At 38.9% G+C, this 143,158-nt stretch overlaps 8 protein-coding genes across 12 annotated transcripts; 3 read left to right on the plus strand and 5 right to left on the minus strand.

Moving 5' to 3' along the window:
- Window positions 1-9,097: 9,097 nt before the first annotated feature.
- Window positions 9,098-23,242, plus strand: rmdn3 (regulator of microtubule dynamics 3). Of its 3 annotated transcripts, XM_041805885.1 has the most exons (13): window positions 9,098-9,419; window positions 9,494-9,699; window positions 12,044-12,233; window positions 12,545-12,688; window positions 12,833-13,184; window positions 14,571-14,673; window positions 15,629-15,689; window positions 15,792-15,867; window positions 16,260-16,337; window positions 16,891-16,989; window positions 17,229-17,282; window positions 18,973-19,053; window positions 21,567-23,242. In XM_041805885.1, exons 2-13 carry the CDS (start codon window positions 9,495-9,497, stop codon window positions 21,624-21,626), a joined length of 1,503 nt encoding a protein of 500 aa, XP_041661819.1. In that variant the 5' UTR covers window positions 9,098-9,419; window position 9,494; the 3' UTR covers window positions 21,627-23,242. The 3 variants fall into 3 exon arrangements, with proteins under 3 accessions (XP_041661819.1, XP_041661818.1, XP_041661820.1); XM_041805884.1 differs by having other exon boundaries at window positions 9,098-9,699; XM_041805886.1 differs by lacking the exons at window positions 18,973-19,053; window positions 21,567-23,242 and adding an exon at window positions 17,816-18,027 and having other exon boundaries at window positions 9,098-9,699.
- Window positions 23,243-24,933: 1,691 nt separating this feature from the next.
- Window positions 24,934-32,150, minus strand: rad51 (RAD51 recombinase). The gene is made up of 10 exons (XM_041806130.1): window positions 32,050-32,150; window positions 30,821-30,915; window positions 29,080-29,217; window positions 27,995-28,112; window positions 27,747-27,838; window positions 27,507-27,601; window positions 27,245-27,358; window positions 27,002-27,131; window positions 26,771-26,892; window positions 24,934-26,598 (listed from the first exon to the last, which is right to left on the minus strand). Exons 2-10 carry the CDS (start codon window positions 30,902-30,904, stop codon window positions 26,475-26,477), a joined length of 1,017 nt encoding a protein of 338 aa, XP_041662064.1. The 5' UTR covers window positions 30,905-30,915; window positions 32,050-32,150; the 3' UTR covers window positions 24,934-26,474.
- Window positions 32,151-33,603: 1,453 nt separating this feature from the next.
- On the minus strand, window positions 33,604-73,421 carry cenpe (centromere protein E). Of its 2 annotated transcripts, XM_041804580.1 has the most exons (55): window positions 73,274-73,421; window positions 70,962-71,074; window positions 70,747-70,836; window positions 70,546-70,664; window positions 70,254-70,373; window positions 70,085-70,166; window positions 69,795-69,862; window positions 69,637-69,711; window positions 69,496-69,547; window positions 69,313-69,400; window positions 67,763-67,892; window positions 66,912-67,031; window positions 66,674-66,826; window positions 65,430-65,580; window positions 65,243-65,336; window positions 64,770-65,049; window positions 64,613-64,672; window positions 64,310-64,477; window positions 64,117-64,191; window positions 63,827-63,895; window positions 61,724-61,855; window positions 61,039-61,216; window positions 60,433-60,587; window positions 60,075-60,347; window positions 59,805-59,951; window positions 59,138-59,299; window positions 57,782-57,898; window positions 56,672-56,839; window positions 55,907-56,059; window positions 55,264-55,347; window positions 55,028-55,144; window positions 53,741-53,857; window positions 51,957-52,073; window positions 51,380-51,601; window positions 50,350-50,433; window positions 48,567-48,650; window positions 48,269-48,430; window positions 47,442-47,801; window positions 46,547-46,630; window positions 46,322-46,438; window positions 45,428-46,177; window positions 44,827-44,901; window positions 42,229-42,297; window positions 41,870-41,995; window positions 41,592-41,771; window positions 41,273-41,482; window positions 40,718-40,930; window positions 40,196-40,399; window positions 39,693-39,869; window positions 38,997-39,097; window positions 38,594-38,691; window positions 36,476-36,611; window positions 36,024-36,391; window positions 35,904-35,942; window positions 33,604-33,783 (listed from the first exon to the last, which is right to left on the minus strand). In XM_041804580.1, the coding sequence occupies exons 1-55, from the start codon at window positions 73,327-73,329 to the stop codon at window positions 33,704-33,706; spliced, it is 8,022 nt and encodes a 2,673-aa protein (XP_041660514.1). In that variant the 5' UTR covers window positions 73,330-73,421; the 3' UTR covers window positions 33,604-33,703. The 2 variants fall into 2 exon arrangements, with proteins under 2 accessions (XP_041660514.1, XP_041660515.1); XM_041804581.1 differs by lacking the exon at window positions 35,904-35,942.
- A 330-nt stretch (window positions 73,422-73,751) lies between these two features.
- ddx51 (DEAD (Asp-Glu-Ala-Asp) box polypeptide 51) lies at window positions 73,752-82,492 on the plus strand. 2 transcript variants are annotated; one of them, XM_041806118.1, is made up of 16 exons: window positions 73,752-73,957; window positions 74,527-74,858; window positions 76,374-76,537; window positions 76,626-76,776; window positions 77,238-77,383; window positions 77,469-77,540; window positions 77,629-77,735; window positions 78,479-78,587; window positions 78,714-78,856; window positions 79,700-79,889; window positions 79,964-80,079; window positions 80,167-80,283; window positions 80,847-80,948; window positions 81,028-81,091; window positions 81,821-81,955; window positions 82,400-82,492. In XM_041806118.1, the coding sequence occupies exons 1-16, from the start codon at window positions 73,935-73,937 to the stop codon at window positions 82,415-82,417; spliced, it is 1,989 nt and encodes a 662-aa protein (XP_041662052.1). In that variant the 5' UTR covers window positions 73,752-73,934; the 3' UTR covers window positions 82,418-82,492. The 2 variants fall into 2 exon arrangements, with proteins under 2 accessions (XP_041662052.1, XP_041662051.1); XM_041806117.1 differs by having other exon boundaries at window positions 81,821-82,492.
- Window positions 82,493-82,563: 71 nt separating this feature from the next.
- On the minus strand, window positions 82,564-83,763 carry smim8 (small integral membrane protein 8). The gene is made up of 2 exons (XM_041806119.1): window positions 83,503-83,763; window positions 82,564-82,871 (listed from the first exon to the last, which is right to left on the minus strand). The coding sequence occupies exons 1-2, from the start codon at window positions 83,629-83,631 to the stop codon at window positions 82,713-82,715; spliced, it is 288 nt and encodes a 95-aa protein (XP_041662053.1). The 5' UTR covers window positions 83,632-83,763; the 3' UTR covers window positions 82,564-82,712.
- A 9,083-nt stretch (window positions 83,764-92,846) lies between these two features.
- gjb7 (gap junction protein beta 7) lies at window positions 92,847-93,814 on the plus strand. The gene has a single exon (XM_041805807.1). The coding sequence runs from the start codon at window positions 92,847-92,849 to the stop codon at window positions 93,633-93,635; it is 789 nt and encodes a 262-aa protein (XP_041661741.1). The 3' UTR covers window positions 93,636-93,814.
- A 4,491-nt stretch (window positions 93,815-98,305) lies between these two features.
- Window positions 98,306-127,070, minus strand: znf292b (zinc finger protein 292b). Its single transcript, XM_041805235.1, has 8 exons — window positions 126,906-127,070; window positions 113,633-113,787; window positions 113,426-113,504; window positions 112,931-113,066; window positions 107,554-107,756; window positions 106,522-106,658; window positions 106,130-106,271; window positions 98,306-105,584 (listed from the first exon to the last, which is right to left on the minus strand). Exons 1-8 carry the CDS (start codon window positions 127,068-127,070, stop codon window positions 98,763-98,765), a joined length of 7,839 nt encoding a protein of 2,612 aa, XP_041661169.1. The 3' UTR covers window positions 98,306-98,762.
- Window positions 127,071-135,055: 7,985 nt separating this feature from the next.
- On the minus strand, window positions 135,056-136,189 carry LOC121521754 (5-hydroxytryptamine receptor 1E). The gene has a single exon (XM_041805914.1). The coding sequence runs from the start codon at window positions 136,187-136,189 to the stop codon at window positions 135,056-135,058; it is 1,134 nt and encodes a 377-aa protein (XP_041661848.1).
- Between the last annotated feature and the right edge of the window lie 6,969 nt (window positions 136,190-143,158).

Genomic DNA, 143,158 nt, shown 5'->3' on the forward strand with positions numbered 1-143,158 from the left:
AATTGTGAATGAAGATTATGAAATGAAAACAGAAATTTACTTTCTCACATATCTGACTTTTTATGTAATTATTTTAGCTTTTTTCATTTTCAGTGTGTTTAGGACTTAAAATGATATTTTAAATCATCAAGGTTAAGTTTCCTTTTTAAACTGGAGGAAATCTGCAGACCTCAAACCATTGGGAAAGTAATAATAAAAATATGATATGATCTGGTGGGCCGGGTATAACTGTACCCCAGGCCAGATCTGGCCCCCAGGCCTTGAGTTTGACACCCCTGTGACAATAGACAAAACTTAGAGATGAAAAGTATAAGGTTAAAATTATGGTGCATAAAGTCAACATTCTGTGACTAAAAAAACCCAATACTTTTCTGGAAAAGTAATCATTACAAGATAGTTCCTCAAAATTACAAGTCACAATGATAAATGTTAAATACAAAAAGAAACAAGCTCTATATTATGAAGTTTCAAGTCAGAATTTTGTGATGGAAAACTCCATACTTTGCTGTAAATTTATTCATTATGAGATGGCAATTCAAAACAATAAGACAAAGAGACAAAAATATAAGATTTTTAAAAATGTCAAAATTATGGTATATCAATTGAAAATTGTGATGGAAAAACTCCAAACTTTATTGGAAAAGTAATTATTATTATTACTCAGAACAATGAGATAAAAAAGAAAAGAGTCAAAGATAACAAGAAAAAGGTCTAAATAATGATATTTCCAGTCATAATTATGTAATGAAATAACTCCATACTTTGCTGGAAATTTAACTGTTACTAGTTAGCTCCACAAAATTACGAGAAAAAGAAAGACTAAAATCAAAAACAAAATAAAAAGGTCTAAATTCTAGAAAATAAAGTCAAAATTTAGGAAAATCTCTGTTCTAGGGGGAAAGATGTTACAGCTATGTGATGGTTACTCAAAATTATAAGAGAGAATTAACTGAGATAATAATTCAAAATGTAAATATTAGATTTTAAGTAAGAAAAAGACAACAAATTCTCAGTGAAAGAATCAAATATATGATGAATAAGTCATAATTATCAATTCAAAAGTCAAAATTCTGAGATATAATTCAAAATGATTGGATAAAATGTCAAAATGAAATGATAAAAAGTCATTATAATGGGGAAAAGTTGAAATTCTAAGATTTTAAAAGTTAAAATACTAAGATAGTAAGACTTAGTTGGCTGACCGTTATTATTTTCCTGAACTTATATTACATCATTTTGACTTGTATCTAATGATTTTGAATTTTTCATAAAGATATATTTTGGGGCTTATTATGCCTTTATCAAGACAGTGGATAGAATTGGAAATGGGAATGAGAGATTGGGGAATGGGCATGCAGGAATGGCACACAGACCCAACTTGGGCCACCTGTGCACATGGGGCACGCTTTTCTTTTTTATATGTGGCCTCTTCATACATAAATGATTTCCAAAGTGGGCTCTGCCAGTCTACAGCAAACTTAATAGTGACTTAAACAAAGACGAAAATGAAATGAGTAATATATTACCCTCAGCTTCACCTGTTCAGAGGAGGATATTAAAGACAGAGCCACTCCATTCCCCATCTGCCCATGGGGTCCCATTAGAAAAAGTCTGGGACCCTCTGCATTTGTCAACTTTTTCTGCACATTTTGTCACATCTAAATGCTTCTCTATGTTCTGATTCAAGCTTCAAACTTATGTGAATGTTTTGTGATAAGTTTTGTTTACCTAAAATAAAAGCCAAAAGTTAAAGGAGGCTACAAACAGAAACTACCACCTGACAGAAATGTGTTTCTGTGAGGTTTACAACTGCTAGACAATAAAAGTGAAGTGGTGGGTAAAGAAGATGGTCTCTGTGGTGATGTGACTAGTAGAAATGTTTTAAGTAAGGGACGACTATGAGGCCCGATGGCCTGACCTCCCAAATCTCATCAGTTTGACCAAAATCCCTCCAAGTATACTGAAGATATGGGGTTGAAAAGAATAGCCAGCACAAACAGATGGATATCCCAAAAACATGATGCCTCCAGCCTCAGCCATCACTTGTGTTAAGGCATAAAAAGCCTGCATGTCGAGCCTCAGGAGTAATTTCACAGACAAGAATCAGGCTGTAAATATTTTTTATGAGCAGGACAAACAATCAGAGGAATTTTAACAGAGATTTATAAAGTTTAGTAATCTGCCTGTAGGCTAAATCTATGTTAATCCATGTTAATCTCCACATCTTCTAACTGTATTTATACATATCACCTGAACATTTCTCCAGAAAAGTTATAAGGAAAAACAACAAAGACAAAGTAGCAGCTTTTTACTCCTGAGACTGACTCAGTCAGGTCATTTGAACCTGCAGGCACTTCCTGTTTAAACAGCCGATCCTACACCTGTGTTAATGAGTTAACTGGTCTGACTGCATACCTGCTGAGCTTCATTCTCATGAGTCTTTGTTTCACTGAAGTCATTAACTTTAACCTGAAGGAAGATCTGCTGTTCTATGTTGGTAAAGGACTCAAAATAGGACAAATATAATTACAGATTCAGACAGGTTAATGTTTGACTGGATGAGTGCTTTACAAAATAGCAGAGGATTTTTTAAAAGTTTATTTATAAAATCAAAACATACTCGCCCTTAAAGTCAGGCTTACAGTCAGCTTAATTGCTATTATCCAACTTTAAAAACTGAAACCCATAAATTTGGGAAATACTCCAATTTTTGATAGATCTCCACTTATGTATTGATGAGCAACTAGACTATTGTTAGCTTAGAAGAGGCCATAAAGGTTGATGATAGTTATAGTATGGAAAAACAACAGAAAATCACACATACAGTAGGCTATGTATAATGTTTAGTGGATAGCCAGCATCACTTATAAGTCAGTGCCCAGCCTGCAGATTCAGAGCAGGATAAGATTCCTTATCAAAATGTTTGGAACTACTGAGCTAAGTTTATGCACAACCCCAATTCCAAAAAAGTTGGGATGCGGTGTAAAATGTAAATAAAACAGAATGCAATAATTTGCATATCTCATAGACCCATATTTTGTTCACAACAGAACAAAAAACAACAAATTAGCTGTTGAAACTGAGACATTTAACTGTTGTGTGAAAATTATTAGCTCATTTTGAATTTGATGGTAGCAAAAAAGTAGGTGCAGGGCAGCAAAAGGCTGGAAAAGTAAATGACACTGATGAAAAACAGCTTTTGCAAGTAATTAGGTTAACTGGCAACAGGTCAGTAACATGACTGGGTGTAAAAGGAGCATTTAAGAGTCTCTCAGAAGTAAAGATGGGCAGAAGTCAACTAATCAGAGAGAAGCTGCATCCAAAACTTGTGTAAAATGCATGTGTGCAATGTAAAATTGCCATCTGCTGTACATAATGTCATCAAAACATTCAGAGAATCTGGAGAAATCTCTTTGAGTAAAGGGCAAGGCCAAAGGTCATATTTTTCAGGCCCTCAGGCAGCACTGCATTAAAAACAGGCAGGATTCTGTACCGGAAATCACTGCGTGGATTTAGGAACACTCCCAGAAATCATTGTCTGTCAATTAGGCTGTACCATACACAAATACGAGTTAAAGTTGCATTATGCAAAGAAGAAGCCATATTTAAACACAATCAAGGAGTGCTGCCATCTTCTCTGGGCCAAAGCTCATCTGAAAAGGACTAAGGGCAAGATGGAAAACTGTTCTGTGGTCAGATAAACCAAAAGTTGAAGTTCATTTTGAAAACCATGAATGCCTGGTCCTATGAGAGTGACTCTCCAGCTAGATATCAGTGCACAGCTCTAAAGCCTGCATCTCTGATGGTACTTTAGTTCCCAAGATGTGGGCAGTTTACACATCTGGAAAGATGCTATCAATGCTGAAGAGTACACAGAGGTTTTAGAGCAACATTTGCTCCCATCCAGATGTCTCTGTCAGGGAAGGCCTCTTGTGTTTCTGCAAGACAACGCTAAACCACACACTGCATGCATCACAACAGCATGACTTCACAATAGAAGAGTCTGAGTGCTGAACTGGCCTGCTTGCAATCCAGACCTATCACCAGTAGAAAACATTTGGCCCATTTACCTCCTAACCAATAAAATGATTTAGCCATTCTAGGTTAATATCAAAGGGATTTATTTAGTCAGGAGTTACCCAACATTAGTCATCCAACCTCTGAGTGCTAAAAGGCCTATCACAGTCAACCAGAGAATGAAAGTTTACAGAACAATTAGGAAATGTTAAATAATTGAAATATTAGGAGGCAGTAACTCTGACATGTTTTTATATGATTCTATTGTAGAGAATCTAAAAACAAGCAGACTTCTTACTGCTGTTGATACTGTTTTGCAAGAAGACACAGATAGCATTGGACATGTCATGGGATTAGATAAAAGGAAAACCAGACTACCAAACTTCATGCTATGTTTCCCCCACAGCCTGGTCAGTAATAATTCACTCTCATTGGTATTCATCAGAGTCAAACCCACAGCGGAGAACTTCTTGACTTTTTGAACCTCCAGTGTTTCCTCCCTGCAGGTTTCTGTCACATGTTTTCACCTCTTCATGAGTAACACATTTCTTTCCGTCAGTCAGATTCTTGGCACGCTTTAGTTTCAGCAAAAAGAAACAAACAGAGGTTCATCCATTGTCTCTTTTCTCACATATCTGGGTCACATTCACACAGGAAACGAGGCTTAGCAATGTTTCCGAGCCAACCCCCAGGCACTGTGGGAGATACTATAGTGTTACAGCAGGTTTTCTAAAATAACGGCCTGGAGTGTTGTTCTGAATATGAATGACACTGTCTAGAGAAAAGAAAATGTGAGGGTGTTACAACAAAATGAAGGTGGAAGGTAGGTGGGTGCATTTTTAGAGAAATTAGATTGTGATTTTTGAGTCCAATGATCATTTTCACAGACACAATGCAGTCTTTATTGTATTATCAACTGACTTTGTTTTATTTAACCTCAGTTGTTCTTTTGGTTCCTTTAAATAGTCACACATTATGCTTTTGAGATCACTTTACCACCTGGAAACAAGGCTGTCTATAAGGGGGATAAAGGGGAGAGCTTTCTGGGGCCCAGCCAAAGGGGGGCAGTGGAGGTCAGCATTATCATGGTCCATGGTAAAGTTAAGCTGTGATAACCATATCCTTTTTCTAATATGAATAATAATCACCCTGATGAAAGCAACAAACATTATTTTCTATCTATTTATGCCGTCCAATAAAACCTCTTTCAAAATGTAAATCTATTTTTAAAAAACAGAATTATCTTTTTATTGGTATTGTTAATGTGGATGGGCACATTAAACTGAACCATCTGGAAAGTTATGTCAGATTTCATAGCTAAGCTATAAAATTATAGTTTCAAGAGGAACAGAAGACAGAAAAAGTGTTGAAAAATGATCTAAAAAGTGCTGAAAATAGGTTGAAAGTGGCAAAAAATTGATGAAAATGCAAAAATTGGTCTAACGTGGCAAAAGGCAGTTAAAAGGGGTCAAAAGGTCACAAAGAGATTAAAAAATGGGTAGGAAAAAGTGGTGAATATGGGTAAAAAAGTGGCCAAAATGAGTTGAAAGTGGTCAATATGGGCAGAACAAGTGGTGAAAATGCTAGAAGGGTGGTCAAGAAGTATGAAGAACTGATTAAAAGAGGCAAAAAAATTACATTTGTTTTTAAAAAATGGTTTAAAGTGAAAAAAGTTAGTGAAAAGGGGAAAAGCAGGGCAAAAAGTTTCCAAATGGTTTCAAAAAGGCAAATATTGTTTAAAAATGCAGAAATGGGTTAAAAGGGTTAAGAGGGCAGAATGTGGTGAAAATAGAGGAATAATGGCTGGTAAAATTTTGAAAAGAGGTCAAAAGTGATGAAAAGAGGTTTAAAAATCAGCATGCATAATTATTTTCAATACAAGGATCGATAAATATCTCAGAAAGTACGCTGGTCCCTGTCTGCTCTGACCTTGTCAACATTAGATGTGCAGATATTTTAAAAAATCATGACTAAAAACATAATGTACAACAGTGTATCAGGGCAACCATAAAGGATTAAAAAACAAAGGGGATCAAGAGGACTTAAGAGGAAGTTTAAGGATTATAAAGTTGTATGTTTCATAGAAAACAGACTCAGAAAGATTTAGAAATTTTGACTTTATAACTCAAAAATTATAACTCCAAAAACCTCAGGTTTTAAAGTCATAAATTAAAGAGTAACTAAACTGAAGTCAGGATGATAATGTGAAGATTATGGGCTAAAATCACAAATATTTCCCGGTTCTTCTGTCGGGTTTATGCATAGATATTTTGGCGATAACTAGTGTATGTAGGCCAATTAATGTGGGATTTTGTCAATATAGAAAATTTAAACTAATGTCTAATTTTTCAAAGTGTGCCCAGGGGTGCTTAGCTTTTCTTAGATACGAGTATTAGGGCCCTGAGGAAAAAAAAGTTTGGGATCACTGTCCTGGATGACACAGAAGTTTAATAAATTTAACAGAACAACTTCAAACACACGTACATGGAATAATAGCAGAATGCATGCAGTGAAAGTATGGATAGGATTTAAGTTTGAGTTCATGAAATGAAAGATTACAAATTTAAAAGGAAAATTTGACAGATCATATGAATTTTTAAATGATATTCTTTTCATCACCTAAATAAGGTTGAATAAGGGCAGTATTAGTAGTCAGTGAAACCTCATCAGAGCTCTGCTGACATCTAGTGTTTTAATCAAATAGTCAACATATGTTGCAACAAGAAGTGTGGCTATGAAGTGCACCAGTATGAGTCAGCATGTGATCTACAAACAGCACTCAGATCAAAAGGCATCGCTTACACTCTGTAAATGAGTCCACAGTATGGACACACAAAGTTTATTCTAATAATCTTTATTAATTATCAATATAGAGGAGGACGAGACTTTAAGATCAGGCCAATCAAACAAGGGCACTGACTTAATCAGAGGACAAATAAAGTTTAAATGTAAATTAATATAAATTATTTAATCTGTCTATCTCCATTTATGATACTTATTTTAATCACTGAATATCTAACAAGTATAGTCATGTGTAATGAAATGTTTAATGATAAAACTCAAAAAGTGTCTTATAAAACATGGTTTATAACGCTATAACTTTAGAAAATAACAGTAAAGTGGAAACATCTAGATTTTAAAGCTTGATTCTTTGGGACTAATCTAAAGCCACAATATAAAGAAAAAACACAGAGTTCCATATGTAATGCACAGACAGCCAGTCTGTTGGGACATAGCCCAGCTAGTTGATAAAAAGAGCAGCAGTTGTTCAGCAGGGACAGTTGACAATCGAAGTCCCAAGAGGGTTCAGTTTACTTCTTTAGCGCTGCCTTTGTTCCCTTGAGCAAGGTACTGGACTCTAAACTGCTCAGAGTGATGCTGATGTTCATTCTGACATCTCTCATTTAATGCATGACCTCCTGTTAGTCTACTGGGTCCTGTCCATTTTTTAATGTCAGCCCCGTTTGTATGTAGCATGTTCAGGATCACTAAAAGTGAAAAAAAGTTTAATAACCAGAAGCAAACTTATTCCAATGACAGTAATACCTGCTAAATATAAATAGTAAAACTTTAATCTTGTTGTTAAAACATTGAACTATATTTAATATATTTACCCTCCCCTACAAATAAATTTTATCCAACAAAATAAAAAACACAAAATGAAATTGTAACAAGTTGCTACTCCACAAATTCTGAAATTTGTAAATATATCCCCCTAATATAGAAGACAAATGTTCCTTCTGCTATTGTATGATAGAAACACTTGAAAATATTTTTGTTTACTGTGTTTATGTGCCATTTTTTTTCTGACTGCTTTTCACTCAGACCTTAAAAAATATTTTGGTAAAGAATTGTGCTTAGAGAGAATAATTTTGTTTTGATTTTTCACAATTCAGACTCTTCCTACAATGAATTATATGTTATAACTCTACTTGTATTTTTTTTTGCCAAATTCCATGTTCAGTTTTTTAAAGAAATCACTCTCATATATGATTTTTAAACAAATTTATTTGAATTATATTTTTAGACTCTGTCAAAGATAAAATCCCATAACAAAAATAGCCATGTTGAAGACGTTGCACTGACACAGACCACATACATATTTTCTGGAATCCCACCAAGATCAAATAAGATTGCTTTGCAAGAGACTGGGAAAATGGTTAACATACAAAGCGGAAAAAGGATATAAGCAACAAACAGTAAAGGATGCTACATAGAACAATGAAAATCTCATTCCTAACAGACTTTGGGTATTTGTGACTTTTTTCATGTTTGTTTACTAGTTAGTATATTTTTTTCCACTATATCTAATAACAAATGGTCTAGAATTGCCATGGCATTAATTTGAAAGATTGTGGTTAAATGTTAGAATGAAAATAAAATACAAATTGAATGGAAAAGACGATAAAAGCAAAATTTCATAAACAATGAATTTACAGTCACATTAACATTTTAGCCAAATAAAACCTTTGCTCTTATTTGTTCGTTTTTTCATTCTTTTTATTCTATTTTATTTTAATTTCTTTTGTCATGTAAAACCCTTGTCAAACAAACACATACTGACAGCCTATTTCTCACTGTTGCATGTAATGCTTGACAATCAAACCTTTGCACGCACATTTTGCACAATTAAAATGTTCAATAAAGTTTGAATTAAAAAAACCCTCTATTTTAAAATAGTCGCCACCGCTCAAGACAAGATAAATAGCCAATTATTGTTATAGATCTTTGTAGATGCAGTCAAATTTCAGGTGATGGATCCGCCACTGTGTATCCCGATTTTGATTCCATACACTAAGATTCAATCGTCTATGCTCACCTTTATTTTATTCCATATCTTCAAACTATTTCTGAATTGTAGTTTTTCTGTTTAACCAGTTTTGACCATTTGAAATCAATGTGTTCTAACTTTGTAAATTCTTAGGTATGCAATGTCATGTGCAAAATAATTCTCGCAACGATTTTTTATCTATTTATTTATTTTTTGGCGGAAATGGATTACGCTCGTCAACAATTTTGTCGAAAGGTTTTACTTTGAAAGTTGAAACCGGAAGTAATTTCTGACGCAAACAGAGGACAGAGGAGTTGGCTGGTGCTCGTGGTGCTGATGTTGTTATTTTCGTAGCATCGTTACCGTTAAACGACTGACGTTTGAGGAGGGTGTAAAAATATCCTTCTAACTTCAAAGTATGTCAAGGAATAACTTGGTCGAGGTCCTGACGCGATAGTTTAACATTTCATCGTTTTATTAAAAGTCGTCTCGGTGATATTAGCCGTTGAAATGCTAATGACATTGAGGCTAACGTTCTAGCTCAGAGCTTGCCAGCGTGCATTTTATTTTTAGATGAATAACGTGTAACTGCGTTAACAGCATGTCACCGTGAGATTTCTCGTACAGTTATGTAAGTAACATAAAAAACCTAACAGTTATAAATAACTGACATAAACGTTAATTGCTGTTATCGGTCTGTGGCAGTATGAACACGCCACTCGGGAGGAACGGGCTGATCGGGCTGGCCGTGGGAGCTACAGCTGGGTTAGGATTGATCGCTTTCTTAATCTATCGAGAGATTAACAGGAGGAAATGCCAGAGTATGGTGATGGAGGCCCGTGCAGCCCCTCGGCTGCTGCTGGAGGGAGTGGACGGAGCTGCTAATCTGCGGGAGGCGCTGGATGCTCAGGGTGGGTAAAGCCTGGTACTGACAGTCTCCTGTCAAACAATATGTTTGACAACCAGCTTCTCTGAATCACTTTAGACCTCAAACAAGCGAATCATTGGCTGAAACACACCTTAAAGAAGTTGTTTAAGCTGTTGTAACAGAGATGTAAGTCTTTTCCATCACATAGCTTGTGTTACAGCCCCAGACAGACCAACAGAGGAGCGCAAAATCAGCACACTTTGTTAATGTGGCTGTTTTTTGCAGACATAATTGACTGCTTTGCTACAGTTTGCAGATCTACAGCTGCTTATGCCAGAAACCATTCCTTTATACCAGTGGTACTCAACTCTGGTAAACCAAAGCGCTAAATTGTTGAATAATTACCTTTGCAAGAGCCACAATTCAAACTTGTCGGGTTTAATATAAGTGTAAATACATGTGTGAATAACAATGCTCACAATGAAAGAATCTAGTGACTACTACATTTATAAGGGTCAGTCAGATCATGCAGTGAGCATGGTTTTGCCTTTCATATTCATCATTTTTCTTTAAACATAATCAATTAAAATAATTTTTGTGTTATAAAGCTAGTTTAAGCCATCCCTTTTTATCCACATGGCCAACTCAGTCTGATAATGGTTTTGTTTATTTGAGTAAAAAATGCATTATCATCATCTGCTCATTTTATTTGGCTTATTTGACAAAATACCAGATAATCTATATGCAAGAATAATTATCTTACAAAGATTAGGTTAAAAGGGTTCATATTAAAGATAAAGTTAAAAAATATGAAACTCAGAGATGAGATGCTTGAGATAAGAGGAAGATTAAAAACAGTAAGGAAAAAAAGCATTTTATAAGTAAATATCACTACTGAATGCCAGTACTACATAACTGAAAACTTGACATCCTTCTTAAATTAATTACAATAAATTAAATAAGTTTTAGTGTGTCTGACAAAGCTGACAAAAATCAAGATATGATGGGCAGAAAAGTCCTATTTTGAGAAAAAAAGACTTCCTTCCCACAACAGCTAGTTTGGACTTCAACCTGTAAAAATATCCAGTTCAAATTACTGAAGTAAAACCAAATTGCAAAGTCAACAGATCCTTTCTGAGGTCAGAATTGTCCTTTTTTTAAGGCTTGCAGGGATTATTTTCCTAAGTAAGATTTAAAAGAGCGACGAGTCTTTACAAAAGAGCCATTAGGTATTATTGCTGTATTCAGTCTTATAGTGATATTTTCTGAGTAGAGGAAAATATTAAGCGCACAGAGCTATTTAAAACAGACCTAATGGTTGCTACCAGGAGAGCAGAAGTTAACTTGGTAACCTAGTAACTGTATGTGCTAGAGGCAAGGGCTCTGAAACGGAGGTTGTGAGCACTGCCTCTGCAAAACAAAGCTGTTAGTAGGCACTGGTCCTAAAGGAGTTTTCAGTGGAGCCTAATTTATTTGGGATATAATGTATTTGGGATATTAGGGATGGATGCAGATTATAATGGGAAAAAAAGGAATTATATGGTTCAACTGTTGCAGGAAATGTAGTAAATGGGAGAATAAAAAAAAAAAATGATGTAGAATACACACTGGTATGCCTTTATATATATATATATATATATATATATATATATATATATATATAAATTTGTTTTCATGAAGACTAGACATATGCTGCAGACCAGTGGTGCTCAACCTTTTTTCCTTTGAGCCTCCCACTGTCCCACTTGCATCTCAAAAAAGTTTGAGCCCCCTCCCAATGCAGATGTGGAAAAGGAAGTCATGTGGTAAAGATCAACATGAATTTAAATTCTTTTATTGTTTAAAATCTAAATAAAATAGCTCTAAACAAACATGTTCTTACCCACAGACCTCTGTATGAGTGAGTTAGAATTGTTTATCATGATTTTAGTCCTTACTCCTTATGAAGTATTTATGTGATGTATTGTATTGTACATCATTTTTATATTTTCTGTAAAATGCGTTGTTTTAAAACCACATTTAGACAAGCTATAACAAACCAATAAATGAGCTTTATGTTCCCAGATGCCTGCAGAGCGGAAAAAATTAATGGAGAAGATTTAAGTTTGGAAGGTGGTTAAGTGTTTACAGTACTGCTTTCAAATATAAAAGTTTCCCCTTTTTCGAAAATTAAGGTGCTTCTACAAAGTGCAGTAGTGGCACTACTGGCCTTTTTGCAGGTATTTTTATACATCTTGTAAGTACCACATAATAAAAAAATAATTGCAGCCTTTTATGTGATTATGTAATTGCACACCCTGACACAGTGATTGCAATTAGATGTACTGTGCAGCACTAGAAATCAGTTCAAACTCCCATGTCTTACGTGTTTTGTTGTCTCCTCACAGAGGCTGAGGCCCAGCAGCAGGCTCTGGCTGCAGTGGAAGCAGCGGTGCAGGGTCTGTCCCCAGAGCAGCAGCTGGAGCTTAGGAACCAGCTGGACCAGGTGCTGAACTGCGTAGCCTCACTGCGCTCAGAAGTGGCTGAGCTGAGGGGTGGACTGCAGGACATCGCTGTGCAAATTATCCAGGATGTTAAGTGAGTTACAATAAACATTTTCGCTCTACTTGAAAAAGCAGAAGGTTTCATAACATGATTGCTGTATTTTGTTTGTAATTTAGAACCTAAAATTAAAGAAAATATGGCTCAGGTTTTATGAATACAGAAATCAGCTTCAATAGTCTTTGAGTGAAAGCCAAAGAATTTGGATTAGGCTGTATCATCTATACCTCTGCAACAATACACAGGATGCTTTAATGAGAGTGTGAGACATCAGAATGAAACTTCACAGTCGGGTTGCCTCCTAACTTGGAGGTTGTCTGACTGATGTGTTTGTGTTCCTCCATCAGAAAGGGAGTGGAGGACAGTCAGCGAGTTCGACGACGTCGGCACTATGTCCACAGAGAGCGCACTGACTCCACCAGCTCCAGCTCCATCTACTTTACTGCCAGCCAGGGCATGGCCAGTAATTATGAAGAGACCAGTGAAGGAGGGTAGGTCATGAGCTGGTGCTTTGTGTTGACAGAAAGCTTAAAGACATAATATTTAAACATCCGTATAATACAAAATTCTGAGTGTATTTTTTTATTAAATTGATAATTAAATACATTCCTGGTGATCCTCCCTGTGTGTCTCAGATACTCGACAGCCTACGCTGAGTCTGACTACACAGACCGGGACACAGACAGGGAGGAGCCAGAGCCCGAGCCTGAGCCTGAACAGGAGTCTGAGGAAGAAGAGGACAAGAGCTGTGCCACCGTTCTCACCCTTCGCCAGGAAGACTCCCAGGAGGAGGAGGTGGAGGAGAGGGGGCTTGAAGAGGAGGAGGAGGAGGATGAGGATGGAGGAGAGGAGAGCAGGCTGCAGCTGATGACAGATGTTCCTAGTGGAGAGCTGGCTCTGCTGCTGGCTCAGAGCGACATCCTTCACACGGGAGACGCTCGTCTGAAGGCTGAAGGTTTTCAGCTGCTGCTGGACAACAGAGCCGAGGTGAGAGACACAAACCATAGGTCAGATCTGAAAAACAAGTACTAGTTCTAAAAGTAATGATAGTACTATAAAGATTATTGTTTGTGTAGCACTTGAAGGGTGACTAAACCCCAGGGTTTCAGCTGAGGGCTGTCTACCCTGGAATTAGAAAAATGCCTTCAGAACACCATGAAAGGGCCTCCACTACCTCCTTTCTGCTGTCCCACAACATCATTCAGTCTATACTGACCTTTTGGTTTGTTTACTAGCCATAATGCCATGACCAGTCAAGGTAGACTTACCACAAGCTGCCTAAATGTAAACAATGAAATAAGCCCACTTTGGAGGCACAATTTCTAATGTTATCAACCTCGTTTTAAGAAAAACATGGTTATTCAAATCTTGGACAACAGTGCTACATTACTCACTATCCTATAGTGTAACAGCAATGTCCTTGATTGGTAGACCTTGCCATTAGTCAGAAAACTTCTGCATTCAATCCAGTACTGCTTCTCAAAAGGAAATTTATTAATGTTTTATTTTTCTAACAAAAGATGTTTTAACATGGGTAATTAAGGTAGGTCGAAGACATATGATCATGTAGAAGACATATGTTTGTATATTACCCATTTAATTCTATGAAAAAAATGCAGTCAGTAGCACTTCATCTAATAGGCTGATCTTGGCGCTGCTGTAAGAACTGAATTTACCTGTTTTTTGTCAACAAAAAAACCCTTTAAATGGGGAAAGTAAGATATATGATGAGAAGACACAAGCAAGTATATTGTCAACCGTTTTTCAAGAAAGACATGGTTTATTTGTGATCTCTGGCAACAGTACTACATTTCCCACAATCCTCAGTGTCACAGCAAGGTCTCTGATTGGTGGAGCGCAATTTTGGCTGTGGGCTGCTATGTTGAGCTCTGTGGTGACAACATACATCACAGAGTACCAGGTCATGCAGTGAAACATTTTCAGAGTAATTCAGTTGCAGTAAATGTTTTCAGCCTGTAGAGATATGTCACTGTGCACATGTTTTATGCAAAATGTAGAATTTAAGTGTTTTGTATTAAAATGTCAAAATATGGACCCTAACTGATTAATAGTACTTCTAAATTCCCATGTACATGTGAAAAAGGTGGTCTTGTCACTCTTTAAGATCCAGCAGGAAAAACAGAAGGCAACATGAAATGGAAAATACGAACATGTATTTATAATAATTTGCATAATAACCTTTTTCTTTATCCTGCCTGTCAGTGTGGTCACCAGCCCGCTTTTTCTGCTCTTCTCTGTCTCTGCATGCCTGTCTGTTCTGTTTCATTATCAGTCTTCCGTTTTGTAAAATCAAAAAGATAAAAAAAAGTAACTTGCATAATGTTGGGAGCTTTCTGTGACTTTGTGCTGCAGTATGGAGAAAGCAGGGAGTTTCTGTGGCGACTGGCTCGGGCTTACAGTGACATGTACGAATCCACTGATGACAAACAAGAGAAGCAGAATTACGCACAACAAGGTAACGAACAAGTACATACAGCACGACAAAAAGGCAGTTATTGTAAAATCTGGTGTACAAGACACATTTTAATGACTATTTTTTAATCAAAAAAGATAGCTATCTCCTATATAGCAATACCAACAGTACACCAGTATAAATCCAGTGGGGGAGCATAAGACAGCACAGCACTGTGTATGTGGAGCTCCAGCTGTGCCATGCTCGCTCACTTTCTCCCCAAAGCAGAAACACAAACATAACAGACATAAAGGGACACGCATTATCATGTTGTTGTGGTATCAATATAAATGGCTCAAGGAGGACAGTTTAAACCTTTTTCCCTTTGGGCGACCCTAAAAAAAAAACCAAAACAAAACAGACTTCAGCTTCAGTCTTATGCTGACCTGTAGTATGGGTTTAATGCTACAGTTTTTACTAAATTTTACTGATAATTGAGTCAAAGAAAAACAAAGGAGGGGAGTCCCCCAGAAATATAGAATTCATAAGTAATGAAGTTAATGAGTTTTAGGTGAGGTAATACATGGCTGTCCATTAATATGTCAGATGAGGTTTTTGTAGAAATATGTCCCAAACTGCCATACGTTAGGTATATATGAGCAGTGAATGAATTTACATGGGATACACACAATCATTGTTGGATCTATCATTAACTAACCATAGAGCTGCAGTTTAAGTCATAATTTGTGTAGTCATAATTTTGTGTATATTTGATGTGCAGCTGTGTTGTTTTAAGCAAAGTTTGTGTGCTTAGTGTTTCGGGCTTTCGTAATATGATAAGCAGTAATATTTTGAAATCAAATATTTGGCAGGGCCACCAGTATGAGGCTTTGCCTAAAGAAACAAAAAAACTGCTCAACTTGTAATCATGATGGCACAAGCTGGAAGACAGTTAAAAGGTCCTGAACTGTGGTACATTATGCAGTTTTTTCAATTTACCTGAGAGCTGGTGTTGCAGGTCGACAGGAGGCAGAGTTAGCTCTGAAGAAGAATGGCCTAAATGCTGAGTGCCATAAATGGTGAGCAAGCGATTAACAAACATTCAGCCTAGATATTTTATGTTTCACTCTATTGATGTTTTCTCAACACACCACAGACCATTATTGTGTATTTATCTGCAGGCTGGCTGTGCTGACAGGACTGACCTCCCAGCATGACAGCATGCACAGCAAACTGAAGAGTGGCCACATTTTAAAGGTAACTCACCAGCATTTTGTATGGGTGTTGGCGCTTTTTAGATTCCAGAGAAAAATCTTTTTAGTTCCAGTGGGGCAGTATGGTCTAACAGAAGTCTACCCTAGCAACAATTATCATATAAAATGTACAGAAACACACATGCACGTCACACATTACTACCAAGAATTTTATCATGATACAAGAAGCAAAATATGATACTCAGGGTTCAACACTTCATGATGTGTTGTTTAAAAACCCAGGAAAAAATGACCCAAGATATATGTTTGATTTTGCCTTCCTAGCTTAAGTGAACCCCCTCCCCATAGGCAGCAGTTTGAACGATGCATGAATGGTTTGTTGTGCATTCAGATGATGTGTATTTGAATCTTATAGTTGTTTGTTTTCTTCATCAGGAGCATCTGGACCGAGCCATCGCCCTCAGAGATGATGACCCCATGTGTTTCTACCTGCTTGGCAGGTGGTGCTATGAGGTGAGGCAAGAGACTGGGTTTATTGGTTACTTTGGGAACTGTTCCCTTTAAATTCTGACTTGAATATTTACTACTTTAGAGAGCCGTGTCATTGGTCTTACAAAGTAACCAAAGATGTTTTGCTTTCAATGAACAGAGCAAAACATTTTCTGCTCCAGGGCCCATAGATATTAATCCAAACATACAGGACTCACCAGTAAGAGCGCATAGCCACTGTGATCAAGCACTGAACAGTAAGGAAGTAATTATTTACAGCTGATCTTTTTCCGATTTAAAGGGCAAACAGCATTGCTTCATGTTATCAGATCCTGCTTGCTAAAAGTTACAGTCCGTTCATTTTCTACACCGCTTATCCCGTTCAGGGTCAAAAGGCCTATCCTAGCTGTCACTGGGTGAGAAGTTTGGTACACCCTGGACTGGTTTAAAAAGTTACAATATTGATAGTCATAGATTTTAGATAACTTTTTAACAAGAGTGAGAAAGTCTAAACTGCTCTCGACAAATGCAGCACAGCGAGGTCTTTAAAGTACCTGTGATGACTTTGTGCATGCAGGTTGCCACTCTGGACTGGCTGGAGAAGAAGGCTGCAGCTGCCCTCTACCAGAGTCCCCCCACCTCCACACTGCATGATGCCCTGGAGAACTTTCTCAAGGTACCCACAAATCTCTGTGTAGAAGATATGATCTCTGGAGGGCGTGAAGCTGAAGCTGTGATTTCACTCTGTCTTTAAAGTCAGACTAAAACAGGATCTGTTATCTGTGCTCTGTCCCCACCTGTCCTATGGGGTTAAAGATATCAAGTCTGTTTCTTTTAATGAATTTTCTTCACTGACATTTGATATTTAAATATTTGTAGTGGCATATTGATTGTTTGTCTTGTGTAAATTTATAGGCAGAAGAGCTCAGCCCAGGTTTCTCCAAGACTGTGAGACTTTACATTGCAAAGGTAAATCATCAGATCATACAGAGACATTTAAATAAAGATACAGTAACACAACCATCCATGCAAATGTCAGACACATAATGGTAGCAGCTTCAGAGAGCATCATGGACTGTTTGGTGATATGGAGATATGAGTTGAACAAGCGCTGCCCTTTTTTTTTGCCGGACACTGAGATTCCTTTTTAAAACTAAACTGTTCAATTATCTCCTGATAGTCAGATTCAGACTTTTTAAAGTATTAAAGACCCTGTAAAGTGAAAATGATTTTGTATTTAGGTTTGTTGTATGATAGGCCCATGTTTTATGAACCCCCAGTTCTAATTTCAGTCAGATAAAACATCTCTAAGTTTATAAAATTAAGCGTCAAAATCATGAAAAAATGAGGCATTAAATTCTGCTCCAGGATGGTGTGGGCATTTCTGTTGAATGAGCTGAAGCCACGCCCACTCACAAGAAATAGGATCCTCTCAGATTTAAAAATACTACAATATGAATGGAAGAAAACACTCATGCTATTAACTTGTCCCTTGACCTTAGGGTGACCTGTGTCTCAGGAAAGATGCCTGGCTCTGTGCCAGAGAAGAGACAAAGCCCGTTGTCTGGGTCAAATCTCTCTGTGACGGTGCTTTTAAATAACCTGACACGCCAGAAGGATGGGAAAGCTTCAATAGGAAACGTTTGAGAAAAGGCAGAGGCTTTGAAAAAAACTCAGAGTGTGGTTGGGTGAACGTTCTGTCTGTCACATCTCTACGGGCCAATAAGAGCAACAAAACACGTGACATAGCCTCTATCGAGCTGCGCGTGCGCAGCTACTGAGGAATAACGCGAATCATGGCAACTATAGACATGTAAGTACTTGACTTTCGTCGTTTTTGAAAAGAAAACAACTCAATGCTGTTCTTTGTTCTTCTTTTAACAAAGAAATGTTGCCAAGTTCTGATAAAACTTGCACTTTAGCAGCATCCACGCTAATCACTTCCTCCATAACTGCACCAGCTCTTGCTGCTGCTTGTTTATGTCACGACTTTGCTGCGCCTGAAAGTACTGCCCCTGGTTACTGATTGGTCCTGTCACTTTCTAACCGGGCCCAAACAGTTCAGATGGGACCTTTGCAAGATGGATTTGCCAGTGAGAAACAAGGTAATGGGCATATCCATCTGCTTTGCAAGGTTAGCTTTTAAAGATTACAGACCCCTATGGCTGATAGATTTGACAAATTTTCCTCCTGACGAACAAAAACAGCATTTAACTTACTGTTAACTTTCCATCAAGGCAGTGACATCAGCTAACAATAGACTGTACTGAGATGAACTATTCTATGATTTTGTATCACTGTAGCTTTAGGGGGTGGGGTAACTCCTATTGTGGGCTGGTGACATCATTAGCCCATGTATTTGCCCTGCCCAAATTAAACCAAGCCAGGAAAGAGGTGAAAAACTTTCTAATGGTCTAACTCAAAAATTCAGTTATGTAGATCTCAGTGTTTTCATGTTTACAGCAACCATATTCCAACATGTCTGTTTTTTTAAGATGCAAATTTTGGATTTCACTTTACAGGGTCTGTAAAGGTATTGCTAGTTATTGATATTTTGGGAAAACGTTTCAAATCAAGCATTCATGTTTTTTGTTTTTGTGTCCATAAAATTCTGATGGTAAGAACTGTAAAACATGAAATTATATTGTTTGACCCGCAGTGTCACCAGGAGCTTGGAAATGTTTCTGAGGCGACAAACTGGACCGAGCTTGCTCTAAAGATGAACACCAACAACCATGACGTAAGTACACATTTACTCTACACATTTAAAAAAAAAAATCATTAATTTATTCTTAAACCCACGGCCTTATGGCCTTAGTCCATAAACACTGTTGTCAAAATACAGGCAGCCATTTTTAATCCAAAAACAGTGATTGCTGTCGACAAAGCAGGTACAACTTTTTTAACTGAGAGTTCTGTGAGTGCAGCAACTAAAAACAGCTGACTCTGAGGACTCTGAGGGTGTTTTTGTGCTCAGGATGCTGAACTGTGTTGTTCTGATATTGAGAATGAGCCAGCACAGAATTGGCAGCTGTGGAAAAAGACCCTTAATGTACAAATTCATGCCACAAAGTAGCTGGTCTGTGGTAATCATGGACTCAGAGTATTGATGAGAGCAGTCAAACATCAACTCCCACTCTCTGGAGTAATCAAACCCTCATTTCTGAACATTGGTAGATCAGAAACCACCAAAAATAATGCAGTTGTGCAGGATTTATGCTTCAAATGATTTCAACAATAGAATGTGTATGTTTTCTTTCCCACCTTGATGGAGAGTAAAGAAGAGCTCGGTGACTTTGGGGTCAAACTCCAGTCAACAAATTCTTCTCTGATTCACCAGTGTACTTAAATTTTAAAAGTCAAGAGTCATCAAACTCATTTAACATGGTTAAAATACACACATAAGGTATGTGATATTAGTTTATGACTCCAGTCACAAGAGGGGCTTGTTTAGTTTAATGGAGAAAGTGAACAGACACTCACTTACACCTTTACCTGTGTTTGTTTTGTTATGTTATGATGACAATCCCTGTTCAGAGAGGTCATTATTTTATGTTTACCTTGAAATTACATTTGGGGTCAAAATAACTGTTAACACTTTTAAATACGTAAAGACCTTATTTTTCCTATTTCCCACCATAAAGTAAGATACTAATTATCATTTAGATAGAATACTTTCAACCAGAAAACATTTATTGAACGTTCATAAAGCTAGGATATATTACATTGCCATTTAAAATGTAATCACTACAATCAAGATAAGTGTAGAAGAAAAGGTACATATATGGATTCACGCTTGAAAAACTGTCTTTACAATGAATAAAATGATTCAGGATATATTATGGGATTCATAGTCCATCATCATCATAAAGATAGCTATAGTTATGCCTAAGGGGGATTTGAATAGTATTTTACTTCAGGGATTTGATGACTGTATTTGTTATTTGGAGGTCAGCATCCCAGACAATCAGGACATCGACAGAGTACAAAACTTTCCTGTTTAGAAAATTATTTTTGGTTTTGGAGGGTCGTTTAATCCATATGTGGGTATGGTCCCCACATCCAAGGTCAGGAAAGCCGGCTACTTGGTAAAGTCTTTGCCCCGTATGGCTCTGTTCCTTGGGTTGCTGGGGGAATCTGACAAACTGGTTAAGTCTCTCGTACAAAGACAACCTGCATTGCCCTGCAAACCACGGATTTGTGAACGGACACTCAACCACCCACCAAACTTTGAAACAATCCAGTCACAAAGTATCTTAAGGAAAGGCGCACTCGCAGAAGAGGGCTGAGTGCACTGTTTCAGTCTCTGTCATGCTGAAGGTCTGCCGCTAGCAGATCCGTTACTCGTTGTGTCTCTACTTGCGGGAAAACTTTGATTTTAACTTTTGTTGTTGATGCAAAACAGCTGGTAAAAACCTCTGCTTCTCCTCATCCTTCAAATTATCCCACTTCTTAAAACGACACATCATGACAACTATGTATTACGAAGGACTTCACACCCACTAGGTCAGTGATCATCAACTGGCAGCCTGGGGGCCCCCCCTGAAAGATGCTGTGGCTTATAGGGTATCTGCTGTCTTTGGATACCAAAGTAACCCCAAAAACATTCGACACTGAAACAGGAGTGACCTAACATTTGTCCTGCTTTTACAGAAATCCATCTGTTAGACATGATTAGTTAATATGATGCTTGATAAACACAAACTTTTCCATCCAATCCTGATTAAATCCGCAGTTTTCTGTGTCATCTGTCCACTTTGAGCCCCCTTGAGGTCAGCTGCAGTATAGCAGTTGGGATCTCAGTGACGTTTCAAGAAGAGCATGTAGGCTCGAAAACAAAACGTCACCGTTTTGAATGCTAATAAAAGCCTGATAGCTTTTTGGTGTGCGGACCTTCTCCTAGTCTTTTAAGTTATAACTTAAACCTACATTGAAATGATCTCAGCAGGCGCAACATCTTTTATCAAGGTAGAGCATAAACTCCGTCACAAGTGGGCATTTAAGTTCAAACTAAGCTCTGCTGGAACTTGCAGCTGCTGGTTCAACCCATGCAGAGCTGCCAAAAAGTGGACAGGCACTTGTTAAGTTGTAGTTCTTGGTTGTCTTACTGATGTATATTGTATTATCACACTGCTGATGATATTTGGTACACCAACACTCAACTTGAGTGAGTTAAAAATGTTAAGAATCCCTCTTTGATTCTGTGCCAGCCACTTGTTAGTCACCATAATGTTGTCTTTATTTTATTTCCAGGATGAAGAAATGTCCAAACTGGAGGCTCAGCTCCGAGTGTTAACCACCAGAAAAATCTGAACCAAACATTTCCTCTAAGATCCAGCAGACGTCTCTGATTGGCTCTTCAGACTGCTGCCCATCCAATCAGAAGTGCTCAATAAACAGCACACACCCTTTTTTCTTTTCTTTTTTTTTGGCTCACCTGTCACTGGTGTTTATTCGTCATACTGTCACTGTGAAATGATGTAGAGTTTATCGATGTTTACTTCTTGGTTCTTCAAAATTAAACTGAATCACTTTAACAAAGTTAATATATATTGTATTGAAGATGATATTTATTATATTCTTTATTTTATTTAACAACTCTTTTGCCTTTTTAACAGATTAAGCTAAAGCACTATCACCTCAATTTCGTCATGTTAAAGGAGCAGTTCACCTAAATCACAGACAGATAGAAGGTTAGCATTTAGGTTTTATTTAAGGGAACAATTAAAGAGACTTACTACTTAGAATGTGAACTAGTAGATACAGATATACTACAGGTTTTTAGAGTTATTGTTAATTTATTTAGGCGTTTTTAGTGCCTCAGAGCAGTTAATGCTACATTCAAATGGAAATCTAAAAATTGGGACATCTTGTCCAGAAAAGTCTTGGTGTTCTTGGTTTAATATAGGCACCAAAAAATGTCATATTCTTATCCAGGCTTTCCGCATGGAAATGCTAACTTTACATAATTTCTCTGTAATGAAACGCCACATAAAGGGAACAGAGACAAAATAACAAGCATGGGGATCTAGATTAAGGCTTGCCATAGCTCTTTTTGGTCCCTTATGTGGCTGAAAACTGAAGTCAATGGGCTCCAGTATTTTAGAAAACACTGGTGAACATGTCGCAAGTCGTGAACTCGAAGCTCTTTGAAAATATTTCTTATCATGTAATGAAATACCGTGATGGAACGTGACAAACATGACCTCATATAAGGCACCTTAAGAACTAAAAGAGACCAAAAGCTTGTTTACATGAGGTCAGCATGCTTAAATATGATTGATTTCTTGAGTTGATGCAGGGAATTGTCTGTTATAAAGGAAATTTACTGATAAAAGTGAAGTAAGAGAAATCAGGAAACCGCTCAGTGTGATCAGGGAATTTAGAAAGCTTTAAGGGGAACAAAAATGACCACTAAAGAAATCAAATGACCTTTATTCTTCATGGATTAATGGTTTATTTGTTCAGCTGGGTCCATGTTATGTTTGGTATTAGTGGGTGTTATAAAAATTCGTTGATACTGTAGTATTTTTGGTTTTAATTTCTTTATAATAAATAAAAGTTCCAACTTTAAATCATGTGACAAAAGCAACAAAGCAGCTGTTTTTGGCCAAGAATGAACAGAGTGAACTCATTTGCTAAATTTTGACACATTTAGCACATGGAGTGCTCTCTTTGGTGTTTTCCTTAAAGTATTTGACTGCCTTTGAATTATGGGTGAATCTGTTCTTTTTAAAGTGAAAGTGAATCTGCAGTTTTTATTTGTGATCTGACACTTTATTTTCTATTTTTTTATTTATTCTTGTTAAGGTTGCTTTGCAGTCACTGCTGTGAGCTAACATCATGTTTAATATTATTGATAATCCAGCCTGAAAGGTTAAAATGCAAATTGACACTTGGATAATAATGAATAAAATTCTGTTTCTTAATGATTTCAAGACTGATTTTTTTTAGACAGCCTCCTCATTTCAATTGATCGCACACATTTACAAGACTTACCATGGATTCAAAAACATAATAGAACAGAAGTATAGCGCATAAATATAAACCACAGTTCCAAAAAAGTTGGGACATTGTGTAAAAATATGGAAACAGTGATTTACAAATCATCTTTAATCGATATCCAGCTGAATATGGCACAAAGACAAGATACTTGATGTGCAAACTTGTGAACTATTGTTTTTTTAAATATACACACATTCTTAACTTTATACGCACAACATGTTCCAAAAAAGCTGGGACAGGGGTGTGTTTGCCTCCCTGTCACCTTTTCTTCTAACAACACTGCAAACGCCAGGGAACTGAAAACACTATTTTTTAAAGTATTCAAAGTGGAATTGTTTCTTACTCTTGATCTTAACTTGCTTAACAATGTGGGTTTCTTTGGTTGTATTTTGCACTTTATGATGTGCCATACATTTTCAATTGTAGACAAGTCTGGACTGTATGCAGGCCAGTTTAGTACCCTTTCTCTTCAATTTTGAAGCCATGCTGTTGTAACTCTTCCAGGATGTTGCTTTACATTTTCTTACTAAAATAAGCACGGATGTCCTTGAAAAAGATGTCTGGATGGAAACAATTGATGCTCCAAAACCTGTAAACACCTCTTAGTATTAATGGTGCCTTTACAGATGTGCAAGTTAACCATGCTACGGACGCTAATACACCCCCAAACCATCGCAGATGCTGGCGTTTCAACCTAGGGTGGACTCGTCAGACAACAGCACACTTTTCCACTTTAGGTCAGTCCGTCTAAGATGAGTTTAGGACCAGAGAGGTTGTTGACATTCCAGGATGTTGTTGGTATACGTACGTGGTTTTCACTTTAAATGGTAGGGTCTTAATCTACTTTTGTGGATGCAGTGATGTACTGTGTTAACTGATGATGGTTTTTGAAAGTTTTTCTGAGCCCACAATGTTATCAATCACAGAAAGATGCCGATTTTTAATGCAGTGTCACATGAGGGATACGGGGTCACAAGTGTTTAATGTTTGTTTTTAGCCTTTTTTCCTTGTGTGCAGAGATTTCTCCAGATTCTCTGGGGATGGTGAAATCTCTAAATTCTTGGTGATTGCATGTTAAGGAAAATTGTTCATACACTGTTTAATGCAGTCTTTCACAAAGCAAACCTTGATAAAGAACAACTGAGCCTTTCAGGAGGGCTCCTTTCATACCCAGTCATGATGTTATCACCAGTTATTAATTTACCTACTCACCTGGGGGATTCATTTCAGGTGGTTTTGGAGCATTCACATTCATCCCAGTCTTTCTGGATTCTGTCCTAACTTCTTTAGAACTATTGTAGGCATCAAAGTCAGAATTTATATATTTGAAAAAAAAAAAAGAAAAAAAAAGTATCAGTTTGAACACAATATCTTATCTTCAAACTGTCTTCAACTAAATATAGGTTGAAAAGGACTTGCAAATTACTGTATTGTGTTTTTATTCACATACCAAACGATGTCCTGACTTTTTTGGAATTGTGGTGGATGAAATAAAAAAAAACAAGAATAACCCAAATAAAGTGGGCCTGATGGGGTTAAAAAATCAATAATTTGGGATAAGCATCTAAAAAACATCTTTGTTGAATGACAATGAAAATAACTGAGAAAAGTCAACTTAATTGTAAAAGAAATTTAATTTAGCTGTTAGAGGTTTATATACAAAAGGTCAGAAATAAAGTAGACAAAGCAGCAGCATGTACGAGCTGAAAAAGGAGAAAATAATGCTGTATAAGAAGTTACATGTGCTAAATTATAGACTGTAGGCCAAATTAACGTCAAAGAGCATTAAACCAGAAACTCTTAGAGCAGTGGTTCTAAACTGGTCGAGTGTCAGGATCCACCACAACCTCCTATACGCCAAATCACAATCCAAATTTTTACATTTTAAGTCACAAAGGTTTTTAATGAAAAATGGGGCAGTTCAGACTTAAAATGGATCTAAAGATGAAACAAAACAGAGATGGAGACGTCCTTCAAAATAAAAGCGCATCATAGACTTTCTACCACATACTTTTTTTCAGGTACACATCTACAACCCAACAACAATGGCTTCACACCCCATGAACAGTTGAAGACCGAAGCCTTTGAGGAATGTAAGGCAACAAAAAAAAAAGAAGTCTACTGTTTTATAAGTTTGATCGATGTAGGTTTTTTCCCTCCTGAGTTAATGACTTTAGCAGCGGTAGAGAAAATGTTTGTCAGGCTAATTTTTGTGAAAAAAGCCTCTATTGTCAGTCACTAACATGTGCAACATCCAGTATTTACTTCTACTAAGATGCTTAAAGTATTTCCTTTTTTGTTTATCAGGGTTGATTTTTGAATGATCCTGCCTGGTGCTTATCTTCTGAGTCTTAAACCCAGGAGAGAAAAATAGACCGCCAGATTGTCTTCATCCTCACATTCCTCTTGGAGTAAATATTTTACTGCCAGACATCCTAATTATACACACAGCACACAAAAGAAACATAAACTAACTGAAAACAAAAAAAACAAGACATCACAAATTATTTAAAATAATTTACAAATTATTTTTCAACACTGCAGAAGAACAACAGCGACAAACTGCATTCAACAGAGAAAATAAGACTATAAAGTCATGAAAAAGTTCCTTATCTTGTTGGTTACAGATTTTCTTTATATGATTTTGTAATTAAGGATGCTACTGGGAGATTTATTGTTATAACAAAGATCTTGAAATTCGAGTTATGTTTTAAAATTTTTTCGCAATCATGAGACAAAGATCTTGTTATTAAGTACAAAGCATGGATTTTGATACAAGTGTTTTGTTCTAGTTGCATCAGGCTATTTTTAATTCTTCACATACGGATTGTAACAAGAAAGTAAAGTCATATTATATGTTAAAAGTGAAAAAGAACTTTTCTTATAAATGTCTGAGTAGTTTTATTTCTCTTGAGTTGAGGGCAGTTTGTTGTCACTTTGAAGAAATCATTAAATCTTTCATATGTGAGCTCCAAAGTCAGATCTACAGCCTGGACCACCTCATCCAAACGAAACCCCTTCCCACCGTCCCTCGCCATCCCATCAGGCTTTGCGTGACAGCGGTATTGCAGGTGAAGACTGAAATAGAAAACTTAGTCCTGTGTGAATCAGCAGGAATGACAGAAACGACCACCACCCTCTGCTGTTTCCTGCTCTTCAGTCCTTGGCGTCACCGACTCCGTCAGCATTGATGGCGAACATGGCCTCAGCCTCAGGTAAACACGGGGAGTCGTAGATCTTACATATCCTCGTCTCTCCTCGACCTTTCCTCAAGTAAAGACTACGAAGACAGGAGCAAGTTTAAGGTGACAAAGGATCTCAATCTCCAGAGGATCCTTAACAGAACAAAAACTCATCAATCCCCTTTTAACTATTTTTGGCCTCAATTCTCCTTTAGATTATTTGTTAAGTACAGACGGTCTGTCAGCACATATAAAACCACCATCACTCACCGTGTGGTCGAGGCGTGAGCCAGGATATTGCCTCCGATAGGTTTCTTTGGATCTGCAGAAAACATGGCCGCCCCATCCACCTGTGCTACCACCTGGTTGGTTATCACAACGGCAACGCCAAACTGTTGTCATGTGTCAAAGAGGCGAACAGAAAAACATCATGAATGTGAGCGATATGAGGAAAATTGCTGATATTATGGCGAAAAGCATTTAAAAAATGTGAGTTGTTACCTCGTCTGCCAGTCGGAGCAGCATGCGGAGGAACCGTCCCAGGTGTCCCTGTCTCGCTGACAGCTCTCCTCTACCGGAGTAATCTGTTCTGTACAGAGCTGTGGCACTGTCCACGATCAGCAGAGCATACCTGACACACAAACAGAGCATCTCTATCATTGTTTATAAAAACATAGAAGACTTGACATGACTTGTACTGATCTCAGGCCATCAGCTTGTGAGAAACTAATAACCCAAACTGACCTGGACTCGGCCATCATGGCGGAGGCCTGGTACAGCAGCTGGGTCTGATGGTCTGTGTTGAAAGCTCGAGCGTACGCCACGTTGTCTAGAACATCACTGCCCACCAGCCCATACCTACAACACATGGAGTCACATGACTTTAACATCAAACTTAACTTTGAGTTTAGTTTATGTAGGAAAAGTTATAGAGAATCTTTTAAACTACATTTAATTTTAAAATGTTGTGGCCCTCTAACAAGAAGCCTGATCATATCTGACCAACCTCTCAGCGACAGCGAGGAGCCTCTCTGGTCTGAACGTGCCCTCTGTGTCGATGTACATGGCTTTACCTTCTCCTCCCCCCTGATCGATGGGCAGCTGAGGACACAAAGACTTTTCAGAAACAACACTAGCAAACAGAACCAAAACATGAGCACGTTTTAATGTTTGGCTATCACTTCAGACGCAGCAGTCACAAAAGACTGTATCAAATGTGATTCATCAATCACAAGATATGATATACCTGGCAGGTGACAGCAAGTGTGTGACACAGCTGGGTTTTCCCCGTCCGAAACTCTCCAAACATCTCTGTGATGGAGCCGGTCTCAATTCCTCCTGCAGAAAAACACAAAATGCATTTTTCTTTGCAACTACTAGATTCACAGCTGGATTCTGTCTCCTCTTTTTCTTATGTTATGATGGTGGACGCACTATCTCTCTCTCCCTCTATTACAGGCACTGATGAACCCACTAAACTTATGATGTACCAACCCTGCAGCAGTTTGTCGAGCTCCTTGGAGCCTGTAGAAATCTGAATGATCTCGGCTCTCCTCTGGTGAAACTCTGTAGCAGTAGTGAAACCCATCGGCACCAGTTTGGCGGCTTCAGTCTGAGAGGGAAGGAAACATAAAAAGTAAAGGTGAGGTATTGTTGAATTACTGGAGGTCATAAAGAGTCAACCAAAACACAAAACACGCACAAAACAAAACCAAATCTTCTTATGCTTCCATTGTAATAATTAATTGAAGCTGTCTGCCCTGCAGTTATAGTTTAGGGTGGTAAATGTGATGTGCTTCATCTTCATCACCAAGCCTCCAGACACATGGAGATGGAGAGACAGAAAAGGCGGATTAGACAAGCTGAGAGTAAGAGCTGGCAAAACAATAAATATCACCAACAACCTGTTGTTTTTAAATTTACATATCGTGCACATAGCCTGAGCAGAATGCATATGTATTCATCTAGCTTCATAGATCTATTTCTGAGCTCTTATATTTTTATTGATTAAGATAGGACAGTGGCTTGAGTCAGGATCAGGGTTGAGAGGGTGGGGAATGACACGTGGAAAAGGAGGAAAAAGTTTGACTTGAGCGCGAGCCACCTAAATGTTTGGGGCAAGACCTGACTGTTATGCCACCTGCACCCCAAAACGGTTTATTTAGAAAGAAGAAGTCGGGCTTTGAAAAGCACAACACATGGGTTTTCTTACTTTACATTTCAGACTTAGGACATAGTCTAGAAATGGAAACTAATAACTCATATACATTTTTATATCTTCTTAAAGCTAAACTAAAAGTAAAACTCTATTCAGTAAAATGTGTTAACGTGGGGATAACTATTTTGGTGTTAATAAAAATTATCTAAAGAGGAGAAAACAGCTTGAAATTAATCGAGTGATAAGATTCTGTGAGAGGAGAGGTTTGGGATTGTGTAGACAGTAAAGTTGTCTTTTAAACAACTAAAATATCTTTGACAATAAAGCACTTTACAGTATGAATCAGAGGATAACATCAGCAAAAATAAATATCAACCAGAGAGCTTTAATAACTGCAGATAAACTTAGATCTGTCTCTTACCAGAATTTTGTCAGCTTTGGCCTCACTGATGCCTTTGATGTTGAGCAGCTCTTTCTTTGGAGCGTAGGCGACAGCCTCGATGGTGTGGAAGCCGGCATCCTCCAGCTTTTTGATGTCGCTGGCACTGATTCCACATTGCTGCATGCAAAGACATTGAAGCAAGAGACATTTAAGCATAATTTCACAGTAGTATTACAACCTGGCGACTTTGTTTGAATTTATTTTGGATCTATATGATGGAAAGTTTTTGGATTGCAACAATGAACAGAAGCAGCCAAACAGTTTTAATAGCTAAAACAAGCAGCTTAGTGGAAAAAAAAGGTCTAGGTGTGTTCCTGCATTGCTTTGGTTCTTACAGTCGCTAGAAAAAGTATGTGAAACCTTTGAGATTTCTTGGATTCCTGCATAAATTGGTCATCAAATGTGCTCCGATCTTCAAGTAATTCACAACAATAGACAAACACAGTCTGCTTAAACTAATACTGCACAAAAAATTATATGTTTTTATTGAACAAAACATGTAAACATTCACAGTGCAGGGTGGAAAAGGTATGTGAACCCCTAGGCTATCTCCAAGAGCTATTTGGAGCCAGGAGTGAGCCAACCTGGAGTCCAATCAATGTGATGAGATTGGATGTGTTGGTTAAAGCTGCCCTGCCCTATAAAAAACACACACCAGTTTTTAATTTGCTGTTCTCAAGAAGCATTGCCTGATGTTAACCATGCCTGGCAAAAGAGCTCTCAGAAGACATACGATCAAGAATTGTTGACTTGCATGAAGCTGGAACGGGTTACAAAAGTATCCATAAAAGCCTTGATGTTCATGTGTCCACGGTAAGACAGACTGTCTACAAATGGAGAAGATTCAGCACTGTTGCTACTCTCCCTAGGCGTGGTCGTCCTGTAAAGATGACTGCGAGAGCACAGCGCAGAATGCTCAATGAGGTGAAGAAGACTCCTAGAGTGTCAGCTAAAGACTTACAGAAATCTCTGGCACATGCCAACATCTGTGTTGACAAATCTACAATAAGTAAAACATTAAACAAGAATGGAGTTCATGGGAGGACACCACGGAGGAAGCCACTGCTGTCCAAAAAACACATTGCTGCATGTTTGAAGTTTACAAAAGAGCACCTGGATGTTCCACAGCACTACTGGCAAAATATTCTGTCCATAGATGAAACCAAAATTGAGTTGTTTGGAAGGAACACACAACACTATGTGTGGAGGAAAAAAGGTACAGCACACCGACATCAAAACCTCATCCCAACTGTGAAATATGGTGGAGGGGCCATCATGGTTTGGGGCTGCTTTGCTGCCTCAGGGCCCGGGTGGACTGCTGTCATTGACGGAAAAATTAAGTGCCTCAGCACTCATACTGATAAAAATGAAAGATAATGTACTTGCATTAGCATGTTTGTCTCTGATTAATTGAGTGGGAAGGCAAAGTTGGAGCTATGTCTGCAGTTTGGTCAAATGTCAATATGAATTAGGATGCTATAAGTGGGGCACACTGCAAACTATGTACTGCTATACTTTCAACAAGATGGGGTGAAGAACAGGACCCAAATTACGTACTCATATTTGTACTTGGGAAAATGTGGTACCATGCATCCCTAATAAATAAGATTAAGATGATGAACTAGCCCATCACCTTGATTGTGAATTTCCCAAATCCTGCCCTCACACAGACAGATAATGGGATATTTTAAAATGTGTGTAAGGTGGTTATGATTTATACCTCAAGTCTACACAGAGGCTGTGGCCCAAAGTTTTCCTCCTCCTCCACCTCTGCCTCCACCCTGGCCTCACTCCTCATCGCCATGGTAACAAAACCTGATCGAGAGAGAGAAAAGGACAGTGACATCAATGACAGGTGAGTATAATACTGTCTCCACTATATTGAGCTAGACAATGGCCATATTAAAGCTAAATGATAACATGTCAAAACATGTTCTCTGGGTTTCTGTTTATTGCTTCTCAATACAAAATTATTAAATGTAAACATTATAAAATTAAACTGTTTCACTCCATTATTAGACAAGTTAACAACCCAATACCGGCAGGTTCATTTCTTACAAAAACACTTGCTGGAAACCCAAATTACCAGATGAAATACATAAAATTAGCATATAGTGGTATGTTCAGATTAAGCTTGTTTAATATCTCATATTCCTTAGATCTCGTTTTAGACAAAATTATGACTTACTGTCTAATAACGTCAGCTTTTGTGTGCGTATATGCTCTACTTTAACATTTTTAGCTTTCTTCGTCGCAGAAATATGCTTCCACCCTGGTAACTACGGTATTCACACAGCAACCACAGACGAATTCGACTGCAAGTCACCGGTTAGCACGGTCACGCTTTAAACCATAACACTGGCGCATGCGTCATTGCATTTCGTACCGTTTTCTGCTCCAACCAAAAGTAATCAAACAGACCGGTATGTTAAGGGATGATCTTTTTCATCATTTATTTCTCTATGGTCGGGGTAAATAAGGTCTCGCATTGAAGCCTGAAAACAGGACATGCCCAGACATGGTAGATGGGGTTCATGCTGATGTTCGCTACCCAAATCCGATATTTCTTTACTCACGGACAGGACATCGCTACTGGACATTAAACAGCAAACGACAAAGTTCTTATTATCACACAAACTCAAAACTATGCACATGTTTCAAAGATCTCTGTGGCGGTAAAGGCAACGATTAACATGTAAGGTTTGTCACCAAACACGATCATGTTCTCCAGTTGGACTGACAGACACTTACTTAGCTTTTTAGCATTAGCGCTGTTTTCACGGCTGTTCTGTGTTTGACACTTAGAGCTAAATTTGGATAAGTAAATCCAACACACGACTGTGCTAAAATTAAAATTTGTAAAGGTGTTTAAAATAGCTACAATAAGACGTTTATCAAACGCTTAAATGTGCATATTTTATTAAATAATTAGCCATATTGTTCACATACCTTCTCGCTTCTTGTTTCCCTCAAATTTAGGCTGTTCGATAACCAAAGCTCCCGCGCGAGACGCGATGACGTCCTACGTAATGATGCAGCATCCGTGGAGTCCTGATTGGTCACATCAAGATTCCTGCAACAATCCTTCAAAATAAAAGCACGTAGATTATGAATTGAAAACTGCTGAAACTGGCATGCTGTGGAAAAGCTCACTCTGGGCTCCTTTTTGTTTGGATTGTTTCTGTACGGCGCTGAAATTAGAGGTCTAAGGTTTCAGTCATTAAATATAATAATTCGCAAATCCCATAAAACCATATTTTATTTACAATAGAACATTAACAACATGTTAGATGATGAAACTGAGACATTTTACCATTTCATGAAAAATACTAGCTCACTTAAATTTAATGGCAGCAACACAACTCAAAAAAGTAGGGACAGGACCGTTTTTACCATTGTGGAGCATCCCATTGTAACCACAGTATGTAAACAATGAGACCAGTTGTTGGTGAGTGAGGAGAGGAATGTTGTCCCATTCTTGTCTGATTTAGGATTCCAACAGTCCTGAGTCTTCTGTCAGATTGATTGATGTTTTCTGTTGATGAAAAGTCTGGACTGCAGACAGGCCAGTTTAGCACCTGGACTTTTCTGCTGTGAAACCATGCTGTTGTGATGGATGTGGTGTTTTGTTGTCTTGCCGAAACATGCAAGGCCTCCCTGAAAGAGACGTCTGGATTTGGAGCCTACGTTGCTCTAAAACCCCTGTACACTTTTCAGCATTGATAGTGTCTTTCTTGATGTGTAAGCTGCCTACGCCATAGGTACTAAGGCAACCCCATACCATCAGAAATGCAGGCTTTTGAACTGTGGACTGATCACAAACTGGATGGTTCCTCTCTTTAGTCTTTGGTTTCTGAAAAGGACAACTTTTGATGCATCTGACCACAGAACAGTTTTCCATTTTAAATGAGCACTGGCCCTGAGAAGACTGCAGCATTTCTGGATTGTGTTCTTATATGGCTTCTTCTTTACATGATAGAGATTTAACTTGCACTAGCTCAAAAATAAATGTTTGATAACATACATTTTCTGATTCTTTTAAACATATACAACAAAAATTCACACAAAGCACTTTGAACTAAGATGATCAGAAACTCTTAGCCCAATGTTATAGAGCTTTTTTTATTGCAAAATATGAACAATATGCTGACCCTTGTGGCAAATAACTAGAAGTAGTTGTTTAGAAAAACAGGCACTGAAGCCTCAGACCTTGACTGATTTAAAAAAATCTGTAAACTGATTTGTTTTTGCTCAGCTGGTCCTGGAGTGCAGTGAAGGAAATTCCACTGGGGACATTCATGGGTTACTGACATACTGGGTGCTAAATAAAGATTCACAAATCAGCAGAAAAAATAAACAAAGTTAACTGAAACTAAACTGTTAAACTGCTTCGGTGACCCACCTAATACTTGGTAAGTGCGGGATAACATTCTGATTTTTTTAAGTTTCCATTTGGCTCTTCAAATACAGAAACAACAGAGTCAGTGAAGAGAAATTTATTGTTCAACATTGAGACACAAAAGGATGGAAGTAAAGCATAAAACAAAAATAAAAGCTGGAAACATTAGAAATACGTGTAAAAGTATTGCACTTGTGGAACAGTTCACTGGGTTTTGCACATTTCCTCCTGTTTTGGAGACTGAGGCCACCACTCGTCTTTTTTGTCTGCGGACACACTGGCATCTGAAACACAGTAGACACATTGGGTAAGACGAAAACGGTCACAAACGCCAGGATTACAAGATGGGATTCTTACTGGGTTCTTTGAATTTGTGTTAAAAATCATGGACCTTAAGAATCAAACTACCATACACCACAACCTGAGTGCTGTCAGTTGGAGAAAGTGTGTTTTTCAATACTTGTCATGCTTAGGTTAGACGAAAATGGCTAGAAAACATATGTTTTAGTTTGCAAATCCATGGTTTATGAATTCCTGCATAGAAAAACAGAAATCCTTCAAAGTTGACAACAAGGGGCTGTTTTTCAATTAAAGTGGCCCAAATAATGAAAGCCTTCAGTAGACAGTCATTATTACATTATATTCAGCTCTGTTCTCCTGTAACAATGAGTGAATAATTATTTTTCTTAATATACCAACTTGTTTGATGTCCGTATCTTGGGATTAACTGTTGAAATCTAAGGTCTGAACTACATCTCAGTATCCACTGTTTCCAGTGGTGCAGCTCCTGCTGTTACAGAGTGATTGCTGGCTTAATCAATAGAAACAACTCCAGAGCTTTTCACTGACACTGCCAGAAGCACAAAATGCTACGCAATAATGTTTAATCCCATTGCTCTCAGGGCTTGGCTACTCTGGAGAGCAGGGATTTGAAGTCTGGCTGTTCTCATCAATAAAGCCCACTTATTCGTCAGCTTTTCTTCCAAAAGAAAAGTCTACCATTTGAATCCTGTTATGCAAAATCGTTATGATGCTTTTAATGCATGAACCAAGCTAATCAACAACCTGAATATAGACTGTTGTTTTGGCACAAAAATGGCATTCGAACATGGAGAAAAAGGCAAAGGCACTTGACTGCGTACATATTTCTCTGAGGATGAAGGAACTATGCATTCATCATCCATTGCGATTCTTTTTTCATTGTTAAGGATTGTTTTTCAAGCTTTCAAACTATTTATGCCCTTTTTTCTGCAGTTATCTTTATTGTAGCATTTCAATCTTAAATGACACTCACTGTGACACTCTAGGATCGAGGTTACTGTTGTATTTTTGGTGCAAATCAAATAAATATTTTTTTCTGCCTTCAAAACTTCTTTAGACTTTTGTCTTCTACAGGAGCACATACCATCGTTTCAGAGGTAGCTTATGGTGGGTCTACCTTGGATATTTCTGACAGTATGGCCAATAATCAAATCTGCTATGGCACTGATGATAAACTGGAGGGCCGGGAGCCACATCAGGCCCCCCACAGCTTCCCATCCGGCCCTCGGAAGCTCAATTCAATTTAGAAAAAGTGCTGAGGAAAAAAATATATTGCTGTATTTATTGTATTTTTCTTTCTTTCCTTTTGTAATACCAACAGATATACAAGTAACTCTGAACTAAGTGAGATTGAAATCTTAAAAAAAAAAAGCTTAATGTGTGATCAGTTTTACAAAAATCCAACTATTATTAACCATTGACAATTAAGATGTGTGACAAACTTAATAAGTCCTTTCTTCATTAAAGCAGCAGATTTCTGTGTAAATTTAATATAAATATCTTTTTCCTTAATGTGTTTTTCACCAAAAAGGACGCAGCATATTCACATCAAATTACATGGCAGCCCCAGAGAAATGGGACAGTTTAAGGATTCAACTGTGTGAATAGGGACAAAGGCAAAAAATAAGGTACATTCCAAAGTAAATACTATTATTTAGACAAAAATGTTTCTTTTATTTAGAGCATTTAACATGCCAGCCCTCACAGTGTCTGCATAGACATAAGCTGGCCCTTGTACAAAGGTAGTTGATGACCCCTGTGCTATGGAGGAAAAAAAAGTTAATTTACCTTCAAAAACCACAATGTTGAGCTCTATTGGAAAGACATGACGTGGCCTTAAAAGGCATTGAGTCCAGAGTGCTCTAGCTGTTGAAGTATTTGAACCCTCTTGAATTTCTCCTGTGCTGTAGCATTGATTTTAGAAATGCCTCCACCTTATGTACTGCATAGACAGGCTAGCTTTATGACAAGTCTCTCTACCCAGTGGTAAGCTTTGCCTCTAAGACTCAGCGTCAGACTGTTAGAGTCCCATCACCCCTGTTAGCACACCCTTAGTGAAACACACAGACGTTACAACAATTACCCCTCTCTGCTGCTGGAGAATCAGGAACATGGGAGACCTCTGGTGAAACAAAGAACCTGGGTCTTTATGAGGTCAAGGTCAATTAACAGTACAAGGGACAAGTTTTAAGGTGGAGCTTACCTGGAACAGTTCCCAGGCTGGAGTTATCAAAGAACTGTTTGGGACGCGACTTCGACAGCAGCTCTGAGCTCACACCCACGTCAAAGAATCTGCTTTTAGGAGAGCCGAGCAGAGAGACATTTGGAGAGCCCAGCAGCTTCCTGGGAGAGTCCAGGACCTTCCTGGGAGAGTCCAGGACCTTCCTCGGAGTGACCACAAACTTCTTGGGTGAGCTGTAGAAGTTGGAGGAGTCGGCGGTGACGGGGAAGCCTCTTTTGGTGGGAGTGCAGGGAGGTGAAGGCTTGTCTGCATCAGCTTTGTTCTTGGCCTTCAGTTTGACCGCTCTGCTCTTCCACTTACTGATCTCGGCCTGCTGACTGGACACTAGGCTGAGGAGACGAGGAGAAGATGTAAGACAAAACGAAAAACACCACCTGTCTGAAAACTCACCCTCCCAAACGGATGCAGCTCACCCCTCCAGCTCGGTTATTTTCATCTTCAGCTGTTTGACCTCTTCCTCCAGTTTGGTCTTCTCCTGCTGGATGCTCGTCTTGATCACAAATCCTCGGGGATTAGTGAGTCTGGCATGAAGGTCTTCACCCTGCAGGACTACATTCAACAAAAATACATCAGTGCCAAAAAGTGCCTAGGAATTTAGCCATGTGTTTTTTATTTAAAATGTATCTTTTGTGTAATTAATGAACCAAATCAAAATGATATTTTGACAAGGGTAACATCTCTTTAGTACTGCTAAGTCAACGGTGCTTGGGTGTGCAAAATACAATACTGATAGCTTGTTATTTAGTGGTGGTTGGTAAACCAATTTCACTGGTATAATTTCTGCCATGAAATGGGCTTCTGCAATGCCATCATCTGTTTAAATGCATGCACTGAGTTTTAGTGCACACACAAGGCAAAGTCAGCGCCACCAACAGCTCAAACTACCAGAAAAACAGAGTGATCTGTGACAGACAACAGCTCAGTTTGTGTCAGTCATCAGCATGTTTCCCTTCAACACTAAAGAGCAGCAAGGCAACAAGCCAAACGAGTGTTCTCTCTGCTCCATATTTGGTGTCTGTAATAACAGCATACAGCTAGGGTACTTGCTTTGCAGAGCCTCCCTGTTGGCTTACCTGAGGCCTTAGCACAAGCTGAGGGCTGTAATGGTTCAAATCAGTTTGTCTTGGGCTAAACACTACAGCAGGTAATATAAAAGTGATGTAACTGTTAAAGGTGTGTTTTAATTAACGACTTGCTTGTTTTAATTCACAGTTATTCCAGAAAGGGACTTTGAGTGTTAAATAGGGCTGAATGATTTCAAAAAATCATCTAGTTGCAATTTTTTACCCCTGATATTGTGATTTAATATGCAATTAAGGTTCCTCATCTTATGTATTACTCAACAAACATAAGAAATAAATCATTCTATATTATAACTAATGCAATCCTAGATAAATTAAACTAGGGATGAAAGATTAAAAAAAAATGTAATTGTGATTTTGGCTCATATAGCAAATTTGACATCGATTACTAAACTGAAAGGATGATAATTTTTGAGTTTATTCTCATTTTGATTAAGAAAATCATATACATCTACTGGAAAAGTAGGATTTTACTGTACTATTTTGGAAAAAAAACAATTGTATATGTGCACAATGTGTAGAGCATGAAATTTCTGCTGCAAAAAATTGTATCAAATTAGTATTTTAACACATTTCAGGAAAAAAAAAATATTGCACTGTCTGTGATTTGAAAATTACAGCAGGCCAAACAGCGATTTAATCTAATTTGCGATTAATTGCCCAGCCCTAGTGTTAAAAACACTATTTTTTATTTTCACAATAAAAGTCCCAATTTGTTATTTTGTTCTAGTACTTTGCTGTTAAATGTTAACATCAGGAAATGTGGTGGTGCCAGTAACAGCAGGAGAGAAATAAAATCCAAAAATACAGGTGCAGTGACAAAGAAGAGGGCATAGAGACTGATAAAAGCATTTTACTGTGATCTTGTACTCAGACATGAGTTCAGTATGCCATCAAAAGGTTGTTTTAGGGCAGATGTCTCCAAACTTTCTCCACTGAGGACCATATACAAAAATGCATAGTGATGGCAGGGCCCCTCTGATGAAGGAAGGATGGATGAATATTATTTTGGTTGTGAATATGACAGAATTAGCATGGTAGCATAACCTAGTGCATGTGTCACCACATTAGAAACAGCCAAGAGAATAACTAATAAGACAATTTGTCAATCATTTATTTTTTCTTGTAAGAGTTGCACTGGTTGCTTTTATAAATAATTGAGGAAAAAAAAATCTGTCAAGACTGAAAGCTCACTGTTGGGATTTCAGATGTGCTAACAATTTTGGTGTGCAAATTTTCATTTCAAAAAAGGCAAGCCTGCAGGCTGCAAAAAGTTGCAAGCACAATAAAAATCAAGAATCAATAACAACTGGAATCAATAAGCAGATATGAATGGGACCTGTAATCTATTAAATTGGAACAGTACGAAGAAGAAATGATCTTACATAATTATTCTGGTGTGATGTATTTAAAGTTAAATTCTGATCAAATATATGAATGTAGACTTACAAGACTCTTCTCCCTGCTGCTGTGACTTCCTCAAAGTCTCCTTCAGCTTCCTCAGAGACTCTTCTTTTTCTTTTAGCACCGAGGTCATCCTCTGGATCCTGACAACAACAAACAGTCCATCAGAAAATGACACACCCCCCCCCAAAAAAAAGTCATACTTTTGTGCTTATTGGAGGAAGTGTGACAGCTAAGACAGGGGTTATAGACCTTTGTGAGCCTCCTCAGAAATTAGCAAATCAAATTTTTTTCACTATTTTTAAACTATGCACTGACAGACTTAAACACTATTATTAAGAGGTCAAAACCTCTTTCATCCAATGCTGATACATTTTGAAAAATTGTTTATAAAAAAATACAAAAAATCCAAAACAAAATGTCAATGTTCACCCGAGGGTGCTCTTACTCTTGCTGGTGCTTATCAGATGCTGAAGTCAGCTCCACCTCCATTTTGAATAATTTAGTTCGTAGTTTCTCCATCTCAGCAGCACTGGGGGAGGCATTTTTCTAAAGAGCAAAGACAAAAACATCATCTTAAAAAGTCTCTCAGAAAAAAAAAACAAAAAAAAAACAAGACCATGATTAAGGAAAATTGTGGAAAATTCCCATACTCATCCATACCATATGTTTTGAAACAGTCTCCATTTTTTTACTGATCAATTAGGTCAAAAAGGTAAAAAGCCTTGTAGGGTAATGTCTAAATTGCAAACTAAAACAAGCACACAAAAACCCATCTGTTCTATAAAAATGGTATGTAGGAAAAAAAAATGAGCGCATCAAAAATTACAAGATACTCTGCACACAAAGTTGCACAAAGCTTTTGCAACTTTCCCATATGGAAAAATGTCACATTTTTTTAAGCAACTTAGACATCATGTGTGCAATTTTTTAATTTGAAAAAAGAAAGTACCTGACATTATGTGTGCAGGACTCTAGTAGTGTCCCTGTGGTACTAAAATATGCATCAACATTGCTTGATTTTGCCAGAGTTGAACCAAAAAACCAAAGGTCTGGTTTTGTGACAGCCCTAGAGTAATGTTGCTCAGAGTTTACTCTGCAGCATAATTCTGGATAATTGTAACAGAAGCGGCTTCAGACGGACCTCAGACTCTCTTAGTTTGCTCTTCAGAGTATGGATCATGTTCTCCTTCTCCTCCACTTGTGCTCGACTGTCCTGCAGCTCCGTCTGCAGCAGCTGTGTGGCCTCAATATGGTTGGATAGCCTGTTGTTGGTTTTCATTTGAGCCTCTTCTAGCTGCTCTTTCTCTGCACACAGAACCTAAAAGCAAAGAAACACATTCGTCACCAATGAGGAGACTCCCAGTATCCTAATATTGCCAGATATTTCATATCACAGTGGTGCAGAGAGCCTGGTAAGGGAGAGATACATATTCCCAAGAATAGTGATTTACAGACACTTCCACTGACATAAAAGAAAAATCCATAAACCAAAATGCCGGTTGGTACCATTTTAACCTAAAAAAACAAACAAACAAACAAACAAAAAAAAAAAACGCCCATAACATATATCTATTTAAAAACAAGAATGGGATAAAATAAAATAAGAAAGTCACATTCCCCATCAGGAAACCTGGAATCACATACCTGGACTCTTTCCTTCGTTTGCTGGAGCTGAAGAACAAGCTGCTGATTCTCTTTTAGGAGTGTTGGCTCTGTTTTCAACGGCGCGCCCTCCAGTGGCAGCAGCAGAGTCGATCTTCTGCTTTTCTCTTCCCTGAGCTGAGAGTTTGCCTGAGTCTGCAGCAATTTCATCTCCGCAAACAGACCACTGTGTTCATCAATGATGGCCTGCAAGGGGCAAAAGAGCAATGACACATATGAACACCAAGGAAGATTATTAGTGTGGTTTCAAATTATATACAATATGTCATTTTAATGAAAAACAATGGTGTTAAAACAAGACTGTAATCCTGCCATAAAAACTGTTTCCATATCGCTCACCCTCCAGTTCAAGTAAATGTAAACAGAAATATACCTACTATGTAGGTATATACATACACATAAAAACAGCTAAAATATCTGAGAACAATTCAAACAGAAATAACCAAAACTACATAACAGGAAGTTGACCAAAAGTGTGTTGTCATCAGATTCTGGAGTGGTTACCTGCAGAGTGGTCTTACTGCTGTGAATCATTGCAGTTTTCTTGTCCTGCTCTCGGCTCAGGATGGCTTCCAGCTCCCTGTGGTTGCGCGGCTTCTTGCCTAATGCGGCCTCCAGTTGCGCGAAGTAGCGCTCCCTCTCTGTGATTTCAGTGTTTACCCCGCTGCGGAATGACTTCATGTTGGCAAACAGTTTCCCCCATACGAACTCCATTTTCTGCAAAAACAGCCAATCAGAGCGTTAGAAGATTAATCTGGGAGAAAGAAACTAAAAGTGCAAAAATCATTGGTATAAATGATCCAGGTCTTATAATGGATAACATTGACTCTAATGAAGACCAAGATATCCTAAAAGAGTGCCAAGTTGAAACGACAGGCATGTTTCTCATCTAAATACATGATCAGATTAACAAAATCAAACCAGCAGCTTTGGAAAAGGTGAGGAGGAAATTTTGTCTGTCTGTATCATACATGTGCCACTCTCTGAAACCATCGGGCAGCTTTTAGGATACATGTGTCAGTCATTTAGACCCAAACAAGGATTAACAGCATAGCTCACCTGCAGGTAGAGCTTCCTCTTGTCCAGCAGCTCGGTCAGTCTCTGTTCCCACAGTGCGCTGAAGTCCTCGTCATTCAGAGAGTATGTGGGAGCCTGAGCTCTGCACAGCAACACGTCCTGTAGCCGTCTCTCCTCAAAAACATCTAGATCTTTCTTCACCAGCTCTTCAAACAGAGTCCTGTAGTCCTGGATTTTCACATATAGTTCATCCTGAGAAAGTAGACAGCATGTTATGACACCAGAATAGAAACACTCTCTTTATGAAATCCATGTGTCTAGGAATATTAAACCATCGAAAACAAAGTCTGTTTGAACTTACGATGATTTTCAACAAAGCCTGCTCGGCGTGCTGTTCCAGCTGAGAGACGGATTTGTAGGCGTCCATGACGGATTTTGGCAGAGCGACCCGACAGTCGTCCCGGCTCGGCGAGAGGTTGAGCGCTGCAGAGTTATAGTTGGAACCCATGTCGATCAGGAGCTGGAACTTTCTGAACCATTCCTAAAATGATACGAGAGAAGCATTGTCAGAATTATGCTGAACTGTGATGTTTGCTTCTCCGCTGCTGGTTAGATGAAATATTTACAGGTGAAGTTTACCTGAAGTTGATCGGTGGACTCCTGCAGCCGTGACGCTGCAGACTCTCTGGGCCTGCTGCTGCTCTGATCCAAACTGCTCAGCTGATCTTTTAGAGCTGAAATGGTTTTGTTTGCTTCATTAAGCAGCTGAAAGAGAAGGGAATAATAATAAAAAAACACTCTTCAACTTAAATTCACTATGGAAAAAAGGGAAATTTAGATACAGTCTTAATAATAGTGTTCAGGACAAAGAAAAGGAGCAGGATAAACTTGTTAAAGTTCAAGTAATTTCACTTATACCAGCACTAGAGCAGCTTCTGTGCCTGGACTAGTACTGTACAATTAATTGATTTTCCTTAATAACACATCAACAAACATACCTGCTGTGAGCTGTCAGCTTCAGTGTGTTTTTCCAGAGACACTCTGAGCTTTCTCTCAAGCTGCTGCACCTGAAAACACGTGCACAGAAAAACTCAGTCATGACAGGAATGCGCATGAAGAGCTTTAATTTTCATTAATATTGGTACCCTTATCAACAGTCTTTATCAACCCCAGTCCTAAATGAAATTTCTATTTTTCTTTTTGGCAGAAAGACAAAATAATGAAAGTTAATTTCTAAAAGAGTATAAGTAGAGTTTCAGAGCTTGAATTTTCATTCTCATGATGCGACATTTGAATTCATCCTGATATTTTATTAACATGTGGACAAAATTGTTGGTACCCACATGTTAAAGACAGAAAAACCCACAATGGCCACTGAAATAACTTGAAGCTGGCCATGAAACATGATGGTACCCTTAACTTAATATTTTGTTGCACAACCTTTTGAGGCAATCACTACAATCAAGCGGTTTCTGTAACTCTTAATGAGACTTCTGCACCTGTCCCAGGTGTTTTGGCCCGCTCCTCATGAGCAAACTGCTCCAGCTGTCTCAGGTTTGAAGGATGCCTACTCCAGACTGCATGTTTTTCAGCTCCTTCCACAGATGTTCAACAGGATTTAGATCAGGGCTAATAGAAGGCCACGTCAGAATAGTCCGATGTTTTGTTCTTAGCCATTCTTGACAGTTTTTAGCTCTGTGTGTTTTTGGGTCATTATCCTGTTGGAGGACCCATGACCTGGGACTCAGACCTATGTTAACTCGTTGTTCATCTGTAACTTTGACTGTGCTGCTGCTGTCTTGGCCAGGACACTCTTGAAAAAGAGATTTTTAATCTCGAGGTTGTTCTCCTGGTTAAATAAAGGTTAAATAAAAAAATAAATACCCTGCACAGATTCAAAACACCCTGTGCCAGATGCAGCAAAGCAGCCCCAGAACATAACCAAGCCTCCTCCATGTTTGACAGTAGCTACAGTGCTCTTTTCTTTGGATGCTTCATTTTTGCATCTGTGATGTGACTTATCAGAAAGCTCCAGTTTTGTCTCATCTGTCCAAAGGACTTTCTCCCAGAAGCTTTGTGGCTTGTAAACAGGCATTTTGGCAAATTCCAGTCTGGCTTTTACGATTTTCTTTCAACAGTGGAGTCTTCCTCAGTCGTCTTCTGTTAAGTCCATTTTGGCTAAAACAGATACAGATGGTGTGTTCTGACACTGATGCAGCTTCAGCTTGGAGTTCACCTTGAATCTCTTTGGAACTTGTTCTGGGCTCTTTGGTTATCCTTGGTAAAAATTGTCTCTTCAATTTGTCATCAACTCTCCTCTTGTGGCCATGTCTGGGGAGGTTGGGTAAAGTCCTCTGGACCTTAAACTAATGAATAATATGGTCAGCTGTACTCACAGGAACATCGAGCTGCTTGGAGATGGTCTTATAGCCTTTACCTTTAACATACTTGTCTATCATTTTCTTTCTAATCTCCTGGGACAACCGTCTCCTTAGCTTTCTGTGGTCCCTGTTCAGTGTGGTACACACCATGTCACCAAACAGCACAGTGACTACTATTCACCCTTTAAATAGGCAGACTGACTGATTGTAAGTTTGAAGACACCTGTGATGCTAATTACAGGACACACCTTAGTTCAACATGTCCCTATGGTCAAATAATTTTCAGTCTTTTCTAGGGGTACCATCATTTTTGTCCAGGTCAGTTTCATTAGTTTTTTTTTTTTGTTTTTAAATTATTATTCTGTTGAGCAACAATTCAAAAGCAATGTCTGATATTCATGAGTTAATTTTCATTACATTTCAATTTATTATTACTTTTATCAGTTTCAAGTTATTTCGGTGACCACTGTGGGTTTATTTTTCTTTAACGGAAGCCTACCAACAATTTTGAACCTACTATATATAACCTTCTTTCAGCTCGTTAAGTCTACTAATAAACTTTTATCCTTTTTAGTGCTGATCTGAGCAGATGAGAAGAAAATTGTCCTTAAGCTGAAGCCAGTGTGATGAGTTCATGCTTCTCGCAGCAATGGTGCCATCTTTTGTTTCTCTCAAGCATCAGCACAACATTTTGCACCAGCGATAGCATAAAATGGCGTTACAGTAGAGAGCCTGTCACATTCAACGGCACCACCGATAAGCTAAAATGTTATCAATTATCAAGTTTTTGAAAAATATGGACTGGGACTGGTTTCTCCATCCCTAGACAGGAATATAACAGAAACAACAGCAGCAGGTTTCAAAGATCACTGTCAGTATGGTTTCCTTCTACGATGTTTTAAACAATGTTTGTCAAATACTTAATTTCCATGCCAAATCTGGTTTATATAATCTATTCTGAAATTAATAGCATAATCAGAAATAATTAAGATGCTTTAATTGACCTTCACTTTAAACTCAGCTACAACTGACCTTTTGTTCTAAGCATCTGTTGGTGATGTAAGTTAGGACATGTGAGTGTATTTCTAGTTATTACTCTCTGTCCTAAACATTTACAGTCATCAATTCTGAGAAACATGACTGGTATAATGTGATCCTGAAATGTTTTTCCTCTTAATGCAAAGATAAACTCTCAACTAAATGATACAGACATACTTGTTGTTGCAGCTGGGCCTCTTTCTCTTCTCGTTCAGCCTCCAGCTCGCTCAGTTTCCCCTGCAAGGCCGAGATCTGAAGAAAAAGTGGAATATTAGACGCATGGAAACAACAGTAGACCAGAAAAAACACTTTAAAGAAACTTCTTCAAGCAGGCATACGCTGTACAGTTGTAGAAAAGTTGTGATGGAAAGTCTGAAATCATACTGCGTATGCCTGTCTTTAGAGAGAGGACTTATGTTTGTTAAAAACATGTATAAAATATGTTTTGTTTTATAAATATGTTTTAGCCCCTCAGTGTAACATAGACAAGATGCAAACAGAAGGCTAATATTGTCCTGTTGTTCTGATATTGTACCAAATATACTGTCCTATACTTAATTGACGTTGTGCAGTCAAGGGCTAAATATGCATTTAAAACTTTTGCAAGCTTCTGCAATGTAATTTTACAAATTTTGTTTAGTTTTTCATTGTGTGGGGAAAAATGCAAACACACAAGGTCCGTAAACACATTTTGGCATCCTCAAAAGTAGATCTTAGGGGATGAAAGTTCAAGGTTCTTTCTGAAGAAAAAACAGAGTAAAATCTGTCTGAAACAAACCTCAGACAGAAGTGCTTCAATCCTGTCCTCCATGCTCTGTAGGAGCTGCTGCTTCTCATGCCTGAGGGCCTCGAGCGTCTCCTGCAGCTGATCTCTGTCTTGGCTCAGAGACGCCACTCTATCCTGCAGCTGATCTCTGTCTTCACTCAGAGACGCCACTCTGTCCTGCAGCTGATCTCTGTCCTGGCTCAGAGATGCCACTCTGTCCTGCAGCTGATCCCTATCCTGGCTCAGAGATGCCACTCTGTCCTGCAGCTGATCTCTGTCCTGGCTCAGAGATGCCACTCTGTCCTGCAGCTGATCTCTGTCCTGGCTCAGAGATGCCACTCTGTCCTGCAGCTGATCTCTGTTCTGGCTCAGAGACGCCACTCTATCCTGCAGCTGATCTCTGTCCTGGCTCAGAGATGCCACTCTATCCTGCACCTGATCTCTGTCCTGGCTCAGAGACGCCACTCTATCCTGCAGCTGATCTCTGTCCTGGCTCAGAGATGCCACTCTATCCTGCAGCTGATCTCTGTCCTGGCTCAGAGACGCCACTCTATCCTGCAGCTGATCTCTGTCTTCGCTCAGAGATGCCACTCTCTGCTGCAGTTTCTCCATCTCCTCCGAGGAGCTCAGACAGCTCGTCTCCTTCTCGAACAGCATGGTGTCCCTCTCTGCTAGGGTGGCTGTGAGCTGCTCTGACAGAGTTTTAATCTGGTTGTCTCTCTCTGCTGAAACAGTCTGCAGCTCCTCTGTAAGTGTTTTCATCTGTAAAAAGAGGAAACATACCATATATGCCTTTGAAGGCTCATTTTTGGCTATTTCTTAACAGAGCAACGCCTCATTTTGACCTTGCAGTGACTTTAACTTAAATGTATTATGGGAATTCAGATGCCAAGTTTAAGAACTTACCTGTTTGTCTAAAGTGCTTTCCTTCTCCTGACTCTCTTTCTCCAGTTTAGAGTTCATTTCCTTTTGTTCCTGCAGCTCCTCTTGGACTGATTTCAGGAGCTCTTGTGTGGTAGACGCCTAGAAACAAAGAGTCAGATTTTGTTAGCCAAATTCACAAACAAAGCATGTAAAAAACATGACTGGACCATTCATTCAAACTATCAGCTCAGACTGCTGTTGTCTCACCGTGTTCATGTTCTGCTGCAGCTCTTCCTCCAGCTCACTCTTCTTCTCCATCAAAGTCTGCACAGTCATGTTCAGCTGTGCAACCTGGACAAGAAAAAACAGGCTTGTTCTTCATTTGGATCATATTTTTTCCAACACAATACAAGAGATGGTTGCAAAGGGGACTGGGAGTTTAAGTAAAAGCCTAAAATCATGATTGTATATCATGGATATATTCATGGATATATACTGGCTTTTATAAGCAGTTTGCTTGTGCCTGTGCCTTTTCAGTCATTACTCAATATGGGAACAAGTAATCGATGATTGATTAATTGATCGTTAAGAATTTGGTTGATCACAGGGAATTTAGTCGATCTGATGTTGGCATTTAATAAAGAGATTAAACACGTCTTACTCTGCACTGCACAACAATATCTACCGTCATGACATTGTGAGTGGGTTTTGTTTTTGTTTGTTGTTGTTGTTTTTTTTTTATGAGGCCCGCTCTCTGTTATATGATGGGCTATTGACTTTGGATTCCTTCTAACTTTATATTGTGAAAAAAATACTCAGCAATCCAACCTGATTAAATCTGTAGTTTTCTGTGTCAGCTTTCCACTCAAAATGCATGTTTTATCTGCCTGAGAATCACAACAAAAGGCCTGTTTCCTACACATGCTTTTGACATGACAGCCTCAAATATGTAGCCTATACAGGTGGCTGCAGAATGGGTAGTAGGAACTCATTTCATTGTTAATGCCTAAAAACTCTGGCTGTATGATTAAAGCATCAGCTGCTGTTCACACAGACTCCACTAGAATTCCTTGGAAATTTTACAAGGAAGCTGGATGGAAAAGTTGAGAATAAAAAATTCCCCCATTTGAAAGAACAAAAAAATGAAGTGATTTAAATAAACCTCAGTCTGTAGAGCGTCCATCCTGTCCTCCATCTCCTCCTTGAGCTGCTGTTTCCCATGTCTAAGAGCCTCCAGAGTCTCCTGCAGCTGATCTCTGTCCTCGCTGAGAGACGCCACTCTGTCCTGCAGCTGATCTCGGTCTTCACTGAGAGACGCCACTCTATTCTGCAGCTGATCTCTGTCTTCGCTGAGGGACGCCACTCTATTCTGCAGCTGATCTCTGTCCTCGCTCAGAGACGCCACTCTATCCTGAAGCTGATCTCTGTCTTCACTGTGGGTCTGAGACTCAGCCGTCCTCTCCTGCAGCAGTGCGTCTCTCTCTGATTCTACATTCTGCAGCTGCTCAGCTACAGTCTGGATCTGAGGGACAGATAGATGATAAAATTTTGTTCATTGAGTGAATATGTCAATTTTTAACCAGTTAGTTTTGAAGTAAGAATATCTTAAATATGTGCTTTGATACCACAACAAAATTAAGACATCCTCAGCCCCCAATTTGAGGTAATTTCTCATATCCAGTGATCAAAACTGTGGGGAAACTCCTGCACACAGTTAAAACTGCATGCAAGCTTTTGCAAAGTTCTGTAAAGAAACATTTAAATGAGTTTGGCTTTAATGTTTAATGGAGTCATTCCTCTCAAATGCAAATTTATGAAACTGATTGAGCTTTTGCAAGGCTTTGTACTGTTTGGTTGCAAGGTGTAAACTCATAATCTGACACAATTTTTCCAGTATCAGCTTGAAATCATATTGTCTGCTTGGTCTTAGGGAGCAAAAGCGGGATAATTTGTTTTTTTTTTTCTTTCTTTAATGAAGATGTGTCACACCTGGTTTCGGAGCTCCTGAATCTTAAGTATTGTCTCCTTATCAATCCCGTTGCTCTGGTTGCTCTCCAGCTCGGACTTCTCCCTCCTCATCACATCGATCTCATCCTGCAGGCCTCTGATCTTCTCCTGAGAGACCCTCAGCTCCTCCTGGGTCTCAATCATCTAACAGACATCAGAGACACAGATGATTTAAAGGGGAGAAGATTTCCATTCACCATAACAAATAGAGTTCTTGAACTGATTTTTAAATGCCACGTCCTCCAAAGTATATTAATACTTTTAAATATGATTGACTCACCTGCTCAACATTTTCCTGGAGGTCAGACTTCAGCTGGTTCATCTCCTGCTGTGATTTCTCCAAATTTTCCTCCAGCTGTTGGATCTGAATAATACACAGCAACAAAACAGTACAAATTACCCCTCATATGACTATACAGAAAATATTCAGACCCCATTCACCTTTTTCAATTTTGTTATGTTGTAGCCTGATGCTACAGGTGTTTAAATACACTTTTTCTCTCATTAATCTACACTCACTGCTCCATAGTGAAAACAGAAATTTTGCAAGTTTACTAAAAATAAAAAAAACTGAAATATCACACTGATATAAGGATTCAGACCATTTGAAACAACACTGTAAATTTAGCTTAGGTTGCTCCCATTTCTCAGGATCGTTGCTGAGATGTTTCTACACCTTGACTGGAGTCCACCTGTGATAAAGTGAATTGACTTGACATGATTTGAGAATGCACACATCTCTCTATAGAAGGCCTCACAGCTTACAATGCATATCAGAGTAAACCAAGCCATGAGGTCAAAGGAAGTGCCTGCAGAGCTCAGAGACTGGATTGTTGACAGGCACAGATCTGGGGAAGCATGGTGGTGGCAGCATCATGCTGTTGGGGTGTTTTCATCTTCTAAAATGACGATGACCCTTAGCACAAAGAGTGGTTTAGGGACAACTTTGTGAATGTCCTAGAGTGGCCCATCCAGAGCTCTGACTTGAACCCTACCAAGCATTTCTGGAGAGACCTGAAAATTTTTGTCCACTGACGGCCCCCATCCAACCTGGCTGAGCTTAAGAGGATTTGCAAAGAAGAAAGGCAGAAAATCCCCCAATCCAGGTGTGCTGAGCTTGTTGCATCATAGAGGCTGTAATTGCTGCCAAAGGTGCTTCATCTAAGTACTGAGTAAAGGGCCTGAACACTGATGTCAACATGATATTTCAGTTTTTTCTTTTTAACAGATTATCAAAACACTTTTAAATTCTGTTTTCACTGTGACATTATGGGTTACTGCATGTAGATTAATGGGAGAAAACATGAATTTAAACAACTGTAGCATCGGACTGCAACATGATGAAACTGAAAAAAGTGAAGGGGTCTGAATACTTTCTGAAGGTATGTGAGACTGTTTATTTACCTTCGTATTTTTTCCACCATAAACAGAGAATTTAATGCCGACATTGAGTTTTTAGAGACATTAATGCAACCAAAAGCATTTGTGTAGTTGCAAAATATTTCAAAACAGGCCATTTTCTCTTCTAATATTCATCTCTTTAAATGTACTTTGTGACTCCGCAGATTCTTTTCAAATAATGTAAATGTCTTGAAAAATACTATTTTCTGATAATAAGGAGGCAACTGGAGGAACAAAATTACTGTCAATATTTAACACCAGTTCTAAAATCCAAACACAATTTAAGATTAAAAAAAAGGAATGGTTTTAATTTATTGTATATGACCTCTCTAGAGCCACCTGTGGTACCTCAGAGGCCCACATGAGAGTTGCAGCCCTTTAGGAAGCACTGCTCAAGCAGATTAATTTTCAAATGCTCATCCAAACAAAAAAATGCATTTTTATGGATTGCATTGTAGAATAAAATACCCTCTCATTCTCATGATCCCAAGAAAACAGCTGAAGCTCTTTATCCTGGGAGAACGGAGCCAAATAAAATGCATGGGTGCATGTCCTCTTGCATACATAATGTCGTCTAGTATGCACAGACATAAATCAACACTTGTGACAGTTAAAAAAGTCACTGTAGTGTTGTAATGAGAGTTTTAGTTATGAGATCTGACCTGCAGGAGTTGTTGAGCATCCTGTTCTTCTCTTAGTGAACGAGGCTCAGAGCTGAACTGCTGCTGCTGCAACTCAACCTGCATCTAAACACAGAAAGAAAGAACTTTAAGACAATTGATTTGTCTGCATTTTAAAACATATTGACCTCATTAGATTAACAGCAGTGTCTTTAATGTGTTTGTCAAACAAAGAGGAACCCTAGATTTATACATTTAGAGAAAATGAGAAAAATTCACTCTGGCTAGTGAAGTCAAATGGCAGCATCGTCCTTGTTCCCAATTCAGTTTCTGTTTATTGCCCTTAAAGCCCATCTAATTTCAGCCTATTTAGTGAGGAGGAAACTAGGAAGTCAGACAGCGGTGTCTACAGTTGGAAAGATTTAATATTTATCTGCTTCAGCGTTCTAAATTCAGCTGTTGTTGGCTTTTCAAACCTGGCTTGATCTGAGCTGCAATAGCTCAGTTCATACAGCTGTTAAAGTCTCCTGCAGCACTCTAAATGGGCCTCTTTGCATAAAAATCTCTGGTGTGGGGGTGCACCGGTAGTCGAGTGGTTAAGGTGTGCACCATGTACACAGGCGACCCAGGTTCGAATCCGGCCTGTGGCACTATTTCCTGCATGTCTCTCCCCGCTCTCTGACTCTATCCACTGTCCTCTCTCTAATAAAGGCACGAAAAAGCCCAAAAATAAATCTTAAAAAAAAAAAAGAAATAAAAATAAAGAAAATTCTTTGGTGTGAACTGGACTCATGATACAACCAACTAGATCTGACTACGGGCAAAAAACTCAAACATTTGGAGAGAACAAACAAGGATTTTTTTGGCAAGAGGAATTCTGTTCTAAAATAGGAATTAGCATAATTGAGATGACTTGACTCTCTTCTCTTGACTCTGTTTAAAACATGTTTTAGATGCTGTGAAAAAAAATAAGCAGCACTTTGTTCCCCAGAAATCTGACACAATTTTTGTGAAATGAAAAGGATCTTGCAGAACTGTTTCTATGAACTGTTTTAGGAAAGTATAAGCATACCATCTCCATCCTTTCTTCCATCTCCTCCCTGAGCTGCTGCTTCTCCTGTCTGAGAGCCTCCAGAGTCTCCTGCAGCTGATCTCTGTCCTCGCTGAGAGACGCCACTCTGTCCTGCAGCTTCACTATCTCCTCCGAGGAGCTCTGACAGCTAGTCTTCTCGTCCAACAGCGCGGCATCCCGCTCTGCTAGGGCAGCTGTGAGCTGCTCTGATAGAGTCTTCATCTGTTTGAATGGAGAGATCCACAAAAACACTCATTAAATGAAGGGTTTCTGTCTTGTGGGTTTTTGAGACTTTTCCCAACACCATGACTGAAAACAATACAATCCCAAAAATTTTTATGTTTAATGGTGTCAAATCTTAAGCAGAAAACCTATGTTGACAAACACTGATGTTTCTCAGATATTTTTGGTCTCATGAAGATTCAAGCATGAAGGGTGGTTTGCATTTCATTTATACCAAATGTTAAGTGTAGAAAACTGTATAAACTAAATATATGGAGCTGTAAATTTGTGCTTATTTTCCAGACACAACAGATACAGCCAAACTAAATCAAGAAATATGACCACAGAAACAGACCTGTTGTTCCATCTGAGCCTGTCTCTCTTGACTCAGTGTCTTCAGGTCGCTGTTTCTTTGGTTCTGCTCCTGAAGCTGCAGTTGAAGTGAATCTAATAGACTTTGAGTCTCTGCAGCCTGAAAATCGAAGAAAAAGTTTTACATTTTAAGTTATTTACAGCAGATGCAGCCAAACTTCAATCAAGAAAACAACTCTGCCTTTGTGCTTGTAAACTAGGACAACAGTAGACTTATGAAACGGCCTTAGCATAGATTGCATGTAAATGTACTGACTGACACACAATACATGTGAATAACTGTGGATTTGATCAGTTTTTCTTCATAGGGTTAACAGCAAGTATACTTCAGCCTTTAATGAAAAAACTGCACAACTTAGACAGTCTGAATGAATTTGGCAGAAATGTTTTGGTAATTAAAAATTAACAAATCCACCTCTGGGTGCCTAGAACTTCTGTTTTCACAGCCACAGAATCAAAACAGGTTATGATAGGATAAGATTTTAGTAGGGGTGTTTAGCTATGCATTTTTGTACCTTACAGATTCTGTATGGACCTCTCGGTACGGTATAGACGTGTACTAAACAAAAACATGCTGAACTAAGCTCCGACACTGATGGGAAAAACGGGAGCACAACCCACATGGTCCTGGAAACCACACAACCACAGGAAATGACAGTAACAGCCACATTATTCCCGGTTCAAAGGGAAAAGTGCTCCCAAACTTTGTAGAGGGTCCTATCAGTTAATAAATTAATCCAAAACTGAAGTCAGTGCTGAAATCGGCTGGAAAGCTATCAATTAGCTCATTCAATCAGCTAATTTTTGGTTATATTATGATGTGTTCAAGGTCGGCTGAGAATTTTTCGCATTAAAGGAATATGTGCAAATAAACAACCATGTACATGCATAATTTATTTCAGTATCTTTATGTATTGAAGATCTTTTTGCAGGAAGTTACAGAATTATTCTTCATTTAAATGTAATGTATTTAATTATTGTCATTTTTAAAATTTCCAATAAATGTGAAAAATAAACTAAGGAGGCTAGAGATCCTGAACTGTCGATGCTGGACTATATGTCCAAAGAAGGTTTTCACATTCCCAGTTAAGAACAAGAAATTCTGGACTGTTCTTATGGTGGCCCTGAAGGCCAAGAGGATTAATATTTCAAAAGTGCAAAACACAAAAAACACAAAAAATAGCAGATATTCTTCATTAAATATCGTTAGGAGGGGAAATATTATCCGAGCTGCTGGGACGTGACATACCGGAGATGACATTCAAGAGTGACACAGTAATGTGTAGATACGCAGAGAGCATTTCAAGAATCACACGATATGTATGCCCCTTGTTAAAGTATTGCCTTATCAGCTCAGTGTCCTCTTCCCTCCTGGTAAACACTTTAAATTTTGCGCTGCATCGGCTATTGTGGTATCCAATGGAAACAAGAAATGACTTGGGTTTCGTCCAATCAGAGACAAGTACCAGGGTCCTACCCTTTCTGGTTTCATGAAATATATTTTGTGTTCTGTGAATATTTTTGTGTTTTGTGAAATTTATTTTGCACTTTTGAAGTATTAATCATGTTGGCCTTCAGGGCCACCATAGCATCTACCTCAATTACCGTACCAACAACTTAACAAACGTTGACTTTAAAACAGTGAACTCTTACACCCCTTGATTTTAGTTGACTTGTATCTGTATTAGAAAACCTGGATATCATGACAGCAGAACGTTGACTATTGAGGATCCTTTAAAAATACTCTAACTGAAAGTTTAAACTCACTTTTTGGTCTATGTCTGACTCCTTGTGCTCACAGAGGTTCATCTGATTGGAGTTATTTTGTTTCTCCTGCTGGAGCTCCTCTTCAAGAGAAAGCAGACGACGCTCGGTCTCTGCAAGCTAAAAAAATAAAGCATAGGCAGAGCTGTCAAACATTTCTATTCTTATATGCATTTCAATACCACATGAAAAACATGGCACATTGTTTTCAAGACTGATGGCATCAAAAAGCTGGCAACGTTTCAGTAAACGACTAGTTTGGAAAGTTTAGGTGACTTGCAGGAGTGTGTTTCTATCTTCCAGCTGACAAAGAGAGGAGCTGGAACTAGGGCTGAACGATTCGCAAAAATAATCTAATTGTGATTTTCCCCAAATATTACAATTTAATATGTGATTATTCTTGGGTTAATCTTATCTGTTTTTCGACAATTAATTCCATAAATGAGACCATGTGTTGAAAACAATGACATTATTTCCGAAGCATCTGAATATGAGGGGTGCAACAAGCTTTAAGCTATAAAGGAAGCAGCTTGGGTGGGGGAGGTGAGGCTGGCTACCAGCTGATCGCAGCTGGGGTATGACTTTTGTGAAGTAACGCTAGGCTTTATTAGTTTCAGACAGAATGAGCTAACTGTTTTTGCTTGTATTACAAATGTGATGTCATTTGCTTTGTTTAAGAGCATTATCATTTTATGTCATTCATGTTGATTAAGAAAAACACATAAAACACAAAAAGGGAAGATTTTTGTAAACCATCATTAAAGAATCACACTTGAATGGTTGCATAATGTGCATAAAATCTCTGCCACTGCAAAAAAATGATTTATCAACCTGGTATTTTAACACATTTCAAGTTAGAGAAATATTGCAATGTCTGCGATTTGAAAATTGCAGCAGGCCATATTGTGATTTAATCTAATTTGCGATTAATTGCCCAGCCCTAGTTGGGACTGAAACTACTACTGCATTAGAGCTCACAGCTAGTGCATTCAGCTTGTTTACTCTAAAATCACACTTAACCACATGAGATTTTGAGTTTTGAGAGTGAAGACTCTGGTTGTTGCTGAATTAATCAGTTAGCTTGTGGTGTGTTGTGTCATTTCACACCACATTATATGAAAACACAAAAGTTAAATCTGTCATGATATGTCATCATGTGTGGGGTCTCACATTAAAGAAATCAGTTAAAACTTTAAAAGTGCGTTTTAGAGTGCCAGGCTTAAGGTGATGAAGTACTAATGAAGTGAGAGGCATAGCTGTAGAGCTACAGTGGAATAGAAAAAAACACACCTGTTGTTCTAGCTCAGTCTGTCTCTCTTGACTCAGTGTCTCCAAGTCGCTGTTTCTTTGATTCTGCTCCTGAAGCTGCAGTTGAAGTGAATCTAAAAGACTTTGAGTCTCTGCAGCCTGAAAATTAGAGAAGAAAAAATTTAAAATGTTTACAGTTATCCATGTGAGACTGAAACATGCTGGATTTTATTGAGCACAGGCTGTTTAGAAAAAAAAAAAATACAAAACTTTCTAACCGTCTCCACATTTCTCTGCAGATCTTCTTCCAGTCGGCTCTTTTGATCTCTGAGGGTCTGAAGTTCTGCCTGAAGTTGTTCCTTCTGTAAAAGAAAACAGACATTTTAGTTTGACATGACTCAAATATTTTTTTCTGTCAGATTTACCAAGAATAATACTAACTTTAGAACGTTTTTCTTCCCAGTAAATAGAATCTTTAAAATATGACCCAACAAATACAGCTTCCCTCTCAAGGAGAAAGTTTTAAGACTCATCTTCTCACTAAAACCATAAAATAGACAGAATTGTCTAAGCTGACACTAGTATTGCACAGATACTGATACCAGTATCAGCCTAAGTACTCATACTCATTTAACATTGCAGATCCTGTACTCATTTTAAAGTATGAGGTTAGCCTGCTTTTTCTCATAATATGAGGATGTAGTCAAATTGGAGTTGTCAGGAATTTGTTCATATGAAAAAGCAAAGAAGAATGGAAAGTATGCAATGATAAAAAGAGGAGGAATTAACAACATCTGGTGAAAACAAAACAAACTTTTAAAATAATTATAAGAACAGCTATTGTATTATTAAGTACTCATATTTGTACTTTGGATTGTTGAGCACTCAAATGGTTTCTCTGATGTCTTTAGAAAGTCTTACTTGTGTTTGCAGCTCCTCCAGCTGTGCGCTGGTGTCAGAGGGAGGAGGATCCTCATGTTTGGATGTTTTTGCAGCCTCCAGCTGTTTGATCAATTCCTTCTGTTGATTATTTCTCTCCAAGGCCGTCCTCAGCTCTTCCTGATTCTCAATCATCTGTTAAGAGAGGAAAGAGTTTTAGTTTGGATAATGACATGCGGAGAAATCCATGCATTTTAAAATCTGGACAGATAGCAGTCATACCAGGGTCGCTGCACCCTTTTAAACATTGAATTTGAGAATTTTGAAACCCAAAATTAGAAAAATTAACACTACTTTTGAACTGTGTCGTTACATATTTTTTCTGGGGATTTAAGGCTTGAATTCCCACTGACCCAAGTTTAAGAGTTTTTTCTTATCATGGCCCAGAGTACATGTCCACCAACTATTCGTTATTGTTTTTATCTTAAAAACAAATTTCTCTTCACTTTCCTTCCTTTTTTCAATAATAAGCACTTTGTAAATATTCCTGTAACAACCCACCATAAATTCTGCTTTTATTGGCATAAATAATCACATAAACATCAACATGCACTTAAGGATTAATTTAAATAAAAGAAAGGTAAAAACAGCTAAGAAGGCCATGTAGGTTTGATAAAGTGCAACCAAAAAATGTAACACCTCTTGCAAGTTAAAAAAAGAATTATCTGGTATGACCTTGAATTTTAATATCCATTTCAAGATTTTTTAAAACTTTGTAAGGATCCACAGGAAACCTGGGCCACGCACCATCTCCACATTTTCCTGCATATCCATCTTGAGCTGATCTCTCTCCTCGGTGAGCGAGGACAAGGCCAACAGCAGCTTCTCCCTCTCCTCAGCAGACGTCTGAGCTCCGGTCAGCAGAGTCTCTCTCTCCACTTGAACACCCTGAAGCTCCGCTGACAGACTCTCAATCTGTGGGGAAGATTTTTAAATAATACATTTATAGCAGAAGCAATGACAGTGTTTACATGGACATAAATAATCCAAAATAAAAGCCTGATCTGGATGAAAATGCATCATATAACCATGAAAATCAGGATTCTGATCTAATTCACCTTATTTTGAAGGAAATTTAATCAGAAAGAAAGCGGTGGGTTATGCTGATTGTTATTTCCATCAGCGTCCACGCTCACATTTGTTCCTATTGTGTCTTCCTGGTTGAGGTTAATCTTCATGCCCGCTTATCTCTTAAACTGTCATCCTGCAGCTCATCACTGTCCCTGTATTCAGTGACTGCAGAAGTTTCCTACCACTGAGCTTCAGTTTAATTTGGGAGTGCAACAGAGGAAGAGGAAGGATCGCTTGCTGTTCGTGATATAGGTTCACTTGATATAGGTTCCATCATTACAGATGTGAGAGAAGAGCAGAATTACATCTGTTGCACAGCAAGGGGATGAATCGAGGAGAGGGGTTTGTTTACAACACGGGCAGAGTCCGTAACCCTAATTTCGTTCCCAAAAATTTGTGAAAATAATAACACAAAGTGGGATTAAAATTCTAATCAAACTGGATCTCACTAAGGAGAAAAATGTTGACATATGCCAATGAAAAGAAACTCGTAGCTGATTGGTAGTACTTAATTGATACCAGGGCGATTATTTGCTGCTGCTGCTGTTGTCCGCTTTGTTAGTGAGTTGAATCCCTGTGCATTCTGCCTAAATGCTTTAATTCCGCTTAAATGTTTGATGCACACTTTAACATGTTATATCAAATCACTTTTTAGTGCCCATATAAACATGAACTTTGAAAATCCCTAACCACAATGGTTCTAACTGGATCAAATACATGTCCCACGTGTAAACATAGATAATAAGTCCACAGACAACAAACCAGCTTCAGAAATATTTAACTCACACGTCCTCCTAATTCAGACTCTTTCTGCTCATAGAGCTTCTCTAAATCGGACTTCTGCTCCTGACGCTCCTGCAGCTCGGTCTGAAGAGACTGAAGAAGAGTTTGTGCCTCTGCAGCCTGAAAAAAAGTGAATAAAAACAAATAAGAGCAGCTGGTTTAGTTCAAAAATAAAACATAGATCACACAACACTGGTAGCAGAAGAAGCTGAACATAAGGAGATTTGGAAACTAAATTATCTGATAGATATTGTTTATGAAATGCCAAATGACTAAGAATCCAAAACCTAAAGGTAACCCAAACAGCACTGATAATATGTTGTGGTATTATGGGCAAGGACACAGTAACATCTGTCACAAAAACTCTATAAATGCTCTCCAGACTACATTCTTATTTCTATCTGCATCATTTTGTTGTTTGTGAAAGCATACATCATGAACGCAGCTTTGAATGGACACAAGTCAGCTGATAAAAAATCAGACAGCTGAGGAGAAAAATTTGTGCCATAAACACTGAATGTGGTGGCTTTTTGAAGATTTTAACACCACTGTGACAAATATTATATTCTGATCAAGGCCACCCATAAGAGGGGAATAAAGGGGAAAGCCTTTTGGGGCCAAGCTGAATGGGGGCCCATGGAGGTCAAGAAAATCATGGTCCATTGAAAAATTAAGCTGTGATAATGGAATTTTAATTTATTCATGCTTTAGTATCCAACCTTTTTCAAAATGTCAACCGCTTTTCTCAAAAGAGGATAAACTTCCTTAGGTAGGATAGGCACATTAAACTAAATCATTTGGAAGAAGTGTCAGACTCCATCACTTAGCCATGATGTGAACAAATGTCAGTATGCAAGAAAATGAGGAAAATTGGACAACCTAAACAGAAAAATGGGTGTAAAACATGGTGGAAAGGGTTAAAAAGTATTGAAAACCAGCAGAAAAAGTGGTAAAAAATGGGTTATATGGTGAAAGTGTGAAAGGCAGAGAAAGTGTCAAAAAAAGGTTTTAAATGTCAAAAACTGATATAAAGTGACAAAAATGGGTTATTAGTGGCAAACACAGGCAGAGCAAGGATCGGGAACAGTTAAAATGGTGACAAAAAATGGGTTAAAAGTGGCAAAACAGGCACAGAAAGAGGTGAAAAGGGGTTAGAAAGTGTCAAAAATAGGTTTTAAATGTCAAAAATGGGCAAAAAAGTACAAAAATGGCTACAAAAATGACAAATAATAGTGGCATTTAAAGAAATATATTAGAGCTATATTACACCAAGTTTCATGTGCAATACTGATTACAAAACCTTGATCAATCAGTCAAAATCCTCATGAAATAACAGGATGAACAGATATTGTTTCTCACCATCTCCTCGTGTTTCTGCAGTTCAGTCCTAAGCTCTTCTCTCTCTGCCGTCACAGTACGGAGCAGCTTCTCCGTCTCCTCTGCTGAACTCTGAGCTCCATCATTCAGGAGAGCGTCTTTCTCTGCTTGGACGACCTGGAGCTCCTCAGTCAGCTGGTTCAGCTGTGATAGTCCAAATAAACAAACCTGGTTAATTTAACTAATTAACCTCTCAATAGTATCAAACACAATTTTGGAGGGAATTGTTAAATTGGAGAAAACAGAGGAAACCGAATGAGCTTGTCTTAAATAACGATGCAGAAAGGATTTTGTAATCAGTAGGAGGAGGAATTTGCTGGGACAGCTAAAAATAGGTCAAACGTTAAGAAAGCTGCAGGTGTGAAAAAAAAAAAAAAAAAAATCCTAAATGAAATATTTGAGTCGCCACCTCTTCTGAAAAATTTAATTTTGTTCCTTCTGAGTGGTATAAATGTAAATGTAAATGTATATAATGTAATATATAGAATCAATTCAAGTATTCTTAATGTCTGGAAATGGCTGAATATTTGGTTATGATTCAATACGATTTCATTCAAACACGTTTGCATGCATTTTAAAAGTCCAGTTTTAGTCGGACTGAAAAAATTTTGACTTTTTTAGCTTTATATAAATGAACTGAGTGTCATACTTGTTCTTGGAGTTCTTTGCTGATCTCCTCCTCTGTGGCTCTGGAAACTTCACTGTCAGCGAGTTTCTCCTCCAGATCTTTTACCAGCTGCTGCATCTCGCTCAGTTTCTGTGTCAGCGATTCTCTCTGCTCTTCACTCTCTGTCAGCTGTAAAATGTATTTAACCATGATTTTTTGAAATGACATTAAACCTGAAAACAGTCCATTTTAAATATGAACCTCAACTGAGATCCAGGCAGTGGTACTGTAGTAATTTTTTCCACCGCTCACCTTTGAGTGTTTCTCTTCGACAGCAGAGTTGAGCTGACTTTTCTCAGCCTCAGAGTTCTCCAGGACTTGACGCAGCAGCTCCATCTGCTCCAACAGCTGCTCCTCTTTCAGCACTGCAGCACTCAGCTCTGCCCGGACGTTCGTGATCTCCTCCTGGCTCGTCTGCAGGGCGTCACTGAGCTGCCGAGCCTCGTCTTGACTCTGAGTCTGAGCCGACATCAGTCCGTCTCTTTGAGTCTGAGTGGCACACAGCTCTTCTGTCAGCTCACACACCTGGAACCAAACAATGACACCTTGAGATTTCTGCAGAGCTCTGTGGAAAAAAATCAGTCAAAAGATGATGCTTTGGTGGGCTGACCTGCTGCATGAGATGGTCCACTTTGTCTGGAAGAGTCCGTAAATGAGCTAGCTCCTCCAGCTGGGCTGTGAGGGTTACCTCCACCTCACGAGACGCTGTCAACTCTTTGTTCAGGTTGGCTACGGTTCTCTCCAGCTCCACGCTGTCAATCAAATCTTCAAACACAGAAAATCTCACTTCAGATTTTGCAGACTAGAAAGCCCCAAAAAAACCCCACCAAACATGCTTCTGACAGCTCAAAACAAAGTTTTACTCACATGGATGTTTTTTTTTTCATTAAAAATAAATGATCAGCAGATCAGAACTAATGCATGTTTTAAATGATGCTGTAATCTTTATGGCCTCATTCCCGACTGAAGCTGCAAAGCCTGCTGGTGCGAGTAGGCAACGGGCAAAAGGAGAATGTGTAACATGTCCAGCTATTTTTCATCGGCGATGCTGCACGCTGCAAACTTGGCTAATCTAAACAGTCAGCTAGAGGGTGCATGCAGCAAAAACTTTTAGACCGCTGTCTCTTATTGGTTCATATTTTAGCAATTTCTCTTACAGCAGTGTGCACTTCAGATTTGTCAAGTTAATCTTTAAAAACACCAAGTTCAAACTCACTCTTTGGGACTTTGCCGTCCAGCAGTGTGGTGAGCTTTGTGTTCTCATCAAAGACAACGTTCAGCTCTCTCTGCAGATCGCTCTGCATCTGTCTGAAATGGGATTTCTCTGCCTCGAGCTGGGAGCGCAGACTTTTCACCTCAGCCTCCATCTTCTCATGGTTTTTGGCCAGAGAAACCTGGAGAGAAAAATACAAAATAAGATGACAACAATAACAACACAGGTAAAGGTCTTCTTTATTTAAATGCAGATCAGTGATTTTCAGGGTTTTGGACAAAGCCTCAGTTTGGTTACCGAAGGGGGTATCCAAAGCCTAAAATCAGTCTAGATCTAAAAATAACAGCCAAAATTTACTTGTCATCATGGAAAAAATACAATATATTGATGTCTGCTCATACTTCATAAACTTTCTGGTATACAGGCACAAAACTGCATTGAAACTAACTACAACCACATTTTTGACCTTAAAAATGACATGAGCCATAGATTTCAGGCGTTGTCACATCTGACAGTACATAACTGATTTAGCAATCTTATAGCTTTACTATGTACGTTACTAGCTGTACAGGGATGAAAGCAAACAACCCATCAAACAAATTTCTCCTGATTGGTTTCAAACAGATGCGATTGTGTATTTTTTGTGGATTGTTTGATCAAAAGGTGTAAATATTTTGACTCCACATACGTTGGCCTCCTCCAGAGCGATGTTCTGGCTGCGCAGGTGAGCCCAGTCCTTCTTGGTGTCTCTGCTGACCCCTTCAGCGTCGTCTAGGGAGCGACGAAGCTTCGCCACCTCCTGCACCAAATCCTTACCGCTCTGCAGAATCAAAGTAAACATTTTTGATACTTAAATACTTTTCCAAACAAGTTAACAATAATTTTAACTGTTATTCTAACAATCTAACCCACAGGATTAAAGAACACTACAGACGGTCTAAAAACCAGACTATACTGAGTAAAAGGTGAGATCTGAACTTCTGTGTTTTGGTAGCAGAGAGTTAGCGGTAGCCTGCGGTCAGTTCAAATCAGGGCGTCCTGGACCAGCTGAACGCCTTCTCCAATTATTTGAACTGTTTGCCTGAAGAAGACAAGTTGTCCTACAGAGACAAACTACCTGTTAGCAATTGGCTGAGCTTTCCAAAACCATACTCATTGCAATTTTTTCCTTCAACAGAGCCTCTCAATCAGTGGTTCTCAGCTGGTCCACCCATAGGACTCACCACCACTTCCCTTGTGTGAACTGCAACTCAAATTTGTGTTTTTATTTTTAATTGATATGATGAAAAATGTTGCAGTATAGACCTTACAGCAGGGGTGTCAAACTCAAGACCCGGTGGCCAAATCCGGCCTGCAAGATCATATGACATTTCTGTTATAACTGGCCCATCAGTATGCAAGTTTCCTCAAGTATAAAAATGCCAACTTATCCATGATGATTTAAAATATCCTTGTTAAGTCATAAAATCTGAAAAAGTAAGGAGTAAAAACAATTTGAAAAAAAGTCAGGAATGTGGAAAAATAAATTGAAGTGTGTTTGAATTTCATATTTTCAATTTTGCATCTCACAATAAAGACTTAAACTTGGGATTTTTACTTTTTATTTCATACTTTGAGCATTTAAACTCATAATTTTGACTTCTTATATAAAATTTTAGCTTTTAGATTCATAATTTAAAATTTTAAGTCAGGTTTTGACCTTTTTAACTAATTATTTTGCTTTTGTTTCTCTCATATTTTCAACTCCTTATTTTGACTTCATAATCCCATAGTTTGACCTGTTAGACTCACAATTTAAAAACTCGAATCATATCTTGATCTAAATTTCATGATTACAAAATGTATTTCATATTTTTACCTTTCAAACTCATAATTTTGACTTTCTTTATAACATATTTACATAAAAAATATTTATTTTTCCAGTTTCAGTTTCATGTTTTGACCTTTTAGAAATAATACATTTACTTTTCTCAGATTATGAGCCTTTGAACTTATCTTTTTTTACTTTTTAAATCTCAAAATCATTTATCATCAGTGCAAAGTTTTTTTTTTCATATTTTATTACTGGTGAAATGAGGTTGACAGTTTCTGGTTGAAAAGGTGACCCTGTTAGGCCCTCAGGTTAGACCTGAATCCAGAATCTGGCCCCTGTTGTGATTGAGTTAGACACCCCTGCCTTAGAGAGAAAAAAAACCCCATGACTTAACAGAGAGACGGGTCAAAATTTAGGGTGACATGCAATCAAACATTTCATTTCAGTCTGTTGTGCATTTATAATGAAAATTTTGGTACATTTTTAAAAGCCTCAAAAATAATACACCATAATAAAAATTTTTTTTTGAAGATATTTCCATCCAAAATAACAAAACTTATGACAAAATCTAAAAAAAAAATCAACCAAAATTTATTTCTTGTTCAGCAGAACAGAGGAAAATGAAATGGGGACACATGCCAACCTCAGACTTGTAGATATTTTGACGTTTTTTATTTCCAGGAACCAGTTCACGACCCACTGAAAACAGCCCTGCGACCCACCAGTTGAGAACCACTGATCCAAATGATGGTATTTATCTGTATGTTTTTCAGGTTCCTTTTGTGATGTCCTACAGCACAATTAAATATTTATCCCTTACACCATGGATCTGCCTGCTTCTTCATGTTCCTCTTGCTTCTGCTGTCTTTCTGCTAATATTACATGTGCACAGCTGCTGTGTTTTAATCACATGTACTATAAATTGGTCTACTTCTTGATGATTTTAAGTGTAAAGTTTCAGACAGAAATTACACGTACCATGTTCTGGAGTTCCTCTGCAAAGTCACTTTTCTTCTTCAGCTCCTCAGACAAAGCTTCTAGTTTTTTCTGAAGAAACACGTGAAGAGCATTTAACAAACAGTGCTAGTTCACACGTCTTCTTTGCAATGGTTACAGAAATAAAGAAAATTCAGACTTTAAACTCAATGGGTGAGGGAGAAACATTTGTGGTTACTAAAGTTGTTGAAATAAGCAGATGAATACATTAAAAAACTTTTAAACTCAAATGTACTTTGTTAATTTTGTACTGCTGGATAGTTTCATCTAACCTGAAGCTCCAGACGCTGAAGTTCAGCGGCTTCAACCGCCGACTTTAAGCTGGAGATTTCATTTTGCAGCTCATTCTGCGAAGGCACAAAGTGAAGACTGAGTGTGTAAATATCACAGAAATATTTTCATTAAATAGAAAAGGACTCTTCTGTCCTTGGGTCTGTGAGATCTGAATATGACTGATCTGTTTACCTCATGCTCCTTCCTGAACTCCTCCTCCAGACTTTTGAACTCGTCTGTCTCTCTCCTCTCATCTAACTCCTTTGAAATTGTGGCTTTCTCTTTCTCCAGACTCTCGATCTGCTCCATGAACATCCCCAGCTCCTGCCTCAGGTAGTCCCGCTCTGTAGCGATCATGTCCTTCAGACAAACAAGGTCAGTCTTTAAACCAAGCTCTAACACTTCAAATACTGACCTTAATAGAGGAAATAAGGGTTACTGCTGCACTTAACACCTAAAAGTGGAAAAGTAGAGCACAGGTAGTCGCAGCGTTACCTTCTCTGAAGCCAGTTGTTCACACAGCTGGATGGTCTCCCTCTCAAACTCTTGTCTCATCTGGAAAACAAAATGTTATTACTAGTCTTCAAACAGCAGACATGACCAAACCAAAACCCTGAGCTGTATCCAAAAAAGTGTAGAAAACTCCACTCACCTGTTCATCAGAATTGCTCGGACCGTGGCTCTGCTCCTCCAGCTGCCTCTCCAGGTCAGACACTCTCACCTCCAGCATCTCCATCGCCTCCAGAGCGGCCCGTTTCTGCTGGCTCTCCGTCTGTAGCTGCTGCTCCAGCTCTGACACTCTTCCTTCTAACGTCTCTGCCTTTGTCACGGCCTCCTCTTTCTGCTGAACCTCCAGCTCCAGCTGCAGCTCCAGGTTTGACACCTTCCCTGAAAGCTCATGCATCCGGTCGGGAGATACAAAGTCTTTGGGACTAAAAGCGCATCAGAAAACACAGAAAGGAAAAAGGTTGGGAACCACTTGTCTAAATTGTCCAATTCTTTGTGAAAGGGGCTTAAGGTTCTTGAAGAAGTTAAGAGGCTTATTCAGAACTGAAGAAAAAACATCCTCAAATATCACCATGATTTAAAATATCCATATCACCCAGCCCTATTAGAGGTATTCACCTATCTCCAAAGCTTCTAACAGTCACAGAGCTCTGATTGATCTCCATGTCTTCTGGAAGCTCATCAGGAACCTCCCAGTGAAAGTCCTCATCATCTGTAAAAAAAAAAAAAAAAAACAATAACAATAATCTATTGAAGCTGCCAGATAGAAGGCTTTATTATTCTTTACTGTGTGAGCTCTATATACCTCCAGCCAGCTCACTCAGACAGGAGCGGTCTGCTTTCCTCTTCCTGGAAAAAGGATCTGCAAAGCTCAAATCAGACATTCCTCCTTCAAACGCAGAGCGATGAGCGAGTCGGAGCATCTTTCCTCCCCATGTGACTCTGCGTTTAGGCATCTAAAACAGGACACAAGTGATTAATGACGATGATTATGGAGACATAGACTGTTTGCATTTTGCCTAACATCCATGCTGGGTAATTAGCATGGATGTCCAGAAATGCAGTCAGAGTTATCAGATATCAGACTGTCTCTGTATGCATTGAGGTGTGTTCACACTTAGCATGCTGTAAACAGGGTCAAAGATGCATGATACATGCTTTCCTTTAATATTTTAGCATATTCCTTTGATTTCAAATCATATTTTCTTTGCTTTCCTGTCATATTCCCTTTAATTTCTGAGCACATTTCCTTCAATTTCTCAGCATATTTCCTTTGATTTCCCATCATGTTTCCTTTTTTAAGCATGATTTCTTAGCTTGTTTCGTTTGATTTTTCAGCATATTTTCTTTAATTTCTTAGCATGTTTTATTTCCTCTAAATCTTTTACTTGCCTTTATTCCCTGTTAACCTCATTTTATTTCCTGTCCCTTTGGCTCTTTTTGATAACCATCACCTTCATCACTTTAATGCTTTTGTCCCTTTTATCACTTCTCTTTCGTATACCCGTGCTATCAAATTTATTCATTTTATTGCCTTTATAGTTATAGAGTGTGTTTTATCCTGATTTTTTTATTTTGCCCACTTTATCTTCAATTCACTGGCTTTATACTGTCTTTATCTCCTTTGCTGGTTTTATATCTCTTGTTCCTCTTAAATTCTCACATTTTAATTTTTGGTCCTCTTGGTCTCAACCTGTGCAGCCTGTGTTTCTGTGTTCCTAATATTTTTATGGTACTTATGATGTTGATGTGATGCCTGCACTCTGATTTCCTGTGATGACTTAGTTACATGGAATCACTTGATGTCTCACAATGTTGTTGAGTTATTATCTCGATCAGGTTTTTGGTTAGATCCTGCAGCTGGGTTCTGCTGATCTTGTTTGGGTGTCATTTGTTCTGTTTTCTTTGTCTTTTGATGCTTTGTTCTTCTGTTTGCTTCTTCACATGTCAAAGCACTTTGTAAACCCCTGCTTTTAAAAATGCTATACAAATAAAGTTGTTATTATAATGATATTTATAAATAAAGCTCTGTTCAGTGTCATGTTTTACTTTGGGAGCAGTGATCTGATTGGAGCTGGTGACGAGGAGCTGGGTCAGGTTCCTGATGCGGTCCTCTTGCTCTCTCTGGAGCTGATCCTTCTCTTGGAGCAGCTGGGACAGAACCTCTTTCTCCGTCGCTGTGGTCTGTGTGACTGAGGAAACCTGCAGAAGGAGTTGTCAGGGGAGGTTCAGCCGTCTTGTACAGCGACAGGTTTGAAATTAGCCAGAACAGAAGGATGAGTCTTACCTCTTGGAGTCTGCGCTTCAGATCAACGATTTCGTTGCGGTACCTTTTGAGCAGAGCTCCGTCATCAGAAACCTCCGTCACATGAGGGTCGTTCTTCATCTTCTTTGCAGTGCTGGCAAACTGGTAGAAAAGAGCATAGTCTACTTTAACGTCTCAGAAAGACAGCACCCCAATCTGTTAGAAGACCAGACTTACTAACGGACTTAAAACAGGTCTCCATTGCTCCACTACCCTCAGCCCAAACACCGGCTCTCCACAGGGATGTCTGCTAAACCCCAACTCTATACTTTATCCACCCAGCATGGCATAATCATCATAAAACTCACAGATAACACTGAAACAACTCCCTAAGTCCTAGCATGTTTCAGTGCTGACATGCTTGTGCAATGTAGACAGTGTACAGGAGTCTGCATGAATTCTTTGTAATCAAATCCTGTGAGGGCTGAACCTCAACTATACATCATTTGACTATGGCTATTAAGATTTGTGATATTGTCATCGCAGGACATGCAGTGTTAGTCCCTGGATACCTGGAAGATATCACCAGTTGTTTTGTTTAACAAAACCTGTGTCTATAGCTGCCATTTTTTTGCACTGGCTGCACAGATTTTCTATACAAAACGTAACAAAGTCAGCTATCCAATTTTGTTTTACTGCATTGACAGTAAAAGTTAGCCTCATAAAATTACACATCTAGGGCTCTCTGGATTGCTTTGTAGATTTTGTTCTTGCGTAAATGAACCGGAGAAAAGAGCAACACGTAAGGATTTCACCAGGACAAATTATATTTAAAAATCAGAGTAGAATTCAAAACTTCACGGTTGAGGTTGAAGTCTGAGCATTTCTCCAACCTGCAGAGTGCTGAGGGTTTCATCCAGAGCTACGGGGGTGATGGTGCAGATGATGACAGTTTTGGCGTTTCCACCCAGAGAGTTCTGCAGGATGCGGGTCAGCTTACTGTCCCTGTAATTTGTGAAACCCCTAAAGAAAGATGAAGGCATTAGTAAGTGTATCAGCACTGTAAAGTAATATTCAACACACATCATTAACTTAACTGCTTCTTGCATGATGTGATTTTTAACCAGGGGGTTAATGGAACAAGAAAATCAGATACCACACAATCCTAACAGTGGCCAAAATAATGGTCAAAGGCGTAAATATTACACTGAAAATTTCACTTATTTCACTCACTTTTGTCCCAGATAAAAGACCTCATGAATTGCAAGAAACATGTAATGTTTATTTAAAAATATGTAATGAGATACAAAACACTAGTGGGACTTTTATTAAACTATGATCTTGGTGAATACTCAATTCTGATTGGCTCTGGAAATTCCATTGGTGTCCATTAGCTTCTGATAGATGGACACTGTTCGAACTTCTCTAGTAGTTCTGGTCAATAATCGTTACACTGCTCCAAATTAATGCACAGCAGCCGTTAGATGATGGGAGTAACCATAGCAACCTGAGGCAGTAAAACTTTCTGAGCAGGGAGGACAGCACTGCCAGCCTGAGGAGCCTGCAGACCATCAACAGTCACTTTACTGACATAAATATAATGACTCCATGTACAAGACCAGTAACTCAAGATGGTCCTATCTCCTGTTTTCGAAGTACGACTTGTTCCCAGGCTCACCTTAACACTGAGAGGCTAGTGTCACAAAAAACTCACTTCCCTCCTGTTCTAACTTCTACAAACTGTTGTCAGAAGATTTAAATAACATAAAACAAAAGAAAATAAGGCATTATTTCTTTGTAGAGCCAAAAGAAACGCTTCTGATAAACTGGCATACTAATATCTGATAAATGCTGAAGTGTCTAGGGGAATCAGCACCTGCAGTGCGTGGACAGCTCCATTTCACCTCGTAGAGCAGAAGAGAGTTTCATTTTGTTTATTCAAACAGCTGGTCAGCTAAAACTAAGCTTTCAATCAGATGACTGTCCGTGTTAACGTACAGGTTTATAGTCTGATCACAGGTGACACTGTCTCCCTCGTCTTCATGCCTTTTCATTGATAAGTCCGTTCAGACAGTGCACTGAGCTGACTCGTTTTTTTGTTCTGTTACGACTTCATATCTATGGCCCATCCTTTTTACTGGATCCCTGAATAATGTTTACATTTCCTATTGAAGTTATGGGATTGGAATGACTATTCCAGTTATTAGTCAAGCCCTTAGGCTTAGCTCACAATAAAAATGTAAATATTTTGTAAAAATGTAAATATTTTGGCTCTAGTTTTTAACATTTATTACTTTTATTTTTAGGTAAATGTTTCTGTTCTTCAGGCTCACTGTTATGTAAACCCCAAATGTTTAAAAACAGGACCCAGACCAAAAAATACCAACATTCCTCATTAAGAAATTTGGAAAAATGTTGCGGTAATTTTTTGCTTTTTACTCACTTCTGGCTCTCATCGGTCAGTTTCTTGATCACCTGTCCGAGTGTGAACAGACTGCGGTTGATGTTACAGCCTTCTTTAAAGCGAGCACCTACGAATTCAGAAAAAAATAAAACTCAGCATTCACAGCAGCATGCATTCATTCAGTTCAAACATTATAAAACCCAAGGTTTAACTTCAGCTTACCTTCAGCTCCTGTTTGACTAGCTCTCTCTGATCCAGCCAGATCCACTAAATTCTGAAGGCCGAAGAACATTTTTAAGTTAAATAGTACAACACAAACAACATGCATGCAAACACAAAAACAGAAAAATCCATCTAGCTTACCAAGTGAGACACAATGATGGCTCCATCAGCGTTTTCTCCTGATACAGGGTCGCTCCTTTCTCTGCTCTCCAGGATCTAAAGAATCGTAAGAAAGACCTCATAAACATTATGATTTTCCCAGAATCCCTCTTGTCACTGGGTAATGTCGAGTTAGTTACCATTCTAAAAATAGTGTGGGAGCGGCTGCTGCGTTGGTTCATCTTTGTCTTTCCATAGTGACGGTTCTCTGAAGAGCAAAGTGAGCAGAAATTAGACTAAAATGAATGTGCATTGATGAGATGTTTCTCAGCTACTGTTTGCGGACTGCTCCAAAGAAATCAAACTAAAATCTGCACTGCACCTCATTTAGCTCAAAAGAACAAACATGAGATCCTTCATCACACATCAGCGCAGCACAGAAAGTGCAGGAGTCACTTTTATGTTGTAAAAATGTAATCTGTGATCTTACTTTCCCCTTTCCTGATCCAGGCCAGAGCTTGTGCAGGAGACGTCACCAGTTCTTCAGTCAGATCGGCCACATAAATATTTTTCTGCAAAATGAAATCGTTGATGTTGTTTGTAATGCGTAAAATGATTTTATTAAAAATGCAAGAGCTGAATCTAAAACTTTTACGAACATTGATTGTCTCTCGGACTTCAAGAGGTTTCCTCTTCCAGCTGTCCACCAGCAGATCTGTCACTGTCTCGTTGTAGATCTCCATGTAGGATACTCGCAGAAGGAACTCCTTCTTTGGACACTACAGGAGAAAGAGAAGACATCTGTTAAAATAAACATCATTACTTCGATTATTTGATATTTTAAACTATGAGAACATTCAACACCATATCTTCTGAAACTATTCAATCTAAAATGTCTAATATTGTGATGATGAAATAAAATACAGCTCGATTTAAACATGTGCTTCTTACATTTTTAATGGTTTGAAAGACATCTTCCACAGCCAGAGGTATCACACCAGGAGTGCCATTACTCCCCATCATGGTGAAAGTTTTCCCTGAAGACGTCTGCCCGTAAGCAAATATGGTTCCTGAAGTCACAGAGGAAATAAACACAGTAGATAAAAACAAACCAGCCACAGAAGGAAATGTACAACACTCACTGTTACCTACCATTGTACCCATTAACGGTGGAAACAACCAGAGGCTTTGCAATGTTCTGGTACAGCTGATTGGTTGTTTCATCAGCAGTGAAAACTCTGTCTGTAAACAATAGAGGGTCAACAAATGGCAGATGTATTTTACTGGTCTCTACAATAAAGATGGCAAACACGCAAGAAAATCATTTAAATATGTCTCTTAATTGCAGCTCATGGTGCAAAAATTACCAAAGCTGAAGCTCTTTGCAGAATTCCCATCATCGATCTGCTGAATTGATTTTTTATCTGCTTTCCAAAAAAACTGCAGGGGCTCTGCATCCTCTGATGCAGCATTTTCTTCTCTGAAACAGAAACAAAAATCAAAAACATGAACATGAACTGATTTGATCAGTTTAATCAGAATTTAATGGAACATAGTTGGTGCAGGTCCCTCATGATGCTAATGAAAAGTTTGAATGAACAAACAACAAAACAGAAAGCTCAGACTTTGGCAAAATGCTGTAATACTTGTTGATCCTTTGTTTTTTCAGTACCATTTGATTGAAAACAGAACAATCTGTTATTTTACAGATTGTTATGATACCCAGAAACTTAGAAAGCTACATTGCATTCATATGACAAGAGTGTGGGAGAGGAATTGATCCACCAAAACCCCCAAAACACAGGTAATGTTTAACTATGAAGAAGTTTATCTGAATTTTTTTGAAAAAAACAAAACAAAAAAACAAACAAAAAAAAAACAATAAAGAACCCATTAAAAAACAGAAACACAAAAAGTTAAACATCCCTAACACTCAAACACAGTATTCTGTGGGAAATGCCAGTATGTGTACATTTATCATACTCTGACACCATTTTCATAAAGTCAAATGAAACCGAAATTAGATACCCTCAGAGTATTTACAGCAAATTAATTGGAAAAATGACACTTGATTAATTTTGGATTCACGAGAAACATTTTGCAAATAGTCATAGATTTATCTAAAACTGTTTTTTTGGTCTTAACTATCACACTTAATATAATTATCAAGATTTCAGAGTCTTTCTGGGTAGTGCAGGCCTAAGATAACACAGACTTTAAGGTCAAATATTTTCTGAATAAATGTAGGAGTCAAAGCTTAAAGAAACTTGACTCATGTATTGGAACAGTTTCTTAAAATTTCCCAACATGATATAGGCTACTGTTTAAATAATGCAAAAAGATAATAGAGGTTCATTTGTTCATAACTCTTGCCCAAAGGATCTCTAGCATTATTGCCATGATGTTGAAACGGGTGTAAACATGTTTGATTTTTACTAGTACACATCCTTAAAGTCAGACAATTCTCTTAAAAATAAATAAATATTCCCAAACACCACACATCACCAAAATAACATGGTGAAGCAAGGTGGGGGCAGCGTCATGTTTTAGGGGAGGTTTTGTGAGCTGAACCTGAGCTTAAATTGGAGGGAAGTAAAAACGGATCCAAATTCCATTCAGTTTTGGCACAAAACCCTCACATGTCTGGCAGAAAGATGAGGATGAAGAGATATTTCACCCTTCAGCATGACAGTGACCCAAAGGAAACATCCAAATCTACAAAATAAATAGATTCATCAGAAGAAGATAAAGGTTTTGGGATGATCTGGTCTGAGCCTTGACCTGAATCTGGCTGAAAATCTTTGGGTTGACCTGGAATGAGGTGAATGAAATGTCTTTGCAATCTGACAGATTTTGAGTGTTTTTTGGAAAAAGTGGCAAAATTAAGCTGAACAGAGCTATGCCATAGTGATAGACTCCTGCCCAAAAAGACTGAATACAGAAATTAAATCTATCCATTCAAAAGATTTTGTTTTGTATTTGAATTGGACAGGTTATAGTTCCAGTGGAGTGTCTTAAAACTTCTGAAATAATATGTCTTGGTTATTTTGTAGGGGCATGCGTATTTAGTGTTTAATGGTAGCAATAGCAGGACAAGGCCAACAACTGTACCTTAAAATATTACCCAATTAAAATAGTAAATATCACGCCCTTGGCCTGGGTGTGGTTTTTCAATAAGTAACAGATTTCTACTACACACTTCAAAACAGGCCATTTAATACATGGTCTGTCTTTTAGTTATATTTCTCTGAGTGAGATCATTAAAATAGAATAATTGAGATAATAAACAGTTATAATGGCGCTAAACTTGTGTTATATGACGCATAAATCAAATACAGGGCATTAGGTAACATCTCAATTTCAAGAATATGGTCTTTGCAAATATTATCCATTAAAGTACAGATAAATTATTTTAATTTTGGTTTATTTCATTCAGATGAACGTTGACATTAAAGCTGTAACCTAACGTCTATGACAGAGGTGTAAGGTGAAGACCGACTCAAACTCATACGTTGAACTCTTACAAAAATTTTTTTACATAATTACAATTTGAAAAGACATATATGCACAGCAGTGTCATTTTTCAGCAATCAAAAATAAGAAAAAAGAATGAAATGAGGTCGCTAACGTCAGTAAACAAAAGTACTAAAGCTAGCTTCTGACTTAGCCAAAGCCTTACCTTTCAATTAGTGGACGGACACGAACACAAACTTTTACCGCCGACTCTTCCGTCATGTTTTTAAAATATTCAACATTAAATTAATACTGATACTTAAAAATTTGTTATGAAAAATAATGATAGAAATCACCGGGTATATCCTGTGACCCGCAACAAGCGCACAAGCAATGACTGCTTTGAATTTTTTAAAATTCAACGTCTTTGTTCTGATTGGTAGACGTCATCGCGTCGACGGATCCATTTAAGGTGTGGGGGTGGAAATCTTGCGCAGCATTTATTTTAGTTTCAGATATGCTTGTTTGGACTTTATAACATATATACAGCAATATTAGATCTTCGTGTTTGAAAACGTCTATAAAGTTAATATTTTTAAGGATAAAGGGAATTCTAGCAGCGAAAGGAAAAGCTAGTTTGGTAGTGTCCGGTGATGACGCTAAAACTGCGACGGGCTTGGCTTGCGTCATGAAGCTGCGCCTGATACAAGGGAAACACATGAGTAGGGAGTGAATTTTGTTGTGAAGTTCAGCTTTGACAGTGCTGTAAAGAATAAGAGCGGATTACAAATCTGGACGGTGAACATTTTAATCAGTGAAATGAAACCCTGAAAAATACAAAGTGAAAAGCACACTAGACTTTTAACCAGAGGTCTCATCCTGTTGAAATGTCTCTGTTTCTGGTGAACAGGTAAGGATGTTTTTTGAGCTGTCTAATTCTGTTGGTCATTTGTTTTATGAGGCTATCTTATTGTGGCATAGGTGTGAAACCTTCTAGATCAGTTGACAACTGTGGATTTGGCCTTTACAATATAATATTAAACGTTTTAAATTAATCTAAAAAATAAGGACCAAACCTTTAATCTCTGATATTCAAGAGGAAATTTGTGACTGTATCAGCTGCACAGACGTGGAAGAAGTACCAGACTATCCCACTCAGATACTCTGATAAAAATATTGAACTTAAAAGGTAAAAGTACTGGTCTATAAATCTACTTGAGAGAAAGTTAAAAGTTTTCTACTTTTGATATCCAAAGGGCTCTTACAATGGTATATGATCTTTACTTAATGTGCAGTAACAACTAAAAATTATGAATTTTAAGCCAGTTGTTTATCATAAATCATATCATCATGGACAAAAGCGTTTGCTAAATGACATAGCAACACTGTAGAAAGTATAAATACACAGAAATACTTATGAATTACAGTACTTGAGTAAATGTAACTGGTTACTTTCCCCCCTGGCCTTGTCTCTCACAGGTATCTTGGAGAGGAGGATGATGGGAGTGTTTCGAAGGAGTCTCGTTCTCTGGCGTTACTAGCTAAACTGAAGCAGAAGGCCAAAGAGAAGCAGAAACAAAGTTTCACGGAGCAGAAACACAAACCTGAAGAACAGACAAAACAAAAAGCCGTCAAAAAGAAAAGAAAAGCAGACAAGGAGAGTAGTCGTGAATCTGAACTGAAACACAAGAGGAGGAAATCGGAGGTAGAGACTGCGTCTGTGTCAGACTCTGATAATCAGGACGAGGTTGATGAAAAGAAGAAGAAGAAAGAGGAAAAACAGAAGAAAAAGAAGAAGAAGAGTCATTCAGGTGAGTGCTCATTCACATGTTACAATACAATCAGTCAAATCAAATCCACTTTATTTATTAAACACCAAAACTGTTTATCCACTTCTCACAGTGCAATTTCACTATATTTTGGTTCTACAATTACTACAGCTACCTCTTTGTAGTTTTTTGCCTCTGTGGGGTCTACAGTTACTGGACAGTGAAAACACAGCGGAGGGTCAGGGTGGTTTCTGTGGCACTGTGATTCTTAGAAATGTTATAAACCAGGGATGAACTATGACCCTGGCCTTTGATGTCCAAAATCTGATCAGTTCATCCTTGAGTCAAAATAGACAGTTTTGCAAATCCCTTGATGCTTTGAAACTTTGTATTCACGAGGAAAGGCATACAGACAACCATAAAACTTCACTCACACTGTTACTCACTTTTCTTTAACCTGAAATGTGTCTGTAAACATCACACAAACACTCAAGGGTAATTGTTTTTTGAATTCAGTTTAAAAATCTAATTTCCACCTTTTTCCTTAATCAGAATGAGAATGGTATAAAAAAGATCCTCCCCTTCAATAAAACAATTCATATCAAATTTGCAAATTGAGTCAAAATAATTGCAACTATGAATTATTTCAGAATTGTGTAGCCATAGTTTAATCTAATATTGGGTTGGTTATAACAGTATAAGATCTATTGTTTTTGTTTTTCGAAAAACATGTAAGATGAGCAACTTAAAGATAATTGCAATCCTGAAAAAAACACAATTAGATTATTTTTCCAAATAGTTCAGCCCTAGATCAGACCTAAAACTTCAGTCCTTCAAACACACTTTAGGAATAATAGTGAATAAAGAAAAGGACTTCAGCTGAAGTAGGTCTGTTGGTCCTGCCTAAAACTCAACAAACTTATTCATACAGCTGATTTATCAGTTGTAAACATTGGCAGAAATGTTCATATAACACTTTTTTTACCCCATCACTTCTTCAGTCACATGCCTTAAAAACAATCAGGGATGTAAAAATAAAAAGTTGTAGAGGTTGAATCTGATCTTAAAGGTCATAAAAATGTTGCATTGGGTATAAATGGGTTAAACCACGTATTTTAAAATGAGCATGTAAATACTAATCATGCAAATAGCTGAATTTTAAATCATTAATGCCCACCACAAACCGTTGCCTAACTATTCCTCAGATTTCAGGGAAATACGGGGGAGCCCCCACCCCATTACTGATGCTTCCCTTTGCTTTCCCTAATGAACTATGGGGGTTCAGGCCCCCCTTGAACAGGCTCACTACTTGATATGTCAGTGCAAAGCCCTGATAAAGCGACACTGAAAAGAACTATTAATTGATCTATTAATGTCTTATAAGAAATATTTTATAATATATTTTATAAATAATAGCAACTTTTGTTGATTTATTGCACTTTTAAGAAATTTATCAATGTTGAACAAGGTTATAGCACATCTTGCATTGTTCAGGCTTATTCCCTTCACCAATAAATATACCTGGGAAGATTCAGTGTGCCTGTCGTTTTGTTCTAGGCGGCTCAGTTGAAGCGGACGTTACTGCAGCAGAGACAGAAGCAGGTGAAGACGTGGGAGGAGAGAAGAAGGATGCACAGACAGAAAATGAGACACAAAAACAAGCTTCTGCTGAGACAGGTTTCCAAATTCTTGGAGGATTTGAGACCAAACCTGTTCAGAAGGTACAGTTATTGATCATGGTGCTGGAAAAATATCAATACTTATCCCCAGAGGGAGTTAAAAGTTGTATATTTATTGTTTTGTTTACAGGTACATCGAGTCCTCCCTCAGTGGCTCGCTCAGCCTGATGTCATTCACAGAGACATTAAGAGTAACCTTGTCCCCGTCTCTGACGTCCCGGGACTTTCTGCTCAGTTGGTGAAACAAATACAAAATAATGGAATTCAGCAACTTTTTCCAGGTAATGACACAAGCTTACTTCATCACTGGTTGATGTAGATTTGCAGGTAACTCACAAAATGCACGACATGTCTCACAGCAGTTAGACCCTCCAGGGGATCTAGATGTCACAGTTGTATCTATTAATGCAAATTCATGCTTAACTCTTTATCTGCCAAAGAGCTTTGCAGCATGAGCAGCTCACATTTACCAGAAAAAACATGAATAACCCTTAGAAATCTTTTGGGGTACTGGTTAGTGAGAGAAAACTTTTTCAAGACTACTTTTACAAGGGAGTCATGCATGTTGTTCAGACTAGTTCACTAGTTCAGCTTTCTGTTTCTTTTGATTCCTCAAAAACCCAAATAGATCTGAAATATACTGAGAAAAGCATGTTTTCATAAACCAGCTTTTTAATAGTATGTCATCAGTGGAAAATGTTGTATGCCCTAAGTGTTTGTAAATAAAATTTTTATCTCACAGTGCAAGCGGAGGTCATCCCAGCTATCCTGGAGAGTGCTCAGACGGGGTTTCTGATTGGACGAGGAGGCTATAAGCCCAGAGATATTTGTGTGTCTGCACCGACAGGAAGCGGCAAGACTCTGGCATTTGTCATACCTGTCATACAGGTGAGCTGCCAACAATGTGTTTGCTCCATGTGTATGAAGAAGGGACATGTTGAAGGGTCTCAGATTAAATTAAAGGTGTTTTTAGGTGCTGATGGAGCGCGTGGTGTGTGAAGTCCGAGCTCTGGCCGTGTTACCAACCAAAGAGCTGGCCCAACAGGTCAGAAACTTTCAAAATAAAAGCTTAGATAACATCATCAGTTTATGTTTGCCCTGCAGATTGAGAAGATTTTTGTTCTGGTGCGCAGGTTTCTAAAGTGTTCACGTCATACGCTGAAGGAACGAGCCTGAAGGTGGTGATGTTGGCGGGTCAGAAAACCTTGGCTGCAGAGCAGGCGTCTCTTTCAGAGCTACGGTGAGCTCAGAGCAAACAGCCAAAGTGCTGGGAGTGTCCAAAATGAACATTTTCCTGTTTTTTTCATTTACATCTCTCAGCTTATGCGCCTGTTTCACAAAATCAGGATGGTAGTGTTTTATCTATATTATATGGGATTTTAAACATATTCAGGTGTGCCTACATTTCATCTCAGCATCCCCCAAAAACAACAAAATATTCCCAACCAGATTTTGGTAAGTATCTGCTTAGCTTAGCTAGCTATCTTTTAAGGAAGCATAGTTATGTGTCAAACTTATATGACATATTCACCGTATGTAGCCCTGGCCACTCAACCCACTGCACTTCTGCTCTAGCGTCTTTTCCTCCAGTTATTTATAGAAAATTGGATTCACATTATTATCCTGATTTCCCCCAAAAAGATGCTGAAATTTCTAAAATTCTTCCTAAAAATACTGGAAGAACTTCCCCTCACACTGTGTCTATTTGAAGGGATAATTTGTTTTTTGAGGGTGTTCATAAGATACTATTTAAAACATGTTGAATAAATTACAGATCAACAGGGCTTCTACACAATGAGGGACATAATGATAATAATTTTTTGGCTCATTGATGAATTTTTTGGCTCTAAACAAGAAAAATAAATTAGCATTACAGTTAAAGTGTATACTTCCTTGCTTTAACATACTTCCTTTTACTTTCTACAAAAAAAACAAAAACAAAAAAAAAAAAAATTCTGATTCAGATTCTGATTCTTCCTCCAGAGGCGGCAAGAGGCGAAGTTTAGCAGACATCGTTGTGGCCACTCCAGGTCGACTGGTCGATCACATTAACAAGAATTCAGGATTAAATCTGGAACACCTCAGATTTCTGGTGAGCTCTTAAAATGTGTAAAACTCAGATATAATTAACTGCAACAAATTTTACTTTTTAATAAAAAGCAGCAGTCATGTTGATTTTCATCTTTAACTTCATTTCTGTCCTTTTCTCTTCCTGTAGATTATCGACGAGGCCGACAGGATGATCGACAGCATGCACCAGTCATGGCTCAGTCAGGTGGTGAAGGCTGTTTACAGACCAGAACGTGGAGCAGAATCCTCCATCTTCAGAAGAACTGAGCCAGCACATGTGACAGCAGCCAGGTGAGTCTGTGTTTGCACCTGAAGACGTGAGAGGAGAGGTGTTACAAGTGTGATTCTCCTTCAAAGATTTTTTTGTTTTTGTTTGGTTTTCACTGATTGGTCACATGAAGTTAAAACTTCATTCGTGCCACAATATTTGATAAGTTTAGACCAGTGGTTCCCAACCTGGTGCTAGATTTCCCTGGGGGGTACCAAAGACCTTGGGGGGGCATGGGGCCCCTGTCTGCTCTGATGTCATAACTAGATATGCATATATTTTTTTTAAATGATAATTAGAAACATAATGTACGACAGTGTATTAAGGTGACTCTAAAAGATAAAATAAAAAAATAAAAACTGATGATTTTTGAGCAAAAACTCAAAATTTAGGGGAAAAATAGACATTTTTGAGTTTTTAAAGTCGTATATTTGGAAGCAAACAAATTTAAAATTTGTAGAGAATTAGAAACTCAAAATTTTCAGTTTTTGAGTATTGTAAATTTACAATAGTGTAAAGTAAAAAAATGCAAGCAACTAAACTGCAAACAGAGGTTGGACTTTCCAACTTTGTGACTTCTTAATCTCAAAAATTCTAAGTTTTGGTTCTCATACTTGTAGGACTTTTTAGATTTAAGAAATTGTATTTTTTCCTCTTAAATTAAAAAAAATTTTGAACTTGAGAATTCCAAGTTTTTCTTGAAAATTGACAGATCCTCTTTTCTTTTTTCTAGTTTGTGTCTACTATGTTGTCATAACAATGGACAGTTATAAAACAAGGATTCCTCATTTGTCATTTGCCAACTTATCAAAACTTTAGTGATGCACCAGTCCCTTCAAACTTTGACTGTCTGTTTGTCCTCTCAGCCTGTCTCCTCCTCAGATGCCGCTGCAGAAGCTGCTGTTTTCAGCCACGCTCACACAGAACCCAGAGAAGCTGCAGCAGCTCGGCCTCCATCAGCCGCGACTCTTCAGCTCCGTCCACGGCCAGACCGGCACCACACCGGCAGCCCCCACCCTCAAACAAGACCGCTTCGACTTCCCCCAGGGTCTGACGGTAAGACTATTTACCCTCGCAGCAAAATGTATATCTATATGTGCTGTTTTTTAATTGTTTGTTTGTGTTTATAGGAGTTTTATGTTCCCTGTACGCTAAGCAAAAAGCCGCTCCTCGTACTCCACTTCATCCTGCGCATGAAGCTCAACCCCATCCTCTGCTTCACCAACTCTAGAGAGACAGCGCACAGGTTAGAGACAGCAAACACCCGTTAAAACTGTCTCATGTTTATTCTTTCAATTTTTAAGTGTGTTTTAAATGTGCATTTCCTCCTCAGACTCTTGCTGTTGGTGCAGCTCTTCGGTGGAGTTCAGGCTGCAGAGTTTTCGTCTCGTCTCTCTCCTGGTGAGAGGAAGAAGACGTTGAAGGAGTTTGAACAAGGAAAGATCCAACTGTGAGTGTGTGAACGTAGTGGGTGTTAATTACTTATTTATGTATAAAAACCATCAGAAAATATGTTAGCGAACCCTCATTTACAATGGTAACCAGGCACAACGGAAATAGAGCAAGCACAAATAAAACCATTCACGAAGACGAGGGTTAGCAATGAAAAAAGATGAGAATGAACCAGGAAAATTCATGATAGTGAAGATGAAACTTCACAGGTATGCAAATATCTTTGCTTTAAATGGGGCTATAAAGAGACAGATAAACACTTGCACTTACACTAGCACCTACGGGCAATTTAGTGTCACAAGTTAACCTAACAAGCACATGTAGGAGCATGAATACTCTGAGAGAACCCATGCATGCACCGGGAGAACATGCAAACTCCAGACAGAAAGGCTCTGTCTGAAACCAGCTAACTACTCTATCACTCCAGTATTAACAGTAAAATATTTCAAAGAAAACAACTGAAACCAATCGATAGTTATCCCCTCAAATCAATATATAAAGTAAATAAATAAGCCGTAAAGAATCCTATTGGCTGATGATGATGTGAATGTCCTCCTGCAGGTTGATCAGCACGGATGCAGCTGCCAGAGGAATCGACATCAACGGGGTCAAATGTGTCGTGAATTATGACGCCCCTCAGTACATCAGAACCTACATTCACAGGTCAGTTTACAAACCTTCTTATTAAAAATAATTCTCCATGTTGTGATGTGACTGAGACTGAGTGCTTTTCTTTGTTTAGGATCGGGAGAACAGCTCGAGCAGGGAAAGCCGGCCTGGCCTTCACCTTTCTGCTCGGAGTTCAGGTGAAACATTTCTACGTCTGAAAGTTATTCCACTTAGGACAGACATTCAAGCAGAATGAGCAACAGGCCTTATGAACCCTATCATAAGATTTTTCTTTAATTTGTTCTTAAGGATGTTTCAAAGAGAAACGTCAGATTCTAAGAAATACTTTGATAGTTCTGAAGTAAGGGTAGAGCTGCTGGAAATGAAGTGGTCAATGGCTGATTTAATAACACACCCAGCACCAGTAAAGGATATTAAATAAATGCTAAGAAAAACATAAAACAGATATTACTCAGACAGCCCTATTATTTAAACACATTTAAATACCAGTGTGAATGTAGGTTTTTAATCATTTTAAATAAGTGTTTAATGACAAAATATTCACTAATGTTCTAAGTTTGTAAACATCCTTTAATATTTTGTGAATCAAAATCAATCAAAAATGCAAATTTGACCATACTGCAGTCACTCATTTGTACATATTTGTTACTTATAGATATATGAATTAAAATTGCATCTTGTGTCTCTTGATGTATTTCAGCACTCAAATGTGTCTAAGAGCGCTCTCTAGTGGTCAAAGATTTTATTCTTAGCTAAGAACAAAACAGAGAAGAAACACTGTAAATTTTAGTAGGTCAGATTTGTCTGTAACACTGTTTAAGTGGGTTTAAATCAAGAAAAAATAACGTCTTTTATACGGTTGGTGAACAAGGCCACATGACTTTATTTCTTTTTCTCCCACTCAGGAGAAAAACTTCCTTCAGATGGTTTTAGAAGCAGGAAGTCCCGGGATTCAGAAGCAGATCGTCAAACCAGAGAACCTGAAGAGTATGGAGGCCAGATATGAACAAACGCTGCAGGAGCTTGCAGACGTTATCAAGGTACTTTTACAACTGGATTGTTTATTTATTGTTGAAACAGACTGAATATCCTCAGTTAATGTGTATATGCAGTCTGTTGGTTAGTTTATTAGAATAAAGAATGACTGAATTAAAAAGGCTTGTAGACAGGTATAACATTTTAACGTTTTTAACCTTGCCTTTAACCCTGCTTTCTGAGGGTTTCCGAGGAAAGTTGAAGTTTAAATTTCTTTATTGAACTGTTTCTTTGCTGGAAGTAATTACAGACGTAGTTAATTCAAAAACCTTACTTGCATGGAAAGAATAAGACATTAACCAAGTCATTACTTTTATGGATGTGCTTATTGTTTCTACTTTGATATTTACATCTATGGCTTAAATAGAATATGGTTTCAATTTGCATACAAATATTTTAATCTGCTAAAAAATGAACTAACAAACTCTGTCCTCTGTTTCTCTCTGCAGGAGGAGAAATCCAAATAACAGAGTGCCTTTAAAAGATCATGCTGTCTTCTTTCAGGTGTTTTTGAAGTTCTTCAATAAAAAATACACATTTAATATGGTACATCTGAAATGTATAACTCAAATTTTCCAGCATATAAAAAAAGAAGCTACAATCATGTCATTAATGACTTAAAAATGTCTTGTTTCTTTTAACTGCACATTTTTACAGATGATTACACATGAAAAAAGTTTTCTCCAGTCTGATCTTATCTCACTCAGTCCCATATGACAAATTAACACACAAACAAGCACTCCTTCAGAGTGTGTTTTATCCTCAGTCCCATTTCGAAGTCTTCCTCCTCATGTATCTCTCTCCCTGGCTGTCCACAGCCTCATAAAGTTGCTGGTCGTTTTCCTTCATGGCGTGCATGTAGCCCAGGTATCCCACACACAGAGTGATGGTCACCAGTCCAAACGCCATCACTGGTTTGTTCTGCAGGACAACACACAACTTTATTTATGGAACAGTCACAAGAGTATCCTGAAACTTACAAAGAGTCTGCTCTTTTTGATTCCACAAGTGAAGGAAATATTTTTTATAATTTTGGAAAACATTGTTTTTAAACGGAAAGAAAATATTGACCCCCTTAATAAACAGAAACATTGCCAATGTTTTCATGCAATTTTGATTGTCTAAGAATTTGTCTGCAATTTTGAAACTTATACAGTTCCCCAGTGTTGAGTGCCTAGGGCCTCTATCTCTATCATTCAAGTATAAATGGTTTGATTTTTGATTTGACGTCAAAGAATCATATCAAAGTTTATAATTCTTGTATCGGGGCATCCATTTGTTATTTCCTTACTGAAAAAATATCAAACTACATATCGTGTTTCGCCATTAAGTTAAAAATTAATCGATATTGACAAAAATGTTGACATATCGCCCACCCCTGCACTTTCAGTTTTCAACATCCGCCGTCAGACTAAGACACCGGTGAACACGGTCACAATATGCGTCATTACATCAGAGCTGTAACGGCTAAGTAAGTGGCTAATATCCACGGGTGATTCTCTGTTAAATGCACCACATAATAATGGTGTTCTTGGGTATTTGTGAGTCTTACGGGTTTAATGAAGAGTTCAGGGTTCACAGCTCTAAACAGTGTGGTTGTATTAGCTCCTCTCAGCCCGGGAGTCCTGAAGCCTTTCTCCCCAGAAGCCTCCTTCCCTTTAGCCGATTCTTTCTCTGACATGTCCGCTCGGCCTCTTCATTCAATCTCTGTAAAAATACGCTGCACAATCCCGTATAAATAAACGGTGAAGACGTGTGTGCCGATGTTATGTTGTATCTCTGTAGGCAGCCATGTTTCAAAGTCACAGGCAGGTATAAGCAGAGAAGAAGAAGAAGAAGCGAGGAGCTGTTTTAAACATAACAGCGCCCCCGTGTGGTCATGAGCGGGAAACCCCACTACAGACATATTTGATAAGTAGAAATGGAGGAGCAGGTTTTACATGACTTTTGATTATCTTTAATGAGAGGCGCCCATCGTTAAAGAATAAATAAGACATGTTAAAATAAACAAAGGTATTTTGGCATTTAAAATCTTGTACATGGCATTTTATTAGGAGTTTCAGTGCTGAGATATTGCAGCATAGTAACAACATTAAAGGAATTATTTTAGAAATTTGGACTATGGAGAATGCAAAGGAGGGGAAACATCTTAATCACTGAAAAAGTCATTTTTCTCCAAGTTCTTTATGGTGTTTGGGAATAGTAGATGATTTGCTTAAGATCCGGATTGCCCTTCCAGAGGACAAATGATCAAGTTCCTTCCACGGTGCACTCTCACTGCCCTCAACTCAGATCCCAGATCCCAGATCCCTCAGTGGCTGATGTCAGAGCTTTTTATGAGGCTGAATGCTTCTTTGAAAAAAAAAAAGGTTTTAATGCCTTTTGTTTTTTGGTCCACTTTAAAATTCTCTGATTTTCAAACAATTCATACATTTGGTACCACAGATTCTTAAAAAATCTTCTTCAAGGGCAATTATTTCTTTTTTGATAAGGGAAAAAAAAAAGGGGGGGGGGGTCCATAACATGGGGATGGTGTTTGAGAAGGGAAGAACCTCTCAAATAGAAACTCGGATAACTGGACAAACATTCTGTCTATCACACTTGATATGAGCCAATAAGAGAAACAAAATATAACATAGTCGGGTCTGCAGAGGAGCAAATTTGACCTCAGAGGGCAGTCAGCGAGGTTTTTCGCTATCTGTGGAGCAAGTTGATAAATCAAACTCTTGCTGAATCTGGTCTGGAGAAGAGCAAAAATGTCTTTTCCACCAAGAAAAGCTTTCAGTGTCGTTCTTGGCTCATCTTTAAATAAAGAAATGATCCTTTCTGATGAAGCTGCTGCTGTGGCAGCATCCATGGTAAACGCTTCACCAGCCACCATTGTTTACAGGCTTACAGTCGCTTTAACTAAATCACGCCCTTACTACTGCCTCTTTCTTGTAAAAGGTCCTTGGCATTAGTAGAAGCATCAGTCTCCAAAGATTTCAGTGAGCATTGCCCCTTTAAACAGGTTAAGCTAGGCTATACATCTCTACAGATGAGTACAGTTTCTCCACGTAATTATGTGAGTTTGCCCAACACAGAGGCTTTCTGGGTAAAAAATAAAATGGTTCATAAACTTTTGATAGTAAACAACTGAGCCTACATTGTTTAGTAGCCAATTTTTAACCTCAAAGTCCCTAAATTAGGTGGAGAATTTTCATCCCTTTTCCTCTATTTTTGCCACTTTTTAACCCCTTTTCATTACTTTTTTGCACTATTTTTTGTCATTTGTAACCAATTGTTGATACCTTTTGCCCCTTTTCCTCTTTTACCAATTTTTGCTGCATTTTATCTTCCTTTTCACAACTTTTTCTGCCAATTTCTGTCCCTTGGTGACGCTCCACAAACCATTTTGCCACTTATCACCCATTTTTTCTACTCTCTAACCCCTTTTCAACACTTTATCTGACATTTTTGCAGCACTTCAGCCAACCTCAACCCTTTTTTAAATATCTACTAATTATGACAATAAATTTCAGTGAAAACAGATCAAATGTCAAGTCATTTTAAACCTATTTCAATATTGTTTATGGGGTGGATTTAACAGCTGCAGACATTAAAAGCCAACTCTTAAAACCACAGCATCTTCTTTCTTCCTTTTCTGAATTTAATAATCTTTCGGGGGCTGGACAGGAAGCTTTGGGGGGCCTGATATGGCCCCTGGGCCACCAGTTGATGATCAGTGCCCAAGGAACTACGCAGCTTAAAAAACACAGAAATATCCCTTTCATTTTTAGTTTATATGTGATATATTGTCATCTTTACTGTCTGGTCAGCCATAATATACTGTTGAAAAAAGAAGTAGAAGAAGAAGAGTAGGAGGTTTAGTCATCATCACTTCCTGTAAGTGCAAAGCAGTGATTTAGGACAACACTTCCTTGTCGAGATGAATGCGCTGAGGTTTGCTGCAGGAAAGTATGCACACAAAAGTCCCTCAAAGCATTCTTGAAATATTGCGCTAACAAGATTAGCTGTCAGAGTGACCTTGACCTTTGATCCCCAAATGTATTTTATTGATTCTTTAGCCAGAGTGAACATTTGTACAAAGTTTGGAGAGAATCTGGTGCTTTCCTAGGCCCTGGACAATCAGGACACTACATAAAAGTGGAGATTTAGAATACAGGAGGGGATCTGGATCTAATTTGATAATCTTATGAGCTAAATTTAAAGTTTACTGATCGCTGTAAAGAAGTTTTTCTTCAACAGAAGCCTATTCAAGTTCAGGAGAAAGTGGAACGCCCTTATTTCTCACTGTTTGCTAACAGATTCTGGGTTTGTATTAACAAATAACATTATAAAAGGGAGATCAGATGGCATTATCTCGCTGTAAAACAGCAGCATGTTCTATTTAAAGAAAAACTGAATAAAGTGAGGACTAAGCAGGAACGTTAGGGTCTCCTAAAGAGGAGATCTATGAGGATTTAAGAGTGTTCCTAGAGAAGTGTCAAACAGGAGACAGAGTCCTGAAGTTACATCCTTTATTATTCATCATCAGAGTAACGTGAGCTGACTCTCATCACTGTACCTGTGTGAGTTCAGTCCAGGTGGGACAATCAGGAAATAAAACAAAGAGTGAGTCTTTATTCCATCCTCCTCCCCCACACTGAGCCTCAAACAGACCGCCTCAGGGTTTTATTTGCATTAGATGACTCCATGGAGATGCTGCGCGTGTTCAAACATCCACACATACATGTTTCACATGTTTCACAGGTGACTAGGAGAAGTTTCTATGTCACATGACTTCTGATAACTTTGACTAAAAACAGAACAGAAAGTGTGATGGAGCTGACTCTCAACAATGTAGAGAAATTATAGGAGTGCGGTGGAGTTAAGGTGTGGCAGCAGGTGTGCAGACAGCAGAGCACACACACAAACACGCATACACCTACACACACGCACTGACACCACCTGCTCTCAGCTGACACGGAGGACACATCTCAGAGGCAGCGCAGGTAAGTTTCCATCTCTCTTTAACATATAAAGACCCCTAACCTTCAGAATGATTAGAGCCTTGAAAAAGAAGAGATTTTATATCATTGGAGAAAAGCAAACTTTATTACTTTGGTCCTACAGGCTCCTGTGGAGATGTGCTCCAGCTTTGCATTTGCATTTGACTTGACAATGAACTGACTGTTGTTAAAAAATATCAGTAGTCTTTGTACGACTAAAGACTCTGATTAGACTCTGGTTGGGATGTAAACACAAAGTAATTTAAGAGGGAAATCAGATCTAAAGGTTTGCAGTGTTTGCACAACAAAGAAAAGTTTCAGTATCTCCATCTGTGGAGTTAAACTGTGGAACAGACTGAGTCTGAAAATTAAAACAATTTTAAGCATAATTCTGTTTAAAAAGAGGCATATATTTGTAAAGAAGGTATGTTGAATGTAAAAATAATTATATGTTTTCTGTGTGAGTAATATATTGTTTATTCACATTACAGGCTTCAAAATAGTTGGTAAATCTGAGACAGTGTTATTATTTCAGCTAGGAAGTACAGTACAATTTAAAGCGGTAGGATTAGATAAGTTACTTTCTCCTACTCCTTTTTCGCTCATGTAAACTGAGATGCTTAAGAATTTGCAGATGCAAGTTACTGGTCTGTTTTCATTTTTTGAAGTTCACTTAAAAAAAAAAAAAAAAAAAAAAAAAACTGTTTTAAGTTGTCAGTACATGATGGAAATAAAGATATCAATCAATTAAAAATCAATCAAGCAGCAGGGACTGGTAGACTGGTCAGGGTTAAGGGAAAGCTGAATTGAGCAAAGAACAGAGATACCCCCAATAAATAACCTGTGAATGTCCTACAGTGACCCAGCCAGAGCCCTGACTTTAACCCTACCAAACATCTCTGGAGAGACCTGAAAATGTCTGTCTACCCACGGTCCCCATCCAACCTGACAGAGCTTGAGAGAATCTGCACAGAAGAATGGCAGGAAATCCCTAAATCCAGGTTCCCCAAGCTTGTTGCATCATATTAAAAAAAAATTGAGGCTGTAACTGCAGCCAAAGAGGCTTCAACTATATAAAGTACAGAGTAAAGGGTCTGAAGACTTAAGTCAATGTGATATTTAATTTTTTTAAATTTCTAATAAATTTGTAAAAAAAACTAAAACTAAGTTCTGATTTTGTCATGATGGGGTACTGAGTGTAGATTAATGAGAGAAGAATGATTTTAAAGAGCTGCGGCGTCAGGCTGTAGCATAAGAAAAGTGAAAAATGTGCAGGTAGTCTGAACACTTTCTGAATGACCCGTATGTAGATGATAATACAGCAGATAAATATTATGATGGACTTCACAGTGGTGCTGTCGCCTCACTGCAAGTAGGTTTCTAGTCAAGATTATAGAAAAGTTTTCGATTCTTAATATTTTGTGTCAGTTTTACTTTCATTATTATTAGTTTTCACTTCTGGTTTGTTGGTTTAGTTTCTATTTAGCAAAATGCTCAGCTTTAGTTTAGGTTTATGAGTTTCAGTTTCCGGTAATGAAGGATCGTAGTCAGGGTGGGACCAAAAGGGCCAGAAAAAGTGAAAATGATACCATTTTGAAAATATCATGAAAGGTGCCTCTTCACTTTTCATCTTATTTACTCAAACTTGATATTTGAGTAGAACTCGAGACCTAAAATTACCAAAGTGTGAAGTCTTGACCAGATAAACCAGGCCATGTTACAGCCCCAGGACTGGGTAATAGGGGGAAAGTTTTGGTGGTCCCACACGTTAACTTTAATGCAAGAGGTTAAAGGTCAAAGAGGTTGCCTGTAAATGCTTGTCTGTGATTGACTGGCAACCAGTCCATGGTACATCTAACCTCTCACCCAGCTGGGATTGACCCTGAACCCTGAACAGGACGAGCATTACAGATAACTGATGGATAAATGTAGAGAAATAGCACAGTTTAGTTTCTTACAGTGCTGTCAAATGTTGTTGATTATTTTACTAAAGCAACATGCTATTTTTTATTATACATTTAAATGTATTTAACCAGGAAAACCTCACTGAGATTAAGACAACAGTGAGTCAAGGACTTTTGGTAATGAACCTCATTGCTCCGTGGTTTACATTATCTGAAGATTTTCAATCAGAGCCATAAAAGTGGCAGAAACAAATCTTTTCTTTGCAGCAAAAGAAAGACAAGTCTTATTTCTGAGGTGAAAGCCCAGACATAACTTAGACTTCTTCACAAGCTGTTCAATATGAAGCTTAAAATTTAAAGCATCATTGATCAAAAACCCGAGGTATATATGAGAAGAAACAGACTCAATCATATCACCCTAGGGTGTGGGTATTGTGGGAAGGTTCAGCTGCTTTTTCTTTGACCTTGAAACCATCATGAGTTTGGTTTTGTCAGGATTCAGAACCAATTTTAACTCACAGTGTTGACATTCATGCTGATCAAACATCTTGAACTTGAAACACAATATACGTATGTGACAATGTTGTAGTATTTCTAGGACTATTTGTGTCACAGCCTCAACACCTAACTCTAATATCTGTATTTATGAACTCATTTATTTGGAACCGAGCACCAACAGGTGTGAGGACCTGATTATAGTTGCTTAGATTGTCTATTTTCAGTTTTCTGTGTCATTGGATGAACTTTTGAGGGCCTTAACATCTTCAAAAATGTATGAACCCTTGCTGGTACATCAGGTCTTGTGAATAGTCTTTAATTTTTTGGGTCTCTAATATGCCTATTTCAGACTGCCTTGATATCACCCCCTGTCAGTTTTCAACAGTAAAGCTTCCTCCTTTAACTTTACTGTAGTTTTCTGAAATTTTGTGAACAGAGGTGTCTTTTAGAGATCCACAAAAACATAGTGGGACCATGACTGTAACTCCAACAGAAAATAGGTTATTTTGAATAAATTACCATAAACTGGGTATTGTGGCAATCTCATGGGTCATTACTTTTGAAACTCCTCCTAGGGCGTTCTTGTAATCTTCTTGTACTTTGCCATACCGTGAGATGAGACCTTGCTCATGAAAAAACTTTAAAACAGGTGTGGCTGCGGTGAGCCCTCAAATTTGCATATTTTTTAAAAACAGGAAGTTCAATTTTAACCGTTTATATGACTGTTTATAACAGTAAATATGACATTCATCTGAAATAGATGGGCTGTGTGTGTTGTTAAGTGCTCAGCTCACAGTCATTTATAGAAACGGGCTATTGGACTAATATTTTTACCAACCGTGACTGCTCATTAACTCTGTTAATGTGTTTAGTGTCTGTCAGACACTAAAAAATATTTTATCTTAACTTCATCAATGCAAAAAGGAATATAAGGTTTTAATTCATCTACCGCTGGTATTCAGTTTTGAAGTTCAGTGATAAAATACTTAATATTCCCTTTCTTATTAATGGTTTCACTGTTTTGAAAAATCTAATCTCTATATTTCATATCTTTTTCCACCACAGTGGGTTTTACTGCATAAAGTTCAGACTGTGTTTTAACAGATAAGCATAATGATTTGAACTGAGGATCATGTATCTTTGGGAAAATCAACTAAACTATCATCTGATGGTGTTAAAAAAATACAGACAATTTTGACAAACAGCTGATGGAGATTAAAAGTGATCAAATTTTAGTTTACAATAGATGAAGCAAAAACGTTCCTACAACAGCAGGTTTCAGATTTCACAAAGTAGAAGAACGTCACTGCAGTTGAATTTAAAAACAGAACAATTAAACATTCATGTCAGCATCACAAAGCCTGCAGCTTTTAAATAACGGCAAAATAAATGTGCCATTTGTCTTCTCTTCGTCAGATATGAAAAGAAAATGTGGACTTGACTTGAATTTCATCAGCGCTGATCAAAAGCATTTTGAATTATGAGTAAACATGTGAGAGGCTACGCCCACTTCCACCAACCTGAAAACCAAAACCAGAGTGACGAGGAGGCAGACAGGCAGACGGTCAAAATACACAAAGTTAAAACAAACAGAGATGTTCAGGTGATCAGAAAGACTGATACCATTAGATATTTATAAAAGGAAACCAGGAAATACATTTATCTACAAAAAAGTAACTTAACTGTTAAGAGAAGGCTTTAAGATAATAGAAAGTTTAACAATGATTTGATAGTGGACAGTCTCCCCCAGAGTCTATACACTTGTTTTAATGAAGTCCCGCCACCCAACACTGAAGTACAGGTTCTTGGTGTTTAGTGCCCCCTATGAGTCAGGATCAGTTTTTTGTTAAGGGTATTCATAGTCACATCATGAAAATAGGCAATACACTCAGATTAACACCATTTCAACCAGGAGAGACTGAAATATGAATTAACAATTATTTATTTTACAAGGAAAGAGAACTGTGAACTGTCTTTGGTGAATAGACTCAGTCACGCTGTCTTCATGTACTTTCAGGAGTGGGGAGCAGGACCACCCACAGAAACAGCTGTTCTCCAGACAAACCTAGAGAATGGGCCCCCGAACTTTTGATTTACTGATAATACCAGTGTATGCGTGTTGGATCAGTAGCTTTGGTGCTAGCATCCTAGCTAACAGTGACCACATTTTGGAGCTGAAAAGTCAAACTATTAATGAGTTCTGATGTTAGATTGATGTTTTTGTGATACTTTTGAACCACTTTTCCATCCATAATTGCCACATCTTTTTTTGCCACTTTTTAACCACTTTTTTGCCCAATGTTGCAAATTATTTTTGCTCTGTTTCTTTCTTTGCTTATTGCTGCAAAATCTTTTTTTTTTTGCAACGTTTCACCTTCTCTAGGTCTTTTGCCAATTTCACCCAAACTGTCACTTTTTACAAATGTTCTCCCCCTTTTTTGCCCATGTCTGCAATACTTTTTGCCTACTTTAGCTGCATTTTGTCACTTTTTATCCATTTATGCCAATTTTGTTGTTGAATTTAACCCACTTTTTGTCCATTTTTGCCAGTTGCTGCCGATTTCTTGCCACTTCTCAGCCATTTTTTTGTCACCCTGAGCCCATAGTGCCCATTTATGCCCAGTTTACCACTTCTTGACCATTTTTGTAACTTTTAACCCATTTTGCCACTTCTCACCCACTTTTTGCCCATTTTGATGCCTCTGTTTGCCACTTTACCCCACTTTTCATGCATTGTTACATCTTTTTGCCCTTTTTTTGCCACCTTTAAGTCATTTATGCCATTATTAAACTATGCTCTTTATCAATTTTTTTCAACTATCTCAGATTCCATTTTATTTTCTGGTATCCTGACATTTGTGCACATTATGGCCCTATTAAGTCTGGCATTATTTTCCTATTTTTTCAGTGCATCTATCCCATTGCTAACATCACTAATAAAAAGATAATTCTGTTTTAATAAAAGGGGGTTATATTTTTGAAAATGGCTATATTGTACAACAGCAAAAATAAATGAAATTCATATTTTGTTGCTTTGATAAGAGAGGTTATTCTTCAGATTAAAAATGAAACAACTGATCACAGCTTCAGTTAACTTCCATGGGCCCCCAGTTTGGCTGGGCCTCAGAAAGTTCCCCCCTTTATCCCCTCTAATGCTGCCTTGGTGGTGAGGCTAATAACAGGATAGGAGGCCCCTTTTTTATGGAGTCTACACACAATGATGGTGGTGATGGAGGTAGGATGTCAGGAGGAGTGGACTTCTGGGGAGCTTGACCTGGACACTGATGGGATGGAGTGGAGGTGGCTGGGGTGGAGGAGGATCGCAGCTGAAGCATGTATCTGTTTATATTGATCAGGTTTTTAATGAATTAATGAAGATCCCACTGAGGCTGTAATGGTCTGAAAATGTTTATCAGACATGATTCATTTGGCTTTTTAATGAAGTGTGTAATTTATAGTTTAAAAAGCTGACTGTGTGTTTCTGACAGGACACTTAGAGGAAGATGAACTGGGGTTTCCTGGAGAACGTCCTCAGTGGGGTCAACAAATACTCCACTGTGATTGGTCGGATCTGGCTCTCCGTGGTCTTCCTCTTCAGGATCCTGGTGTACGTGGCGGCAGCTGAGCAGGTGTGGAAGGACGAGCAGAAGGATTTCATTTGTAACACTCGTCAGCCCGGATGTGAGAACGCCTGCTTCGACAGCTTCTTCCCCATCTCTCAGATTCGTCTGTGGGCGCTGCAGCTCATCATGGTGTCCACGCCGTCCCTGCTGGTGGCGCTGCACGTGGCCTACAGGGAGTACCGCGAGGCCAAATACAAGAAGAAACTGTACAAAGACAAGGGGAGCATCGATGGAGGGCTGTTCTGCACCTACACCATCAGCCTGGTCTTTAAGACGGCCTTCGAAGTGGGATCTCTACTCGCCTTCTACTTCCTGTACAACGGCTTTGAGGTTCCCATCATGCTCCAGTGCACTGAGAGTCCCTGCCCCAACACAGTGGACTGCTTCATCGCCAAAGCCACAGAGAAGAAGATCTTCCTCTACATCATGGGAACCACGTCCATCCTGTGCATCGCTCTGAACATCGTGGAGCTTCTGTACATCGCGTGGAAGCAGGTGTGGAAATTTTTCACCAGGAGATACGTCCCGGTGGAGGAGAAGGCATCCCGTCACAGTCGACCATCTGTTTCTATCGTCAACAAGTTTGTGCCTGCTGATCCCACTGTAAACACAGAGGACAGCCTCATACAACAGACACATACAGCAGAGAACCAGTCAGTCCAGTCCTAAAGGGATCATGTTCCCACATCAGAGTGAAAAAAACAAACACAGAGAGCTTTGATTGGCTGGAAAAACAACATGGAGGACACTCAACTGTCTGTATTTACAACCAAACATGTCCATTGCACTTTGGGACTAAAGCAAAATGACGTGTTGTATCTTACAATGGCAAAGTTGTCAATGTTTCCAACAGTTCAAAAAACTATGTTGTTTTTTAAAACAATACAGTCTGTTACTTAATCACTAATTGTATAATTGGTGACATTTCTTTGCTGCAATGTTTCCATGCAATTTGCAGAAGTTAACCTGCAATTTCTGTTAAGTGAAAAAACAAGAAATGACATGGAACTTCAATTTTTTTGGTTGCGTAGAATTGATTCATTGTGGTATAAATAAATAAAAACTCCAGTTCTCCATAAAATGGGACATTGTGTAAAATGCAACTAATAACAGGGTAATGGGATTAGCAAATCATTTAAAATTCAACTAAACACAACATAAAGATATTTTATGTTCAGACTTGTAAACTTTTCTATATTTTTAGTATTTTTGAAATATTCTGATACTCCGGCTTCCTCCCACCACCAAAAACATGCTCATTAGGTTCATTGATCGCTCTAAATTGCCCGTAGGTGTGAATGTGAGCGTGCCTGGTTGTCTGTCTCTATATGTCAGCCCTGGAACTGACTGGTGACCAGTCCAGGGTGTACCCCGCCTCTCGCCTAGATGGATGAAATATTCTGAATTTGGTACCTGTAGCATGTTCCAAAAAAGTTGGGACAAGAGCTAGAAAAGACTGTGAAAGTTGCGGAATGATCTTTAAACCAGTGGTTCTCAACCTTTTTGGCCTGCGACCCCCAAAATAAAGGTGCCAGAGACTGGGGATCCCGCTGTACCTGAAGGTGGTTGAACACATTCATGCACAATCAAGAATAGTCGTGTGCAAGGCTGTCCCTAAGGAGGGATAGACAGGGAGGTTTCTGGGACCCAGCCAAACTGGGGGTCCGTGGAGGTCAGCAAAACCATGGTCCATTGTGAAGTTAAGCTGTGAAAACCATATTTTATATTTGACCTGAATAATAACCATTCTTTTCAGATAAACACATATCTTTATTCATTTGTGTAATAAATACCCTTCTTCATAAAAAATAAGTTATAAAACATGATTAAAATAGGTTAAAAATAGCTAAAATTGGTTAATAATGGGAAAATGGCGGAAAAGGTGATGAAATTGAATTTTTAAAGAAAATGAATGAGTATAAAATGGCAAAAAATAGATAAAAATGGGAAAAAATAACCAAAATGGGTTAAAGTGGCAAAAACTGGCACAAAAAGTGGTAAAGGGGGATTAAAATGTGGCTGAAATGTCTCTTAAGTTCAAAAAATTGGTGGAATAAGGTGGACTGGGATGAAAAATTGTTATGAACTGGCAAAAATGGGTTAACTGTGGTTAAAATGGGCAAAAGGAGTGTAAAGAAGAGTGGTTGATAGAGGCAACAATGGGTAGAAAGTAGCAAAAACAGGCAGAAAGAAAAGTGATGGAAAGGCTTTGAAATGGACAAAAATGGGTTTAAAGTGGCAAAAATGTGTTAAAATTGGCTAAACTGGTGTAAAAAAGAGATAAAAAAAAACATACTCTTATTTTTAAGGCATCTGGTGACCTCCTCTCTGTGTCTCATGACCCCCAGGAGGGTCCCGACCCCAAGGTTGAGAACCATTGCTTTAAACAACTGGAACATTCAGGTTAAATGGTAACAGGTGATAGTACCATGATGGGGCATGAGGGAAGCCCCACTGAAATGATCAGTCACTTACAGTCAATGGGGGTCCAAGGTTTACCACTCTGGGAAAAGCTAAATGGGTGAATAGTCCATTGTGTATCTGCAAAAATATCAGATTTCACCATCTACTGTCCGTAATATTGTCAAAAAATTCAATCAGGAGAAATCACTGCATGCAAGGGAAAGGCTAACAGCCAACACTGAATGGCTGTGACCTTTGACCCCTCACACGGCATTAAAAACTGTTGTTCTGTAATAGATTGCATAGATATTTGCTCGTTTTTGTCAGAGCAGATTTTCAGGCCTCCCTTTCTCCTTTTAGTGACCCTGGAAACTTAACAAAAACAACTCGAACAAGCTAAAAGAGATCATGTCATGTGACGCCACTCAGCCAATCAAATCTCTTTAAACAGAATGAATTTTATTTTTCTGTCATTTAGCAGACTTTGTTTCTGAAAGTAGGAAAAATTGACCTCAACAGTCAAAAATGAAATATAGGATCAGTTTGTGTATTTGAAGCATGTAAAGATAATGTTTTCTATTTAGTTTATTTGTTGAGAAGCAGTTTCTTTGCGTTGTAATATATATTGCATTTTATAACACTGATGCTGTATAAAACAGGTGTATTTTTGTGCATGTAAAAACCGAAGTATGTTAATAAATTATTGTGTATACACCTGAATAAAATCTACTCTTTATTCTCAACTTCACTGCAGGCCAGTTTAACTTAAGTCTTTAAAAGTAGTACAGGAGGTAGACCCTCAAGTTGGATGTTTCTTGTGTTAGTCCTATAATAGTTTTTTTGTGCTAGCTCCTAATAAGACTGAAATTAGAATTTTAAATTCCTCTTCTCATTTACAAAGCTTGTAATGATCAGACACCATCATTCCTTAAAGGGCTTATGCTGTATGACCTGTATAAACCATCACGCTCCCAAAATAAAGGCCTGACTATGGTCCCACTTTTTGTACCTTTTTTCTTACAGGTAAATTGCGACGAGTCTAGTTCTGCTACAAGCTCTTCTTTAGAAAGCAATTCTTCCTCTTATCTAGTTTATAGAAATTAAAGTGTCTAACTTCACCCTAAGTGTATTTTTTAAACATGGTAATATTGTATTTTGAATATTTAGTTATTCCCAGCACAAGGTTCGTACTTTTCCTGTCTATAGCACTTTGAGAGTTTGCAGGTTTTAGAAATATTCTTGTCAGTCATTGGCAGTGATATGGTGATGCCTGGAGAAGTGAGTATACGCTTATTTGTAACCCACAATTTCTTACAGTGGAGGATTTGCACGTTAACATTCACCTTCTTCTGCTCAACACTAGGTAATCAGGGTCATTAAAAACGCTAAGCTCACCCTGATATTCTTACCCAAACAATGCATGAAAGCAGTCATAAGTACTAGCTAATTACAGGCAAAGTAATTAGGTCATGCTTCAGCCATTCTAGGAAAGAAATGCAGCATACCACTGAATGAGTGTCAGAGGGGATTCAGAAGTGGGTATGCACTGTAAAAAATCAAAACTTAACAATGTAAACTACCTGCATATACTCTGCACTACAACACCATTTAGTTAAAGACTGTTGGGTGGAAAAGCACAAGAAAAACATTTTTTCTGCAGCAAAATATTTGTTTGTGGAAGGTAATTGACTATAAATGGACAGATTAATGTTAAAAATAACAACCAAATATAATCAGCAGACTACTGAAACCTTATTTTTCAGTTCTGCCTGAATTGATATTGTATAGTGTAGTCTTCTTTTCAGAGTAAGAGCCTGTTTACATTTTGTATCAACATAATTGATTACCAAGTAGACCGCGCACTTGTACATGCATAGAGCATTTCCATGGCTTTCAGCTGTTTGTTTACGCCCATTTAGCTTAACTGGTCACTTTTGAATTAGGAGTTATTTCAACCTAACCACTACCCCACAAGGTTTATTGACTTGATAGATTTTCACTGTGTCCATTTAAAGCATGCGTATGGCAAAATGAAGACAAGCTGAAAAAAAGGCACTGCTCTGTTCTACATTTGCGGCTAGCAATCCAAGCATGCTATGTGCAGAATAGCCACTGGCAACACAAAGCAGCTAGCAGTGCCTCTCAACAGCTTTTCTCCTTTGTTTTCAAACAAAACAGTGATATATTAATTAGGAAATACACCTTGAGGATATGCATGTCTTTGGTTGCAAAGACTCCTTAATTTAAGATAACAAGGGACAGACAACTACTGTTAATTTTGTCAACTCAACCCAACGACAAATTAGTCAACTACCTTTGATGATGAGGAAGATGAGACCTTGCAAATTAGACTCCTACAAGTCACACTTTTTGCTTACTAGCAGCCAACCATGATTACATGAGCTGACGAGGGTAGCAGAAGAGCATCTATGCTTCCAAACCAACCTGGATAAAGGCATCTCAGACCACTTCTGTATGCAGTCTAAACTACAGGATATAAACTTGTCTTCAGTATGCATTGAGGTTTGTCCACACCTTTCATTAGAATTAACCAACATTTGATTGCCCAAACAAACAACAATGCAAGATATACAGTCGTGTGCAGAAGTTCTAGGCATGTAGGGTGCGAAAGATCTTGCCACATCCACCCTTTACTGCTCCCTAAATATGGACTTCTTTTTTTCAACAGATTTTTCCATGGCCCTGGTAAAATGCAGGGTCATCCAGAGCACTACCTGGGTTGTGTCGATCCTTCTTGCCAAATGGTGTCCTCAAGCGTACTTATTTACCTATCCCTTACTTTGGCCTAAATTTTTGGCCCAAACGTGCCTAAAAGTTTGGCACAGTACTGATGGAGGGTCTAAATGTAGCAGCCTCAGAATTTGAATTTCTGGCCTAACCCAACAGAACTTCAAATAAAAAAAAGCAAATCAAACTGGTTGTAAAAAAGCTGATCGTTTAATAGTAAGCCTGCTGGTGGCAGTGGGTGATTTCAAACTATATACACACTAACGCACAACAATCAACATCTTCAGATCACTAACTACACAACAATACATCCGTGTCATAGTCCATTTGTCTGTGATGTCCCACGGGGATGATTGAGATACCAGAACTGTCATATTTCAACTTTCAGCAAAAAAAAAAAAAAAAAAAGACAACTTCACAACTTTTGAGTCCATAAATAAAAACATGCTATACACTGTCGTATAAAAAATGTACAACCATATTACAGTTTATTTCAAACAGCTGTTTTCTTTGATAACTTCATGTGTGTAAAAAAAAACAAAAAAAAAAAAAACACTTTATATGAAGGGCACCAGTCTGCAGCAGATTCTACTCATTCTAGTCCTGAGATTCTGCTTTACAAAAAAACAAAAACAAAAAGACAGGTCAGTATTTTTTTTCTAATACAACTGTGGGTTTCATTTCCTGCAGCTGTTTCAATATGCGTACAGAGGCGCTGGAAAAGGCCTTGTCCAAAACTATTTTCACCTTACCCAGGGATTTGATCTTAGCAGGGTTTCTGAACTTGACACAAGTCTCTTTGCTGGGCGGAGTCAAAATTCTCGTGCATGTTTGGGGATCAACAATTGCCCTTGTCAGAGGAATCTCACATTTTTTGGATTGAGTGAGAAACTGTAAGAAGGACATTTCAAATCCCATAGGTCTAAAAGAGGCAAGTGAAGAGGTCGGCTCTGTTTTCTCTTGCTGTACGACAGCTGGGGTTGCGGGGGTAGTGGAAGGTGTGGAAGAGGTGGAGGGTTCATTTTTTTTGCTGTCCGCTACAGTAGGCTTTGTCACACGAGTGATTTTCTTGCGCTTTACTAGTTTTCCGATAAGTTTTCGAGGGCGACCTCGTTTACGCTTCACCACCAGAGTGCCGTCTAACCTTCTATAGTTGGACAACTTGCCATCGAACAAAGAAGTTGTGATCACTGCTGGGGTCCTTCGACGTAGGATGGGCTTTGAGCATCCATTTTCTCCGACTTCCTGGACGCTGTCTGTGGTCACGTCGGTGTCAGAAACTTCAGAGTTGTTGTCGGATTTGGAATCGTCACTCCTAATTGGGTTACACTTGTGTTTTGAGGACTTCTTGCAGAATATAAAATGACTTCTTTGCAGTTCCAGGTATTTTTCAGAAAGTCCGTGTCCAAGGTAATGTTTGACGATGTTCTTCTCTGATTTCATGACAGAGTCACACCCTTTAATCATACAGGGGTACTGTAAAGTGAATTTCTTGGTGCACAGGGCAGATGCCTCTAGTTTAGACTTCAAGGAGGGTTTTCCGTAGGTGGTCCAGTGATTGGCTTTTGATTTTCTTATTCTCTTGGCATCCTTTGCCCTCTGAAGCATCTTCTTATTGTTCTCGATGTTTTCCTTCCCATTTATCGTCTTGGTCATTTGAAAAATTATAGTCTTTGTCTTGGATTTCATCCTGTCATTTTTTATCTGTTGACTTTTCATTTTTTTCTGATAGAAGTCGTTATGCTTTTTCATGAGGTGCCTGAGCATGTTTGACTTTGTGGCATATGCAAGTTCACAGCCTTCAATTTCACACTTAAATAAACCATTCAATTCTTCTGGTTTGGTTAGCTTTAGGTCTTTGTGCTGGTCTTTGACGTGCCCCATGTACCTCCAGAAAGAAGTGAATGATGCAGTGCATCCTTGGTGACCACAAGCAAACCGTCCCAGCTTGATGCCAGACAACATATTGCCAACTTTATCCAAACTGAACTTGTGCAGCTGAAAATAATGCCGCACAAGGCTGGGAACTTCTTGGAAAACTCTGGAGCAATCTTTGACCTGACATCTGATTTCTATGATTCGAGGGACTACTGGCCCCGATTCTTCCTCTTCTTGGTCCATGTTTTCATTTGGTTCTTCACACTGTTCTTGGTCCTGGTCCTGGTCTTTGTTGACCTCCAGTGCAGACAGAGCAGACTGGTGAACAGCCCTATAGTGAAGTATCAGATTGTGCTGGATGGTGAAGGCTGCTACACAGCCCTGATGGACGCAGCGGTATGGTCTGTACGGACTTTTGGCATTAGAGACTGTTTTCTTTGCTTTTGTCTTCTTGGGAGTATCTACACTGGGTTTAACTACTGGCTTCTTGGGGATAGTGGAGGGTTTTGATGGGCAGACACGTTTTACTGGACTTTTGAGTGAGTGAACGGGGGGACTGATCCCAGGAAAAGAAGGAGTAGCCATCATGGATGGGACAGTCATCCTGGAAGGAGCGGCCATTATAGGAGGAGCAGCCATCATGGAAGGAGCAGCCATCATAGGAGGAGCAGCCATCATGGAAGGACTAGCAATCATAGAAGGAGCCGCTGCCATAGAAGGACTAGCCATCATAGGAGGAGCAGCTGCCATGGAAGGACTAGCCATCATAGAGGGAAACGGCACCATGGGAGGAGCAGCCATCATAGATGGAGCAACTGTCATGGCAGGAGCAACCATCTTGGAAGGAGCTGTTTTCATGAACTGAGAGGCCTTCATGAACTGAGGAGTCTTCGTGGATTGAGCCACATTTGTGGATTGTGCTGGCTTGATGGTTTGAGCAGCCTTCATGGACTGAGCCTCTAGGGCCTGGTTTTTACTTAGACGCCAGCTTTGAACAACAGCTGATCGAGCCTCTCTGCGCTTACAATCTATTTTTTCGATTTCCTCAGTTGATAGTTTGTGTACTGACTGGTAGTGAGTGCGAAGGTTTGAGTTTCGAGTGAATCTTTTGCTACATTTTTCACACTTGTAAGGAGCATACTCCCCATACCGTTTTTTGACCACGTTTACCATATCAATTGTGTAGCCATGAGCTTTAGAGAGGTGCTTCCAAAGAGCTTCACCTGACAGGGTATTAAAAGTGCAGTTCTCACAAACAAAAGGCTTAAGAAAGACCGATGATGTTGGACTAGGAATTTCAGTCTTCGCAGGGGCTGTCTGGTTGACTGGTTTCTTGGAGGGGCTGTCATTGCTGATTGGTTTTACTGAGACTGCAGTTTGTTCAGTCACTTCTCTGACTAAGTTTAGCCTTTCAAATGCACTTTGAATTTCTGCCATCAGCTGTTGCTGGCTATCAGATAATAGAGCAGGCTCAGGATCTGCATCATATGCAACAACCCTAGTGGGGCTCACAACCTCATGCTTCATGCTAGTGGTCTCTCTGAATCCAGAGAAGCTTTGCGTGTTGGGTAGTTGTTCAGTTGTACCACAGGTCCCTTGGATGACTGCGGAGTTTTCTGGAATAACTTTATCTTCACTTGAAAACTCACTCTTTACAAAATGAGACACATGGCTAAGGCCAGAGTTGTTGGAGGTGCTGCACACTGGAACAAAAGACTTGTTGGGGTCAGTGTTGCTTGAAGTGCAAATGTTATTCCTTCGCTGAAGGTCGCCTGCCAAGATCTGCTCCCTCAGTCTCTTCTTAATGTTTTGCTCCATTGTCTTTCTTTGTGTTTCAGCCTGTGTGCCACTTGTTGCTGCAATGCTAAGCTGACTATCAGGTATAAGTGGTTGCATCACCGGGTTTGCATTTGCATCTGGTGTCTGAATGTCTGTCCCAGAGCTGAAGCTTCCATTGTTTGTGGAAACACTTCCTAGGGCAGATGTGGAAGGATTGTCTGAGAGAATATGAGAAAGAAGTGGGTCAGGAAAGTCAGTTCCAACAAAGGTGTCAGCACTTGGCTGAGGGTAACTGGCTGTATTGTACGAGTTCTCCATTCTCTTGGGCTGAAGATTCTCTGTATGCTGTATGACTGAACTCCCAGGCAAACGTTCAGCTGCTCCATAAAGGCCACAAGAGTTTTGAATTAATGGCTTTGGAGCGGGTGTGGGCACACAAAGTTCAGACATGTTGGAATCAGTCATGATTTGTTTCAGAAGGTCGTCATTTGATTCATCATTCCCAAATGGAGGCAAATTTTGAGGAAAATTAGGAATGGGGTAATCGTTTGTGACTGCTGATTCACTGGCCACTGCCTCATGGGTGTCCTCCAGGAAATCAGTGCCGGTGTTGTAAGGCACTTGCTGCTGTGGGTTGCCAGCTGTTTGATCTGAATTAAGAAGACTAAGAAACGATGCTGGCAGGTCAGAGTTTAGTTCAGCTTCAGAGTATGGTTTACAGCTGGTCCGCTTGGACAGATGGCCTCCGAGGGACTTGGGGTTGTCAAAACCTCTAAAACACCTACAACAAAGAAACTTGCCATCCTTTATGATAGCTGGCCATTTGGTCCTTGTGCTTCTTTTAAGGCGTTTTGAATTATCAGGGTTGTTGTCAGACAGGGCCTGGCCATTTTCATGTTGATTAATACCAGTATTTTGGCTTGCATCGGCTGGAGAGGAGAAATGGGATGGCAGGTTTTGCACTGGTTTTGATTCATCTGGTGCTCTGGAACTGGACACTACACTGCTTTGCATCAGTGGTGCTTGCAGCAGTGATTGTTGTGACACTTGCTTTGCACCATCTGAGTACAGTGACATAGCTGACTGGAACCCATTTTCCTCAACTGGTTGCTGCAGAGCCTTTTCTGGTTGGCTCATTATTGCTCCAGTCTCAGAGCAAGATGGGGCACTGAGTGGCAGAGCTGCACTTGCAGACATGACTTGTTGCATCACTTGCATATGGGATGGATAGACTTGAGCAGTGTTTTGAATTTGTCCAGGAGTAGAGGGCCAGCTTTGACTACCTGGCATTTGGGGCTGTGTTGGATTGGTTTCATGTCCAAGCTGAGAAAGAACAATTGGATTTAAAACATTTTGCATCAGAAGGGAAGCATTCTGGTTGTGAGCAGGGGTTGGGAGGGAATGTAAAGGTGTGTACTTTATGTTCGCACCCATGTTCTTGTAAGGAGGTGACTGGATAACATTTTGCCTCTGAACACCATGGACTTGTGCTTGGGCAAACTGCTGACTCTTAGGGGAGATGACTGGACTGACTTTCTTGACAGATGAACTCAGCTGTTTGACTGTTGGACTGAGATGTTTAACTGGAACATGGGTTATCTTGATTTCAGTTCGATTAAGTTTCCACTGCTCATAGAAATCTGGATGAAAAGCTTTCATGTGCTTTGTTACATTTCTGTAAGAGCTGTAGTGCCTCTGACATGTTCCAACAGCACAGTGGTATCGCTCTCTCTGTCCTGGAGGATTTGCTGTGCTGGTTGAGGAGGTGACAGAGTTCTCTGGTCTGTTACCAGTAAGTGGTTGTGGAATTGCTGTTGGAGGGAGTGGTAGGGACATAACTGGTATAACAGCATTCGGGAGCTGTGAGGCTGCTGACATGCTGTTAGCACAAATTAGCTTCTGCTGCCCTGTTGGTGGTAAGCTGTTACTGGGGTTGTAACTCACAGGTGCAGTTTTCACAGTGCTATGGAAAATCTGGGGCTTCGTCTGGGGGACCTTTGTATAGTTACGCGACAGGTTATTTGCTTCAAATGGAGGTACTGGTTTATTCTGATGGGGTGGTCTCATACTATCCAAAGAAGGACCAGCAGGGCTTTCTCTGCTCCCATGAGTATATGACAAGTTGGGATTCACAGGCTGAATAACTGAATTATTTAAACTCTGGGTTTGACCAGCTGGGATAGGCATATTTTCCTGTTTGACTCTGTATTGGCATAATGTTTCCGCAGATGTTGCAGATTTCAGCAAACTCTCCAAAGTGAGTGGTGGCCTTGCATGTTTAGGATCAACAGACCTATCAGGGTTCCAGTTTTCCTGGGGACTGTCTTGTTTGAGCATTTGTTCAATGAGAGAAGTGCGAGGCTTTTTGTTTTGTGGTGTTGGTTGAGGAGGTGGGCGTTCCTCCTTTTTAGTGGCGTGCTCCTCCTGGTGCACATCCAGCTGCTGCTGTGAATGAAAAACCTTTCCACAGTCCACAGCTTTACAAGTGAACGTCTTGTAATGCTGTGCCTCGTGGTCGTAGAGTTTGAAGGCCTCTGTGAAAATCTTTCCGCAATTGGGAAACATGCATCTAGCCTTGAAAGAAGTGTGTGTTTTCTTGTGTGCTATGAGCTCAGTGTTGGACAAGAAGCTTGCTTTGCAGTTCAACTGTATACAGATATAAGGCTTTGCACCACAGTGGACCTGTAAGTGATCATTTAAATGGGTGACATTAAGAAAGTGGCGACGACAGTACTGGCAAACTACCTTTTTACTCTGCATCTCGAGGAAAATCTTAGCCTCCTCATTGTCACCATGGCCTTTAACATGTGCAACAAGATTTTTGAAAAACTTGTAGGTTCTTTTGCAGTCTCCAACGGGACACACATTATCCTCACTAGTCTCAATGGTAGGCTGAGTCTTAACATTATACACTAACCCACCATTTTTCCTTTGAGGATCAGCTTTCACACTGAGTTCACTTTGTTTCTTTGCATTAAACACCGTGACAACAGGAGCAGCCATTCTTTGATCAGCCAGTTTCTTGTTTGATTTGATTGAACCCAGCCTTTCTTTGCATGACTGCCTCACATGTGATCCCACATGTGGAACCAGTGTTTCTTTTGAGGTAAAGGTTTGAGCACATATCGGGCAGGTGTACACTCCCCCACTGACATGAGTCTGTGCATGGCGGACAATCCTGTGGCCCAGAAACTCTTTGTCGCAAAGAACACAGTACTGCATGTATGCCTGCCAGTTTCGAAACCGTGCAGAGACAAATCCTTTGTCTCTCAGCTTCTTCATCTCTCTGTTTTTCTGTTTCCGGTCTGATATTTCTCCTAGTTCATAGGTGCCACTTATTAAATGATCAGGAAGATTATTGTACCCTTCCTGACTGAAGAAGTCTTCCTCTTCCTCTTGATCCTCATTATCATTTAATAAGTCAATGGACGAAACAATGGAAGCTTCTTCTCCCATTAGAGCGAGACAATTACGCTTAAGTGTTTTCCAGTCCCAGAACTCAGGGTCAAAAGGCCACTGAGTTTTAAACACCAGCAGGAGCTCGCAGCGTAGTGAGTTAGGGACGGGCATGTTCTCCTCCTCTAGTTTTTGATCTGGTTCATTGTAAAGAGTCTCCACGGCATAGTACGAGTCCACTGTAGGCTCAATGAGGAACTCAGTCAGTTGGCAGGCTCGCTTCACCTCCAAATCATCAGGTAGCAAACACGAGATGGTTTTACACACAGTGGCCTTGGTGCTTTTATCATCTGAGGCCATCCGCAGAGCTCTAATGCACATTTCGATGCACACAGGCAGTCCAACGCTGTCCAACTATGAGAAAAGAGAAAACAGAAAAAATATGAGTGCTAAATGAAGCAGAACCATTCTGAAAATTGCCTTAGACTCTTGCCTAAAGATGGATGACAAATATTCTTGAATTTTTTAACTCTTAACTTGTGATGCCCTGATTTTGAAAACTCGTGCCAACATTGATAAGGGTTTTCACAATGACAATTATGCTGACTGACATTAGCAATACATACAATTTTGGAGCCCAAAAACATTGTTAGATACTTTATCCAATGTCAACTTTTTCACTTTTACATCCGTACATGATTGTTTATCATTAAGAGGCATTCAACTCTGCAAAGCTGAAAAGCAACCTTTGTATGCATAGCATCACCTGTGATGAAGAACAAGAACTGTTACACCTGTTTGTTAAGTCAGTACTGGCTTAGACTTGCTAGGAGGTTCTGGATGGCACTTAACATGATAGGCCCTCAACAAGAATGTACATAGTAGAAGTGTGTAGGGAGAGGTTTCAGAAAGGCCTGTAGTGATGGGCTATATTCACCAAAACAGCTGTCTTTACTGACCTCTGATTGGATGACCTTGATAAGGAACAGGATGTGGTACACGGTCTTGGACAGTAAGGACATCTGGCGACATTTGTCAAGGAAGCCCTGCTCTGATGGCTCCAAGCGCTTCAGCAGCTTGCTCCAGAACAGAGTCAGCTCCCTAATGCAAGGAGAAGAAATTAAATCCACATTTAATTTCAATGCCCATTTTTTTCCTGGGCTGGTAAAATATTCAATACCATTTCAATGTTAAACACTTAATGATCAACAGCATCCAAAAGTATTACAGCCTAACACAGTCAATACACTGCCAAATGCAAACAGTGTCACTGTGTTTGGTCAAGTATTTTCAAGTAAGAAATTGATTTCCTCTACAAAATATTGAAGGAATGAGTTTTAGCGTTCCTTACCAGGCACAGTATGAATCTGCTTGTAGAAGCTGTCGTGTCAGAAAGGCTGAACACAAGGTGAAAGCTGCAGTCTCATCTCCATCAGACTCCAAGTTACAGATCATCTCCAATGCATCACGACAATCTTCCTTTGAGAGCTGCAAAGAGGAGAAATGTGTTAATGCTAAAATATGAATGTACACTTAAGGAGTCAACTTAAAAATTATCTAGTATTTTTGAGCATATTTTTGAACAGACTCTTTAATGGCCTCCTAAGATGACAGCAACACACATCACTTTAAAGAGTACTCTGCCATCTTGTGGTCAATTAACTTATTAAAGGAGAAAAGAGACTCAGTGGGAGGCTGGCCAAATATCACAGGAAGGCAGAGTTTGTCAGTAAGTTTCTTTAGTAGATGTGCTTTAGAGTTGTTGCAATGCTAGACTTGAATTTTGATGTGATACTAGTCAATATCGGACAATACTTGTACCTTCAAGACCGCAGCAACGACAAATTGCCTCTTGAACACCAAAACTTGGTTAATTCAGTTACTTTTTATATCCAACCTGCATGTAAAAAGTGTCTTTGAACACTTGCCAAAATGAGAAACTGTTGATGGGAATGAACAACAAATTTTCTAAGATTTTCTTAAAATAAAGTACATCAAAAATAAAACATTTACTCTGGTTGATCATTAATAATGCAGAAGCCTTTGTGGTGAAAGTGCTCTCTCTTTTTTTTTTTTTTTTTTTTTAAATAAAAAAATTTGGGAAGTAAAGAAATGCTTAAGGACTGGAGACATCACTTACATAAATATTAATACATAAACATAATAGGCAAAGAAGTAGAGGTATTAATATCAACCTTCTTGCTTTAAACAGAGTATTGAGTTAAAGGTCCATTTCAAGACATCTACAAGTCCATATTTGTTATAAAAAGTTGAAACCCTCTCTGCTATAGCTGTCCTTACAAAAACAATGTCAACTTGTGGAGCAGTGACACTCTGACTACTGCTTTTTCTTGGCATTTTTTTCTTCATGTTCTGTACTCACCACTTCCATCAGCTTTTCCTGATCTGAGGTAGCACAGTGGCAGACGAGGTACATCTGCTTAAAAGGTCCTTTCCCCTCAAAGGCTGCACACTCTGAGCATGTCTTTGCCAGCAGAGCAGCTTTTTCTGGCTGACCGTCCTTCATCAGCTGCTTCACTCTCATCTCCAACAGCACTGGCCCCTCCTGCACCAGGAACTCCTCCACTGCAACACATAGAATATTCATAGTGACATTATTGTTATGGTTTTATAAACTTTGATTATATATCTATTTGGAGGCACATTTCAGGTAAAGCTTGGACTCAAGAACAGTGTTTCCCTGATTATTCATTTCAGGGTTGAGGGCAGCCACACCAAGGCAACCTTCGTACCTCCAAAATGAAGGTTGAAAATACTGCATATTTTTATGGACTTTATGTGCAGTTATTCATCTGCAACTTGCAAAATGTGGGTAAAAATCATATCTGGCTACATCCTCCATTAGTACAGAAAATATCGTAACCATGAGCTTTGTTAATTTAGTACTATACTTCCTTCAGTCTGTACACAGTATCATTCAATAGCAAAAGTTAGTTGTAGTACGGGATTATGTGTTCAGCCTCTAATCTGTTAATGTGGACAGGAGAAAGGGGACTCTGTTAAACTCCCAACAAACTTTTCAAGGCTATCTCTTTAATTATTTCTGACAGAGAATTAAAGTTGACCTGCAGGAAAATACCCAATTATTCAAAGGTATAACTCTTCCACAGTTAAGATTACATTGCTAACAAATTTCTACAATGGTTATATGTGCTTACACAAATATTTCTACTGACATCTTAAACAGTAACAGCCAGTTGGCAGCCATATCTTTATTTCTTACCATGACATCATTGCCATGTTAATCCTGCAAAAGGTGCACACTCTCCTACTTTACACACTTGAAAATTTCAGGAGGATTTTTTTGTCCAAATAATCCTGAACTGTGTGGTGTCAATTAGATTATTTTGCTGCTCCAAATCTAGTCAGAGCCTCCCCAACTTTCAGGCAAATACCAAACACGTTTGATATTATGAGGATCTAACACTACTTATATGCACAGGACCATCTCTCTATATCTATATATCTACATCTTTAACCCTAGTCACAGCTTGCAATGTCAGAAAACTACTCTCATCATACATTTGTCCACAGGTGGACTAAATAGCACACAGCCTTTACAAAGAAGCATCTTTAACTTGAAATTTAAAAGAAGAAGTAATAGTGAGCAGAAGTTTGACAAGAAAATGACTTCGCAAGAAAGGCTTATGTGGGTTTTTGTTCCAAGTCACAGTGTCTTGTGTTGTGTTATGTTGCAAGCTGCAGCATTGCTGTCTGCTCATGATATAACAATAATATGAAGGCTGTATGAGGGATTTTACTCATTGTATGAAAAAATCCAGCCCCCCATCATGAAGGCACAGATTCATGTCCATGGCATTTAGACTACATGTAGGTAATGTAAATAAAATATAACCTAAGCTTGATATTTTAAATGTGCATAAAGCACCAGGTCACAAAAACAGGTTTTAACAACATTTCAGCACAACATTTATATAGCTGTGGGCTGTGTATGAGAAGCCTTTGTAAAGTTAGTATTAGGGACACCTGGATTTATTAGCAACTGATCATCAGGGATGTCCCGATCCCGATCACATGTATCGGATCAGGGCCAATACTAAGCATTTTTAATTGATCGGCGATCAGCAATTTGATCTGATCAGCCCAGCCCATCATTTACGTCAGTTGCTGTAAATGGAGCACAATTTATGACAGGCTGTAAAGGTGCCAGTATCGACAAAGCAGCGGTAGCATATTAGCTTTCATGAGTTAAAAATATCAGTGGTGTGGAAATACTTCAAACTTTAGAGCAAAAACAGTCCAACAACCACTTGCAGCATTTGTAACACGACTGTTTCATGAGGTGGTAGCAGCAGAGCTGCGTTTAATTCTACAAATTTGATCCTTCATCTTGGATCAAAACATGCAGCGGAATACGGAGACTTTACAAAAGCAACTGGCAGCTTCACCAAAGCAACAACCTCAGCAAAAAAGACAACAGAAAAGGTGGTCAAATTCATCCAGCCTGTCTCCGTGGTGGAGAATTTGGACCCACGCTATGCCCTGCTGTCTCGACATCACATTACTAACACTGCTTTACAGGAGCTTTACAACAAAGTACGTGATAGCATACTAGAAAAAAGCAACTTCACTGGCACCAGCTTCACTACAGACATTTGGAGCTCAGATGTTTGCCCCATGTCACTGCTGACTCTCTGAGCAAAAGTGAGGGGGAGAAAGTGATGTAGCAGCTCTAGTCCCACTTTAGAAATTGCACTAAAATGACAAGCGTGCCTTGTATTTGATATTTGGGTTTTATTCCAGTGTTAATGTTTTGGTTTACATCTCAGATTAAGCTGCTACATTTTAACAAGGATTGTTGTTTTGAATCTGTATGGTTCATATGTTTTTGATCCTATTAAAATTAAACTGTTTACACCACTTCAATGTAGGGTTGGGATGTTTTTAATTCATTTTTTTGAGTTCAGTTTTTGTTGTGACTAAAAGAGTGAAGTGAAGTTCTAAGTGGAATTATAATATTTAAAATTAATTTACTGAATTCATATGTTATTGTGACTTTCGACTCTGTTACACCACCTCTAAGTGAATCTGAGGTTATTTGAGTTCACTTTTATGACTGCTCAGGTCGTTCAGTTGACCACGTTAAGCGGATTTTGATTGTGTGACTGAATACTAAACACTGCACTAAGTGAATATGTAAATTTATTTTTTGACAGATAATTAAAGTGAAAGAGCTATTACGCCATTCTGAGCAGAAATGTGACTTTATGTTTTTAACAACAATATTGGCTGTACTGAGTTAAATAGAATAAGTTGGAGATATCTAATATAAACAACTGAAACTCTAATCTAGGTAGTTATGAGTATCGGATCAGGACACGGTATCGGCAGACATTCAATATTAAAAAAATCGGATCGGAGGCCAAAAATGCTTATCAGGACAACCCTACTGATCATTAACAGTGGATCTGATCACATGGTTAATTTTCTGTTCTCTCCAGTTGAAGAAGTCCTGTGTGTAAAGTTTACTGTAATAAAACAGGTTAATCAAATAAGACTAACTATTAAGCACATCAGCAATGTTATATAGATTGAACTGAAATGCAGAACCATGGACTGTCTGCTTGAGTACAACTTCAACATCACTGCTGCGGCTGACAGCTGCTGCTCAGTCATCCACTTGACGCAGCATTGTTAAATTCACCCAAACTTTTTATTTTGACTCCCTTCAGTAAGATAGTATGACTCAAGTGTTGGAATCTGTGTCGAAATTCTAGTTTTGTTCAGAAACTTGAATAGCTACAGTTGTTTGGAGAGATATATTTCTTAAAAGATAAAACAGCATCAGTGACATAAAGTAGCAGAGTTAATTTTAAGACTTACTTCCAAATATCTCTGACTCTTTTTGCACTGATTAGCCTCTGAAATAGGTGTAATACTTTTTCCATTCTGTTTATAATTGTGTTACTTAATTCACATTAATGAACATGTGATGAATAATCATCAAATAAACATTCTTCTGTCCTTATACTTGATCCTTTTGGAGGTTTTGTACTGCTGAGTTGAGCAAAGGAAGTAAATGCGTGCTGTTGACTGACTTTTAAGCTCCTTTTGTGTACGAGGTCTCAGTACACTAAAGCGCTAAGTCTACTGGTATACCACTGAATCAGCAGCTACAACAAAACACAATTATGATCAGATCAGGTGACTGGTATCAGCTACAAAAAACACTGCTCGTGGTATTAAAATCTAATTGATATGCAAAAATGACTTTTCTAGGTTCATTTTGTGGACTTGCAAGAATGGTAAAATGTGGATTTAAACAATATCCAGAATGTGATTCGTTTCTATGAAGTGTTTTCAGACTGCACAGTTTATCTAGGGAGGAAGTGATCAGTTTTTGGTCACAGCCTAGTTTGCTTGTTTAGCTTCAGAACAGGCTGGAAGCAATTGTTCCTGGGGTACAATTTGTTGTGAAGAATAAACAGAAGCAAAGCACAAATCTTAATCTGGCCATGCTTAATTAATACCTCACTGTTTACCATGCCATTAGCTGGTAGTTTATGGAGTATCATACTTTCAAGTTGATGCACAGTCTGTCAATAAACACAAATCATAAACATGACTCACTGCACTTAAGATTCAAACAAGCTGATTTCTAACATAGGAAATCAATCATACACTTAAGTCTCTTAATTTCGTGATATTTGCCTTGTGCCACTGAACTCCTTATTATCCCTTTCTTTGATTACAGATTGCCAAGATTAATGTAGACTACCCTTTGGGTGGGAAAATCATGAAGTCTGGATTCATCCAGACATTTCACACACCTGATACAAACAAAAACAAAACCATATTCCCTTAAAAAATACAAAACTAGAACTTAAACTTTCATGAGGCCAAAATTATAAAACAGCTATTCCTCGCTTTTTGACAAAAATAGAGAACACAACACCTATGTACAGTGCTTAACAAATTTATTAAACCACCCGTCATATTTGTCTCACAGACCATCCAGCATCATCAAGTGCTTCAATGTGGACTCTTTCATTTTCAGTCAGCTCTCCACGTTTTACCATTTTGAACAGGAAGGAGGAATTTCAAACTGAATTCACCTTTTTATACCCAAATCTGAGCCGGCTCACTGGGCTTCACTGAGAAGTCAGAAATGAATCAAGCATAACATTTAACCCCTAAAACCAATTTTTCTGTTCAGAATTCAAGTTAATAACTATAATTTTGACATATTAATCATCCTATTAATTAATCAAGAAATATTAATGTGCTTTACTATTTTTTCAGTTTTGTTTTTTTTGTAAATCAGTAAATTTGAAAATTCATGGATAACAATAATAATTCTATTTTAGCATTAAAAATATCATTTGGGTTATAGAGCTTCTACATATTGGTGTATTAACCACTGCAGAAACATAATAAATGATTGTGGTAATTACCAGTGCTGTTAATTTAGGGCAGCTGTGGCATAAACCTTACTGTAAAACTGAATTATGACATTAAGGAGCAGTCGTGGATGTGTTTTACTTCATTGTGGCTGCAGTTTAAAACAAAGTGTGCTAATAGGCACAATAAAGCAATTTAAAAAATGATACACTAACTACCAACTGATTAATTGCAATTAATATATTAATGCTGACATGCCTAGTTTATATACATGCTGGAGCCCATCTAAAATATAAATTATGCCAAGATTGCTTACTAGCCCATGCCACCAGACCACTTTTTTAAGTAATCAGAAAATTGTCACAGTAGGAACTCACCTTTTTCAGTTGGCAGGTTTTCGTTTGACAGGAGGCCTTGCAGGACCATGCTGGTCCACACCCCGTCATACTGGCCCAGAGCAGACAGCAGGGAGAGCTGAGTAATCCCATTCTCCTGCAGTTTACTGGACGCAAACTAAACACAACAAGAACACTGTCACTGAGAGACATTATGCAGACAGAACAGACTATCTGAAATCTGGATCTGTTTAGCCAATGCTCTAATAGAGAACAAGCAGCAAATGAAAAGCAAAGCAATGGCAAGTATATTTAGCTGTTAATAAACACATTTTCACCATTAAATCATGGTGAAACATCTCCTAACCTCTAGATAAAGAAAGGTGCTGCATTTAAATTTTGTAAGTTGTCTTAATTGTAAAAGCAGAGCTGCTGGATGATGCTGCTTTGTTGGTAGGTGCAACACGCTTTAGTTCTGATGTTTTATTTGATAAAAAACTACCACATTTCTTTTTGAAAAAAGAATTTTAGCTGTACCTGCACACACAACTTGAACTCCTTCCATAAATCCTCTGGAAAGTTCTCTTTTAGTGAAAGCAAGAGCTCCACAAAACTCCTGCAGCGAGAAATCAGCAATCAGCACAGACCAGATAGTAATCTTTGCCAGGACCAGAACAACTAAAAATTATAAGGTTGTATTTTTTTTAGGAGAGCACCTCAAGTTCATATTTTAACAGTACTTACAGTGACAGCCTTTCTACCACAATAGGAACACTTTCACACAGCAGGGAAAGATGTGGTGAGGCCTGGGCATAACTCAGCAGGGCAACTATGTACACTTCCACCAGTGGTAGAGGCTCTTCTTCCACCCTCCATCTTCCAGCGTACTCCAGCAGCGTCTATGGAGAAGAAACCATTGACTTATGTTTACTAAAAAACTTTAAGAAGAGGTCAGTCGACAAACTAAACCCACAAATATGCACTGATGAGACCTATTTAAAGTGACAGGGACCTGTCACAGCCTCAGTGGCTGAGGCCTATGAAGCTTCAATCAGTCACACAAAGTTGTTCACTGTTAATATACAAAAGTTAGAGAAATGTCTTCTGTTTAGCTAAGATTAATTAAAATAAGAGTTTATTCAAAACCCAGTTTTTTCTTTTTTTGCCAGCAGAATAATCAAACATGCAAAAACTCTGAATACCGTAAATCTTCAAATAAAGACTGATTTGACTGACTATGATTTCTGTATTAATGGAATAGGCCAATTAAAATGGAAGCTGGAAATAGCTGACACTGAATGAATTTGACCGAAATGCTGCTTTTTTTTTTTTTTTTTTTTTTTTTTAAAAGAAGAACGTATGTTCTGGGAAATATATTCTGGGAGATCACTAAAGCATGGCACAACTCATGGTTCGATTCCCCAACACTCATCCGCCCCCCTCTCAAACAATAAAAGTACGTTGAAGCAGCTGCGCTAAACATCACTAAGCACCACAAAGCTCAACACGGGGCAGTACCATGTGACATACATGGCGTTCCAAATCATTATGCAAATCGGATTTTAGTGTCATAAACATTCAATTTTTAAGCAAATATTGCAGCTGACTGTGGTTTGTTCATGGTCCAAAGCGGCAAACCCAAGCTGGTGACGAAAATTTACAGTTCTTTAGGGATGAAACTCAGGATTTGCACCGGCTGCTGTGCTGTTGCGTGTCTGTGGTAAGGGAGGGGAAGGGTGTAAACTATGGGTGCCCAATGGGAAGAGAAAGAGGAAGAAGGAATTTCTGAAATCTAGATTTTTACTTTTTTTAACTAGTCCTAAACAAAAAATTTGATTTAATAAAAAAAAAAAAAAAATCGATATATCAATAAGCAAACACATTTTTGATTTTCAGGTATTTAAAAAGTACAGAACGGTGTCTTTAAGGACCCAGGTTTCAGTCCCCATCCCTCATGCCAATCTTAACATAATGATCAGTCACATCACAGTAGCTGCAATAGTCATTCATACAGTCTACAACATTTCCATTATTGCAAAGCAAAAATCAATAACAAATCCATCCGACAGCCTCTTGATCATTCTGAACATTCAAGCACACTTCCGTTTAGCATAGATCTATTGGCTTTAAATACATACCAGGTACTTCAAACCAGTAAAAATGTAACACTGTAAACAACTTTGGTGTTTAAAGTCAGTGTCTCTGATGCTTCTCATTGAACAGGAGGGCCTAGAGGGCATGAGCTACTCTCTGTAAGCTCAAGTTGTTTTCAAGTCATGTTTTCTTAAGTATTCACAGTTCAAGAGGTTTGTAAAGTGAGCTGTATTGTGTATGGTGATCTCCTCTTTAAACAGACCGTGCAGACAGACACAAACACATTTCATTTCAACAATTCCTCTAACCAGAATACAAGTGTTAGATGCAGATACTTCACAGAGATACTAAACTTAAAACAAAAAGTAAGGCAATTTGTGTTTGGTACATTATTTCTTTGTTTAACAATGCTTCTTGGTAATAAATCTTATATCGTTGGAAAGCCTGTTTATTACCCTTTTAAATGATGCCACATTTATAAGGATCATGCATTTGTGGGATGAGCAGCAGAGCTGAGTATGTGCATTGCGCCCATGAAAAATGTGCCAGATCTTCTCTGCCAATGCCAAACAGCTTATTTTGCTGTTGCTACTGACTCTTGTTTTGAGCTTATGGTACCCCCAGGCGCTGCCAATCACCTGTGAGCATGGGCCCTGCTACAGTGGTCAGTAGATGTCTGCTTCAAGAATCGGCATGCCACTATTGACTGATCTGGATAGGGCCCGTTGGTTGGGCAACTTCAAGCTGGTGCTCAGCAAAACCAAGTTGCAGCATTGTTTGGAGTGAACCCTCGTACCATCTCCAAACTGAAGGCCAAGTTCCATATAACGAGGAATGTCAGAGACAGGCCGGGTGGGTGTCCCAAGAAGAGAACACCCCAAGAATACTGTTTTCTCACCCTGTCAGCAAGAACTCTATCCTCCAAGATGACAACACTCACCCCCATAAAGTGGGGTTTATCAGAGACTACCTCCGGAATTTGGGAGTGGAGAAGATGGGATGGCCTGTCAGCAGTCCTGACCTCAACCCCATTGAACACTTGTGGGATCAGCTTGGGTGTGCTGTTCGTGCCAGAGTGACCAACACAACCACGTTGGCTGACCTGCGACAAATGCTGGATGAAGAATGGGATGCCGTCCCACAGCAGTGTGTGACCAGGCTGGTGACCAGCATGAGGAGGAGGAGCCAGGCTGTTGTGGCTGTGTATGGTTCTTCCAAACACTACTGAGGCTTCTGTTTGTTAAATAAATATTGTTAAATTGTCAATATGTCTTGTTTCTTCAAACTTCAATCATCCAATCCACCAAACACCAAACAAGACTCAATGGCAGAATAAGCTGTTTGGCATTGGCAGAGAAGATTTGGCACATTTTTCATGGGCGCAACGCACATACTCAGCTCTGCTGCTCATCCCACAAATGCATGATCCTTACAAATGTGGCATCATTTAAAAGGGTAATAAACAGGCTTTCCAACAGTATAAGATTTATTGCCAAGAAGCATTGTTACAACAAAGAAATAATGTACCAAACACAAATTGCCTTACTTTGTGTTTTAAGTTTAGTTTCTCAAATTGGTGAATTGTGTGAATGTATTTCTGACATGAATTATGCAGGATTTAGGAGACACTGGCTCTAATGTCTTCTGAATTAAAATGTGTTGGAAAGCTGCTAGTCTCCTGCAAAATCTAGAATTGGCACACATGAAATTCATCATGGGAGAAACCTGGAAACATGTCCACTTTCCTACAACATCCTTACAATTTGCAACACTGTACACAAGCTTGTTACCTCAAATTCAGTATCTGTGTAACACAGGTATACTGTATAAGCTGCAGTCTGTTTCTAAAATCTCCCAAAGGGGAAAAAGTTTAATCCATCCTCCTAGGTGAGAATTTAAATCTAGTTCAGCAAAGCACACAACGTGGTTTCTGTGTTGCTCTTTCAGTACCATCTGTGTCTGTGGCGTGGACTCTGTACATCTGCTAGCTATAATACAGTAGTTGAGCTCTCAGCCTTCAGTGATGAGGCAGAATCAGCCAATGAATTTCTCTGTCCTCTTCAGCCCATCACTTGTTGTCCTAACTGAGGAGTATTCTCAGTTAAAACATTGCTCCACATAGCTTATTTACTTAACGGTAGACTTCCCGTTTTCTTTAAATGCACAATTAAAACAAGACTAGTGGAAAGCAGTTAGAAAGTAGTGCCAATTCCTGGTGGTGCATTTTTTCTCAGCATGCATTCTAGTACATTCTCAGCAATGAACATGAAGCGGCCATTTAAAATACACATTTTCAATTGGTTTAAGTCTCGTGCAGTGCGTGATGATGGTGGCAGCTGCACACACTTGTGGTAATGATGTCACAGGTCTCAGCACTTTATACTGGTATACAAGTCATCCTTCTACAAATACAAAAAGGTATTAAAAGTGCAAGTTATAAACTGGCTGTCACAGTACCTTAAACGTGTTGCACCTAAAGTTATTGCATTACCAGACATTTACACTACCAGACATTTACACTACTGTAATGAAGGCAGTTCCAGTTAAAATTGAACAATTGTCACATGTTCAAAGAACAAGGTGACAAAAATACAAATCACTGATACCCAATTTTGGGAATTTCTAGTTGTGATAACCAAAAAACTCCAGCATACAGTGTAAACAGGACATGTGATTCTAATGTAACTATTTTTTTTCTTCTATATCCAGTAGGCTATGTTTTCCTTGCACAAATATTAGGCTACTGTACTTTTGCTGATATTTCCAAACTCCTTTGGGATAGTAATATATACCACACCCATTTTTATTATTCTAAGTAACACCATGTGTCTCCAGGGGAGTGGGGAGGTAGACAGTCTAGTAGTTTTATTTTTGGGGCTTCATTCAAAATTTCAGGGTTTCCGGTGGGCTGTCTTGAGTGCGTGGCACCCTAGGCAGCTGCCTATAGACCAATCCGGAGAAACACCGGAAGTTGAGTAGCCGCCATTACGGTGGTGGACTCTTGCCATGCATTCTAATGAAAGCTGACTTGTAAAGTGAACGTTTCTGGTTTTGCCATGACTTTAAATTCAACTTGATTTTACTCAACAAGTTAGAGGATGTGGTACACAACATATGGATTTCACAGCTGATTTAAAAATCGTCACAAACTTAAGATATGTACGTAATGTGCACCTATTTGATAAACTATGTTTTTACAAGTAAATATTTACATACAGTTTTATATTATTACGCTAACTAATTTGAATATAATGTCATTAAGTCTCATTCACGTACGCTGGGTTTATGTTAGACGACACTGTTTTTTCGGACGTTATGTAACGTAACTGCTGAGCAAATAAAGATTTGATTGTCCAATCTGTCCAGCTGGAAAATAAGCCAGTTGCAAAATAAATGGCAACTAATTACATATTTCATATTTTATTTCCTAAAGAAGCATTAGTTAAGGGTTGAATTATTCTAATATAAACTAAAAGTCATTTTTCTGTGGCCTGCATTTTGTGTGAGGGGTAGGCTACTTTGTCCTGCAGTGCTCAGCTGCACATGGCTAATTAAATATTCATGAGATCAAGCAAAGTAGTGGGGAGTTGACAGACAAATCTCTATGCAGGATAATCAGCAGCATGGAAGGATTTTGAATCAGCCAAGGATGCAGTGAATAATGAAGCAGAAATAAGGAGGATTGAAGACAGCTTAGCGACACAAACACAGAGAATTAGCAGCTGAGTGAAGAGACTGGGTTAGACCCGGGATAAAGCTGGACTGAACTTTGAAGAGTAGGCAAATCTACCGGTGGCCAATTCTCAAAAATATTGGACTGGATTTAAAATGGATTCGAGTTAACAGGAAGGAACAGATATTTTTGGCTGTGGAGGACAGCACTGACTTGTTTACATGAAGCTGGTTAGCATGATCAGAGCTAACCGGCTAACCACTCCAGGCTAACACCAGTTAACACTTAACTTCAGCTGCTGAAGGGATAAATGAGGCAAAGACAGCATTAAACTATCAACAGGGTACGTTTTTTACTTCAACTATTCCAAGAACCAGGATAGCTGGATTTTAAAGTTGTAAGCTGACAGCCGTTGCAGCTGAATTCATCAGTTTATGAGGACCAATATCGTCAATTAGGTAAGCAACAAAGTTCATTTAAAATGTAGAGTTTTAGCACAGTGTGCTGACAGACAGTGTCTGACATTATTCTGCTGCTGGTAAGCGATTTGGTACAATGATTTGTTGGTGTTTTCTGTGGAGGACGTGGCTGTTGTAAGCTGCTAATTGTGGCTAATGAGCTAAGGGCGGAGAGCTAACGTTAAGCTATGTCTTGTTTAGTGTGTCAAACATAACAAACGGCTTATGTGAGGAACAGCTGGTCGCACTTTATGTTTTCTATTCGACTTACATGCAATTAAATGAAATAATGACTTTTCTCAGTCATTTTCAAGTTCCGATCATGTGTAATCTGCGTTAGATAGGATGTAAGAACAGGACGGAAAGCTCGGATTAAGGTTCGGTTTGGTTTTTACTCGTTTGTACTCAGGTCGGGTTTTGTACAGAAATATGTGGCTCATGTCTTGACACGATACTGGATCAAGGAGTTTGTGTTTGTGTCTGTTACTGCTTTTAATGCTGGTTAAGTCCTTTAGTTGTATATGAGTGGAATTATGGAGGCTGCTCAGCTGTGAGAATCTGGCGTGAACTCTGGGTCTAAATTCACCTTTTACTGTATTTTCTGAAACGGACAATAGACATGGGTAAAATATATTTAATTTGTAAAATATAATTGAAGTCATAGCCCTCCGATTACAGTTCCCGTGTGCTTCTGTAACGTTGTTATTCTGAACATACCTGCTGCTGTCACAGCCAGCAGGTGGGAGTGGACACTGCAGTTCCACCGCAGTAATGGCGGTGCCCACAAAACAGCCGTAGGATTGGGGAATCAGAATTATGAAAGCACTTCCGGTTTGCACTTGTCAAAGTAATAGGTCATTTCCACCAAGTGGTCTGGCTCAGTTCGGTGCGGTGTGGTACGTAATTTTTTGCGTTTCCATAGAGCAAAAGTTGGAAAGGGTCCCAAAAAACCGACCCGTACCGCCCCACTTTCCGGCATCCTTCCGTAGGGGTGCCAATCTTACGTATCCATACCAAAATGGTGGAGCTACGCACACACCAATAGGGGCTGCATTGACGTCACGTCAGCGTGTGACTCAGCTGCTCCCCTCCGGGCTTCAAACACGTAAGTCTACACTGTGAGAAGTGGGCAAAAACGGGAGAAAAATGGACTAAAATCTGCCTAAATGGGAAATATTTGGACTTGACGGAGATCCAAACTGTTTCTTAGTCTATGGATCTGGCAACAAATCAAGTTTCCTGAAGTTTATCCGGACCTGATTTTAAGAACACAAAGCAGAGCCCGAAGGCTCACATCAGCCTGATCCATCCGCGATGGATGAGAAACTAAATTAATGCTGAAATTTTGTGAATATGAAGCCTTAGAACGGTTCATTCTCATCTGTAAATTCTCATCTATTAATCTACTTCTTATGTTAGATAACCTGTGAAAACATTGCTTTGTGGTTGTTGAACAGGCTCGTAAAACTTCAGGCTGCAGACTATTTTACAACGAGGTCAGCGCACCCCGGATTTCTGACTTAATCTAGCTTGATTTTAACACCAGCTGAAGTTTTACTTTATTTTTAATGTGGCGAATTCTCACAGTACAGCTCTATACTTTCACATTTTTTCGTATAAACTGTTCTAGACTAGATATATTCACATATAAATGTAGTGTTACGACTCAAACCGTCTCTGTACACTTATTCCATCAGCTGAGGATCTGTACTGACAGTGGTTAACAACATTAAAATGTAGTTATTTTTTTCAAAGCACTTTCAGCTGAAATAAAGCTGTTAACTGCTTATTCCCGACTGATTTCTGTCACTCATCCTTTCAATAACTCCGCTGCTGTAACAGCAGACACATGCATGCTTTTACAGCCCCGCCCACCAAGTGAGAGCACTGGTGTCTGAGGGAAATCCAAACTATTTGGGGGTGTAGCGCACCAAACCATACCAAACCGAACTGAATCAAACCGGACTCCCGATGGAAACATGGCTTAAAAGTCTCCTTTAGCATTTCTTTGGAGAAACTGCCTTCGTATGTATATAATGCCTAAATTTTAAAAAAGCTCCTGTCACACTTCTACTATACACTAAATCCAGTCACTTGTAGGGAGTTTTACTGAGGTAAAACTTAGGAGGAATGACAGAGCTTTGACAGCAGGAAGACCAAACCAACACACAGTGAACTGGTGTCTGGTATAAAAGCTGTTATGGCAGAAACAGCTGCAAGCAGCAAAACTGTCTGAAAAACGGTTACTGAATAGGAACAGGGAGGAACGCTCATAGGGAGCGCTGTGGAACTGTGACGTCACAATATCAGCGCGGACCAAAACATGGCAGCCTCCTGGTGAGCTTATAAGCTCAAATTTATTCAAAATGCAGATAACTAGTGCGTTTTTTAGTTCAATATACATTTGAGATACAAATATCTATCCAACAAGATGAACTTGTCCCATCATGCAGGGTTCCCTTTAAAACTGATGACAGAAATCCTGTTAATGATATCAGGCTAAGTTGGCGAACAACAAATATGCGCATCTATATCGACACATACATACTTGCATGCCATGGCACAGTAGGCACCATGCTCCGGATCTCTGTAATCAACCTGATAAATGTGGACAGCTGGTTGTTATGTGATAGGTTTGATTAAAACGAACACTTGCAGTGGAAGTTTAGTTGAGTTGTGCTGGGTTGAAGCTGGCCACCAAAGTCTGGTGCTGACCAAACCACTGGACCAAGACCGCTTGATAAGATGGGTCTTGGTCTGCTTCCATTCACACTCTGGTGTGGTTCATTTGTGGAAAGAACACCAACTAAACTTGATCCAGCCTAACTCAGAAAACACTGAGCTTCTCTGGATTAAATCAGCTACAGTAGCCAGAGAAATACGTGTTCAAAATCACAGATAGACCTGAAAGAGCTTCAGAAACATTTGTGCAAATGTCTTTTTTCTTCCACTCATCAGGCAGCTGGCTCTCATAACTTGTTTCCAACACATATACTTGACCAGGGTTACACATTTATTGGATTACTTTTGCATAAATAACACAATCCGAGATCAATTTATGAATGGACCTGCTCATTCTGCCCTACTGCCCCTTTAACGCACATGTAAGCAGTCAAACACTTATACTGCCCATAGTGCAAAAGTGTTCATCCTGTCATTGCTCTATACCTTTCCAGAGGGTCAGATGTTACTGTTTTTCAGGCATACTTCCCAGGAAGGCTATGAACACTTGATTTTTTTTTTATGTATTATTGGAGAAATAATGCGAGCTGAGAGCAATCAATAAACAAACACTCTCTTCTTGCTGTGACAGACACACATTGTGCTGTGGAGCTTGTTGATTTTGTTTCTCTTGTTAACTGGTTGTTTCCTGGATTCATTCTGTTAAATATGGGCTTCTGCTGTAATGTAATCAGTGAAATGATGTAATTGGGTAACATCACACGAGGGCTGCAGAAATAGATTCTTTTCATAGTCGAGTACTCCATAGATTCTTCTGACGATTAATTGAGTACTCTAATAAGAAATATTGCATTTTTTAATCAGTCACTTTGGCTTTTTCAAGAGAAGCAGTACTAGAGAAATGAGACAAGAAGCTGTGTCCCTTAAATGAACTACTTCTATATTAAAAATTGGTATTATTCTTTAAAGAAAATATATTTTACAAAGGGCAATAAAGTTCGGATGACAGTTTACATTTCTTAACGTTGCAAGGAAAGGAAGTTAAATAATGACATTAGATTATGCCATATTTGGGGTTTTAGGGATCCTCTCCCAGGAAATTTTGGGTGCTAACACTTTATTTCTTCTATTGTACTTTATTTTTATTTTCCAATTTGCCATTAAAGTAAAGGGACACAATCATTTTAACATCCTCTACTTTATACATGCGTGTAATATTTCACATTATAGCAACAGTAAAGCTCCATCATTCACACAGTGGTCTGATGATGTCTGAAGGTGAACCTTTAGATTACAGGAATATGGATGATTTTTCAAAGCGTGTTCACTTTTAATTTTTACACATTTTTGTTTGTGAATTCATCCACCATAAAAATATGACCTTTTAAGACCATCCACTGACAAGGAGAACACATTTTAAGAGATAAAGCTGCTTCTGTGACCTGCTGAATCCTGACTGTATGATGATGAACTTTGACCTATTTAGTCTCAGTCAATGGCTGTGGCAATAGCGTGTTTCTATTTTACTGGTGTCAATTTATTATCAATATGAGTTAGAAAATTATTTGGAATGCTGACACTTAATGAAAAATACACTGCAATCAAGACGTCAGTGCGCTGGATTTTAAATAATTTATAAATGTATGATGTGCGCTCGCGGAAGAAAGAGAGAAAGAGAGAAAGAGAGAGCGAGAGAGGGAAAGCTCCCAAAACAGGACTTGAATTGTGACGCCTGACGGTGTTCCGTGAAACCGTCGGGCCAATAAACCAGAAGTTTATGAAATTCCCTTACGTCTGCAGACACAAACTAAGTGCTATCTCACTCCAGTGAGTCTCGCAGGCAAGATCAACTTGGCTGTCTGCGTAGGTTCACTGATGCCGGCATAGTGCCATATCTGCCAGCCGCAGGCAGTGGCTGCGTAAAAACGAAGGACGCATGCCTGTAAGCATCACTGCATCAACTTCTCTTCCTTTGTGATTTTCACGCCTCGTATCATGCATGTTGTGTAATAGTAACAGCGAAAACAAGTACATTGTGCCACACAAATAGCCGTTCGTGTGAAACACAGCTCGCCGTGCAACACATAGCATGCTGTCCAGACTACAGTACGGGTGCATACGGATACATGACTGATTTAAGTGAAGCCTCGAGGCAGATGATTTGCCTCGAGGAATTTTTTTATTCGAATCACCCGAATAATTCGAGGAATCGTTTCAGCCCTTCAGTCCGTTTTGGAACAGAAATGGCAATATTGTTGCACTTTCCTTTGGTTTGCGTTCACACTGCTCTCTTTGGTCAAGCGGACCAAACTGTCTGAACACCTACAACCTCTGCTGGCTAGGGGCGCTGTCACCACAAACGGCGACGGTGAAGAAAAGAAGGCGTAGAAGAAGACGAAACTCCTTTCACCGGTCTTTTCTTCCACATAAACAATGAAAAAACACAGAATTTACGCTGTCTTGTGGTTTCTGTTCTTGCATTTTGGCATTATAAGCAGCTGGCAAGGTGGTGAGCTGTCCAGAATGTCGTCTTTTACACGAGACGAATAAACCAGCACGGACTACGATGCGTTGCTATGGATACCCAGATGCCAAGGGAGGTACCGACATGTATTTGAGCGTATTAAATCACATACAAATCTACATATCGTTACGGTTTATGCCTCATCCTGCCTTGGATTCACAAGTTGTTCTGCTTTGTGTTCACACCTCCAACGAACCGCACCTGGGTTCATTAGGGAGTGGACCGAGACCCCTGTTTCAAGCGGTCCAGAGTCCGCTTGTTTGGTCCGCAAGTTCAGTTTGTGTGAGCATTCACACCGCTCGAGTATGCCATCAAAGGCTTGTTTTAAGGGGAGAAGGGGGTTAATAACACTTGAATTTGGATAAAAAAAAAATACCGTGATATGATTTTTAGGCCATATTGTCCAGGCCTACATCACACTGATTAAGAACATTTTAATACCAAGTATTAAACAAAGTTTGCTTGTCATGCTTTTTTTCCATTTAGTCAAGGTTGATTTGCAACTCTGAAATATTTATTTCAAATGTATTGTATAAAGGTCAGAGTGTCAAACGTATGCAAGTATAGGTGTATCATAAACCAGAAGCAATTGAGCAACTAGAGAACTTTTTCCTCACCTATAACAGGTTTTAGTCTGCTTGTCAAAGTTGACAACAAATGCAACAATGTGAAAACTTGGTCCTTGATTTTGACCAGATCAACCTAACTAAAGGTGTGAAAATGCCCTTAGAAATTCAAATTTAATGCGGAAAATTAATGCTGACTGCAAAAAAATAAAAAATAAATAAAACCATCACGTGTTATGTGGGAGCCATGTTAAGACACAAGTCAAATTACCATTTTGGTGGTTTAAGTGAATTTGAAAGTCCTTCTACCAATTACATCACCCACTTTAACTGACTTTTCTGGCCATTAGGGGTGTAAATCACCAGTTTCATAACAATACGATACTATGTCGATTTTCAGAACGATTCTTTATTAGTCAATATCACAAAGTCTGCCACAGTTCAACCTAGAGGCCTGCGATCGATATCAGACAATATTGTGAACCCATTTACCACAACCTGTTACTTTCACATAAAGGAAAAAAACATAATATTGATACGTTTGAGCATTTTATTGCCAAAACGCATTTACATGAAAAACATTATTCAACAGAGTGAACAAGTGGACGCGCAGGGGGACTTTAAAAATAAAAGCGGAAGGTACAAATGGCGATGGATATTGATGGTTATACTTTTAATCGATTTGACTAAATCATTGCTCAAACAATCTATATATCGATCCCGATCGATTAATCGTTACACCTCTAATGACCATGTGTAAATCTGTACCATTCTTTACTTTTACATCTACATTTCAAATAATCTAGCTATTTTCCAATGCAACTAAATGTAAGTGGTCTGTAGGGTGACAATCATAGCAGCTGCCACACTTCACAGTATTTACAGTTATAGCAGAGGAAGATTTGTCTGTTGTAATGAGCATTGGGTCACTTTGTTATTCTTGAAAGTGAATCATTTCAGAGGATGGGAACACGCAACAACAACAGCCGCGTTTGCCTCAGCATTATCCTGAATGCCCTTCTTATGTTTTTCCAAAACACATTTTTCCTGTCAGATGTGTTGCTACTCCTTTACCCTGGTTGACACAACAATAATTTTAAATTTAAGTATAATACCAATAATGATAACACGATTTTTACTCCATGGCAACAAAAAAATAAATAAAAGGCTAAAACAGTCAACATTGAATATTTGCTGTATGTATTTCACCAAAATTGCTGTCAAAATCCTGCACACTAAATGACATGCACATATAGGTTAGCAATGTTTCCCTCTCCTCTGACATAAATATTTGATCTAACATCTGTAAAGTGTAAATACTTGCCAATGCCATAGCTCGTTAGAGTAATGCTGACTGTAATATCGAAATGTATGCATTATGTATCAGAAGTAATAAGGGCGTTGGTTAAAATACAACCCTTTAAGGACTGGGACCCATCCATTTTGCTTCCTGAGGTCTTCGTTTGCTCCACGAGACAATCAGAGAAATTATTCTGTTGTGCACGCGCATGCAGCCAAACACACAAGGCTAAAGCTAACGAAAAGCTAATTGCAGCTAGACTTGTTTTTAACTGGTATTTAAATGCCACCTTGCCACATAGCAGCACTGTTGACTGGATAGGAAATTGAACTGAGTTGTTGTGAAACTATCGAAACCCTTGAAATAGGAGTAACGGCAAATTAAATATTTATATTTCCGAACGGTAATCACACTACGGTTGGATTCCTCCTGCAGACACTGCTAACGTTTTCAGCCAACGTTAGCTGTGAGCTTAGCCCGCTAACCATGTTAACTGTCAGTTTCATTTGTTGTTTCACACGAATATTCTCTAGTTTATCCGCTGCACGAACTTTCATTCTGCAAATACACACACCAAATGTTAAAAACCTCCCTCTACAAGTACAGTTTTTAAGTGAAATCATACATTTCTCCTGTTACCCAGGGGGCACGACAGACCGTTATGATTGACGCTAGCAAGCTCACGTTAGCTCATTATATATGTGAAGAAAAATAACTCACCCTGCAGAACTCCTGGCAGAACTCGGAGGAGGACTGAGCTGCAGAGTCATCGCTCTCTCTGGTAACCAATTCTTGCAGCTCCAGTAGCCGCCGTTTAAGCTCTGTAATCGTTTCAGTGATTCCGTTCTCAGGACTACGGTCCTGCTCGGCCTCTTCGTCCGCCATCTTCACACCCCGCTCCGGCGCGTACAACTACTGCGTGATGACGTATTAGCGCAAAACGATGTTTACGTAGTGATGTCACGACTGCGGAGGTCACATCGGGGCTGGTGAAGAAATTTAATACAGCCTTCTTTCCCTTATAATAAATTCTTTGTCAAACAAAAAAATGTTTTAGTTATTCAGTATTTTAACACTGTGATCTACTTTCCTCATAAGTTGAATAAATTAAAGTAATAAATGCAACATATAACAATCAACTTTAAAAGAATTTGAGCCATTGGGACTGTGCAAAATGTTAATAAAAACAAAAAACAATGATTTGCAAATTTCAGTCATGAACCAATATTTTATTCACAATAGAACATAGACAACATATCAGAGGCTGAGAATGAGAATTTTGTTTTACAATTTTTAAAAAACATTGTCTCATTTTATCCAAATGATGTATATCAGTGACATAGACAGGTGTTTATGTGCCCACGCTGTTTACCAGTTGTTCCCAGACTTTGACCTGAACCCCCGGTCTCCTGCATCAAAGTAAGCAAAGTAAAGCGCTGGCCTGTCCAGCCAGATGTTTTGTTACGACATTCAAACATGTTTTCTTTTGGTAAAAGGTCTGAACTGCAGACAAGCCAGGTCAGCACCTGGGCTCCTCTTCAGATTCTATGAATCTTTTGATATTATGTACTGTAGATAGTGGGATATTTATTTTCTTTGCAATTTATGTTGAGGAACATTTTTCTTCAATACTTCCACATTTTTTTTTTAATAGACTAGTGAACCTCTGGCTTTTAACTTCTGAGTGACTCTTCCTCTCTAAAGTGCTCCTTTTATACCCAGTCATGTTACTGACCTGTTGCCAGTCAACCAAATTAGTTGCAAAATGCTCATCCTGCTGTTTTTCATACCACTTACTTTTCCAGCCAGTTGTTCCACCCATCCCTACTTTTTTTTAGATGTGTTGCTCCCATCAAATTCCAAATGAGGTAATATTTTACATGAAATAGTAAAATGTCTCAGTTTCATCATCAGATATGTTCTATGATCTGGGTTGAGGAGATTTTCAAATCTTTGTGTTCTTTTAATCATATTTTGGTGTGTCCCAACTTTTTTGGAAATGGGGTTGTATCAAGTCTATGCCTACTTTGCACTAAAAAAAAAACAGGCTATCATCAGACTCCCTCAGCAATATCTAGCACACACCTGCAAACATTGCATAAAAGAAATATTGTATATGGTTTTACCAAACCTGATTGAGTAGGTGTGCACTAAGGTGCGTATCTCAGAATATTTTCTGTGATTTTGGCGTGCATATTTAAGTAGAAAAAAATTCCCAGAGTGCATTACAGGCATCGAATTAGAGTTTGATTACCTTGAAACAAGAGACCCTCGATTGCTCTGGTTCAAGCCCCACAAATGCGCCAGATTTTCTTCATATTCAAGCTCATTGTAGAAAAGAACATTTAGAAGCTACCTTACTTTCAAATTAAAATATATAAGTACAGTGCAGTGAAAAAGTATTTGCCCCCTTTCTGATTCCTGTTTTTTGCATATTAACCACATATTAACCATGTTTCAGATCATCAAACCAATTTTAATATCTCACAACAACAACCCAAGTAAATACAAAATACAGTTTCTAACGGATGATTTTATTTATTAATGGGGAAAAATTCCCAACCTATCTGTTTATCTGATATGTGTAAAATAAAATATTTATGATTTGTGTCAGACTATGTGACTGTGGTGACTTTAAGTTGTGTTGTTGCTCTCCTGAGAGGTAATGAGTAAGATGTGTGCTTATTATTGTGAACATCTGACCTTTTAACTCAAATCAAAGTTGAGTTAAAGAGATACCTGAGTTATGGTTAGCTGACATTGAAATGGGGGAAGGGCTGATTGCAAGACTTTGACTGGGGCTTTCAAACAACCAAAACCATCAATGATTTTACATTTGTATTATCAAGTTCCAGATTTTTGTTTCTTTGAAAAATTATTTTCTATTCAAGTTTTTTTTTCTGTGCACCAAAAGTCCTGGTATGTGTTAACCTGATTGGTAAAAAACCTCTTTCTGACTGATATGATTTAGTTTAGCTGTGTTGTGGATAAATATAAAAATGCAGCAGTGCACAGCTGCAGAACTACTGTCAGTAGTTTGGGAATACTGACTATGCAACTGATTCAGACACTGCTTATATTATCAGTAAACATACCAGAGTAGTCGTTACTGACTTTATTTAAATATAATTTCTTTTTAAGTCATAAATTCAGAGGTGGAATTGCTTTCTAGATCCCTGGAAAGTTTGAGCATGACATCTCCTTTAAAAACTGCAGCACAGTTCCCCCTGACTCTCAGGAGGGAGCCATTTTATACTCTAAATGAGCATGGCTGTTAGCACTGATGTTTGTGGACATTTTTTTCTATAATTAGGCTCATTTGCATAGAAAAAGGAAAGGGAAGTGACTGCATAATGGATCTTTGAAAGACATGCAAATAGCAAGTCCATATTTCGTCAACAGAAACTTTTTCTCTCTGAAATTTCTAACAGCAAATCATGCTTTTCATGTTTAAAAGTGAATTAAAACACAGTACATTTCACCATTTAAAACAAAGCCATCAGGGATTTGAATCTGTGTGCAATAATTGATTTGTAAGTGGACTCCATACTTAAATGGAGTCAGCACTGATACTCATTTTACTTTGTTTTGCTTGAGATTTCAGTCTGTCTTTGGGCACTTTAGAATTCTTTTTGTTCCCTTTTCATCTTTATTATCAAAGGAATGTGTGCAACAGTTAATAAAGGCTTGTGTGGGGAAAAAAAAGAATCTTGATTTTCCTGAAAAATAGACTGGTGACAAATCTAGGATGTACCCTGTCTCTTACCAAATGACAACTGGGGTCAGAAAGATGCCCCTCTACAGTGACCCTGAGCAGGATAAGCAGCAGAGACGATGAAAATGAATAATTGACTGTAAGAGAGTTGTATTTTTTTGTTTTGCATTTTTGCAGTGAAATTAAAAATAATGTGCTTCTGAAGATTACTGTAATTTTATTGAAAATTAATCAGAAAACAGCCATGCAGAAAATTTATTTTAGAAAAAAATAATTTAATTAACTGTTTTTGCTCATTTTTATTTGTTTTGCTTTTAAATACATCACAGTTTTATCTACAGTGGAACAGACATGTTGAAGCCTCCAATATTTTTCATACTTTCATACTGATACGTTTTTATTACTTGTTTGAAAACTGCATAATCTCTGATATTTAATGATCCATAAGTCTGAAAAAGCACAGAAGTCTAAAAATGCTGCAGAATGCTCAGTCTAATTGTAGCCTGTTGTTTCCTGCAGGGGCCAATACAGTATTTTATGCACTTTACATCACTGCAGCATGCTAGTGCCAGACTTAACCTAGAATTACCCAGTATTAGTGCCTGGGACTGACCTCTGACCTCTAAATCAAAGTTTCAAAAATCTTTTATTTGGACAAACTTACATGTTAACATGTTGGTATTTTAAAGTGAACTTATCTCAGAGGAAACAAAGCTATGAAAATAATTTCTGTTGTAAATAAATATTGCCATCTTTCTTTCATATCGACTGCCTGGGCTTCTTTTTCAATGTGTAATTCTTCTTAACACTCAATTCTAAAAGCTCCTCATTGCTGTGTTGTGAAATACCTGTTTTCAAATCATCATGCTCTCATTCCTGAAAGCTGCTTTTGTTATAATTTTTGCCACTTGGGGGCATCAGAACAAGCTGATGAACATCATGTCATCACACATGGCAAAATGTGTGTGCAGCCAGGTGTGTAAGTGCACCACACTCAGAGAGGATCATTTATTTTACTGTTTATATCAGCCTACTGATGATAGTGGTGCAAAAAAAAAAAAATCACATTGAGATATAGATTAAGTCAGCGGTTTTCAGAGTGTGAGGCGGGCCTCCCCTGGGGGGCGCCACGGGACTTCAGGGGAGGCGCGGAACCAGAAACCACAAAAAGGTGATTTGCTTTGCAAACTTCTGCGGTGCATGGAGGAAATTGGACAGAATTATTGTGTCCAATGTCTAACTGACTATTAAAGTTAGGAGTTTTCTGCATTGGTCCTGATGATGCTCAATGGCCACAGTGTTTAATTAGCAACGATGTACACACTAAAGACAGCTTAAGGCTACTGAAGCCCTGGGGTCATATTGAGACAAAAGCAGTAAGTCTACTGACGAAACCAGGGGGATTTTTAGACAAGAAGTAAAAGAAATTTTGGTGAAGGTAACTGAGAATTTTGGTGCCATAAACACTAAGACAGCCTGTGTGATTGTAGGTTTTTTGCACCAACAATGGTCAAAAGCACGTATCAGGCAAGTCTGAAGGTAGAGGATGATCTGTTGTTATGCAATCCTGCATCAACTGCATAGATGCAAACTCATAGTCCCCACTAAATGAGAGAGTAGAGCATAAAAGTCAGGTCATATTGGCAATAAGTTAATCACTGAAACCAAATAACTGATTGCCTTGGAGAGATGGATATTTAAAAATATATTCTGAAAAAAAACATAAAAATGTTAAAATAAAAGTGGTTAAAGATGAGATAAATGTTTGGTTTGGTTTTATGGTGGTGGGGGTCCACTGAATAAATTATTTTCCCTTGGGGGTGGCTCACTTTCCTACACTTTGAACACCCCTGGATTAAGTGAAAGTGACTTTAGTGGAATACAAACATAATTTACAGATTAAGGAGCCATTTTCATCTCTCTCTGATTAGTTTTGCATTTAAGTCTGATGGCTTTGGAGGGAGTTATGTTTCTTAGAATCCTTTTTTTCTTTCACAGAAAGTCTGTCTCTGCAGGGATCTGAGCATGTCAGTGCCAAAAAAGGGCTTCAATCTGCCTCATTTGGCCCCTAAAGGCGTAGCTTTTCCTCATTGAGACCTTAAAAATAAAACATTATTGCAGGTTAAGCTCCATCTCTTTTCATTTAATTTCAAGTTATTCTGCCTGCCACCAAGGGGTATAAAAGTCCTGGAAATGCGATGCATGCACCCACCATAAATCTGATCAGCCACCCAAAAGTTCTAAAATATGACCCTCTATTTGCTGAGGTGGGACTCATGTTAGATTAAACTATTTATAAAATGGTTTTTCTGTGTATTTTATAGAGGCACATTTTCCCATGATTGTATTTTCAGGGTCTGATTCACTAAGAATGGATTGTGGCCTGTAGCTCCAAAAATTGCCTGCTATTTTCCCCCACTCTGCTCCGTCTGGTTCACAAAGCCTGGCTCAAATGATTTTCAGACACAAACAGGCACATGAAGTTGTGGAGCTGCATGTTTGCTCTGGTTCTGTGTCTAAATGTGGAGGGAAGCTATCTGCACCTCTACAGTGTAGAAACGGGGACCCTCGTGCTGAAGGGTTTCAGTTCTGTCCACGTAAAGATGATGAGAAAGGAGAGGGGCGCAGGGAAACATTTTTGCGTTTTATTGTGAGGACTCTCTAAAAATGGGAGGTGCAGTGCATTCAGAACGTTCATTTTTATCATTTTGCTATATTTAATTTTCTGATGCTGCGTTATGTATATTTACTTTTTTCTACACTTAGTCCTCAAAATGACAAAATGAAAACAGAATTCTAGAAATTTTTGTAAATTGTTTTAAAAAACATTGACAAAAGTATCCAGACCCTTTTCAACAACACTTTAAATTTAGCCTTGGTACCTCTCATATCTCTTGTAGTAAATAAAATTGTTTGAGCATGATTTTGAAAGGCACACCCCTCTATAGCAGGCCTCACAGCTGAAAACGCATATCAGAGCAAAAACCAAGCCATGGGGTCAAATGAACCGCCTGCAGAGCTCAGGGACAGGATTGCTGCAAGGCACAGATCTGGGGAAGGCTACTAAAACATTTCTACTGCACTGAAGCACAGTGATTTCCATAATTCTCAAATGAAAGAAGTTTGGAACACCCAGGACTCTTCCAAGACCTGGTCCCTGAGCCAAACTGAGCAGTTGGGGGAGAAGGGTCTTAGTAAGACAGGTGACCAACAGCCTGATCTTCAGTGCAAAATGCATGAAAGCCTGCTTGGAGTTTGCAAAAGAAGGCCCCGTCCACACGGAAACAGCGTTTTGGGAGGCCATAAACGCTACTTTTCGAAACCAGGTCACAGAGTGAACAAATCTGTAAACGCTTACCGTTTCATCTCCACGTGGACGGCCAACTGCATCTTTCTGGAAACGATTACATCACACATAGCATAGCCCACTTGCGCCACATGCACGAATCAAACCAAAACAACAATGGCGGATTACAGGTTGTGCTCATGCTGCAGAAGCTCCTGAGCTTATTATGGCTTTTACAGCACAATCTGATGGTACTTTATCACCACTGAGAACAGCATACACCAGATGTTCCGTGGAGAACAACCAGAGGGGCAACCAGGAGAAAGTTTGTGGCAGTTTTCTGTGGCAGTGTTACAGCATCACTTACAGGTTTGGCATATATACTACAACGTTTTCAGTCATTTTCATTGGTTCCGTGCTTACGCGGACATTTCCTGAAATGATCCTGTGTTACTGAGAACTTTTTCAAAAAGAAACAGATATATGTTTTTTTGGTCTCTGTGTGGACAAGGCCTCAGACTGTGAGACACAAGATTCTCTGGTCTGATGAAACCCCAATTAAACTATTTGGCCTCAATTTAAATGTTATGTCTGGAGGAAACCAGGCACCACTCATCACTTGCCTAATACCATCCTAAGAGTGAAGCATGGTGGTGGCAGCATCATGCTATGGGGATGTTTTTCAGCAGCAGGGACTGGGAGACTGGTCAGGGTTAGGGAAAGCTGAATGGAGCAAAATACAGAAATATCTTCAATAGAAACCCGTTCCACAGCTCTCAGGACATCAGACTTGGCTGAAGGTTCACCTTCCAACATGACAGTGGCCAAACAAGACAACACAGGTGTGGCTTGGGGTCAGCGCTATGAATGTTATGCCCAGCAAGATCACTGACTTGAACCCTATCCAACTTCTCTGGAGACCTGAAAATGTCTGTCCACCGACAATCCCCATTCGGCCTGACTGAGCTTGAGAGGACTGCAAAAATATCTAAAATTCTGTTTTTACTTTGTCATGATGGGGTACTGAGAGTAGATTCATGAAAGAAAATGCATTTAATTGACTGACTCTAAAAACTTCCTGAAGACACTGTATATCCAAACTATGGCCAAGGGCGGCATTTGGCCCCCGGGCCATAGTTTGGACGCCACTGATTGGCCCGTGGCAGATTCTAAATGTTTGATGAAATATGGCCCACATGTAAACATGATGCTTGGTTTCAGGACAAGGCAGGTCTACCATGTTAATTCTGTAAACAAACATTTTGACAAGAAGAATTTACTGATTTGCATTTTTGTGACTGTAAATGGAAAATTTATTGGCAACCAAAATAATAATATTTTGATTTATTATGCCCTGGTGGATTACAAAGGCCAATAGCAGTACCAATGGTGTTTTCGGGGCAGAACCAGTAGTAGCCAGGGCCTACCAGGGCCATTTAAGCATACCCAATCACTACGCATATCTTAACCATTATAAGATTGGTTTTTACTAACTGCATTATCCTCAAAGTGAGGCATATGAAAGTGGCCCCACCATCCTTATATATTTTTTAATGCGGCCCTCTGTGGAAAAAGTTTGGACACCCCTGGAACACACAAACTTCATACTACCCCAGGCCAAAAACAATGAGCACACCCTGGAAGATGACCTCAACTGAGACATTATTTATAAAACAGAGTACTAGTGATACCATATGAATGAAGCCATATGATACATGTGGAGTAGTTATAAATAATTCCTTTATTAAGAAAAGCAGAGCGTACATTTTTTATTGAGATGTCACTTTTTCAGTAGAAAAGAAACATCAGAGCCAATGCTGCACTGAGACGTGAGTTAACCATGAATGCATTCCCTCTGATAATTCTGACCTACGCATGCTCTTTCCTCCTGAGCAGTTTCTTAAAGGCCAGCTTGAAGTCATCGTTGAAGCTGGTGTACAGCAGGGGGTTAATGAGAGAGTTGATGTAACCAAGCCACGTGAGGAGATCTGAGAGGTGCTGAGACGGCTGTAACACCTGCAGACCCACCAGCAGCTCCTTTAAGAAGAACGGCAGCCAGCAGACGATGAACGCTCCCAGAATCAGGCCCAGGATCCGAGCTGCTTTTCTCTCTCGTGTGGTGCAGATCTGATTCTTCTCATCCTGCCCGTCCACGTCCGTCTCAAAAGACGGGACACGGATGGAGGTGTTGAGTTTCTCAGAAGCCAGGGTGGGGTCTGAGTTGGACAGATCTGACACGCAGAAAGTATGTGAGACCCTGCAGTGGTCCATAGAGTTCTGGCTGCCCATGCTGCGGCTGCTCAAGTGCCGAGAGGAGCCACGTTTCTGGTACAGAGTCTTGGCAGCATTGTAAATCCTGTAGTAGAGGATGAGAATGACGATCATGGGGATGTAAAACGCCCCTAAGGTGGAGTAGATGGTGTATCCCAGATGGTCGTGCTCGATGATGCACTGCTGGAGGCCGTCTGTGCTCGACCTCTGCCTCCAGAATAATGGAGGGATGGAAATAAAGATGGAGATAATCCAGACAATTCCCACCATGATGCCGATGCGGCGCGCTGACCTTTTACGGGCATACTCGATGGCTTTAGTGATGGCCCAGTATCGGTCCAAGGCGATGACGCAGAGGTGCAGGATGGAGCACGTGCAGCACGTCATGTCGATGCTCAGCCACATCTCACACACCACCTGGCCCAGCGACCATGTCTCCATGGTGATGTACAGGATGCTGATGGGCATCACCAGCAGCGCCACCAGGAAGTCAGTGATAGCGAGGGAGCAGATGAGGTAGTTGGCAGGCAGGTGGAGCTTCTTGGTGGTGCAGATGGCGAGGATGACGGCACCGTTGATGAGAGCAGTGAGGAGGGTGAGGAGGCAGAGAATAAAGACCACCACTGCCATCCCGTCTGTGAACCGTACCACTTGTAGGGTGTCTGCAGGGGATTCGGTACAGTTCGTGATGTTTGGTGGTTCAGAGGTAATCCTCTCTGAGTCCATGTCCATCATGTGACCAGGCTCCTCTGTCCCTGGAGTCACTGCCAGGGAGACGCTGTTCTCACAGGTCAGAGGTCGATCTGAAACGACAAGGCAGAAAATAAAGCATAAGAGACAGAGCACTTACCAATGCATGCCGTTTCACAATTTAAGTAGACTCATCATCCAATCAAAGCTCAGCCCAAATTCGACAAATATCTGGAGTTCAAGATTATGTCCTCTTTTTCACTTTAGACTGGGTGCAGGTTTTGCTACATGCTGATGTGCAGGACATGAATGTATCACGTGAATCTCTCACACAGGCAGTCTGAAGGCCCTGACTTGTTAACATGCAAACCGAAATGAAAATCAAATTGTGTTGCTGCCAAGATGTGCCTCTCACACGACCCATATGAAAGGGCTTTTCTCTTTCAACAGGCATGGCATGGCAGGACAGCATCTTTGATGATCACCTGTTTGGGAGTGGCTGAGTTTTTTGACACATGCAGCAGCCACGTGTGTCTGTCACGGTTTTCATACCAGGCACATGTGCACTGTATGTTAGCTGCATCTCCCTACTGTCACCAGCCTGCCTTTCTTCAAAAGTTTTACCTCGAGGAATCCCTCTCCAAGAACTTATTTCATTGCATAGTTTAGTTGAAATGGGAAGATTTCAGAATAAAAGCATTATGTACAAACAAAGGGAGTTTCTCAGATATACTAAACTTGGCATTTATTTTGAAAAGCACAAACCAGAAGTGTACTGGTGGGGCTACAGAAATCTTCACCAGAAGTGGAAGTTCAGAGATCAACTTTATACGGCCAACATGTTTCATCAGGGCTTTCATCAGGGTCATTAAGACACACATTGCAAACATAATCAGGACATACATATCTGCTTAAGTAAGACTCTCAATTTAAACTTTGCCATTTTTTTTTTTTGCCTAGAAATGCTTACTGTTACGGCCGGCCCTAAAGCTGAGGACAAACAACGGGAGGTAACATGGAGTTACTTGCGACAAAATATACATTTATTTACAACAAATATTAATTGCTACAATAATAACAATGAAGAGTCTGGTGTTGCAAAGAAAGCTAAGATAATAGAACTGTGGTGGGGAGCAGGGTCTTTCAGCCTCTATCTTCCACCAAAGACATGCTGTTATGGGGATGAGAACACCGAACCCAGGTGTTCTCAGTCCATCTCCTGACCCTGATCAACTGCCAGACCACACCCACTGGTACCCGAAAACACACAAACAAACCAGCCAACAGGCAAACAGCAGGGTCATCACTCTATGGCTCACATAAAATAAGGGGAAGTATTCTATTCTCTGTTCAGATGAAAGACATAGCGTTTCACAGTCTGAAAGCCATGACTGATAGGTAGCCTATGCTTATTATCATGTATTTTCCAGTGAAAAAGTAACCTGTAGAGCATTTGATCATGTTTACTGGAATTGCACCCTGGAGAGCACTTGCCACATTTTGTCCACTGGTAAGGCACCCTCTACCATGTTTTGTCCCTATGAATTGTAGAGTACTTTAAGAATTGTGTCCAAGGTGAGGCACTCTGAAAGGCACCTTACCATGTTTTGTCCACTCGTATGGCACTCTTGAGAACACTTGATCATGTTTTGCATACTTAAAAAAGCACCCTGGGGGCACTTTTTCATGTTTTACCCTCTGGCTAGGCAACCAGAGGGCACTTTATCATGTTTTGCCCACTGGTATGGTTCCTTTGAAGGCACCTAATCATGTTTAATCTATTGGTAAGCCAACCAAGAAGGCACTTTATCATGTTTTGACCCTTGGTATGGCACCCTTTAGAGCACTTCATCATGTTTTGCATACTTAAAAAGGCACCCTTGAGGGCACTTTATCATGTTTCTATCACTGGCTTGGCAACCAAGGCACTTTATTGTGCTCTTTCCACTGGTAAGACAGCCTGAAGGGCACTTTATCATGTTTTACTCACTAGAATTGCAACCAGGGAGGCACTTTATCATGTTTTGTCCACTGGTAATAATACTCGGAGGGCCCTTTATTATGCTTTGTCATAGGGACCCCAGAGGGCTCTTCACCCTGTTTTGTCCACTGGCATTGCCCCTGGAGGACACTTTATTATGTTTTGTCTAGTGGAATTGCATCCTGGAAGGCACTTTATCAAGTTTTGTCCACTGGCAATGATCACTGATGGGCACTTAGTCATGCTTTGTCTACTTTCTAGGGCCCCCAGAGGACAATTGCCCCTGTTTTGTCCACTGGCAGGGCACTGTGGAGAGCACTTTATCATGTTTTGTCTGCAGGAATTGCACCCTTGAGGGCACTTTGTCATGTTTTTCTATTGGTGAGTTATCAGTTACCCCCTTTATCAAATATATTCTACTGAAAAAGCAGCTGAGAGGAGTCTTTATCATGATTTGTCCACTGAAAAGGCACCCTGGAGAGCACTTTACCTTGTTTTTTCTACTGGTAAGGCACCCAAGAGGGCACTTTATCATCTTTTGTCTACTGTTAGGGCACCCTGGAAAGCACTTTAACATGATTTGTCTAATGGAATTTTCCCCTGGAGGGCACTTTAGGGCAATTTTAGATTTGTGAGCACTTTAGCATGTTTTGATCACTGGATTTGCGCCCTTAAGGCTGTTTACCAAGTCCTGTCCACTGGAAGGGCAAGCCGGAGAGCATGTAATCATGTTTTGTCCACCCTGGTGGGCTCTTTTTTATGGTTTAACTTCTTTAAAAGAATGCCTGGGGGAACTTTATCATGTTTTTTCAACTGGTAGGCAACCCCAGAAGGCACCTTATCATGTTTTATGTACCATAATAGCATTCAACCTAATAAAGTCTGATACCTAAAATAAAAGACTGAAAAATATCCCTTTTTGGAACTGAGAGGTTTAATTAGCCCTTTACCAAAAATGCCATTAAATTTCACACATATAGTTTTGCATTATATTTGATGTATTAGGGTGGTTTTTGCAGCTCACTGTCCAATGCAGGGAATTTTTAAAAATCTTTTTCAGACTGTTTAGAAAATTATTGGTCGTGTCATCACAAAATCTGAATAAATGATAATACAGTTGGCTGTCAAGGGTTAAGAGAGCACTTTTAAAGCATATTTCAAATATAAAGGCACCAGGGGCAGGGCTCTGTAAAAGGTCAATTGTACAGATACAAGTATTTACCCAAATAAATTGTGTCACCTCCTTTCCTTTCTGCAGTCACAATCATATAACTTACGCATCTCTAATACCAAGAGGACAAAAAGTTCAGTCGCATGTGCCAACTTGAGAACTCAGGGCGCACTCACACTAGGCGAGGAGTGCCATCTCTCTTACTCTTGCAGCAGCTTTGGGTTAAAATCTGACTGAAGATCTGAAGCTTTTAAAGCCTTGGTTATTTTCAATTCTACTGATCATTAAAATTACTAAAATTATTTCATTTTAAGACAAATGGTATTGACACGAATATCAAATTTTTCACAAACTTGGAATGAAATGTAAGCTCTATTGTCCAAAAGTTCTTGGTGGCTCTGACTGAGATTTGCTTGCAGCACTCTTCTTCTGAACAGGCTCCACACAGACTGGCAGATAGATGAATCTGCTCAGTCTGATGTACATGATTGACACAAGCGTTGGTACTAGTCTGGACTAAAGCGAACCTTCTCAGTGAAAGAATCCTGATGTTTAACTTCAGCAAATAAAAAACCATTGAAAGAAGAATAGGTCAAACTTTTCTCTGTTTTGTTTGAGTGTTTTTCGATGCATGTGGAGAAAAAAAGAAACAAAAGTCCACTTGAGTCCAACATGAGTCATCAGTGATTTATCTCTCAGAGGACAATAGAAGAGGAGAGCTGTGTGGAGGAGTCTGCTGTCCTTTCATCGCAACACTTCTTGTTGTTATAGACACAGGCTGAGTCCCAAAGTGCTTCACTCCTCCTCCTCCTCCTCCTCCTGGTTGTAACTCTGAGCAGAGGAGATGAAAAAGAGAGAGGTGGGGGCTGATTTGTTGCCTTGAGGAATAATTTAGTTACTCTACATCAGAAGTGTGCTGAGATGAAACATGATGAGACAGTCCACATCCGAAGCACAACTGCTGGGGAACAGCTTATTTTAAACTAGATTTAAGTACAGATCTCTTGTGGTCTTTTTCACATTAATAAAAACAAAACAGGTGATTTAATTGTTGTTTGAGGCTGGATTTCAGAGTGATGGATGGATCAAAGATAAATTAGACCTCCACTGAGTTAAATGCAGTTCAGGATGAAACGACAAAATCTCTATTTTATATATGACAAATGTAAGGTACATAATCAGACATTCAACTGTGATTTAAATTAAATTATCCTTTTTTAAAATCTGTATTTGTTTAATTTGAGAATAAATTATAAAACAAAGACAGCTTTAATATGATGTTTCTTACCTTTTTCCTAAAAATGATTTAAATCAGTAAAATCGGACCAAATTTGTGAGAAAGTTTTTGAAAAAACTGAAGAGTTCAGAGGTCTGATCTGGGGTTAAATTATGTCTAGACCTGTTAAATAACATGAACAGTTGTTCACTTTAGCTTTGTAAGCTTTAGTCAAAGTTAGCATTGCTATGCTAGCTGCATAGTTAACGCTGCTACATAAGTTAATGTAGCTACATCAGCTTTAGCAATGTTAGCTCAAGGGGACATAGCATAAGCTATGGTAGCTACATAGATACTGGTAGGCTACTGTGTAGGCGGTCAGTGTATTTTCTGGCAGATCAGATTCCTGGTTGAAACCAGACCCAAACATCAAGAGAAACTCTCGTTATTCTATTTTTAGTTTTTGATCAAAAATGGGGAAAAACTTTTTGGAGCTGTTTTCAGATTTTTTTTTTTAAATTTTGTTCACAAAAAACTGAGAAAATGTTTAAAAAGAGGTCTAAGTTTTGTTTTTTCAACTCCGTTGTTTTTTTTCTTTTCTTGTTTTAATGAAATACTCCAGGAAAAGGAAATCCTGTGACCCATTGGGAAATGTGGACATTTCAAAATAAAAGCCTCCATGTCAAAATATAAGCCATACTTGCCAACATTTGCCTATTAAGCTGACTGTTTGTTCTGGATTTGCTCTGATTATTTATTTATTTATTTATTTATTTATTTATTCACTTACTTATTTATTGCGTACACACACTAATAAATAAATCTTTTCACCCAACAATACAATCATAAATTGAAATCTGACTGCTGCTGTGTACATGGATAAACACCTCAATCAGTTCAGGCTTGGTTGTTCATATTAATTTATTTTCCTCCTAAAATTAATGTAGACCATGAACTCATCAGTACTTTTACCGCTGACATTTTTTTTGATAAATTATGTAGAGAAAATATGCCTATTATCATACTTAAAACACAGTCGATGGCTATGTAGGCTTAAATATTGACATGTGGGCTTTTATTTTGAAATGTTGACCTTTCCTAATGGGTCACATGATTTTATTTTTCTCTGGTATTTCATTAGAACAAGAAATCAAAATAACAGAATTGAAAAAAAAAAACAAGAATAAAAAAAACAATAAATATTAAATAATAAAAAAATGTGTTGTTTGTTTTTCTGTTTTTGTGACCCAAATGAAAAAAATAGAAACTGACTTGTTTTTCTTTTTTTTTCTTTTTTCTTTTTTTCCATTTTCTGTCAAAAATGAAAAAAAAGGATAAATTAGAGCTTCTCCCAATTGTTGTTTTTGGTGCCAACCAGAAACCACCAGAAAATACACTAACTGTAGATCAATGTAGCTACATAAGCTTTAGTTTTAGCAACTAAACAACTAAAGCTAATGTGGCTCACATAGCTTTGTTAGCTTCAGCTACATTAGCTACATTTCCTATTTAGCTACATTAGCTGAGTTAGAATGTTTTCATGGAGGACAAACTGTTGTTTTTTTTTCCTGTAAGCAGACTGTTCACTTGACTTTATTCGACATTTTGTATTTAGATGTATCAGGTCGGGTCTTTGACTTTTAACTTTCATTATCCTAACCCTAACCCTAACCCTAACCATAAATTTAATCCGAATTTCATTCTGACAGAGGCAGGGTCTTAAGGCCGGCTCAGACTACACGTATTCAGCCAGATTAAAGCCCGACTGCTATGTCGTAACTTGTTGTCAAAACTCGGGCTGATTTTGAGAGTTGGGAATGACAAATGGTTTTGTAGTGTGACGTAATTAATGACACGTCCAAGACTCCTTACGATTCCTCACGACCACGATTCTACAAGACTAGCATGTCAGAATTTTCCGTACATCGTCATCTAGTTTGACACCCTGACCTGACATTAACGACGTGAATCCTGCCGTCTAACAACAGGAGAACATTTGCTCCTTATCTTTGCATCATCATTTACTAGATTTACTACTTTTATCCTCTATTAGTCCCTAAAACTAATGTGTAAATTTTATTTTATTTTATTTACTTTATCACATGCATACCTTAAGTTCTAGCCGAAGGAGAGCCAGTCCATATTGTCCTCCTCTTGATCCATCCATACTTATTATCCATAATCCAATGCACAGTTGTTTCTTATTTTCCTTTCTATGAGCAAAAGACCGCTACAATCACACAGAGCGCTTCTGTTGCAGAGCGACTGACACTCTTCGGCCCGCCCCCTGACAGCCTATGAACTTGCACTCAGTCGTGGAGACAGTGGTGACGTCAGCATACGCTGAGCGGTCTGGACCACTCTTGTAGTGTGGCCAGGCCGTTGGCCAAGACGGGACAAGATTTTGGTCGCATAGTCTGACATGGTGCCATCGTGGATGACCAAAAGAATCGTGTAGTCTGAGCCAGTCTTTATAGTAGTTGTCTGCAGGTGTGCAATGAATAGTTCATGCAAAGGTCACTTGATAAGAAAGCCTTTGTGTGGGGCTATTTTATATAGATTTGAACAATGAAAACTTTGACATTTGATGTACATTTTTGACATCCATGTATCCCCTTTTGTTTGTGTGGGTCCTGGGGGTCC

This window comes from Cheilinus undulatus, linkage group 14 (genome assembly GCF_018320785.1).
Source record: "Cheilinus undulatus linkage group 14, ASM1832078v1, whole genome shotgun sequence".
Lineage (NCBI taxonomy): Eukaryota > Metazoa > Chordata > Actinopteri > Labriformes > Labridae > Cheilinus > Cheilinus undulatus.

What these genes read in the sequence shown, in the direction of transcription:
- smim8 (XM_041806119.1), bottom strand. Translation starts at nt 83,631, where the DNA reads ATGTCAGAGAAAGAATCGGCTAAAGGGAAGGAGGCTTCTGGGGAGAAA. An exon ending in CTGAACTCTTCATTAAACCC is followed by an intron (nt 82,872 to 83,502) that starts GTAAGACTCACA and finishes GTTGTCCTGCAG; the next exon opens with AACAAACCAGTGATGGCGTT.
- rmdn3 (XM_041805884.1), top strand. Translation starts at nt 9,495, where the DNA reads ATGAACACGCCACTCGGGAGGAACGGGCTGATCGGGCTGGCCGTGGGA. An exon ending in GAAGAGACCAGTGAAGGAGG is followed by an intron (nt 12,689 to 12,832) that starts GTAGGTCATGAG and finishes TGTGTGTCTCAG; the next exon opens with ATACTCGACAGCCTACGCTG. An exon ending in TGAACACCAACAACCATGAC is followed by an intron (nt 19,054 to 21,566) that starts GTAAGTACACAT and finishes TTTTATTTCCAG; the next exon opens with GATGAAGAAATGTCCAAACT.
- gjb7 (XM_041805807.1), top strand. Translation starts at nt 92,847, where the DNA reads ATGAACTGGGGTTTCCTGGAGAACGTCCTCAGTGGGGTCAACAAATAC.
- rad51 (XM_041806130.1), bottom strand. Translation starts at nt 30,904, where the DNA reads ATGGCGATGAGGAGTGAGGCCAGGGTGGAGGCAGAGGTGGAGGAGGAG. An exon ending in GCCATGATGGCCGAGTCCAG is followed by an intron (nt 27,132 to 27,244) that starts GTCAGTTTGGGT and finishes TTTGTGTGTCAG; the next exon opens with GTATGCTCTGCTGATCGTGG. An exon ending in GCTCACGCCTCGACCACACG is followed by an intron (nt 26,599 to 26,770) that starts GTGAGTGATGGT and finishes CTGTCTTCGTAG; the next exon opens with TCTTTACTTGAGGAAAGGTC.
- znf292b (XM_041805235.1), bottom strand. Translation starts at nt 127,070, where the DNA reads ATGGCGGACGAAGAGGCCGAGCAGGACCGTAGTCCTGAGAACGGAATC. An exon ending in TCTGCCAGGAGTTCTGCAGG is followed by an intron (nt 113,788 to 126,905) that starts GTGAGTTATTTT and finishes TCTTCTCCATAG; the next exon opens with ACGCTGCTGGAGTACGCTGG. An exon ending in TCAAGGTCATCCAATCAGAG is followed by an intron (nt 105,585 to 106,129) that starts GTCAGTAAAGAC and finishes CTTTTCTCATAG; the next exon opens with TTGGACAGCGTTGGACTGCC.
- cenpe (XM_041804580.1), bottom strand. Translation starts at nt 73,329, where the DNA reads ATGACGGAAGAGTCGGCGGTAAAAGTTTGTGTTCGTGTCCGTCCACTA. An exon ending in AGTTCAGGAAGGAGCATGAG is followed by an intron (nt 64,192 to 64,309) that starts GTAAACAGATCA and finishes GTGCCTTCGCAG; the next exon opens with AATGAGCTGCAAAATGAAAT. An exon ending in AGACTGAGCTAGAACAACAG is followed by an intron (nt 53,858 to 55,027) that starts GTGTGTTTTTTT and finishes TTATTTTTTTAG; the next exon opens with CTTGCAGAGACCGAGCGTCG.
- ddx51 (XM_041806117.1), top strand. Translation starts at nt 73,935, where the DNA reads ATGTCTCTGTTTCTGGTGAACAG. An exon ending in CCAAAGAGCTGGCCCAACAG is followed by an intron (nt 77,541 to 77,628) that starts GTCAGAAACTTT and finishes TCTGGTGCGCAG; the next exon opens with GTTTCTAAAGTGTTCACGTC. An exon ending in ATCAGAACCTACATTCACAG is followed by an intron (nt 80,949 to 81,027) that starts GTCAGTTTACAA and finishes TTCTTTGTTTAG; the next exon opens with GATCGGGAGAACAGCTCGAG.
- LOC121521754 (XM_041805914.1), bottom strand. Translation starts at nt 136,189, where the DNA reads ATGGACATGGACTCAGAGAGGATTACCTCTGAACCACCAAACATCACG.